General features: G+C 37.6%; 11 protein-coding genes across 15 annotated transcripts; 5 read left to right on the top strand and 6 right to left on the bottom strand.

Annotated features, from left to right (window-relative positions):
• Window positions 1–374: 374 nt before the first annotated feature.
• LOC116255430 (uncharacterized) lies at window positions 375–8,993 on the bottom strand. Its single transcript, XM_031631250.2, has 13 exons — window positions 8,695–8,993; window positions 8,516–8,577; window positions 5,689–5,766; window positions 4,735–4,816; window positions 3,886–3,956; window positions 3,670–3,771; window positions 2,834–2,923; window positions 2,616–2,690; window positions 2,499–2,531; window positions 1,897–1,977; window positions 1,654–1,710; window positions 1,406–1,518; window positions 375–738 (listed from the first exon to the last, which is right to left on the bottom strand). The coding sequence occupies exons 1-13, from the start codon at window positions 8,747–8,749 to the stop codon at window positions 717–719; spliced, it is 921 nt and encodes a 306-aa protein (XP_031487110.1). The 5' UTR covers window positions 8,750–8,993; the 3' UTR covers window positions 375–716.
• Window positions 8,994–10,765: 1,772 nt separating this feature from the next.
• On the top strand, window positions 10,766–19,172 carry LOC116256351 (5-methyltetrahydropteroyltriglutamate--homocysteine methyltransferase 2-like). 2 transcript variants are annotated; one of them, XM_050078417.1, is made up of 15 exons: window positions 10,803–10,914; window positions 11,259–11,379; window positions 12,799–13,161; window positions 13,270–13,357; window positions 13,848–13,975; window positions 14,052–14,243; window positions 14,337–14,539; window positions 15,024–15,187; window positions 15,266–15,346; window positions 15,429–15,595; window positions 16,401–16,506; window positions 16,592–16,842; window positions 17,132–17,204; window positions 17,672–17,800; window positions 18,612–19,172. In XM_050078417.1, exons 2-15 carry the CDS (start codon window positions 11,273–11,275, stop codon window positions 18,972–18,974), a joined length of 2,415 nt encoding a protein of 804 aa, XP_049934374.1. In that variant the 5' UTR covers window positions 10,803–10,914; window positions 11,259–11,272; the 3' UTR covers window positions 18,975–19,172. The 2 variants fall into 2 exon arrangements, with proteins under 2 accessions (XP_031488564.1, XP_049934374.1); XM_031632704.2 differs by lacking the exon at window positions 11,259–11,379 and having other exon boundaries at window positions 10,766–10,914.
• A 966-nt stretch (window positions 19,173–20,138) lies between these two features.
• LOC116255631 (MA3 DOMAIN-CONTAINING TRANSLATION REGULATORY FACTOR 2) lies at window positions 20,139–24,744 on the top strand. 2 transcript variants are annotated; one of them, XM_031631503.1, is made up of 4 exons: window positions 20,139–20,263; window positions 20,932–21,727; window positions 22,368–22,462; window positions 22,773–24,744. In XM_031631503.1, the coding sequence occupies exons 2-4, from the start codon at window positions 21,502–21,504 to the stop codon at window positions 24,609–24,611; spliced, it is 2,160 nt and encodes a 719-aa protein (XP_031487363.1). In that variant the 5' UTR covers window positions 20,139–20,263; window positions 20,932–21,501; the 3' UTR covers window positions 24,612–24,744. The 2 variants fall into 2 exon arrangements, with proteins under 2 accessions (XP_031487363.1, XP_031487362.1); XM_031631502.2 differs by having other exon boundaries at window positions 20,193–20,333.
• A 2,366-nt stretch (window positions 24,745–27,110) lies between these two features.
• LOC116255371 (uncharacterized) lies at window positions 27,111–29,071 on the bottom strand. The gene is made up of 2 exons (XM_031631158.2): window positions 28,066–29,071; window positions 27,111–27,984 (listed from the first exon to the last, which is right to left on the bottom strand). The coding sequence occupies exons 1-2, from the start codon at window positions 28,787–28,789 to the stop codon at window positions 27,590–27,592; spliced, it is 1,119 nt and encodes a 372-aa protein (XP_031487018.1). The 5' UTR covers window positions 28,790–29,071; the 3' UTR covers window positions 27,111–27,589.
• A 7,132-nt stretch (window positions 29,072–36,203) lies between these two features.
• Window positions 36,204–40,900, top strand: LOC116256688 (plant cysteine oxidase 2-like). The gene is made up of 5 exons (XM_031633099.2): window positions 36,204–37,293; window positions 39,280–39,398; window positions 39,596–39,755; window positions 40,020–40,262; window positions 40,469–40,900. Exons 1-5 carry the CDS (start codon window positions 37,080–37,082, stop codon window positions 40,576–40,578), a joined length of 846 nt encoding a protein of 281 aa, XP_031488959.1. The 5' UTR covers window positions 36,204–37,079; the 3' UTR covers window positions 40,579–40,900.
• A 496-nt stretch (window positions 40,901–41,396) lies between these two features.
• LOC116255642 (probable aldehyde dehydrogenase) lies at window positions 41,397–54,549 on the bottom strand. Of its 2 annotated transcripts, none has more exons than XM_031631517.2 (16): window positions 54,386–54,549; window positions 52,791–52,870; window positions 51,935–52,033; window positions 51,748–51,815; window positions 51,135–51,192; window positions 50,904–51,017; window positions 50,096–50,179; window positions 48,997–49,101; window positions 48,336–48,449; window positions 47,495–47,626; window positions 47,056–47,145; window positions 45,850–45,939; window positions 44,993–45,202; window positions 43,869–43,979; window positions 42,859–42,938; window positions 41,397–42,063 (listed from the first exon to the last, which is right to left on the bottom strand). In XM_031631517.2, the coding sequence occupies exons 1-16, from the start codon at window positions 54,435–54,437 to the stop codon at window positions 41,925–41,927; spliced, it is 1,626 nt and encodes a 541-aa protein (XP_031487377.1). In that variant the 5' UTR covers window positions 54,438–54,549; the 3' UTR covers window positions 41,397–41,924. The 2 variants fall into 2 exon arrangements, with proteins under 2 accessions (XP_031487377.1, XP_031487376.1); XM_031631516.2 differs by having other exon boundaries at window positions 51,935–52,038.
• Window positions 54,550–57,007: 2,458 nt separating this feature from the next.
• On the bottom strand, window positions 57,008–60,696 carry LOC116255643 (probable flavin-containing monooxygenase 1). 2 transcript variants are annotated; one of them, XM_031631519.2, is made up of 6 exons: window positions 60,555–60,696; window positions 59,302–59,752; window positions 58,832–59,069; window positions 58,189–58,364; window positions 57,732–58,093; window positions 57,008–57,431 (listed from the first exon to the last, which is right to left on the bottom strand). In XM_031631519.2, exons 2-6 carry the CDS (start codon window positions 59,749–59,751, stop codon window positions 57,089–57,091), a joined length of 1,569 nt encoding a protein of 522 aa, XP_031487379.1. In that variant the 5' UTR covers window position 59,752; window positions 60,555–60,696; the 3' UTR covers window positions 57,008–57,088. The 2 variants fall into 2 exon arrangements, with proteins under 2 accessions (XP_031487379.1, XP_031487378.1); XM_031631518.2 differs by lacking the exon at window positions 60,555–60,696 and adding an exon at window positions 60,157–60,334.
• Window positions 60,697–83,472: 22,776 nt separating this feature from the next.
• LOC116256344 (probable flavin-containing monooxygenase 1) lies at window positions 83,473–88,700 on the top strand. The gene is made up of 5 exons (XM_031632696.2): window positions 83,473–84,217; window positions 85,790–86,027; window positions 86,320–86,495; window positions 86,829–87,211; window positions 88,121–88,700. The coding sequence occupies exons 1-5, from the start codon at window positions 83,768–83,770 to the stop codon at window positions 88,467–88,469; spliced, it is 1,596 nt and encodes a 531-aa protein (XP_031488556.1). The 5' UTR covers window positions 83,473–83,767; the 3' UTR covers window positions 88,470–88,700.
• A 1,061-nt stretch (window positions 88,701–89,761) lies between these two features.
• LOC116255572 (probable flavin-containing monooxygenase 1) lies at window positions 89,762–93,765 on the top strand. Its single transcript, XM_031631440.2, has 6 exons — window positions 89,762–89,773; window positions 90,212–90,667; window positions 91,634–91,871; window positions 92,330–92,505; window positions 92,659–93,017; window positions 93,390–93,765. Exons 2-6 carry the CDS (start codon window positions 90,215–90,217, stop codon window positions 93,739–93,741), a joined length of 1,578 nt encoding a protein of 525 aa, XP_031487300.1. The 5' UTR covers window positions 89,762–89,773; window positions 90,212–90,214; the 3' UTR covers window positions 93,742–93,765.
• Window positions 93,766–95,079: 1,314 nt separating this feature from the next.
• LOC116255573 (WRKY transcription factor 72A-like) lies at window positions 95,080–98,902 on the bottom strand. Its single transcript, XM_031631442.2, has 4 exons — window positions 98,787–98,902; window positions 96,730–97,257; window positions 96,002–96,115; window positions 95,080–95,874 (listed from the first exon to the last, which is right to left on the bottom strand). Exons 1-4 carry the CDS (start codon window positions 98,874–98,876, stop codon window positions 95,080–95,082), a joined length of 1,527 nt encoding a protein of 508 aa, XP_031487302.1. The 5' UTR covers window positions 98,877–98,902.
• A 7,336-nt stretch (window positions 98,903–106,238) lies between these two features.
• LOC116255677 (WRKY transcription factor 72A-like) lies at window positions 106,239–109,512 on the bottom strand. Its single transcript, XM_031631583.2, has 5 exons — window positions 109,287–109,512; window positions 108,947–109,027; window positions 107,999–108,532; window positions 107,357–107,470; window positions 106,239–107,225 (listed from the first exon to the last, which is right to left on the bottom strand). The coding sequence occupies exons 1-5, from the start codon at window positions 109,461–109,463 to the stop codon at window positions 106,473–106,475; spliced, it is 1,659 nt and encodes a 552-aa protein (XP_031487443.1). The 5' UTR covers window positions 109,464–109,512; the 3' UTR covers window positions 106,239–106,472.
• Window positions 109,513–110,801: the final 1,289 nt, after the last annotated feature.

Below are 110,801 nucleotides of genomic sequence, written 5' to 3' on the forward strand. Positions count from 1 at the left end.
AAAGGGACACTCAAACTAACCAGCTATTTTATGCCCATCGAGATATAAAACATTTTGACAATATCAAAAAGCAACTAATTATTGCCAGATCTTTAAACAGAAGCATGATCCCAACACTTGCGCATGTAGAACGTATCTGGCATGTCGACCATAGAATGCTGTTTCGGGTCTGGATCCAATTCGTTTGGATCGTTTCAGTAAGTCAGACTCGTATCATCTGGATTCAGTATGGGACTCTTCCAACTTTTGGTTGTTCCTATTTCCTAATCCGTTGGTGAATTTTACGTCACCTCCAACTCTACGAGCAAAGGCCTCGTCACAGGCCCACAACTGCAGAAAGGTCGCCAGCAAAAGTTCGAATCCAATGCTAAACCTTGCTTAATACGATCATTATTTTCGGCTTAAATGATCATTTAATATAACGATGCATACATATCGCCACCAAGAAAAAAAAAAAAATCTTTTCTCGTTCTAAATTCCTCACATTGTGTTTGAATGCACACACTGGGGACAAGTATTGGTTTTCTCCTTTCAAATATAAAGGCAGCCTCAGGATGATCCTGACAAATGTAAAACCTCGAGAGCTTGCAAAATCACAAGAACGGAGGACGAATAAGTTTCCTTCAGTTATTGTGTGTAGCGGGAGAATGAAGGGTTTTCCTGCTAATAAAGTTTATTCTCTGCCGGCAGCCCCCTTGTCGTAATAACTGTAGAAATCAACATCCGACAGAAGCAATCCTGCAACAGAACCCTCATCTAGATTAGTAAAATTGTACCAATGAAGTTTTTCTTGACATGTTAGCACAGATGTTCACACTCTTTACGCATTTTGAAGTATAAAAATAGTCGTGTATAAACCAAAGCAAAGGAGAGCCAGATCAACATGGATTTTGGAGACGCCTAAACACAGATTATCTGAATCTTCAGCAGCCAGTAGTTGAATTTATTGCCTGGTGGGGTCCAAAGTGGAAGTGGAAAGACTTCGATCAGCTAAATGCACAGAAATCAGACCCCGTCTCAATTTGGGCAGCCAATTAAAAAAAGGGCGCAACAACATGGCCAATCAGTTAGCAGCCTTAGCTAAAAGCAGCAGAAATGTAGCATCTACTGTATTATCTTTTTGAAACCAAAGTAGGGAATATTTGGCACTGAAAAATGCGAAACCCCAGACACGCCATGCCTGCCAAGTAATAGCAGATGGCCCAGACAGCGACTAGGTGCAACTGACAAGTGAAATTTAAAACCAGCTTTTTGACTGGAGTCGCCTATAGCTTTTGATGCCAAGTCTATAGTCTTGGGCTGTCAGCCTAGGCCACAACTAAATTGCTCGATATTATGCTGTTTAGTAGCACAAGTTAGCAGCAAATAACAAAAGCAGGAGAAGAATAGAAGTCCAGTACAACACCTTGTCAAGCTTTTTGTGTTCTCTAATCCTTCAGTACCGGTTTGGAAGATTGCGTTTGTCTTTGACTTCTCTGTGGTCCCTGACTTTATGGTGTCAGCTATATACTGAAGGCCCTGAAGCGTTTCACGCAAAATATGAACATTAGCTACAATTTTATCTTTGTGGGCTTCATCACTCCGCTTTCTATTCAAGCAGCAAGGAGTATGGGGTACTAATTGCACAGCTTGGGAGATGAGTTTGAAGCTAACCTTGGCACTGGGGATGTCTGAAAACCCCAATAGGCGTTTAGGAGGTTTTGTCTGCCCCTGCATATTCATACAACAGAGAGAAACGAGAGAGACTAAGATGCATGTCATAATTTTTCACACCAATTCAACTAGCATGCTTGATCGTGCTAGCAGATACAAGCATCGAGGAAAATCTTTCTCAAATGGAAGCCAACAAGATTATGTTAATGGCATAATAAACAAATTCCATGTTTGGAATCTTACCTGTAGGAATTCTGGCATTTTCCCATCTTTTGTGCCTCCAACAAATTGGCACAAGTACCACACTCCAGCATTAGCAAAATCCTGCACACCAGTTTGAATTGAATGGACAAAATGACATTATGGAAACAAAAGAACAAGAAAGTAGCTTGTTATTGATCCTCCTAGTTTCATGCTAATCAGTATCATCTGTGAAATTTTAAAGAGAGGCCGATGTTACTGGTCATGGCAACAAGGTGCAGGCCTAAACAGCTATATACAAGCAGCTAGAAAGTAAACACTAGATATGGCTCAGTCAGACCCTAAAGTCACATAGAAGTAGCATCTACAATTTGTGACGATCTTATATGTTGATTCCCTAAAAAGCAACTAGAAATCATGTTTTATGTCTGTTCATTATAAAGCACAAATTTGTACTGCTAATGGCACTACCTTCGTATATCTTTTAAAATATAATAAGCCCAATGATGCATCCCATGCAGATAAAGCAAAATCTATAATCTTATAATATTTAACAAATTACAACATAACCAGACATAATGCCAGAAAAAGGAAGACTTTGAGATCTTCATTTGTAAAGCAGGCTATGTAGAATCGTAGATCACCTGCTTGTCTTCCAATGCGCCGATCTTCCCATCCTATAAGAAGGAAATGGAACATGTCAGAGGTGGAAGATGCAGACCAAGGAAATCAGCAACATAAAAATTATTAAACAAACTTACCAATCCACAAACCATTTTCTGTAGAACCTCCAAGTCAATGCCTATTTGAGAAATATCTTGACGCACTTCAGTAACCTGGCAACCAATTTCTGTAAGTCAAAGGAAAAGATACAATAGACCAAACGAAAAAACTAGAATAGACAAAGGAGAAAGCAAAAAAAAATTTTACTCCATGGTTACTAAATTAGGACCAAGTACCAAAAACAATTAACACTCACCTCATTCTTCAATAATTTGGTCAGATCCTTTTGCTCGTCCAATTTACCATCCAAGTTCTCAATCCTTTGAGTCAAATGCCTTTTTGTAGCCTTGCAACACAAAAAGGAAGACATGGGAGGAGATGAGACACCAAAAATTGATATGGTAAAACATCTTATAACTTGGAGACTTCATATAATTGAATAAAAAAGGAATGTCCAACATTCTGCAATTAAGTTTGTTATTCTAACAATATGGATAAACCCTTCAAACCCTCAACCTCCCTTGTCATCAAAAGACTGAGAATCGTGAGTTACAAAAGCAGCAGCCAAACACATGCCAAATAAAAGAACTAAAGGGACCTCCACAGGTGATGTGGGGTCAAATTAGTTGCTAGGTGAGTAGTTCGGACTCCTTGTTCACAGTTTCACATATCAATTATTCTTGTATCTATGCCTGTGACTACCACTTGATTGTTCCAGTTTTTTTCTAAGATCATTTATTTACTCTCAGCAAATGATTATATTATGTTTTCTATTGATCTTCCCAATGCACATGCCTGTGCCTGCAAAGACACATGCTAAGATAATATTGCTACAGCAATATTGTGCTTGTGGTTTTTCTTTTTCTATTGATTGCAAAGCGGGAAAAGGAGACTCTATGCATAAAAACTTGTGAGTTGGCTATTAACCACGTCCTACAAATGCCCAGAAAATTTTTTGCAAGGGTTTAAAAACCAACAGCCTTGTTGTTTAAAGGCTAAAGGTTCTAGTTAACCAGCATCTGACCCATATAGACCACAATACGAGCCAAAAACACATACACACACACATCCAGGTTGGCAAAGAGTGCATACCGCAAGTGCTGCAGAAACTTGCTCTAGATGTTTTGTCATACTTGTAACAGCATTTGCCATGTTGCGCTTGGTTACATACATAAGATCAGAAAATGACAATCCCTGAAAGAGAATATACCACTCAGCAACTATGGATGAGAAGAAAATAAATAGGAGAATAACTTTAGTAGCGAAAAAGAGAAAATATGAAAAGGTAAACAACACAACTACTTATACCTTCCACTTCATGTAGCCATATCCCAGAGCCCCCAAGGCCGCAGCTGGAACCAGAAGAGATGCCACATTCCCTGGAAAGAAATCACCAAGATTACTAACTTTTCCGCAAAAAAGTAAACCAGACACACATGTTGGGCTCACTGGACCTCTGTAATAAGTGCATCATTGCACCGTTACAAGAAAGCTCTTCATAAAGTAACTTAAAAACATAACCAAGAAACAGCTTCTAGGAAAAGAACATAATGCAACATAACCAAAAGTTTGCCAGAGCAATAGGGGACATAGTCTAGGAGGAACAACAGTCTCATAAAACCAAACAGGAAACATATCATTGTTGTTCAGTTATAGAGAAACTGAGAAACAACTATAGCCACAAAAATCACAAAATCTTCAAAAATATCACAATATTAACAAGAAAAATACCAAAAACGAAAAAGCTTGAAAAAACCCATTTTTTTGCAAAAAATATACAAAAATATTTATGGTGTTTTTATCATGTTTTTTCCCATCTTTTTCCCGTTTTTTTGTTTTTCTCTTTTCTAAGGTTAGCGGCATCCTCTATTCAGCTTTAAACTTAAATAAAATTATTTGTCATCATTCTTATCATCATTAATACATTATTTTTTATCATTTTATCTAGTTTTTTAATGTCTTAAATCTTAATATTAGTTTCTAATTGGTTTTATTTTTCATTTTCCAAAAACTTGCCAAGATTTTCCCAAAATTTTCCCGAGAAAATAATTTGCTGAAAAATAAGCAAGAAAACTTTACTGTTAAAAACCCGAGAATGATATCAGTGGCGATGAATACAACATTATCATTCATGTCAGAAAGAAAATAAGAAGTTACCCATTTGACCAGAATCTCCATTAACAACAGTGATCTGCCGTGCAGAGGCTAGGTGGCGGACCTCCATTGCAAGACGCCGAACCTGATAAATAAAAACAAACAATAGGTACAATAGTCACGAATATTAGTTGGAATGGCAATATTCTTGTTACAGAAAACAGCTGTCCACTACTGTTGAACGACACCTCAACAATAGCCTTTCAAGTTTGGACCTAGTAAATGGCGGCAAAGGGTGGCAAATGCAACACTCGGGTTGAAGGGTGTACGTAGGTCCACCCAGGCCCTGAAGCAAGCCAGAACTTTGGAAGTATATGGTATGGCGTTGAGGGTTTCACACCGAAGGTAGTTTCTCCCATGTAAACATTTAAAATAACCTGAACCTAGTAAAAGACTTCATGACAAAGATGTTGGTAAGGCATTGAACAACATCCAACACAAAGGGGTCAAGTTGCCAGACCTCAAATGCTCCAAGCAGGACATTCAGCAAAGCATCACGAACGGGTCTTGTATACATAGACCGTGTTTGCAACCATGAAAGACTCAAAGTGCATGAAATCACACATATGCTCATCCACACACCATACTAGGAATCAAGGCAAGTTTAGCCTTGACTACAAGTGTGAAAATGCCATGCACGAAAAGAGATCAGCCTGGTCTCCCACTAATCTCTCAAACTTGGAAATATGGCCCCTAGGGCCACCACCCCTCACCTGACTGAACCCCACAAGATATCTTGTCCAGGTACTTAATCTGACCGAGGCAACCATGAACATCCAATTAACAAGTAAAGCACATAATAAGAGTGCTTAGATTTTATGTGTGCTACATAACTTGGAAAAGGGTACAATCCAAACAATTTCAAAATAAAAAGGGAAATTAACAACCTTTTGATTGCCTGTCCTGCTATCCAATAATCAACTATATGTTGTAAACATAAGTCCAAACATTATTTACCTGTGAAGCAAGGGCTTCTGAATAGTCAGATTCTGCATTAGAAGATTCTCCAGATTTATCAATCCCCTTTAACAATGTCTGCTCTCACCAAAAGGAATAAGAAAAAGTATGAAAAACTGAAGTTAGGTGACAATAAATTCAAATATGCACGAAATGATATAGAGAACAAATATGCACTTATAATTTTTAAAAATAATTAACAAATGTTTCAAATACATCACCTCTTACCATCAGATGCAACAAAAAAACTCCAAGATCATCTCCAAAATAACTTCCCATATTCATGAAAAGGTCTACTTTATCAAAGGCTTGTCTAGGCTCCCGGGCTTGGTTTGTTGCCTATGCTGGTCGTTCCTAGGCAACTTGCCATATCAAAGCACTTAGAACATTCCCTAAGATGCCCAGGTATTCATAGCATAGTTTTTTTCTTTGACAACCTAAATTTTTGTGGTCTTTTCTCCTTACTCTTTTTTTTTTGCTTCTCTTGAGACATTTTTCTTTCATTTTTGTGCATTTGTGTTCCATTTTCTTTGTTGTTGCATGTGATTTTGCATTAAAAGTATATTCTTGTGTGTGTATATGTGAGTGCATGTGCATGCATGTGGACTTATACTTATTGCTACAATTAAGAATTTATGTACTACTGTATGTTGAATATTTTCATGTTATTAGGATTTTAACACTGCTTTGCATATATATGCATTATCCTCCTAATATCTTTTCTTTATTATTAGAATTATAATAGAAGACAATTTTGCAGCAAACAATGTTAGCATAAACTACAAAGTACGACTATATTGAGGAATTCATGTTCCCACCTTTTTTTTTCTCAATTAGCTTGGCAATTTTTTGTTTTGTCCTAGAATTTTAGTTTGGAATTAGAGATTTGGCAGCTTAAGTGGTAAGATTTTGCGTGCTCTATAACATTGAAAACATTGATATTAATTTGTCTTCTTTTGTGCTATGTAACTTTTGAACTTTAGTTGTTCAACACTTCAACTACATTAAATTTGATTTTCAAACTTCTAATATGTTTATTACCATGTTATCTTTATCAATTATGAAATGTTTAATAGGCTTTTGTTATCATACGCTTTTACCTTTTTGTCATCAGTTAATAAATATAGATTTTCCATTGAGAAATGTTTCAGTTTTTTGTTAATTTTATGTTTTAATAATTAGTATTACATTGTATTGGTTTACGGTTCTCAAGGGATGCTTAATACACCTAATTCTGACTGAGCTCTAAGCTCATCCAGAACCCAATGCTTTTGACAACACACACATATATCACTCTCTCACCTACTTCTTCACTTTCACCTTGTCTCCTTCTTCTCCACAACCATCCCCCTATGGTTGTTAGATCCTAGGTGGGGAAAAGACCTGCAATTGGGACTGGTTTGATTTAATGTGACTCTGCGTATTTATTCTTTATACTTTAAAGTTTATACATGTGACTAATAATAATTGCTAACGTTGCATTTTTTTTATTTTTTATGTTTCTTTTTTTTTTTTTGGTCCAGCTTAAACATTCTAGTCCAGCATAGGAGCGTGTAGGTCTAGCTCTACCCATGGACTAGGCTCCCCCTAACACTTTTAGGGATACTTGAAAAAAATCAACTCATTTGAGATCCAAATGAAAGGCAAGAGAAAATAATGCCCTAGAAGCAAACCATGGCACATGCAGATGCAAGTTTTCACATGATAAAATATCAAGAAACAGTTTTCTCTTATGTCTCCCATAGAATATCCAGGAAAAATTTTAAAATTAAAGAAACAAAAAAGGAAGTGGATTAGGACTTTTGAAAAACGATACGGAAAGCAGCAATACACATAAGACTCAGGATCTATGGCCCCTAACTGCAATCAACTTTAAATAAAAACACGGGAAAAGGAGATCAAACTTGCTTAAAACTAATAATCAGATTCAGAGCGACTTAGCATATAACCTGATTCAAAGGCGATCCTAAAATTGGCTGGCCTCTAATAGAATTAACCAATTCAAGTTCAATCACCCGAATCAGAATTGCGACTTTGATTTAGATTATCCAATTCAATGCGGTCTTAATATTTTTTACAATCAATTTAATTCAAGCAACGAATTATAACTGTCAGATGAGTTTAGAAAAAAAAACTGATAAACAAAATCTATAGCGAATTCTGTAACTGATACTTTCACTTTATAAACCCTTTGTCCACAGGTGCATGCATCTGCAGAGAAAATTGCATTCGTACATATATATATATATATATATATATATATATATATATAGAGAGAGAGAGAGAGAGAGCGCCGAACGTATTTCTCTTCCTCTCTGGTATGCGCACCAAATCAAAATGATCGAACAGGTTAAACGACAGCACAGGAAATAATGCAGCAACTTCCTTCACAAACTTCGAAACAACAAAAACACAACCCAGTAAATTGGGAAGCTTCCGAAGCCAAACTTCACGATTTCAGCAAGGCAAAGAAACACACGCGGAAGAGGACGACATACGAAAGAATATCGAACCTGAGCTGATCAATGAAAAGGACCAAAGCTTCCACGCGATGCAGAAACAAATAAGAAAGAATATCGAAGCCAAGCTGACTTGCAGAAAAGGACCGAACTTTCCACGCGATGCAGAAACAAAAACCAAACCAGACCAAATTGCTCAAACACACAAGCAACCAAATCCCCTAAATTACTACGAACGAGAGATCCTTCATTGCAAAAATATAGGAAAGCCATCTGAGCTTTTCCAGAGTCAACACTTTCAGTATCAACAAATCAGAAAATCCAGCAAAGCAAAATAAGCAAAGAAAGTCAAGAAACTCAGATCCAACCTGCAAATCTCCCACTATGTCTAGCAACCTGCCGTTCTTCAGAACGATCGCTCCAGAATACCCTGAAACACGAGAGAGAGAGAAAGAGAGAGCTCACCAATCGATGCTCAACTCAACCCGCACGCTTTTCTTTTCCCAAAAATTGACAAAAGCAAAGGGGAACAGCTGAAAATCAATACCAGCTCCAACCAGGATGAGAACCTTCGTGAGCCCTATGCCCGTCTGCATCGCCATGGCTAACTCTAGCCAGAGATTCCAGAAATAAACCCTATAGTTCCTCCTCGGACACGACGACCGAGAGAGAAAATAACCCAAAATCGAGCTGGGGACAGGATTCACAGAAGGACGGAGGCGGGAGAGGGAGAGGGAAGAGCGGAAGAACAGGTCCCGTCTTGATCCACCTAATTCGTCTTCATCCTTTTCAGCCAGAGAGACTGAGAGCGGCGGGCAGAGACCAAACTCGTGTCGAGTCGTGTTCTTCCCCGTCAAAACGATGTTTGACTATTAATTTATACCAAAGCTTGTCCTATCGTGTCATTAAGTTCGTGTCCATGTGAAAGTTTTTTTAAACTAAAAAGATTGTTCATTAGTCAATTTCATACTGGCCCGGAGATTGTGGCCGCGGGGGCGCCAAGTAGCCTTATGACGAAAAGGCCCTTAGACTTTGGGCGGTTTTCCCAACCGCCACATTTGAACTCGACCTGGCGACTGAATCCCCGGTACGGGAAAGAAGATCTGAACCCAGAGTTGGGGCCAGGCCTGGGTTGTGAAGATTTGGATCCGTTTTTTGGGGTTGGATCTGTCATTGGTGACCACAAGCTCCAACTTTCGGGTTCTCCTTCTCATTGTCCTCGAAGTCCAAACCTGTGTCTAATTATCAATCTTAGACCAAATGATTTAGAATTCAGCTACTGGATTCATTGTGAGCAATAATGAACATTCAAGCATGACTGCGTTGGCTAAAATGCAAACAGATCAAAGTTCGATAATGTTTCTCACCTGGACCCGAACAAATAAGATAAAAGGACAAAGACGAAATCTTCTAATGACTAAGTTTGTTTCTTGGATTTGTGAGGTGCCCGTCATCATGGGCTTAGAATACATACATGCATCGTTTTTGTTGTCACGTTCGCTGTAATTTTTACTTTGGTGTTGGAATCAATTCAAGACGCCATGCCATCTAAAGCTGTGAGGATATGCACCATGCAGATTGAACTTTTAATTTACGTTTCTTCTCTCATCCATCTTAAGAGGTGATATATATATATATATATAGAGAGAGAGAAAAAGAGAGCCGATAAAATAGGAATATATAACAAAATTTGAGGATAATAGGTCCCATAAATAAAAAAACAATTCGCAAAAAACAAAAATAACGCAAAAAATACAAGCAGGAAAAGCAAATATACAATACAATGCACAGAAAAATAAGAGAGAAGAGGAAAGACGAAACGGCACAGGAGAGAGAGAGAAAGATTCAATGATATTTTGAATTTTTGAACTGTTAACTCTTTATGTTGCTAAAGATTGGACACTGAATCATAAAAGAAGCATTAGCGTGAAAAACTAAAAACAGACTTTATAATCTAAGCAGATAAGAGGCAAGGCTATTGGGCAGTATGATATCTTACTCACTCTACAAGAGAGAACATGTACTTGATGTTTAAATAAAAAAAAATAACCTTTGACTAGAAAAAGTTTTTTTTAGCTTATCTAACTACCCATCGTGTTAAACTATGAAAACACTGTTTCCATGATTAACAACATAATGATGTTTAAATAAAAAAACCACCTCGAAAAGAGTAAAAAAATGTTTTTTTAAGAAATGATGTAAATACCCCTCGAGTTTAACTGTGAAACCACTGTTTCCTATGTTTAACAGCTAACTTAGAAGTCAGCTCCTGCTGCAAGAATTTACACGGGCATGCATTGGAAGAAACAAAGGTCAAGATACTTTTCTTATTTAACATTACTTCATTTATTTTTACTGTCAATTAAAATATTTTCAATGACGTTTGGCACTTAAGGGTCTCTCACACGGAGAGAGAGTTATATCTCCCTTTTTATTATTGTCCGTGTTGAAGCAAGGGAACCTGCACAATAGGTTAATTAATTAAAAAAAAAAAGTTAATAACGTCAAACACAAAATTGCCAATCATAACTATGCAGGGACGTATACGTCAAATCTCTATAATACAGGGATGGAATTTGGAAAGAACTGTTTAAATTAAACGCAGAAGGGGTCTCACCTCTCAGCGGCGGTCCCCTGCGTCCACAGCAGCGTCTTGCCGCTCCCTTTCGATGTCGAGTATAAAACACTCTACCCTCTTCGCTGCACTTTATCGTCGGCCCTCGCCCTTCTCTCCCCTCGGCTTCGTTCCTCGCTTCCATTCTCGGCTGTAAGACTCCCCCCTCTTAATTCTATCTCACATTTCATGTATCGTTAAAATTGACGCCGTTTATAAGAGGTCAGAGAAGAATCAGTCGGTTTCCCACACTGTTTTCCGGGTGATTTGCTTATCTATTTTGTCTAATATGTATTACGTTTATTTACAGTCGGCGGTCATTGATTAACGTTGATTTGGTGCAACAGCGCTGCTAGTATCATTTAATTGGAGAATGTTTTTTTCTCAATGATTTTATTTACTTTTGTTTAGGTTGATGTCTCATTGATATCCCTGGTCTAGCTTGATGGTTTTTGTTTTTATTTTTTCCCCTAAACTTCCATGCCTTCAATGCATAGAGCCGCTCTTGGCAATGCAAAGATATGTTCGTTATTCCCAGCATGATGATGGCGTCAGTAAGGCAAGGCATCACCACGGATACAACAGTGATTCACATAAGAAAGGCAATGCAGGTGGCAGGTAAGGAAGGTGGAATGACTACTGCAGAAATCACTATCATTTGCGCACTCCCCTGCAAGTTGCGGCCAAATTTGTGATGGCTCCAACTTTGCCAAGATGCCGTCAGTCGCTTGATTGCATCCCTGTGAAAGCCTTAGTGGACATGTCTGGAAGCTGCTTTTAGCTTTTTTCAGTTGATATTCATAGCTCTAAATTTTTTCTCTTACGAAGTGGTGGACTATTTCTCTGTGTTTCGTGCATTTGTGAACGATGGGATTGGCCGCAATGTGAGTTGCTATCTGTTTGACACAATGCATGGGTATTAGATATGTGGTTCCAAACCCAATTCGTTGAACACATATTTTATCCACATAAGTTTACTTTGCTCTCTGTTTTTTGCTTACCAAGCTACTAGGTTGTCCTCTACGAGTATCTAGAAACCTTGTATTAGACCTTCTTTCCACTTTGAACGGCCTGTCCAGTTGGAGCCACTGTGGCTTTCAATGCTGGCTTCACCTGTCTTTAGTCCACACACCTTTGTTCTCTACGTTCTTGAGATATTTCAGAATCTTGCTGATATCCTTGAGATGTGACTTCTTACTGGTGTGCTTGTGTCTGCTGACCTAGCTGACTGCGTATGTTATGTTCGATCTGGTCATTTAGGTGGATAGACTTTCCAACTAGTCTTTGAAACTGACCAATGTCTTTGACAAGTTCATCATCTGCCGACTGCCATTTGTGATTTGATTTTATAGGCATCTCAGCTGGTTTTAGGTTATCTTGTCAGTTTTATGTAGAGGTCCTTTTCTTGAGTCTGCGCAAGAAAAGGAAAGAAAAAGTCAAAGGAAAAAAAAAACGGGTTTGTTACCTGCATTATTTATGTGGTTACATTCTTGTCAACAGCAATACCAGGGAAATACCTTCGTCTGCATCTCACATGGTTTGATTTTCAGTCTGATTTCTAAGTGCTTGTTCCCCTCAAAAAGTAAAAGACCACAATCATTAATTATTTAGAAAAAGAACACAATCTATACTTTTTTCAATGATGACATGAGTTTTAGAGTGAAGAACTTGATTTATTTCCATACTCATAATCATATTTTTATAGATTAAAATGATATTTCCTCTCAGTATATATGGTTCTGGAGTTTCTTGTCATATGCTGGAGCCGACCCAGACACAAATCAGCCCACTAGGTCCATTTGGATTTGAAATTAACTTTTTTGATTTACATTCCCTTTACTTTATTGTTATTTCTCATTGTTTCCTGCTTTTCTTAGACAATCATAGTTTTACAACACAGTGGGTAGACTTTTCCTTGCAATTTGTACGTTGATCTGCATCACTAAGTTCTGTTGCTCTCATCATCTTGTCCAAGTTTTTTGGATGTTCTAAGCTCCTTCAATCATTCTGTTGGCTGTGTCTTCTTGTTCAAATCAGTTGGGTGAGAGCAATGGCTTCTCATCTTGTTGGTTATCCACGCATTGGACCCAAGCGAGAGCTTAAGTTTGCATTGGAGTCATTCTGGGATGGGAAGGGCAATGCTGAAGATCTGCAGAAGGTTGCTAAAGATATACGATCTTCCACTTGGAAGCAAATGGCAGAGGCAGGAACAAAGTTCATCCCAAGCAATACCTTTTCTTACTATGATCAGGTTCTTGATACTACAGCCATGCTTGGGGCTGTACCCGATAGATATGATTGGTCTGGAGGGGAGGTAGACTTTGATATTTACTTTTCAATGGCCAGAGGGAATACTTCTGCCCCGGCAATGGAAATGACCAAGTGGTTTGACACCAACTAGTGAGTATGCCTACTTATTTGGCTGCTCGCTCCTTCTGAAGTTGGTTTCACATGGTTCTTGGTCATCTACTTTACTGATGAGATATTTCTTTTGCTTTTCTGATCCAGTCACTACATTGTACCTGAGCTGGGCCCTGAGGTGAAATTTTCATATGCTTCTCACAAGGCAGTGAGTGAATACAAGGAGGCAAAGGAGGTAACTAGTTAAAATTAGAAGTTCTTGGGTTTAAGGTGGATTTGAAAGTTCTGCTTCTCTAGATTTTCACGTAGTAAGACTTTCTTTTCTCCCTCTCAGGGTGCTTTGGAGGCTCTTCAAGGCCAAGTCCTTTATTTTTTTTTAAAACGCAATTATGGAAATAAACTTTTTTGAATACGATATTTTATGTTTTTATTGAAATATACGTGATACTATCTGAATGCTACTTTGTATCGTTGTGATATTCATTTTTTCTGATAAAAACCATTAGAGAAAATATCATGATATTTATGGTTACTCTTGTCTGTGGCTTATTCAGGTTTGGGACTTCTGAAATGGTATTTCTTTCACTTTGAAAGTTATGCTCTTTGTCTCTTTAACAATTTCAGCCATTATTTCTGTTTTTTGCAAATTTATGATTTTGAATTGTTATACCAGGAATTATTTTCAGTTATCCTAATAGCCTTGTTTGACATTTCTGTTTCTCCAGCTTGGGTTTGAAACTGTTCCTGTGATTATCGGTCCTGTGTCTTACTTATTGCTGTCGAAGCCATCAAAAGGTGTTGAGGAGTTTTTTTCTGTTTTCTCTCTGTTGGAAAAGATTATTCCAATCTATAGGCAAGCCTCAGCAGCTTATCATAATTGCAATAAATTATGACATCGCCTATTTTTTTTCTAACATGTATAAATACAGGGAAGTACTGGCTGAGCTGCAGGCAGCAGGTGCAACTTGGGTGCAGTTTGATGAGCCGATGCTGGTACTGGATTTGGATTCTTATGAGCTTAAAGCATTTTCTGAATCATATTCCCAGTTGGAAGATTTCTCATCTGGTCTAAATATTATCGTGGAGACATACTTTGCTGATATTCCTCCAAGGGCATACAAGTGAGTTGGAATTTTAGAAGTATCTGGTTAGATTTACATTTTCCCAATCAGGAGTCTTCACCTTCTTACATATGAAGAAATTGTTTGCACTAGGACTCTGACAACATTGAAGGGCGTTTCTGGAATTGGTTTTGATTTAGTGCGTGGCGAGAAGACATTGGATACGATAAGGAGATTTGGTTTCCCTGCTAACAAATATCTTTTTGCTGGTGTGGTTGATGGCCGAAATATTTGGGCAAATGATCTTGATGCATCATTGAGAACATTGAAGACTCTTGAGGGCATTGTTGGCAAGGGTACTGTCTTATGTAGAAGTGCTCACATAGAGGCACAAACTTGCACATTCATGAAGGTGCAAAAAGTGCACATATGCATGTGTATGCATGCATCTTTTGGATGGATAAGAATGCAGATCAATATTCTCTTTTACTTTTGCAGGAAATTGTTCAAATAACTTGGGAACAAAATGGAAATTAAATTTATGATCCTCAATGCACGGTTACTTTTTATTGCTAGAATTTTTTTTTCTGGTTTTGAGGTACAAACAGAAAGGAGGGACAAAAACATTGATTTGAACTATCCAACTGTAGCTTTCTGTTTATTCAAACTGAGTTTTGGTGAATATTAGATGAATTCTATATATCATTTGTTTTTAAACACCATGTTTAGGTTTAACAGGAACTAGGGAAAATAGAACTCCACTCCTTTTTGTTTTTGGCATTTCCAGATTGTATTTCTACCTGTTTTGTGTTTTTATAACTGAGAGATGGTCTCTTGCAGAAAAGCTTGTTGTTTCAACATCTTGCTCACTTCTGCACACTGCTGTTGATTTGGTTAATGAAACTAAGCTGGATGCTGAAATCAAGTCATGGTTAGCATTTGCTTCTCAGAAAATTCTTGAGGTGAATTTCTTGTCTAAGGCATTGGCGGGAGAAAAGGATGAGGTACATGGTGTTGCATGCTTCTGTTCCTTTGTTTAAAAGAAGTTAAACCTACCTGAATCTGACCACATTTATGTTCAGGCTTTTTTTGCAGCCAATAGAGCTGCTCAAGTGTCGAGGAAATCTTCTATACGTGTGAATAACATGTCAGTTAAGAAAGCTGTAAGTGTTAAAGCAACTATCTTGTTCAGAAGCAGGAAAGTGACATGATAACATGGTATTAATTATCTTACATTCATTTCAGGCATCTGCTCTGGGGTCTTCTGATCATCATCGTGCAACTTCAGTTAGTTCCAGGCTTGGTATACAACAAAAGAGCTTGAATCTGCCCCTACTTCCCACCACTACACTTGGTTCTTTTCCACAGACTTTGGATTTAAGGAGAACTAGACGTGAATACAAAGCTAATAAGTGAGTCTGCTGTGAGATGAATGTTATACCTTACTAGTTTGACGCATCACCATTAATCTTATGCCTAGATTCACACTATGAACTATGTTTCCTTGATGAAAGTCAATTGGAGAGAACCTTTGTGAGTTGTTTACTGTATTTCTTACTTCGACACAACAGGTTAATTTTTCATTTTGTTTTGATGCATATTTTGGTTTAAAACTTTAAGTACACATCTGACTGTCTAGTTTGACTTTCAAAAATCTAGAGGAACTCACAAAAAGGCTACTTAACTGATTCTTTGTTGAGAAGGAATATTCTTTCTGACTCCTTGGTAGAATTAGTTGGACTCCGTTCAGCTAATCACTTGTATGGTTTAGTGATCTCTAGATCATCGATTTGGCAACGATGGTCCAAGAAACTCTTATTTTCTGATACTTTTGTACCTTATGTGTGGTGAGGTTTATGTCCTTATTCTTGGTTGTTTTTCTCCATATTATGCAGCTGCTTCTAGTTTTTCTGCTGTTTAATGCTTGGCAACATCGGATGCAATATCTACATTGAATCTTGGCCTGTTAATTTTTTTTTTCTTAAGAAGCATAAAGGAGATACAACATCTACTTGCTTACTTATTCTCGAGGCATTAGCTTTAGCTAAAAAAAGACACCCTTCCATTATTTTTTTGATTGACAATCTTTGGGTTTGTTATATCCTTTTTTGGTCTTTGCAAAGATAAAAAGAAGGTTCTAAAAGTTTCCATGAGTAATTTTTTGCTGAATCCAATGGTTTCTGGAGACCATGTGAAAATAATAAATGACACTTCCAGGATTTCTGAGGATGAATATGTGGAGGCCATTAAGGAAGAGATAAGTAAAGTTGTCAAGTTGCAGGAAGATCTAGACATTGATGTTTTTGTGCATGGAGAACCTGAGGTAAAGTTTGTAATCATAAGTTTATTTCATCTTTCAGAATTTCAGTTCTCAAAGAAACTCGTATGCTAATCAAATTTCAATACAGAGAAATGACATGGTGGAATACTTTGGTGAACAATTGGAGGGCTTTGCCTTCACTGTTAATGGATGGGTACAGTCATATGGTTCTCGTTGTGTGAAACCACCAATCATCTATGGAGATGTCAGCCGTCCAAAGCCCATGACAGTTTTCTGGTCTACAACTGCACAGAGCATGACTTCTCGTCCTGTGAAAGGAATGCTGACAGGGCCTGTCACGATTCTAAACTGGTCCTTCGTAAGAAATGACCAACCTAAGTAAGTGTGATGTATATGTGAATTGCAGTATCTAGTACTTGAAAGATTCTGAATTTTACAGTATGAACTTTCATATTTTCTTCTAGACCTGCGATAGACCCTGCATGCAAGGGTACTTAGTACTATCCAATCCATTACGAAACTTCACGGTGCCTAACCTATTCTGGTGTACTAGCTAGATATGACATCCATCCGCTTACATTGAATTGCACTTACCCAAGTCTGAAAGGTTCATGCATTTAGCTGATAAGTTGCTAACTGCGTTCTTATTTGTCTGATCATTTCTCAGACATGAGACGTGTTACCAGATCGCCTTGGCAATCAAGAACGAGGTTGAGGATTTAGAAGCTGCTGGAATACAGGTCAGAATTTTCTATTTTTGGCATGTTATTGTAATCCTTCTCTCATTAGCACTCTCCTTGTTAGAAAATCCTGTCTTGCAATTGGATATATAGCTCGAGGTATAATTATCAGAAGATTTTCAACTCTAATTTCACCTTAGTCAAGTTACTGTTGTACTTGGGCTTTTGGTAGGCCCCAATAGATCCTTTGTCATTCATCATTCAAGCAACCCCGGAAAGGACTGAGTTGTCTGAACTGGAAAACGTGTAATCACTGTTTACACCTGATTACTCAAAGTGGGTTAACAGTTTAAAGTTTAAACAGTTTACACCATATCCATAGACAGTTCTTAGATTTCTCTCTGCTGTCCATCTGTGAATTGGATTGAAGTATGAATTTGGGTCACTAGGTTTAAATTTATAATTGCATGTTGATTATGGAGAATTTCATGCCTGCTGATTCTTGGTAGTTCCTCTTTGACATGCAGGTGATCCAAATTGATGAAGCTGCACTAAGAGAGGGCCTACCACTGCGCAAGTCAGAGCAGGCCTTCTATCTTGATTGGGCAGTCCGCTCTTTCAGAATAACAAACTGTAGCGTCAAAGATACTACACAGGTCCAATTTTTTTTGTTTCCCAACTTTTTTCCCTTCTGCTTTTTGTGATCTGTTATGTTTGTTCTTCCATCGCCGGCTATTTTCTATGAATAGCAAGAAATGGCGCAAAACTTGCACACACACACACACAGAGAGAGAGAGAGAGAGAGAGAGAGAGAGAGAGTGAGAGAGGACTATTTATGGAGTGTCCCTGACCTGTATAATAAAAGAAAGGTTACTCCCATACCTGAACAAAACCACCGTTTGCAAAATGGGATCATGTTTCTAGGCTAAAAGGATCTGGATCCACACTCTATTAGAACCATTTTCGTATCTGGCCGGAACAATTGTCATGAGATTTGAAGCAGAGTGTCCTGATCCAAAAAAGTGACAAACCCATCCTGTGCCTGGCCAGTTTCGGGAACGGTCTATTTGAGACCTGAATTGAACCTCAAACACGAGCCCTTCAAAAACATGAATTGGTAGCAGCTTCAAGGTCATTCTGTTTGGCAAGAATAGGCTGCTGATGTATCTTGAATTATATATGCATAGTTATATGACTTTGTCGATCTTGTTGTGTTTGACGTGCTTTAGGTTGGTAACTTGATTATTTTTTCATTTTGCAAGTGTTTATAGTAATTAGTCTCTTCATTGCTCTGTTGATCACAGGTTACTTTTGTTGATTGCTTTGGTCTTTATGACATGGATGCTGGTCCAAAAGGGCCCACCTATAGACATTATTAGCTGAGCAGTTCTATACTGTATGCTTATTATTAAGTAGATGTTTGGCTTCAACTCCGTGCTAAGAAAATGCTGGCCACTTGAACTGCAGATCCATACACATATGTGCTATTCCAATTTCAATGACATAATTGATGCGATAATCGACATGGATGCTGATGTAATTTCAATTGAGAACTCAAGGTCAAATGAGAAATTACTTTCAGTATTCCACAAAGGCGTCAAGTATGGTGCTGGAATTGGCCCGGGTGTCTATGACATTCATTCTCCAAGGATACCTGCATCAGATGAGATAGTAGAGCGGATCAACAAGATGCTGGCTGTTCTGGACAAAAACATACTTTGGATAAACCCTGATTGTGGGCTGAAGACCAGGAAGTACAGTGAAGTTGTTCCCGCACTCACCAACATGGTAGCAGCAGCCAAGCTTCTAAGATCCCAGTTGGGCAGATGAAAGGAGGATCCTTAATCGTGTCGAGATGGTAACTACTTCCAAGCCGTGTAAAACTTTTGATGCTCCGTAACATCATCTACCTACCAAATGTATCGGAAGCTGTAAATGTAGAATCAGCTCAACTTCGAGAAGAAATCTTAAAGCTTCTGGACAAAATAGAAAGAAGAGATTGAATGAAAAAGAAACGTGTTTTTCCCTTTTCTGGTAAAAAGATCAAAGATCACGGTGCAAGGTTGTCCCTGTTATGTTTTTTGCACCGCTTGTGCATATCAGTCCTGTTAAAAGAGGTCAAACTTACTATCTTTGTTTACAACTAGTAGACAATAAAGATGGGAAGCGGAAAATGTGCGTAGAAGGTTAGAAAATGGGCTTCAGAAAACTAACAAATGAATGTACATCCTGATCGGAAAGTCATCACCACAGATAGAAAGCATTTCCCTAGTCAGGCAAGGACAAGAATTCACAAGAACTATAATCTCTCTCTATTTAAAACAAATCCATGACTTAACGCTCACTGGCAAGCCTCTGACTGGTAAAACTCTTGGAAGACTCATTCTCATTATCTGTGCAACCAACTGTTCCATTTTGTCAAAAAATACGCTACTGTGAAACTTGGGCATGTTCTTGGCTGCATCATAAAGTCACATAAGATTTTCTTTGAGCAGTTTATGTAAAATCCTCTAACTAATGACCCGGTTGCGCAAGATCGACTCTGAATCTATTCACGCAAGCATGCGCACAGACATTCAGGCTCCTGTCGACATTGACTGAAAACATCTCTGGTTCAGGTTTATTCGGGATCGAAACTCCATAAGATTGTCAGATTCAGCTGTATAGAGCAAGCAAGGGGCTATGGCTTCAGGTGCATCATTTTCTTGCTTGTAAAATCTGTCCCGTCTCCAAGAAGGCGTAGGTCCAATGTTCTCTTATGTGTCTATCAGAATCGGGTTTACTCCTTTCGGGTCGGGTAAAAAGGGGGGGATCCAGATACACCTCTCCACAAAGCATGCAATGAGACGGTTCAAAACGTCATTTCTGTCCATGACCTAGTCTTCGACGGTTCTTTTGGAAATCCCACATCATCTGACCAAGCACTTTTCCTAAGAATAAGGGTGTAGTTAGTTATTAACGGTTGAAGCGGGCGCGCCCATTAGACTGATCCAATCCGTCTTCTCTCTCCATCTCTTCTGGGATCCACGAGAATTCACTCTTTATCTTACAAGAAATCACTTTCTTTCTCTCTCTTAATCTCTCCGACGATTCAAGACAATTCACTCTTCATCTGATAAGTAATCTCTCTCTCTCTCTCTCTCTCTCTCTCTCTCTCTCTCTTTGAGGAAGAACACTGGAGTGAACGAAGTAAGATAATCTTCTTCCTTCTTTCTTCTTTTAAGTTAGTTTCCATAGTTGGTTTATAGATCTTGTTGAATGTTGAGTCGGGCTAATACATATTTTTCTTCAAAAAAGAATTCTACAATTTCTATTTCATCTTTAATTGGGAGTTGGGTCACCCTTTTCTCCATTTCATTTTTCAACTGTAGTAATAATTTCATGGACGATGCGCTGTTTTCTCTTCCCTAATGATCTGATCCTTGCCTGCTTCGAACGTGGTTCGAGTGATAGAAAATCTTGTTTGGAAATAAGATTGTTTTGGTGCACAAGGAAAAGTTCCATTTGTTCATGGACATGTGAAAATCTAATTCTTGTCAGGGGGAAGGGCATGAAAATTGATGCCTTTCTGGTAGATATGGAAGGCTTAGATACTGAACACTTGGTTTTTCTGAAACTTTTTCTCTTTCTTGGTACCAAAGTATAAAATGGCGTTTTCTTCGTATCCTATTTTCTTATCGTTTCCCACTTCCAAACTCATCCTTGAGACTACAGGGCGAAAGACTTTTTTCTTTTATTAAAAGCTGGCTTTATTTCTTGCTGATAATTTCAACTTGGTTGATTTCAGGTCTATCTTTATTGGTAAAGATCTTGATTCAAGGCGGTCAAGCTTGCCAGAAAGAGAAGGAAATTGTTAACAGTGAATTGGCTTGAGTTGGTCTCTTTCGTATGGCTGTTTCGACCTCAATTTTGTTGAATACACCCTTGTATTCACATGCTTATGAGATGTGAATTGAGGCTTTCAGAATAAGTGTGGTAACCCCAACCAGAATTATCTTCTGACTGTTGGGGTTCAAATTCTTATCGCATTCCCAAGAAATGCACGTTCACAGGTTCTTTCCAGAGCTCACCCGTCTCACTGAACCGAGATTATAGTTTTGAAGATTCTGACAACAGAATAAACGACCAGTTCTCTTCAGATGAACCAAAATATACGAACTGATCATAAAGATGGTCATTACTGAATGATGGTTGAACTGATCGGATATCTTTTCTGAATAGTAAAGCATTCCTAGCAGCTACAGTTGATGGTTTTAAGAAATTGTTATTCTTTGGTGTCCTTGGACACCGCTCTAGCAAATACAGAAATTTAGGTTGGTCTTAACCTGTTCAGTGTTTCCCTCTTAATTTTTCAAAAATGGACTTCAGCGACGGGTTTATATCAAAAGAACATCAGGAACTGCTCAAATCGGCTTGTGAAAGCATAGATCCATCATCTGTTTCTCCTTTGGAAGTTTCTAGGACTCCCAGAACACCTCGAGAGTACCATGCAAAACACGAGTCTAGCACAGAGAGTCCTAAGGGAAGTGTACAGAAGCATGACAGACACTCTCGGACTGGAAGAGATGGCCGTCCAAAGAAAGGTACATAAATCTCCACCTTTGTCCTACAGCTATTCCGTTGTGTTCTTCTGTTTCATGAGAAAACTTGCACATTTTCAATGCCTGTGTTTCTTAATTTTCTCAGCATCCTTCAGTTGGAAATCACAACTTTACTGGAACGTAAGAAAGTACCAGAGGTGGAAATAAATCTCACTTGAGGTCGCACATACACAAATTCTCTGATTCTGACAATACAGAACACAGCATCTGTTTTCCCAGTTGTAATTGCACATCTCATCTGTTTCCAATGCTAAAGTGCGCGTCCTTTCAAAAGTTTGGCTGCTAAATTGGATTATTTCATTCTCCAATGAGTATTTCCCTTGGGAATCAATTAGGACTGACTGATCATATTTACTTATACATTATTCCTCCAAGTAATTTATCTTGCCTTCCCTTGAAACTTACACTATCAGCGTCCCCATTTTGAAGGGTTCCTTGCTTCCACTTGGACATGCATTTTATCTGGGATGCAAGAGGTTACTGACATGTTCCTTTTCTCTTTTGGTTCAATTTCTCTATGAGAACAAAACTCAAGTGTATGAACCTGTTTCCTCTTATATAATATGAAGATGCATATAGCAGAGAGAGTGTTTATTGCTGAATACTTACACTACCATGGCAGGTGGCTCGGGTGGTAAAGGCACATGGGGAGGATTACTTGACCCAGAGGATGGCTACTTTCTTGACCCAAATGATCCAAACTATGACAGCAATGAGGTACCTTAATATCCTCACCAGAAGTTTTACACATTGGAACACACACCCCAAATGTTGAGGAAGATCAACTACTGCATGCATGACATTGGAACATGCACCCAAATGCAGAGGAAAATTAACTGCTGCATGCATGACTCGTTCAGATCATGAAAAATGATGTGAACTAAACAGCATTCCCAGCATATACATGAATAGAGCAGAATGAAGTGCGAGAAATTCGCCCCCACAGGATTTACGATTCCATTTGTGCAAGTTTAATAATCTTTTTGTGTTTGAGATAGAAAGCAGTAAAGATACTCTTTCTTTGCAGGAAATTAACCAAATGAACGACAAAGCTTTTGCAAGTGCCCTCGAGGAGTACAAGGGGAAGTCAAAAATAATAATTGAGGAGTATTTTGCCACTGATGATATTGCTGCAGCTGCTAATGAACTAAAAGAACTTGGTTTTCCCAGTTTCGTCCATTATTTTATTAAGAAGCTCATCTCAATGGCAATGGATAGGCATGACAGGGAGAAGGAGATGGCAGCTGTTCTGTTGTCCACATTATATGCAGATGTTATTGATCCTCCTCAAGTGTATAAAGGTTTCAGTAAGCTGATCGAGTCAGCGGATGATTTGGCAGTAGACATACCGGACACAGTGGATGTGCTAGCCCTGTTCATTGCTCGAGCCATAGTTGATGATATACTCCCACCGGCCTTCTTGACAAAGCATTCAAGTTTCCTCCCGAAGGAATCAAAAGGAATGGAAGTGATAAGAAGGACAGAGAAGGGCTATCTTTCAGCACCACTGCATGCAGAGGTAGTAGAGAGGAGGTGGGGTGCCAGCAAGAGCAAGACAGTAGAAGCTGTCAAGGCAAAGATAGGTGACCTTCTGATTGAGTATGTAGCAAGCAAGGACAAGGCAGAGGCATGCAGATGCATTAAGGATCTAAAGGTCCCTTTTTTCCACCATGAAATAGTCAAGCGAGCATTCATTATGGCAATGGAGAGGAGGAGTGCAGAAGGTCCTATTCTTGACTTGCTCAAGCAAGCCTTTGACGAATGTGTGATAAATTCAAGCCAGATCTCTAAAGGAGTTGGTCGGCTAATCGACACTGTTGATGACTTGTCACTTGATATCCCCAATGCAAGAGAACTTCTGCAATCTTTGATATCAAAGGCAGCATCTGAAGGCTGGCTGTGCACTTCCTCCCTCGGGCCTTTTCCTCCACAGACAGGAAGGAAACTAGAGGATCATAGAGCTCAAGCCTTCAAAAAGAAGGCCATCTCGATAATCCGTGAATACTTCTTATCAGGTGACACGTTTGAAGTGATCAGCATATTGGAATCAGAGGAAGATCTCAATTATACAGGATTGAGAGCTCTTTTTGTGAAGAAACTTATAACTTTGGCGATGGAAAGGAAGAACCGAGAGAAAGAGATGGCCTCCGTTCTGCTTTCTTCTTTATGTTTCCCTGCAGATGAAGTTGTCAATGGCTTCGTCCAGTTGATTGAAGTTGTGGAAGACATAGCACTGGATGTGCCTGTTGCAGTTGAGCATCTAGCGCTGTTCATAGCAAGAGCAGTAGTGGATGAAGTCCTCGCTCCCCAACAAGTAGAAGAGATTGCTAACCAGATGACACCGAATCAAGAGGCAGTTGGTAGCAGAGTGCTTCACATGACAAGATCATTACTAGCTGCTCGTCTATCTGGGGAGCGGATTTTGAGATGCTGGGGTGGTGGAACTACCAAAGGCACTGGCTGGACGATAGAGGACGTGAAAGAAAAGATCATCAACTTACTGGAAGAGTATGAGAGTGGAGGTGACTTGGCAGAAGCATGCCGCTGCATTCGTGAAATAGGGATGCCATTCTTCCATCATGAAGTGGTGAAGAAGGCACTGGTAATGGCAATGGAGAAGAAGAAGAAGCAGCAAGAGAGACTGTGGAGGCTGCTCGATGAATGCTATGGGATTGGCATAATCACCAGCAACCAGATGACCAAAGGCTTCTCAAGGGTGGCAGAGTGCATGGAAGATCTGAAGCTGGATGTGCCGGATGTGGCAGAACAGTATGGCAGTTATGTAAAGAGGGCCAAGTCTGCAGGGTGGCTGGACGACTCTTTCTGTGAAGGCAAAACAGGGAATGTTCAGGAAAATGGATTCTGATCACGGACAAAATGAGCCATGGTTTCATCATTATGCAGATTCTCTTGTTGTTGTTTTAACTTTTAATTCTAGATCGGGTTTCTATGGATGGCTGAATAGATGAGATTTGTAACAATACAATTACTGAAATAAATATGGCTTCCATATTCCATTTGATCACGAAAACTACCTCCAATAAGCTTGACAACGGCAATTAAGTATATGGCAGAACGCCGGAGCGCCAGTTGATTGCAGTAGAAAGAAAGGAAGTTTCATTAATGATGGAGAAAAAAAAAACGCATATGTGGGTCAAAAACACATTTTCTGCAGTTTAACCACGGTTATTTGAATCCAAATGAGTAAATGAGTTAAAATAACTAGAACATCCTCAAATTTTGTTCACTGTTGGAGGCTTTTATATTCCTTATTCTCTTCATCTTTTCAACTTCGTGGTCGCGTAGAGTTCAATAGCTCCTGCTTCTTCATCCACGCATTTGTTCTTCAAGTAAAGAAGCTACAGATGGATCATTTTTTTCCTCGACCATGGCAACCTTAACCACGTTGCGTCTTCTTTATTTATGGGCAGAAGTAATGTTCCTGGTGAACAACAAGCTTTATGGAGGACAACCCTTGAACCCTTCTAAGCAATCATGAAAAATTTAACTGCATTTTTTACAGCATCGAAACGTTAGCGTACTTTATTTTTTGGTCCCGAAATCTTGGTGGAAGTTCTTAAGCATCTAGCAGACAAAGAGAAAGCTCCACAAAGGATTCATGTCCTAAATGGAGGGAAGGAGCTGATAAAAGAGGTTATGGTGTTCTCCGAAACTACAAGAAGGAGCTCCCGTCCTTGCATGTTTCGGACCATTATGTTCAACCGTCGATGAATGAGAGTGCAGATATGCACAAGAATTGAATCTCTCTTTAGAGTCTCAAAAGCGTGTTGTCTAAGATCTAAATCCGCACAAGGGCCAACGAAAAAAGTCGTAAAACTTCCAAGAAGATTTACACGAGGTGTGTTAATTATTTCTCAGAAACTTCATCTATGGGTGCAACTATGAAGCTGCCAAGTTGACAGAATATAGCAAGTTTGAGACCCACCATTGCACATATCTTTCTGCAAGGGACAGGACCAGATTTGAGGTTTCGCAACAATGAAACAAACTAATAAATCGTTAACATTTACCCCATTTATCCTGCAGTAAACAATTTCACTCTGTGAAAAAGGAGCTCACGTACTCTCTCTTTCTCTCGCTTCATTGAGCTTTTAACCTTCGTCTTTTCCATTCCCCTTGGCATTCCAAATTCGCTTCTCGTATCTCGTTGCACCAAAAAGTTTAAACTCCAATAATAACAATGGGGGTGGATAACATTGGCTAGTTGTGGAGCTGGTGGGCCTCTTTACAGGAGGCTCTATACCGTCGCCTTTTCACTTCTTCCTCGAGCATGGCGCATATACAAGCAGGATAGCAAATAGTTTCCGCCCGGTTGGAGCCGCATAATTAGAACTGCTATCATTAAACCTACTCGATCATGTTACGGTCTCATATAAGCTTTTTTATGACGACATACACCAAGTGACATGTTGAAAGTTTGCCAAAAAAAATTGAGCTGAGTGCTGTCACCTACAGGGACAGCCTTAGCGTATTGATAGGGATAAGTGAAGTGCTGCCACCTACTGAGACAGCTTTAGGGAATAGTTGATCAGTGTTTCATGAATCTGCTTAAAAAAATAAATTAAATTTATAAAACAATAAAAATAATTGTTTTATAAACCTGCTTCAATCTTGGGCACTCGTAATAGCACTCACAAAGTACTGCAATCTTGGGCACTCGTAATAGCACTCACAAAGTATTTCAGCAGCCAGACGAGCCGCAGCAGATTTCTTTAAATAAAAACAGAAAAAGTCCTTTATTGATCGAAAGAAAGTCCATACACAGTAGCCTATTCTCAAGCAAATTTCACATCCGCATGTTCCTCGTGTTGGTTTTGTCGACGGGCAATATATCTGAGCACAACGCTGCATCAGGATGTAACACATTAAGCTATGAAAATCACCAAAAGGACCGGTGCCGACAAGATATAGAGAGATGCAAAGGGAATGGCTGAATCGAAAGACGAGTGCTGTTGCTTTTGACACATATTGTGGTCACCATTTATCATGTGCCGCTTCAGACGCAAGTTTATCATCTGCCATTTAGGAATTCCCAAACTGATAACCAGCAAAAATATCTGGGCACTCTTGATTTTGTCATCAAGACAGTGAGGTCTAATTTGCATGCACTTTGACACTTGCAGCGTACACGACTCATTCGCCGAAGCAAAAGCAGCAAGTAAAAACAATAACAAATATATGGGAAAGCAGCCACCTACCAGCGCACAGCATATCTCGTTTATGTTACTTTTACAATTCATCCGACCTACTGTTCTTATTTTGATTGACAAGCTGAAGGAAGGCGAAGTCCTTCATACCCTTAGTATTCAAAGGAACTTCTGTGATGCTAGAAAAGAAACAAACAAAATGCAAAGATAAATTCATTAGAAAATTGACAAAAACAGTAGTTTTTCTTCCCAAAATTGAAGGAATGAACGAGAAAATGGGAGCTACATGGCACTCCAGAATGTGGAATCCAGAGTAACATACATTAATAAATATTGGATGCTCCAAAATACAATAAAAAAATGGCAGCAAAAGCTCAAGAATAACGTCAACACGCTGAAAATATTTTCCGCCACATGTGCGTTTTCTCAGTTCCCATATACGATTCATCACTTGAAAGAACTAATATTGCCATCATTTGAGGTACCTTTCCGACTATTATGGGCTGCTACAATCAAAATTAATGGGCCCATTTTGAATGCATTTTGGAAACTAATATCCAGTTACCATCTTCCTCACCACATGCATTGTCTTCAACACTTCCATGTTAGTCATTAAGCCACTGAATAACCTTGAAGAGATTCTCATCTGCATTGACATTTTTTCTTAACTACTTTGTTACGAAGCACCAGTAGCCAATCTCAAGCTCTTAATTACATCTGCAATAGAGCATCCCAGCTTTGTCTCTACCACCAAGTTCTTAACAACCTTCTGCATGAACTTTATTTCATCATGAAATTCAGGATGTAAAACTAAACATAAGAAATGCTGATCTATCACCATCCCTAAAGCACTTACAACTGTTTCAAGTGACGGTATCCACTTACAAGCTTCCAGCTTTTGTTCCAGCGATGAACTACGGGTAGCTGCTTCAGGAAACCTTGAATATTTTTCTAACCACTTTGACAGATATTTCAGAAAATTTAGGATCTCCGCTGGTCCCAATCCAGAAACTGCCGATGATAGTACAAGACCATCATGAGAAGAAGCCAACAAGTAGTGCAAGCAAATTTCTGCACCACAAAAACCATCATAAGCAACTGAAAGGCGCACAGCGGCATTCTTCAAGACTGAAACAGGTGGTGAACTCTTACTCGAGTCCTTATGTCCAAGCTTCCTGCTCGCCTTCTCAATGTGTGACAATGCTTTGCTTTCCCACTCCCTTTTAACACTTAATATGCTCAAATCATCACGAGAAGAAGATAACAAGTATCTCAAAATGAACAAAAGGTCTGAAGATTGGAGATCAGGCACATACTGAATGCACAGAACTACCAATTCTGCTCTGTGATTATGGACCAGTTTCTCGGCTAAATCTGGGCATGAAGAACGGGTAATCAGTCCTCCACAAAGAATCGTCCTCAAGAGCTCCCATAAATCAAAAGTAACACAATTCTCAACAATCAAAGACATCACCGATTGACCAACAACCATCCCTACCTTCTCAATTAGCAAATAAGTGTAACTGGGATCACTTGACTTCATCTCCGAAGAAGCAATACCGACTTCTGACATGGTCTTCTCCAGAAACGAATTCAGCATCTCTAGAAATAACTCTCTCGTGAACAACTTAGGCTTCTTCATTTTACGTTTCAAGTTTTTGATGAACTTGTTTCCCAATTCGATGACTTTCGAATCCTTCTCTGAAATTTCCCAACCGACCATCCGTCTTAACAGATACCCACCATCCGAATCCTCGTTCTCAGGCTTCAACCGACCGAATATATCGTTAGCGTTCAAAACAATCGGAAATTTGGTAGGGTTTTCGCTCGAACCTTTTTCGGCCGAAGCCCGTATAATCGTTTCCAGCAACGACATACCTTAAAATGTTATCGGAAATACCCAAAGAGCTCTACAAAATCGAGATGAGTATCGATTTCCTACGAGACAGTGTTACACTAGGAAAAATTCTACCAACGAAACTCCCAAAAATGAGAAAAAACTCTACAGCACATTCTGATTCTTCAGTTCAAGCAAACGGAAAAGAAAGCCAAGGGTCGAGCATAAAAAGAGATTACGGGAAACCACGTCGAATGGACACCGAAGGGGAGAGCACCTCGTACCTTGCTTCGTTCCTCCCGAATGAGATAGAGGAAGTTAGGGTTTTACAGCTATATATGCGAGGGTTCTCATTCAAGACTAGTAATTTACAAAAGCCCTCATAATTATTAAAAAAAAACCCATTCAGCTCGTTCTACGGCATGTGAAGTGGTTGTAGCAGAAAAGAAAATCAGATGTAGATTATCGTTGGATCGAGTTTGACTCAGAACCGATCCATATTGAAACTGATTTGGTGTTAAAAGAATTTTTTTGGAGTAGGAATCAGAACGCCTGTTTTAGATGAGAGTCCACAAATTTATTGGTAACTTTTTGTGAAACTCTTGGTGGTTTGGGCAGTTGGAATACTTTGATAGGCTTATATAAACATAAGCAGATTCATAAAATATTATAATTATGTATCTATAAATCTACCCAAAATTTTAAAACAAATTCATAAAACACTCATAAATTGTTCTATTTGCTAAACAACCTCTAGTTTTGAGATATTTTCATTGGACAGGACAATTTGTTGTTGATACAAACGGCCTCCCTACTTTTGATGCTTTGAAGTACCATCCTCACTATACTTCAACTTGTGTATTAGTGACATCCTTTTTATAGTGCATGAGATCGAAATCCCTTCCATTCAAAATAGAGTCTGGCCACCTACCAGCCCCCACTTCAAGTGATTGCCTAACTATTTACACAAACATTTAATAAAGAGGAAGGTTGTGCTTTTGGGGAACACATGTTAAATTACATGAAGTAAAAAAGTCATATTGTTTTATGAAATATGAAGTGATTGTTAATACTATTTTCTAAATCTAGCAATCAGATGTGAGTCATTATACTGAAATACGTATCAGACAAGAAAATCATGCTTTAAATGCATGTTATAGGAACATACATTCTGAGAACATAAAGTTCCCTCTACTAAACATCCTCTTGTCTATTATGAGACACTAGATAAAATTGGGATGATATAAAGAGAATATTGGCATGACCCCTGCACAAGGAATGGTGTTAAACGTCCTCTCAAGGAACTTGCTATGACCGAATACTAAATAGATGTCTAGGGATTTCATATGACAATTATGCTTTGGATGTCCATATTACATGGTAAACAATAGCTTTCTAAGTTTCAATAGGCTTTTGATTGCTTGAAACGTTTAGCTAGTAGGGAAAAAGCCAGTTTTGGCAAAATAACGAACCAGTTGGGTTTGAATCGAATAAGATCTTTTTGATTTCATGTGGGCTAACTTCATTAATTTGCTTTCCTTTCAATATTGAATGGATAAGAGGGGTTATACTAGCAGAAAAATATAAAAGTAGCTCTTGTGACAAAGGCACATAATATCTTGGCAGCATTCAAGTGACACATGCAGGCACAACAATTCCCAAACGATAAGGCACATTATTCTTCATAAGCTTTATTTTTTAAAATAATTTAAATTACTTGTTAGAAAGTAATCTTTTGTATATATTGAAGTATTGAAGATCCAATTTCATGATTAAGAACCTTATATTTTGAGATCCATGAAATATTCCAAAGTTTCGGAGAACTACCTGGTGCAAAAAAGTTATTGCCCCAGAACGTTTTAATCTTTATAGAAAAAAATTTTCTAATCCATGTTAGAAAAACTAATGATCTAAAATCCAAAGATTTAAAATCTCAAATCACCTCAGATCTAGTCGATTTCTCTAATAATCAAATGCACCTTTATGAACTTTTCCTTAGTCTGGCACCTACTGCTTTCCCTTTTGAAGCTAGACAAGCAAGAGAGGGGCATGGCATCATATGGGTAAAGATGGCTCAGCTTCTAACCAAGCCAACACTTGGACCCACATTCAATTATCATTTGTCTTAACTAAGCCAAGTTTGTATCCAACAAACTTTTTTGATATTAATATTTGATTGGCAACTCTTTAACATCAAATCATGATCTTATAATGAACTACGGAGCTATGCGGATTTTGCTAAGATCAAACTATTAGGCGTCGCTTCTTGAGCTCTAGAACTTTGATTAGGTCCAAACAGCCTAAATCTCCTTATATAGAGTATATTTTCTACAAAACTATGGGCTAGTACGGAATGAAATTAAAAAAAAAAGAATAAGAAAGAAAGTTAGGGTTAGGCAGACCCCTGTCACATTAATTATATATACATAACTTGAATAACTTTATTGCTTTTCAATCAACTTGAAGATCTTAAGCCAATTCCCTAGTTGGCTGTATGCATGTGTTAGAGTTAAAAGGATCCTTAGGCTTCTCTTTGTTTAGCATAGCTTTCTGTCAGAACAAGTTATTCTGTCATAAGAAATTATGAACCGTAAGAAACAATACAAGTAAAAGAATAAACAAAGCTCCACATCAATAAATGATATCTTTTTTAGCTGCGCACTTCCATGACAAAGTTCCATCTGATCTACTTGAATGTTAAATGATATCTTTTTTAGCTGCGCACTTCCATGACAAAGTTCCATCTGATCTACTTGTATGTGATTGCATTTTGTTATCAAAATTTAAATTCATGAAATTGAAACCAATAGGCCCTTAGGTGTCGTTTGGCAGCAAGGACATTCAAGGAGTGTCTAATGAATCTGCCCTAAATATCAGAGCAGATTCATGGAACTAGTACTAAACTCTGTTCTAATATTTGGGACGGATTCATTGAACACTCACTGGGTGCCGTTGGGCCAAATGAAAGTAGCATGGGTACTACCCTTACTCTTGTCGACATGTGTTATGTCTTTGAGGGTAGGGAATTAGCCTTGAGGTTTTACACTGGCAAGCGACAAAGTCTCTCGACCCCGATGTGGTTCCTTCAGTGAAAAGTCTGAAAACAAAAAGTGCTCCCCCAACCAAGTGCATATAATTCTCTATGTGTGATGCTAGGTACCAATGGATGGAAAAGACCCAAAGGGGTTTAACCAAGTACATGGGCCTTGACTATTAGCTTAGCGGTCATGGTTCAAATTCTATAGGTGCCCAATGAGACACATCAAAAGGGTTTTACATTTGCTCCTAAGAAGATTTTACAAGTTGGCCCTTCAACTCATCTAAAAAGACTAGAGTTGAAAAAAAAAAGGTAACTAAAATTTTAACTAGATATCCATCTCTCAAGTCCAAACAACCAAACAATAATGTGTGTGTGAGAGAGAAAGAGGGAGATCTATGCGATGTGGGTCCAACTCAACTCATAGTTTCTCACCAATATCTTGCGAGTATCACGATTTTGGTATGTTTTTTCATTTTATCGTTTTTGAGACTGGAGAAAACTATGCTCGAGCGGAAAGATTTTGGTTGCTTGCCTGATAGCATAAAACCCTGAGGCTAATACCTTAATCCTTACAGCCTATGCTTATTTTGGCTTATGCGAGAAGTAGCACCCATAAAAATCCAACTAGAGTTTGGCCGCTTGTCTGCTGCTGGATCGACCAACTACACCAAACCCCTTGGGGCACGTATTTGCCATGTTGCCTTTGAGAATATTACGAAGATTTTGCAAACCCGAAAGATTTTTCCACTTCATCATCTTTCTAATCTATGTTCTCATATGCTTTGACATATGGGCCCCTTCAAGGATTAGCTCGATTACGATTTCAGATGCGATGATTTAAGCTCATTAGCTTTTCGAATTTACTTTTGGAAATTAAGTCTTTTTGATTCCTCTCAATTTAGGGTGTTCATCAGATGAGTTGGGCCAGCTTGACCGTTAAAAGACTCAAATATCGTAGATGTAAGGTTAGTAAAGCTTAAACAACCCAACTTTTCCTTGAATTGAACTCGACTTGTTAATGAAAAAAGTGAGTTTTGAGTTTAGTTTTTGACTTGAACTCAACCCTTTCAATAAACAAGTAAAGCTTAAGTATGTAGAGTTGCTGTTCACCCCCAATCGCAATCTGGTCTGACTCTTTTACATCCTATAATGCTTAAAAGTAGGTCACACTTAGTGGTTATGTGACAACAACAGCAAGGTATAAAAAATTTTTTCCTGTGTATTACAAGTAAAACTAGATCTCAAGTGAAAGCAATCACTACAAGTACAGGATTCAATTTCACATACTTGTTTTGCCCTTCTGGATTGACAAAGTAGATAAGTTATTATTTAGGAGTCGATGAAATAGTAATTGTTTTTCCATGTGAGGAGGAGCCATGTGATTCCAAATCCCACTATTTTGGCTTTTAGACGCACCAACTTTCTCCTTGGCTCGAAATGGTTGATACCGTGATTGGAAGTTGTTTCTATTGAGTAAGGAAAGTGAATGCTTTAGTATGAAAAAATGAAAATGAAATGAGTGGCTCCCTTACTTCCCAAACGTTGGTTTTAGGTTTCTCGTGAGAAAGATGGGTTACTCCTCAAAGATTACACTTGAAGTTTTCTTCTTCTTAAGAATGTCAGATCATCTACGAGAGTGGGACATCTTTATATTATCCAGCAAAAGAAAGGAAACCTAAACAAATTGCGATCAGCTGGCTCATAGTGCGGCGCAGTTAATCGCACCAAATGACTTTGGCAGTACACTTAATAATATATTGATAAACAAATGAGTGATTACAGCTGCATTCGCTGCAGCACACAGTTCAACCTACACATGGAAACAGCTCTGGATCCTGAGGGCAGGAAGAAAAGGGAGCTTCAAGATCTGAAATATTTCTTTCTGCTCACTGAGACCATAGGAGCATCACATAAAAAGCTAAAGATCTTAGATGCAGTCTACTGAAAATCTCTGGTTTAGAATTTTCTGGTAATATTGTCCTTGCAATAAATGGCGATCGGACTCGCCTAAAGTTTCTCTCTCTAAATTAGACCCCATTTAAGTTGTTTGGCTCCGGAGAGTTTGTCGTTATAAAAGAAAATAAAGACATCATGTGACACGGAATTTCTTGCATCCCTCGATATAACAATTTGCCGGTTTTGGGTAGCCATAATAATTCAAGATGATGATAGAATTCCACACCCTACCCGCACAATTTGAAGGGCATGAATTTCAAGCTTTCGAAATTCCTTGTTGCGTTCTGAAACAATTTGACACCAGGGACGATTTGGCTTTGCTTTGCACCAAGATTTAAACTAAATTCCTATTGAAGTTGCACTGCTATCGTTATTAAGAGAGCAAATCACGTAATGCTGAAATCCCATTTGATAAAACTGAATTGATTGGCTATCAGGCCTGGTGACAAGACGGGTTATGTTCAAGACGTTTGAGGTTTGAATTCCCATGTTTCATGTTTGTTTGAGGGTGTTATTCTTCTCGTATATAAATGCTCGTAAGTACGACACTCGAATTGAATATTGTACTATAGGTTCACCCATGCTCCTAAACAAGCCATAACATTGGAAGCATAAGAGTTTACTTTGGGGGTTTTATGCCGAAAATAGTTTCCCATGAGTAAACACTTGAAAGAAAAAAAAATTGAATGACTATCAGATTATTGTAGAATACATCATAATAGAGCTGCTCAGAAAACTATTTATGAACAGGAAAAACCACAAAATCAAACAAAAGAAAATGATGAACTGAAATCACAAATATCAAAATGCTTTATTTTATATATATATATATAAAGGAAGAAGAGGTCACAGGTATAGCGTCGTTTTTACCCTCTTTTAGAGCTAGAGAGCCCAGTTACCATGAAGAAAAAGTTCCACATAAACATGAAGTCCCCAATTAAAACTAGTTAAAAGCTGAATCTGACACGCTTGAATCGGCCACTGGATTTGCCATCAATTGGACTCTCATATGCTGATTCTAGTAGCATCGGCCTTCAAATTCAAACGAAAGAGTTCTCAAAGCTAATGCAAGGGTGATACCCTTCGGTTTTGAGGCATATGGGATTCCAAGTTTGTGTCGCATATCCTTTTCTCACGGAGAGTTCAATTGATGAAAGAAAACGGTGTTCCCAAAGGTAGTTTAGAAAGATATATCTATTTATACGGACAAAGAATATGTTGGTTGAGTGACTAATGTTGAGAATTCTGGAAGGCACGGCGAACAAACATTCCAATATTGCTTACAAAAGTTTATTTAGCCAGCACAGTTAAGAAGCACGTTCAAACAACAAAGGAGTGTGAAAATTAATTTTTTTAAGATAATTTGGCCTTTTGTTTTTTAGGAGGTTGGTGCAACGGACACGGCAGAGGCTGGTAGAGTGGTTGGTGGTAAAATACTCTATCTATCAATTCTATGTGCTGCAATAGCAGAGTCACTGACATGCAAACTAAAGCGCAGCAAGGATGACACTCCGAGACACCAAAAGTATCTCATATACCATAAAAGGATGGAGGGTTGAGTGAGAGCTTCACTTCTCTTTTGAGTGTTAGGACGAAATATTCCTCACCCTTACTTAAATAACATGAATTTTTAACTATTTTAAAAATATAATTTATGTGTTTAGTTGACAAAACAAAAATGATTTTTTTTCATATCTTTTGGCAAACTCAGTTTGGATTGTCATCCAAATAATTTGTAAATGTCATTGTTTTGCTTCCAAAACGACTTTTAAAGGTGACACCTGACGACTAACTCCCTCGAAACTTCAACAGACAGAGTTTTAATTCTTAAATTTTTGGTAACTGTATTTAAGCCAAAGAATTCATTTCATTCTAACCGGAGAACTAATCGATTTTGGTTCATCATCAAAATTCTCAAGAGTTCCTTTATTTTACAGACATCTCATTTCATGCTTCAAATGGTTTTGTAAATTATAAAGATTTTTAATAGTCCCAATCCTGTCGGGCTGGATCTCTTTTGCTGTCTTAGTCCGATCATTGTTCTCAACATCACATCACCTACAATGTCTTCGTCATCCCGTTTTGAACATCATTTCTAAAAAAAATCGTTTGATGGAGATCACCTTCAGCTAACAATAAAAGTAAATAGCCTAGTGTAGTGAGTTGAGTTTCAATCTAAAAAAAAGAAGGAAAAAAAAAAACAGACAAGTTTCGTGTTTGAAAAAACACTACATATAGAGAAAACTAAACATGCATGGATTCTGGGAGTGCAATTACGTTCCAAGTGAAATTAAATGTATGAATATAAAATTAAATAAAGTATAGCATGAAATTAAATTCTTTATTATTGAATTGAAGACATGATTGGATGTTATGATTGTCGCATGTGGGGACCTAAGGATTATGAAGTCAAAATTCCTCTCTCCCTCCCTGCTTTTTTTTGTCCTTGCGACACCTAAATCCCGCTCACCCCAGCCCACCGGAAATGGAATCCATTCCTCTCCTCTCTTTCTTCAGTCTCTATTCCCTCTTCATGGCCCATAGTTTTCCAACTTTTCAATCCCCTGTCTTCGTTGGAAACTTTTTATGGCATCTTGCCTCCCTCCCTCCTCTCCCCACCTTGCACTTGCACGGCCACGTTCATCTTCTACCGAGAGATACTCCTCCGCGCAATCTCTTTCTCTCTCTCTCTCTCTAACTTTGTGTACCATACTCTTGACCAATCCCTTGACTTACTGTCTCCTAGCTGCCTGTGTTTCCATCATCAGAAAAATTCCTTCTCTTATCCCATTTTCTGGCACAACTATCCTAGTGTTCTCCCTTTTTGTTCAGTTTCTGGTTTTTCCAGGGGTACCCATTTCCAGATATCTTTTGGTGGTGTTCTAGTGTTTGTGCTGTTCTTTTTTCAAGGATTTATTATTTTGGTCTTTCTTGGTATGTTGTTTGCCAGGCTTCTGGTTTTTTTCAAGTGGTCTTTTTAGACAATCTTCAACAGAATTCTCAGATAATTGCGGGTTTCTGATGTTTTGATTGTTTCCATTTCTGACCATCTCTACCAGAAGTCTTGGTTTCCTCTAGTACCACTTCCTTTTTTTCCCCTTTCAAAAACCTGTGGAATCTGGTTTATTGGGTCCCCCTTTTTCTATTTCTTTCATTAGTTGGTTCATTTATCGAATAAGTTTGTCGATTTTCTTGTTTTTTTGACTGTGTTTTGCGTTTATCTCTAAAACTGTTGGTACCTTTCTCGAAGTACCCAACTGTTGGTTTTCTTTGCTCTGCTGCTTTTTGATTGGAGTAGTATCTTCTCGGTTTCTCGAGTTTTAGCTTTCCTCGATGAGGATTGAAAGGAACTTGATCAGTAACACAATAGACGGCTTGTATGATCTGCCGCCGAGGAAGAAGGTCTCTGATAAGAAAGGGAAAAAGCAACGCAAGAAGCAGAAGCGTGCCATGCTGAAGAAGCTCCATGAGGCATGCATTGGTGCCTTCCTTGGGCCTGGAACCATTCCTCCCTCCCATAAGATTCAGCAAATGACTTTAATTCTAGGTATCCATATAATTTGTTTTGTGATCATTTCTTCCCCTTTGTTTCAATTCTTGAATCCATGATAAAGCCAAAACTCTCAAGCATGCAAGATGCAAGCTAAATTTCCGCATAGCTGCTATTTACTGTTAATGATCCATTCATATGTGTTTCTCTTTCGTCTGCAGTTCAGTTTGACATTGTTGATAAGATAATGTGGTTATTCCTGCTAAACAACTCGCTACAAATTTGTAAATTCTTCAAGTTGGTGTAATTTCGAATTAGATTGGAGTTGTTTTTCTTGACGCTGTTTTGAGAGAAATTTAATATACCCAACTCTTTCAGTTCATTCACGGAGATCGGTCAGTATACAGTTAATGTATGTCTCTGAGTGGAAAGGATATGTGCATTCCGTCTTATTCTTGTGCCTGAAGTAATTTGTTTCACTCTTTCAATGGTGTTACAGTTGTCCAAAATTAAAAGTTCTCTATGTCCAAATGAAGTTTTTGAACTGATCACCATCCGACCTTCAACGCTTTGTAACGTAGATACGTTTTATGCAGATATTGGAGGGAGTCTCTGTTATTACCTAAAGTCACAATGCACTACAAGTTAATCAATTCTATATAACCAGTTAAGGTATAAGGAACGCAGTGAATCCTTTTTACAGCTAGACCTATTTGTTGTTTTGTGCGCCTAAGTTTAAACTAGGTGAGAGACCATTTTTCTCATTTAAAGCAAATTAAAAGACTGGTACAATGAGATGGAGTGCCACGTGTGGATTCGTTCTAGCAATGGAAGTTGATAGTGTGGAGCCATTATGCGAAACTGTTCTGCATAAGAAATTCATAAGAAATTATTGAAGTCAAATAATGATAGTAGTCTTCTATTTTTTTCCGTTAGAGGCATGGTAAAGATTTCTTGTATTTCCAAGTTGGAGATATACTGTGAAAGAAAAAAGACAAAAGCATTTTACATCGGTACATAGGATGCAGATGAGGTCATTGGTGACGCATTCTGTTGATTCCATGAACTTGCAAGAACTTTTCTACCGAGTACTTGTTTGGGACATGGAATCTCTCGGGCTGTAAGAGCATTCAAAGCCAGCATTTATTTGGCTATATTTTTGGCTTGATGAAGTCATATTTCATTTTCTATATGCAACTGTCCTGGCCTTGATCTCTGTCTTCCTCATCTTTGTGTGGATCCGTGAGTGCATACACATGTGCGTGAGAGAGATAGAGAGAAACTTTTGGGTTGGTATTGTGGGACCACGAATTATTTTGTGGTTCTATCTCCAAGATGCTGACCTTGGATTTTCCCAGTAATAATCTTGTGGTCCCACAAACACGTTTATATTTTGGTACACATTTACTTACGTCTCTCTCTCTCTCTTTCTCTCTCTAGAGTAAAGGCATGCACGGGCTTACACACACACACACTCTTGCATACATGACTTGTGGAATATTGATCTCCTAAAGTTTTAAACGTGTCCCTGCTGTTTTACCATCCTTATTTACCTGCCATTACTTACGCCATGACTTGTGGAATATTGATCTCCTAAAGTTTTAAACGTGTCCCTGCTGTTTTACCATCCTTATTTACCTGCCATTACTTACGCCTATGTGCATGCAGACCTGCATGCACATCATGTTTTGTATCTCCATGCACAGACTCACTGAGAAACATCATGTCCATTTGCACACATGTTTTGTGCATTTTAATATTGTTCCATGTAAGTATATACTACGAGCATGCATGTCAGAGTGCATGGCATATCCCTGCGTAGTGTATATATATATATAGGATTTGTGGATTTCTCTATCCAGGTTTGGATGGAGAAATACTTTGGCCTTTCACAGCATACTGCCCGGATGCGGTGTGCTCAATGATTAATCACATTCGCTCGATGCATTGCATCGTGCTGGAGATCAAGATGGCCGGGGGATTTCAGCTGCTCATAATTTTTCATCATTCATGAAAATAATTCATTAAAATGCTTTAATGCAGATGACATGAAGCCGTCAGATCTGGGGCTGAGTGAGGATATGCCATACTTTACGAATCCTATCCCTGGATTGACTCCAATGGTGACAATGATGCCTGTCTTCAAGTGTGATAACTTCTCAGTATGTTTCTTTCGCACTTTAAAAAAAAAATTTGTGACTGCACCTGTCAAACTGATGAACGGTTGTTTTTTTCATGTTTATTTTTGTCTTGCATCGATCTTCCGACGAAAGTGGGCTGGGGTGGTCTCTTTCCATTAGAGTCTGGCATCGATCTTAGTTCTTAATTTAGTGAATTCCAAGTGTTTTCTTATTTACAGATTTGCATCTTCTGCTTACCTCCGTCTGCTGTCATCCCGCTGCACAATCACCCAGGCATGACTGTTTTCAGCAAGCTTCTTTTTGGTTCCATGCACGTCAAGTCATATGACTGGCTCACTAGCATGAACGAATCAAGCGGTCCTGGAAGCGAGCTTGACTGTAAGTCTTGTTGTTAATCCTAATGATTTCTTGGATGGCAATTATGTACTCAGCATGTCTGGCATCTCAAGCAACAGAAGCTAGTATAGTAGATACCCAGGTTATTCCATCTAGCTTCTGTTTATGTTGATCATTGCATCAACATGCTGATGTTTGATTAGGTGTACTAGACAGTGTTTTGGTACAATAAGCAAACATGCATCAGCATGGGCTTGAAAATGTTGCTCCTACCTGTTTGGTGATAACGCACCCCTTGACTCACAGCCCAGGTGATGGAAATAACTGCAAGCAAGGGCAGTCCTCGACTGGCAAAGGTTCATTTTGATGGTGTTTTTACTGCAGAATGCAATACCTCCATACTTTATCCTACTACTGGAGGCAACATGCACTGTTTCCGAGCACTCGAACCATGTGCAATTCTCGATGTGCTTGGACCACCATACTCAGAAGCCGATGGCAGGGACTGCATGTATTACCGCAGCTTGCCGCTGCACCCAAGTCGCTCAGGTACGCACACCTTGCTTGACAAGTGCATGAAGAAGCACACTACGCCTTTGGCTGATAAGATTATGATATTGTCTTATAAGCTTTTTTTTTTGTCATAACCATAAGAAAAAGGGTGTTTCAGATTAGTTCCATAGTAGATTTGCTCAAGTTTTTTGATTGATATATCTAATGTTTCCTTGACCCTAGTGCGCCATTATGTGATTCAGGAGATGATGGTAGAGCACGTGGTGTTGTCTATGAGCTGCTGGAAGAGATTAAGAAGCCTGATGACTTTTTCTTTCTCGGTGCTGAATACAGAGGTCCGAGACCAATGTGAAGATACTGGAGGTGGGAAAATAAGTGTTTTTTCTCAGGGTTTAACTGCAAGTTGCTAGTTCTACACAGCTTGTGTATATACTAAAAAAAGTGGAAAAGGTAAAAGAGGGGGAGCAAAGAGGTACCTCTCTCTTTTTCTTTTCTTTTCTTCTCTTTTTTTTTTTGTCTTGCGGGCCTTGAGGTGAAGGTGTTTCCTTTTTTTTTTTTTTTTTTTTCCCTGCCGCTTTCTGTTTTTTGGTGTCTCAATGTATTAAACATTTTTGTTATCTTGACTGAAGTGGTTTTTGGTAAAAATTGTCACGTGTTGCTTGTTTCCTGGGAAATCATGAATTTATTGGCTACTAAATGTTCTAGCAAGTATGAAACGCATGACGATCATCGATGTCATCAAGGTCAAGGGATATCCTTTACTTTGGAAGATCAAGAGATACCCTTCGGAAAATTAGAAATTTTATTCCTGTAACTATATGGGTATCGTGTAGATTCATATAAAAAATGAGAAAAAAAAGTTTTACTATTTATATTAACTGGTTAAATGTGTGACTTCATTTTTAATGGTCTCAGTAAACTGTCAAAATAGCAATCACCCGAAAATACAACGTTCATTGACAGTAGGATTCCGAGGGATTGGTCCCAAGGCGGGGGTCTATTCAAAAATTGGCTGCACAGAGCACAATCGGCCTCGGTGTCTTGAATTGACCCCAATTTTGTGCACTTCATTTGTATGATTCTGATGACATCTGAATACATTCAGCTCAAAATTTCTAGGGTTTTGAATTTCGAGTTTGCGAAATATGCAAATTAAATATAAAGACTCGGTAAGCTAATTATAAATCTGATCAAGGTGAATGATGATTCATTAGAGATTTACAACGTTCCACATGTTTCAAAGTACAAACTACGCCTTTCCTAGAAGTACCTTTATACAAACTTTGAACCGTCATTTGAGTTCATTAAACAATTAATCAGTTCACAAAATTTTCATATACTCAGAATTTCTCTGATGGCAAGATTCAGATCTAGTAATTGCATTTCACATACTCGAAAGCAAATTCCCAACTCTAAACATTAGCCTCGATTATTTGAACGCAGTACTGGCTACATCTGACCTGGACCCAACCGTTTACATCCACATCCACAGTTTACAATGCATACCAACTAAAGAATAACAGCCGGGGGAACTTATCAGCAGGGTTTGCAAACTATCAGATCTGAAGATGTCAGTCATCATGGTTGGCCTAGGAATGCAACCCTACTGGAAAAGCTTTCGAGAAGTTAACGGAAATGCTCATAACTGACAAACCAGACTCCGGATTTAGCGCTCGAGAAGGCAAAGAGTTCTGCAGATTAGGTAGATGGTGGCACTTCCCACTCGGAAGGAAGAGGGCCTATATCATATATGATCTCTCTGTGGCACGACCAAACTAGTTTTATAGCTTCCGGGGTCCCAATTCCAGCACCAAGAGGGTCACCAGCTGGGCCGAACCTGCAGCCACACAAGATAAACTCTTGCACTCAGATGTGCTTTTAAATAAAACAGGTGCATTACTTTATCGAGAAAGTTGACACTAGACGAAAACCATACTCACAACCCTGCAAAGATCTGAGATGAACCTGACCCATTTTGAACTCCAGCGATGCAGTACAGTTCAGACATAGGTTTATAACGGATCAGATATTTAATCTGGTGGAGTTGCATGTGGAACAAGTATTGAAACTATGAGCTAGAACTATCTCTGGGGTGCAAGGTTGCAGAAAGGAGTCACCAGAAGAGGACCTCATGCGAAATGGAACATAAGCTTTGTGCAAGATGTGAACCAGTGTAACAAAAAGTTTGTTCGTTCAAAATTAAGAAAAAAAAAATCTTACAAAGTCTCCAATTTCCCTAGTTGGGCAAATTGTGAAGATTACCTGGCCCATCACAGGCGAACATTTACGAGCGATGGAATAGGGTTCTGAAATTTTTATCAATGTCGAAATTTTTATCTGTAAGAGTATGTGTTACATAAATAGGCTATTGAAAGAACCTAAAAATTTAAAGAAAATGACCACGACCTCATGAACGTAATGTAGACTGAATGCTAAAGACCTAAATGGTCAAGATCCACTGAAATGACATCATAATCAGGGGATTCACTTCATGATAAACTCACCCAGTTGGAACCATGAAAAATAGCATTACTGGGTCAATTCTAAACTAGTTTAGGACCACAGTCTGGGTTGATTTCAAATTATTACCAACGTGACCAACCAAGTTCACTAACTCTACGACCATCCTTACCAATGATTCTGTGGAGCTCCAGTTGTTCTTGCTCTAATTCCAGCATATGTCGTCCCATTTACAGATTTACCTAGAACTTCCTGCATCAAGAAGGCCAATTTGAAGTTATTCACACAAAAGACAGTTTCTAAGAGTTGAAAAAAGCTTGAACTTAAATTGTCTACAACATCCCATGCCTCATTCAATTCAGCTTCAAGGCCTGTCAATCCATAAAATCGATGCTAAATAAATATCAGTAACAATTCTGAACTCCACAGAACAGACAAGATATGTCATGTGCACAAATGGGCATCACGAACATCTACAGCTGAACCCAAATTTCTAACATATGCAAAGACAGAAAGGCTTCCAAATAAATCTCAAATACCCCAAGAAAAAACAAATTATTATACAATTTTAGTTACCAATCCATCATACAGGAGATAGTAGCACCTCCATATAGGACCTGGCACAGAAAGCGTTCAACTATGACCAACTTATTGGATCAATTTGAAACAATGATAGGAAGACAACATTTCTTTTAAAATATTATCTCCCACCACCATTTTGCAGCATTGAAAGATTGCTCAGCTGCTGGAGGTGCACAAAGCATTACAAACAAGGTCATGATAACTGCATTCAGATGTAGATTCATATCATGTGTTCCTTCAAGGATGACAGGCCAGCCAAACAAAAGACCAAGTAGCAATCATTGTCTACTATTAATAAATAACAATAAGTGCTTCAACGAAAATTATCATCACACTGCATGGAAGGGGAAACAATCATTCAGGAACTGCTGAAAGGATGTTGATGTTTTCAACATAAATGATGCATAAAAGCTTCATTAGCAAAAAGATCACAACATTCAGATTGAAGAAGAGAACAATAAGGGTGTAAATGATGCTTTATCAACTTTCCTTTCGTTAGTAGTTGTCAGTATTCTCAGACCAACAACATCTATCAAGGCACCTAAGCATGCTGTTAAGAAGAGAAGCTAGGAACAAAATTGATAACAGATGACAGATCACCTGCAGAAACAGAGGGTCATTGGAGACAACTGCTGCAGTCAGATGAGCATGCATACGCTCACAAGTATCCAATACCATCTGGAGCTCATCATTTTTATATTCAGTGATTATCTGAGAACAGAAATGAACATCAAAATCAGTTGTGAGATGAGCAATGGAAATGAAGAGACAACCATCTCTATGTCAAAATGAACATAATTCTCACTGTACACTAATGCCGGAATGTTTTGCTTCATATATACTCCTCAACCCTTAAGGTTAATTTGGATGACTTGTATCCTTTGACAAAGATTTAAAGACTATGCAAGAATGGGATAAATACATTTTATTACACTCAGCAGCAAGTTAAAGAATGGGTAGTCCAAAGGCCGTTGCCACATACCATATTATATATAAAAAGGCAAAATAACAAAATGAGTAGCATAAAATGCATTTAATCTTGAAAAGCATAGCATCATTGGTAATCATATTTTTCTAAATATAAGGAAAACCGAAAGGATATTTGATTCTAAAACTCCCAACTGAATTATTCTCAGTTTTGAACTCATGTATAAAGTCTGCAATCTCACATGATTGGATTGATCAGGTTAGGATACTAAGCCAGTTATATACCTTGTTTTGAAGAGTGCAATCCTGGAAAATATCACTTGAAAATGAAATTTAAGCATCACTGTCAACAGTAATTGAACTAAGTAAAAAATAACGTCTCTGCTCTTTGCATCATAGTTAAAAAAAAAAAACTAGAACTACTTGTCCCAGATAAGGCCTGATCACAGAAAATCTGGTTTAATTTATAGCTTGGGCCAAGCGAAAAAAGCAGCATTGCACGCTTTTTGTGGTTCTTCACAAGTAGATGAACCAATTCTACTTGTGTGTGTAAATGCGTGAGAGAGGGAGAGGGAGAGAGAGCGAGAGAGAAAGCCTGCAAACTCTTGCATAAAGTCCAAAGTGAGAGAGAGAGAGAGAGAGAGCCTGCACACTCATCTTGCATAAAGGCCTAAGCTAAATTCTGCTTGAAAAAATTAAAGAAAAAAATACAAATCAATGTTTCTTTTAGGACAGCATGGGTATCAGTAAGGCAAGAACTTTCTGCTATTTAAACTCTCTCCAAGTTCATCCCTTACCTGGAAAGGCCCAAATATTTCTGTTGTCACAATCTCAAAGTGATCTTTCTTAAGCATCTCACTGAGTGGAACAAAAACAGCAGTTGGCTTAATTGCTCCATATATTTCTGGAATGGTGTGGTTTTCCAAAGGTTGTCCTCCAAACAACAGCTTTGAACCTGGAATCTCAAGCAATCTTTTCATGTGTGCTAGCATTCTTTCAGTTGTCACCTGAAAACATTGGAGATAATAATCCATGATGCCAACAATAGTTCCAATACAAACTAAACTGCTCTTGAAAGAAATAGAAAAATTGCATAACATCATGTTTTGACGAGATGCAAGAAAAGCAAATCTATGAAGAAGAATGACTTGTCCCGAGTTTTACAAAATTTCTGTCCAGCAGGACTCTCAAAAAGTGACCTAATCATAGAAAAAGGATAAAAGAAAAGAGTGAGAAAGCAAAGACATTCATATCCTCCTTTTTGCTTGAACATGTCGACAAGGCTATAAGACATTCTTCTTGACAGATAATCCTTGACAAATAATGGGAGGCAAAATACCATCTTAAAATAGCAGGTGACAATTGAATCAGAAGAGGAAGTTCATGAAAATTAATGTTAATGTAACATGATAGAGAATTTGCTAAGTACATACAACATCATCCTGACATAGCATACAAGTACAGAACTTAATTATTATACCAGAAGAGAGGATATAAGTCCAGTTAAACATTGATTTTACCAAACATAGCAACTGCAGACACTTCAAGTAAAGAATCATATAGAAGGACAAAAAATGACATAGGAATTAATAATTCATTGTATAACATTAAAAAAAACATGATGAAGAGGATAGAAACAAAAAAAACTGCTTACAGTAAGGACAGGGCCAACTGTCAAATCTTCCAGTTTTCTTCTTGAAGCAAGTGACTCTAATTTGGATACAAGATCGCTGGAATTCCAGTTCTACATGCAACCACCAAAAAAGACTTATTTCAGCAATTAGTCCAACTTATTGAACATTAGAACTCTCTAAACTTAAACCATTCTTAAGGATACAGGAAGACATCATAAAAACAAATGCTGCGGTTGGTGATATCTAAGAACCATTCTACATCAACAAATAGACAAATGAAATATATGGTATTAAGCTTTTTTTTTCCAATAAAAGATGTAGAGTACCTAAAAAGAGATTTTGTGATGATTTAACTCTCGAAATAGCCAACAGAACTACAAAGGCTATATCAGTTCCTGCAGTTTGTTTGATGGCACAACATACTATGAAGTGTGAAATGTGGATAACTTTCAAAAGTGGCTTCATGATGATTTAACTCTTGAAATACCATGAGTGCAGAGTTTGTTCCAGAGAGCTATATCAATGCTCATAGTTCATTTAATAGGACAACATACTATGAAGCATAGAAAAAAAAATGTGTTGTTTTGAAAAAAAATCGATAAATAAATCAGCCGTTCAAAACTTAAAAAATACATTTTTTTGAAAAAAAATCCAAAACAAAAAAAAACGTTTTTGTCATTTTATTCATTTTTTTTCACGTTTTTTAATCCGACCTGCTTTTTTTCATTTTCTAATTTTTATTTGTTGCAAATATAGTTATTTTTTGATATTCATGTTATTAGTTTCTCACTTATTTTATTTTCCCCTCATTTTTAGTTTTTTTAATTTTTAAAAAATTTACCATATGTTTCCCATTCTTTCAAGCTCGCCATATTATACCGGAGAAAAACCTTGTCATTTAAAATGCGAGAAAGTTTTCTGACTATGATATAAAGGTTTCTAAAGTCGATTATGTAAGATAGGCAGCTCAAAACAGTAATATTTTCTTTTTGTAGGTTATTCACCACATCATTTATTGTTCTGAGTTGGATATATAAAAAAAAATACAGCCAAGATGGAATTTGTGGCATCTAATTTAAAATAGTTCCAGAAAAAAAAAAGTCTTATAATGAAGTGAAGACTGAAACAGAAGATCAGAAACTGGGAATAACCTCTATGCTATGTAAGTATGGGTTTACTGTTTATCAATACTAAGACCTACTAAATTCCAAAAAGAAGAAGCAGACCTCATGCATGAACAGAATTGATTGTGCAGAGCACTTTTGACCACTACAAGCATATGCGTCCTGATCACAAACCCAAGCCACATAGTCCACCTGCAACAGATTGTTAGGATTAAGAAAGGATTAGATATTAAAGAAGGTAGCGAAAATAAAATCAAATACTAGGAAAGTTCTAAAAGAAAAACAGCAGCAGTTGCTCCTAAATTCCTGTCATTATGTGTCCACATTTCATATCAGCAAGCCATAGTATTTGAATCAAGAACCTTTCTTTAAGATATAAGGATCACAGTTGGATACAGTGATCCACCGACTCCAACAAGCCAACACATCAGGAACTTGCCATCCATTAAAAAAATTATATTGACTTAGCCATAAGAACCAACAAGGGAGGAAGAATTATGCATCTCCAAAAATAAACTATTATTAAATTGTAAGTTATTACCTCTTGAACATCAGGACCAAGTATTTTCCAGTCAAAACCTGCGTCTTCCAATTTGATGCGGCCTCTCAAGTCAACAGCCAGTCTTTCAGCTACTGTTGAGCTACCAGTAAAAAGAGTCATTCGTGGATTTGCCTGCTCAGGAAATTCAACACAAACAAGATTTGTCTTTTTTTTTTTCCATAAACATCAATGTTGGAGAAGCTTTATCAAATAAACAGTTCATGCAATGCAATCAGTTAACGGGAAATAATTTGGCATTGTTGAGGCTATTATGTGTGGAATCCTGGGTGAAGCAATATTTATTTGGGTACTTTTTCTTATATACTCATTGATTGCGTGACATCATCAGTGACATAGATTTACTAATTATTTCATCATAATGGCATAAAGTTGTACATATTAACGTATTGACACCTTGAATAGGTCGTCTTGCCCCACACTTGCATGTCTGTCACACAACAGATGACAATCAGAGGTGAACAGCCATAGGGCTAATCACAAACACCAGGAAGATCGGGTATGACCCTCGAAACCAAGGTGGTCTGGCTACATCCTACCTGCAGAAGTATAGCCTCAAATTTCATGCATGGAATTAGGAGATGCCTAGAAACAACAGCAGTTACTTCAGAGAAAAAAAAAAGCATAGAAGTGTAAAACATCAGGACTAGTAAGAAAGCAAACCTCAGCATTTTCTGGAGGGAAAACAACAGGTTAGGTTCTATATATGCTAACGCAAGGATGGAAAAGTCAAATAACATTCAGATGATAGACACCATCCACCAAAAGAATAAATAAAATAAAAAACTTGAACATTAAGGTTTAATGTGCTTCGAGAACAAACCTCCAATAAAACCTTATTCATGACAAATCCATCTGTGTTGATAAAATCGACATCTTCCATAAGCAAGCCACATTCATGAAGAAGCCGAAGCATTTGCTCCATCACAACACTCACCTATGAAGAATATCCAACAAGTTGTACAGACTCATCATAGATAAATTTATGAGAAACATGAAATAATCAATGAAACAGTAGCAAGGGAAAGTAATATCCAAGATAAAAATAACACAGGCATACACATACATATAAAACCTTAGTCAGCTCTTCTTTCATTTGTTTAATTTAAAATGGATAATTATGAACTCTCCTTAACGAAAAGCAAGATTGCCTGTTTACTTGATCAACTCTACCACGAATGGGAAAAGGTACACATTTTTTTTACCAGTAAGATAATGAGATGCTTTGACTTATCACCAAAATAAGTGGGCTTACCTGCATTACTCCATGATATTCTTTTAGTATCTCTGAATGTTTTTGTGTGTGTGCATACTGGCATGGACAATCCATAAGATTGCACATGCTAAAGAAGGGGAGAATCAGAAAACAAGCCTTGGTGGCACAAGCAAGCTTTAGTGGAAATTTTTTGATTTAGTAGTTTTATGCAGAATTGGATCTTGGGCAGTGCGAGCCACAGAAAGAACAGAGGCTTTAAAAAGTAAACCTTGCTATCAACTTTCAGAATAGGTTTATTCCCCATGTAAAGTGCACCCATTAATTGCAAGACTGGGATCTCCAGCGGAAAATTGAAGGGGGTAATGATTGCCACCTGCAGAAACATTCATTTATGTGGTCATAAAGAGACAAAAGTGATTGAAAAATTATCCAAAGAATTTCCAAAAATGTCGACCACTAATACTTAAGACAATTCATGCACCATCAGTCCATCACACTTTTCTGTCTTCCTTGGCTGGTCAACAGGTAAAGCAACAAATGATATAGGAGTGACCTCATGAACCCGTTTCATAAAACCATATAGTAAAGAAGGAAATTGTAAACCTAAGGGTGACAAAAAGGAATCATTGAACAGGGAAAACAAAGAATGTCACATGATAAACAAAGCCCCTAATAAATATAATGGTCAATCCTGGAAGATATCTTCCTTTTGTGAATGTAGATAAAAACCTTAAAGGTACTGTACTAAAGCTGAAACTACTACTTATTTGGGAAGAAAGAGAAAGCACTGCATGTTCAAGAGGGAAAAGCAGAAGAGAGAGGGAAAAGCAGAGGGAAGGAATTTCTTGGTAACGATTATAAAGAGATATGAAACTTTCTTTTGTTATAGTGCTATTTTAAGCTACATTCTTCGCCCATTAGTATTTGAATAACTTTCAAACTTTTCACTCTTATTTGTTCTCTTGAAAATAATACATTTATTGGTCCTTTAGATGATTCATACTAGACAAATATGATATATCAACTTTTGAAATGAATTTTAAACCAAGGGAACTTTTCTGCTACAAAACCCATCTATTTCGAGTTCCAGATTTATATGACCATGGAAGATATTGACATATCCAGTACTGGAAGTTAGCAGATTTGGCATCAAAGCAATCTTTTAATAGACATATTCATTCAAAAGAAATGACGGCCAACTGCAGATGAAACTTGGAGGCAAATGAAGGAAATATTAAAGATGTAAGAAATGAACAAGCAATCAACCAAAGCTTCTACGACTGTGGAAATTGAGACATATCATATAACAAAAAAGAATTTAATGACAAGAAATAACCTCATCTACAACCAGGAGATATGAAACTTACAGGACCATAAGGCCAACGAAAACCATTACTTTGCTGCCCAAGATGATTACCAGGAACAGTAAAAGATCTTGCCAAGAACCTCACCTGACAAACCAAGTAATATTATTAAAATTTGAGGCCAAAATGCATAACCAAGCACAATGCCCAGAAAAAAAGAACCACTTCCTTGATCATATACTAGTGTTATGCTTAAGATCATGGAACAAGCTATTACATGTCAGTTAGACATCACAGAATCTGTCAGTAAGATCATTTAGCACAATCAACTGAAGCATCAACCACTTGGTCATATAGCAGTTACTAACCTTCATTACGACTTTCCCATAAACATCTATATATTGAACCATTCATATATGTGTGTCTATGAGAAGTGTGTTAGGCCAGCCTTATTTTGGAACTGGTCTGACCAGTTTATTTGAAAAAGCAACTATGCAGATGCGATCTGCATGTTCAAAAACAACAGAATCAACAAGAAAGAACAGTTTATTGGATATTTAAGATGCATCTTAGACGTCAGAAGATTTCAGACTGTTGGTTTTACGAATTTTATAATTCTTATTTACACCTTTAAAATCCATCGTTTTTTAACGGATTCATAATGTTTGGATAGATGACTAAAAAAATGAGTGAAAAAAGTTAAGAATGAAGGAACTGGCCGGACCAGTCCTGAAGTGGCATTGGTTGAATGCAAGTCTCATGGACATGCATTCTACATGAGCGGAAAAAATGTTAAAAATGAAGGGAAAGCTTGAAAGTGCTGTGAACTAAATCTAAATTAAAACCTGCAAAATAAGGAACGAAAATTCACCTGGTCACCTGAAAAGTTCTCCAAAAATTTCTGTGTAACTTGAACCTCAGCAAGCGCCTGTTTATAACTCTTAGGTGAAACCCTTTGAATGAGTCTTGTGAAAAAGTGTGCGACCTAATAACCAAAATAGTTTGTCTCAAATTATAAGATCCATCTTGGGTAGAAGCTCAGGATACATGATTTCACAGGAACAGCGCTTCACCAATTACTAGCCCCATTTAATATCCGTACCTCTGGGTCAGCAAGTCTAGAAGCAGCCTTTGCAGATATATCTCCAAACAAAAGATACCTGGAAAGATAAACATTTTCTTCAAATGGGTTTCAAAGACGTGCCCAAAAGGAGCAGCAGATCACCAATAATTAGAAACATGAAGTCTAGCATGAGAAATTGCCTATGACATGCTAGTCTTGCCCACTTGAGAAATAAAAATGGATCATGATGTTTTCAATACAAGTAGAATTACAAATGAACATAGCTAACCATAATTTTAGCTTAGAGAATGTTATTGCTGATATGCTTAGGTTCATAACATTGAACCAGTCAGCTTACAAGCATCTACATACAGATATATTTATCTCATGTCATTTGTCTCAAAAGTCTGAGAACCAACTATGTAGAGGATGTTATTACTGATATGCTTAGGTTCATAATATTGAACCAATGAGCTTACAAGCATCTACATACACATACATTTATCTTGTGTCTTCTGTCTCAAAAAGTCTGAGAACCAACTATCCTGTCATTCTTCAGAAATACAGATGTCACTTATTCATAAGTGTGTCTTCACCTGGTAGGCTGAAAAGGAACTAGGAATACATTGCCAGAAAAAGGAAAACTACAAACCTCTCTTGAGACCTTAGAGGATTGTGAAGTCCATACTTTGGACATTTTGACAAGCTCTCCACAAATGGCTGCAGACATTTACATTAAACAGAACGTCCATAACATGCAAAGATATCCTTCAGAGAACACGAAGACGTTTTTCCAGAGCTAAGAAATGCAACTTACTAAGTTGTTCCAAAGCATATACCTTAATTCCCGTTTCATCTACATCGGAAACTTTAATGAAGGGTTCACCATTTAAGGGATCCAAGATTGTATTATGACTTGATGTACTGTGCCACTTACCCTGCACTATATGCACAAACTTACTTGTGAGCTTATTAAAATATTTATTCTTACTATTTTTTTTTCAAAAGATAAAGAATTTAGAGATATCTTAAAATGAGTTTGGAAAAAGAATCTAAAAAGTTGGAAAAAATCAAGAAACAATAAAAATTAAAAATGTAAAAATGAATGAAAAAAATGGTTCTGGCAGTGTCAAATAGAATCACGATAACTATGAAAGATCGTAAACTTAAATCAACATGACTGTCACAGAAGGTATATTTTCTCATGCCACGTAAAACGTCACCAATATCTGTTAGTGATGCTATACTAACTGAAACAGAAAAATTCATAAGGCATTTATATAAATTCAAAGTTCAAACACAAGTCTGTTAATCGGGAATATTAAAATATCATAAGCTCGGAGAATATGGTTCATCAGACAATAAATATCCCAGTTCAAATTTATGTCTGCAATCACACATTTGCAACATTTTACATCAAGTTCTTATTGAAATCTAATATAACAGTCTTGCTTCCATCTAATATTTACTCATTAACACCTTTCAAGTAGAATGGAAAAAGCAGGCAGCAGCAAGAAAGCAGCACCCGCATAGAGGAAGAAAACAAAAAGATGACACAATTTTCTTCCTTATATGTCTACGTATCAAACGAGATGAAGAACTGGAGAGTGTGCATTTGGGACAAGTAATGACTCAGACAAAAAGTTTACAAGCTACTTCAGCCTAATACAAATGACAAGGTATTTGAAAATTTACCCAAATTAGATACTTCAGCAGGTTTGGAACCAGATGTTTCTTCTGCATCCAAGGTGGCAAAAGACAGTGAATGGGCAGCCCTGGAATTTAAACAGTGATAAGTCAAATTTTTGATAGACATAAACCACGTATTACTGAACAGCACATTAAACTTGTCAAGAGGCTTTTCTGGACCAACATGTATTCAAATCCTATTTGAACGTATATGCCATATAACCCAGTCCCAGCAACAAAAAGGATTTTATGAATGGCTTTGAGTATGCAGGTCTCCAGCAATTGTAATCAACAGTGTAAGCAATGACACTAAAATGTGCTCAAGATCCAAGTAAAAGCAGAAAAGCATATCACCGATGCTCACAGTGTCCTGACAAATAAACACAGCAAACTAAGAGTAAGGGTACTTGTTTTGAATTTGTGAACAGGAAAGGCTAGAACTTGTTAACAATAATTGCAGAAAAGCTGATGAACCATTTGATTTCAAAGAAGAGGATTCCTGTCTCAGTCAAAGAACAAAACCCCAAGAAAGAGAAACTTCATGTTCATTTGTCTACAGGCGTGATACTTCAGTTGCACCGAATGGATATCTGACCAGCAATGGAACAGTCCGATATTCTAGTTCATATATTGCAATCTGAGGTGGAAACAGGGAGAGGAAAATTTTCAATACAATAAGATGATTTATTAATCTCCCATTAGAATGAACAGATTTGTAGAGAAATGGGAGAAACATGAGTCGAGGAAATATTTAGCCATCTTTATCTATAATTAGCTTAACTGGACGTCAATAGATGGGGGAGGGAACTTGAGTTGTGAGACAGCGGTGTAAAAAACCCAAATCCTCCTTGCCGACCAGCACACCTTCCTTCAGACTTGGGACTAGGGAATATGGATTAAAATCCCGTGGCTTTGAACTCGGGACATTCCTTCAAGTTGGTGACATTCACAAGCTGCGCCTACCAGATGAAGGCGCCTTATGTAATGAAATATTGATACTTCCACTAAAGTACAGAGTACAAGTCCTATTATGCTGTATGCAGAAACTAAACAACTAAACTTTAAAGTGTCCCGCAACACAACCCCACGTATAATGCATCCTCAAAGCAAGCGGGGTTAAACCTTCCAACAACCTTCCCAGCAACAATACCCCTCCGCGTTACAGAAAAAATCATCCGAAAGCAGGAAACGGAGAGCAAACCATTAATTTTAAAATACCATTACCTCAAAATTCTAACTTAGTAAAGCTACTTCTTGTTTCTTTTCTTTTCTCTTCCTATGGACAAGAAGGGAGATTCTTTTTCTTTCAGAAATCCCAGTAACTCGTAAGCCATTCCTCATATTTATACGCATAAAACCCCGAGAAGGAGAAGAAGAAGAAGAGGAGGAGGAATTGCTCAACACCGGAGTGAAGAAAGACAGGACGGCGATCGTAAGAAGCGATCCCAAGATTAACAATCTATTCTCAAGAAAAGGAACCCGTGTTCAAGATCGATCAAACCGTCCATAATAATCTCGAGCTTAACAATTGATAGGAATTTAACTGAAAAACAAAGTTGATGAAAAGGTTTAACCATCGAACTAGATAGATAGAGAGAGACCTAAAATGAGTAGCTGAAGCCCCAAGGAAGATCGAAACTGATCTGCGGGCATTGGCCCTTGAGCTGCTACCCAGAATCGACCTCAACATCCTCGGAGGAAGGGAGGGAGGGAGGGAAATAGAGAGAGAGAGGTGAATCAGGTGACGGCTCAGGACTCACTCAGGGTGGCGATCACTTTCTTTTAACGGCCTCACACCATACCTTTTATATGTAGTGAAGTGCCGCACGCTTCTACCAAAGGGTGGGAAAATAAAATATATTTACTAAATCAAACTTTTTATCAAAAGTATTAAAGAAAATTATAAACTAAGTAATGACGGATAGTTGAATAAGGTCAATAATTTAATTTCAATATATTTATCGTAATATAATACATATTGTGAATACAGTTACTAAAAATCACTTTTAATTTTTAAAGAGATTTTAGGCAGATAGCACATGTGTCATGGTTTTAATTTTTCTCAAATCTCGTTAATAAATGCTAAAATTCATTATCACCCCAAATGAAAAGTGGGTAACAAGCCCATGTGAAAGTTGCCACACGTCGACTTTTCATTATTCCTAATATAAAATTAAAATTTTATTTTGGTTTATGCTTTAGAAGATAATGAAAGTTTTGACCGATTCACAACCGAATCCTGTGATTGCGTCGTGGGAGGACCAGAAACCAAAAGCTATTCCCCATGAAATCACGATTTTAGGTGGAGAAATGTTCATACTACTTCATATTTAGGCTCGATTCAGTGACGGATGAAGAAAAAACACACACTATATATATATATATATATATATATATATATATATTGGCCGTACAATGTTTTCACATCACTAAACATTTAAAAATCATCAATAAAAGCACTATACCATATAAGCATTAACAATAGTTTATAATACTTCATTTTTAATAATGAATTTTAAATATTTAGTTGTCTGGAAGCTAATTTCAATAATATATATATATATATATGTGTGTTAAAATTAAAAAAATTAGTATTACTCGTGATTTATGATGCAGTTACATTGTAAGATGACTTTAATAATGACTTTTTTAATAAATCTGGGGCATCGCGCCGGCCCCGATTGATACCTGAATCCGAGCTCGGGCTTGATACCCGATACACGAGTTTGGGCCCGACCTGACTCGGTCCGATTAAATTGAAAAAATATTGTTAAACATAAAATAATTTTTTAATATAAAATATATTTTTAATAATAAAATATATATTATTAAATAATAAAAATTAAAAAAAATGTTAATTAAGCGAAATTGAACTTCATCATCCGTCCAAATACTCGGTACCCGAGCCTGTTGCCCAACCTTTACTTTTTAACAACAAAATTTTAAATTTTAATTAACCGGCAGACACCATTGTTGGTGTCTTGTTAATACGACGTAGCATTTTTTTTGTGAATCGTGGCTACAATATTTTTTACTTTTTAAAAGTATTTTAAATTATATTTTAATTGGAGTTATAAAAACAAAGATATGAGCTGGTAAGTAACGGGCCATGGCCCATATGGGGCGACGACAATATTTTTACAACATGGGTGTGTGAGCCCGGTGCCTCAAAATGTCCATAAATATTCTCTAGTCTCTTCGAACTCAGATGCTTCTTATCTTTGTTGTATTTCAGAAGCCAACATTTCACCACCGCACATTTGGCAGGTTTTAAGTAAGTGATGTAAACAATCATTTGGGCCTATACTTCATGTACCATTTAAATATTTTTATAAGTTATCCATATGGATGTCGAAAGTTGCCAGATTTATATTTAATATGAATTAGTAATTGTATGTTACTGGAAGGGAAGAACAGGAGACGGAGATGTCGGTCGTGGTTGCCCCCTTCTCAATTAAAAAAATTTAAAAGTTTACATGTAAATTTTAAAAAAATATATTTATTCTATATCACAATTTAAAAAAAAAAAAGATTTTCGCCCCTAAGCTCTGCCTTGAAATTAATGTTACCACCCCAGTGATTGAACACCATTTCACCACCCAAACAAGCATTAAAATATTTGTCAACCAGCGGTTAAGGTTGTCAACCAAGGTGTAAATGTTTTGCAGAAAAATATTTGTTATATATGACCTGCATTTTATAATTCAACATTATTAAGCAGTTAAATCCTAGGCTTATACTAATCCTGAGAGTCTTTGCCATTGGAGGAAAAAGATAAACTGATCAGAAGTCAGGGTTGTAGATGAACATCAATTTATTTTCTAATTAAAGACATGTAAAAATTAATAATATAATTTCAATCCCTTGAAAAACTTATCAATAATTAAAAACAGTCGCTTTTTTAACATAATCTTATTGTTGATAAGAAAATGACATCCAAGCAGTTCATTTCCCCCAAAAAATGTTGAACTGCTACGAAATGCATATTAGTCACTCTGTCTAGTATATGTGCATCCATATATAAGTGATTGGTAGATACCAGACCACTTAAAGCTTCTAATATGCTTATAAGTACTAATTTAATATAAATCATGTTTTAGTTTAAGTCATTTTTGTTAAAAAGAATATTTTAATAATTAATTTTAATGGTCTGGTTTTGTCCCTTATTCAAGTGGTCTGGTTTTTACCAACTTCTCTCTCTCTCTCTCTCATATATATATATATATATATACACCACGTCCTTCAAATACGACATTGTTTAGACACCTAAAATATAACATGAAGTAATTACAAGAGCTGTAGAGCTAAAGATTGGAGTAATCTGCGGGGCCATAAGGCGAGAAGAGCTCCGAGAGCCAATTTTTCTTTCTTTTCGGGATGCATCCCATGTCTTTGCAGAGCATGTCATTGTACCAAATATGAATTGCAGCAATGCTTGACTTCTTATACTTGTACCCCGAGTGTTTCCTCTTGTAATCATCCCACTTCTTCATGTCCTCCTCCATTTCCTTGGTGCTGGGTAGCCGGAAGCCGCCCGAAAGGAAACTGACCAACCATCGGATTTCCATCTCCGATGTGAAGAGATTCGATACACCCTCTGTATATCCGATGATTGCCATCTCAGGGATCTGTGGTTGGATGCATTCCCTGTTGCAGATACAGCAAACAATGTTTTGTGTTCAATTTACACTAATTGAACATTGAATGGAGATATGGTACTTCAACAGACGCAGCAAACAAAATTCTTCTGTTTAATTTACACTAATTAAACATTGAATGGAGATATGATCCTTAATGTAAGCAATGTCTAAGCATTTTTCATATCATCAATCAATACGGCTTAGAGCAAACATATAATTAAGCCAACAGTCTCACAGCAAAAAAACTAATAAATTAGATTTCCAGAACAAGAGAAAGAAATTAAAAATAAGGAACTGAAAAACTGACCTGTACAGGGGAACAATTCCAGATTCAAAACCTGATAAGAGTTGTTGGTGTAATGGTGAATCGAACAAGTCCTTGAGCTTCTGATTGCTTTCATATCCAGTGGCAAGAATCACTAGGTCAGCCTCCAATTTTGCATCTTCATTACTGCCAAGTGTCAGACCATGCTCACAGAAACCCCACCCTGAAGATTTCTTTATCACGATACTTCCTTCTTCAAGACAACCATAGAAATTTTCTGGCAGAGAGAGAAAATGGCAGGAAGCAATTTGGTGGAATAAGTTTTCTTTGGGCAGCATGTCATACTTCTTCATTGGAAGCTGCCATTGTAAGCAAATTTCCACCATCTTGGAGACTCCCCATCTCTAGATGCACCAAAAGAAGAAAAAATAAATCACATATGCATGTACACATGCACGTATCCATGTGACCAATAAGGAATGTAGAATCCGTAAAGTACCAAAGGAGATAGCAGTGTGGCCAAGATGCCATGGATGAGGCTTTCCCCGGGCTTATGATCCAATAGCTCTGAGAAGCGAGTGCCATAGAGGAACGCAAGGGCCAGAGACCAACCAAAAGTTTGAGGGCAATGCCACTTCGGTTCTCTACATATCATTGTGCAAGGGAATTCCTTTCCTTGAGAACAAAAGGAAAAACAGAGGAAGAGGGTTCTAAAATGCAGTGACTCATCACATTCAACAGTAAACTAAAAGGAAGGAAACAGAGGAAAAAGAGAAACAAACTTCGACCTACGTTAAGTTTTGTGGATAGCATTCGACAAATCTCCAAAATGTTTGTTGGTCTATAAATCTATCCCCGCTTCTCCAGTAAGTTTTAGAAGCCTTTTCATTTTGCGGAATAAATCCACGAATGGCAGTGAAAAAGACATTAGTTTTGCAGATACCAACCATGCAAATGTTTACAGAAACTGCTTGGTTATTTCCTTATTTTTCTTCCCATTTTAGAACTTTACGTCTCATGACAATATAATTCCTTCGCACTTTCGGAAGCATTTGTTTTTTACGTCTATTAAACTTTTGATCTCGTTCTTCGTCCAAAAAATTCAGGAAATGCACGATAATGGACTAATTGACTCTCGTTACCATTGATGCTGGCACATTTCGCCGTAATGTCGAAGGCAGACTTCTGAAAGCCAACAACCACAATCTTCTTCTCTGAGATCAAATCATCAACTTGGTTGTGGTCCATGGAGTAGAGCTCCATTGCATGCACCACCTTGCCCTTGAACACCTCTGGTCCTTTCCCTGCTTCAAAGGTTGGCATTTTCGGAATGTCTCCATACCTCCCTGTGCACACTATCACAAAGTCCACTATGTGCACCTGCACTAAGAATTTATTTGTCAATTTCAAACAAGAGTGAAGAAATCCACAGCAAACTCAACTTGTGCATGTGCAGATCCTCTGCAAGCTATGACATATTCACTGTCTGCATCTTTTTTACTTTTTTAATGACAGGAAACCCTTAATCAATGACCCCAGCGGCCAGGCCTTACAAGGACAGCACCATGGGAAAACTACAGCAGTAATTGCACTTGGTGCTTTGATTACTGACCTTTAAGCATCGTTGCTGAGCATTATGCACTGTAATGTGCCATGACCCGCTTGAGCTGAATGCTTCACCAGACCAAGCAGTGCCGTTGCAAGAAATGATGCCATTTTCCTGGGATTCTGAATTCTTGACGAAATCCATTCCGACTACTTTGGAATTGAATTCTATGTACTGCAGGAGTTGGAAATGTCTGGCATAGGATTGAATATATTCCAACACCTCACCATGAGTGGGGCGGGAATTGGTGATCGAAGCCGGCCACGGAAAATCCGAGAACTGGAAGGCGAGCTTCGGTGTCTGCAGTAGAGTAGAGTCCAATGTTCTCAACCACACTCCCCCAACATTGTCCTTCATTTCGAAGACGATGGGATCGAAGCCTTTTGTCTTCACATATTTGCAGGCAATCAATCCACTGATTCCAGCTCCTACGATTGCAATCTTTTTACCCTCCATTCTGTAAACAGCCACAAGCAGAAGAAGATCTGCAGTCAGTTTGCATATGGGCAATAAAAAATTCAGCAACAGTTGAATGCCTGAGTTAATAAACAGCACTGCATCTGATATATATCCACTTGGTGACCCGCTCTTGACGCGGGAATTGCGATTATCGAGGATCAAAATCAGCATAGATTATCGCAAGAAACAAGGATCTTAGACCCTGTCACTAACAGCTTCGCCCCCTTGATTAGGTGGTTGGAGTTACAGACTTTCAAGTTGAATATAGTTGAAGAGTTAGGACCAAGGGTGAATCTCAGTTGGCGTAATCCGGTAGGCAGCTGCCGATCCCCAACTTGTCTATTGGAAAGGAAAAAGACAGAAACTCAGTTTCTGTGAGAATGGGGATCTTTAGTTCCTTACACGAGTTTCTGTTTCTCTCTGGAATCCTGATTTGCCATGCTCAAAGATCGTGGTTCTCTTGATAGTCTAGAGTTTCTGATCAACTCTTCTGCTCACTATCACACACTGGTCTTTGGATATCGATCTTTGGTTAATATGTTGCTAAACACACAAAACTGTTTCTCATGACTGAAAATGGGTACAATGTTACATCAAACTGCATTCAGAAACAAGAGAGATATAACAGGAAGATCAAACTGAAGAGGAGGATACTAACAGAGGGCACAAACTGGAAAAATATGCAGTTGTTTAAACGGTTCAAAGCATGTGCATACATCCGCTTGGAAGGACAGAATAACTTCAGTACATTGACAATGGAAAAAAAGAAATTTAGCCAATAAAAACTGCAGTGGACTTACTGGTTTCTTCCTGTTCTCAACAATGACAGGTACCAATTTCTCAGGAACTCCTTATATAGGACCTAAGAAAAAAAAAATCTTCACTAGATATTTTTCCCTCTTTCAGTATAGTGGTGAAAGGTCTCCCTTCTTCGCCATTATCTCTTCATTCTGTTTTATGTGAGAAACAAGTAGTGCGTTGGCTTGCTTAGATATTTCTTTTGCCAGATTTGTGCACTGGTGGTCCCAACAGCATCTCATTTGGCATTTTGCTCCATCCAAGGAATTAAAAAATTGTTATAAAAAATTCAAGATGGAAAACTGAGTGAGAGATAGTGGATGCAGAACCTCATATTCACAAAAATTGTGTTCTATTCAGAAAAATGTAAATAACTTATGAAGGTCACATTTTGTCGTTACTTTTTGTCATCTGTATGTAAAGCTTATCTGCACGAGGTTTTCATCTTAACAATTTCCAGCTCAAAATAAAGAAAACAGTCAGAGGGTGTGAGAGAAAGAACATGAAAACCTCAAGTTCGTCCGCTAAAGGGTTGGTGCAGTGGCTTGGAGTGGAAGCTGATGGGTCTCTATTTCTAATGTCATGGTGTCAACTTCAGAGGGTGCCACCGATGCACAAGTTGAAGCGAAAGAGGGATAGTTCATCGAGCTTTGGCTTTCAGTTGGGTGGTAGATCTCGCCTACTCACCTGAAAAACTACAAGTTTATATTGCAATAGTATCACAGCTTCGGGTGAGGGTTGATAAGCAACCAGTCTCTGTTTCAGTGTTAAGGACATCAATCTCTTACGCTACAAAAAGAGAGTCATCGATGCATTAGTTAGTTACAGCGCAATGGGGCAGCAGTTGTTGAATAGGAGATTCGGCTTCCTCCCAGGCAATGTGTAGGATACTTCACTACTTAATATAATGAAGATGTCTTCATAATATATGCAATAGAGAACCGTAAATTCACTTGTTTATGTAGTAGATTACTATAACAAGCAAGATGATATTGTGGTCTCAGAAGACGAGTAAATAATCTCGGAGCCCGTAAAACAAATTGCATTGTTTTGATTAGGCACTGTTATCGTCATTTCGTTCTGTTTTTAATTGGAAAGTCTAAACTTATCTCTGTTTTGTGCTTAAACTGCATGCAAATGTAGTAGTAAATAAGTTTGTGAATGGCTCAGATACACCTGGCTATCAACCGAAATTCATATAATTAGATTTAGCAAGAAAATAAGATATGAAAATACCGAGTCTTGCCATTATGAAAAAACTAGATTCAATATTTTCAAAAGTAGCTAAGTCCAACTTCAAATTTGATTTTGGACCCGAGCTGGATCGGATTTGATTAGGTCAGAGTTGATAAAATATAAATTAATTGACTTGAGTTTGATTGTTTATATCTTTCTTGTAGCGGTATAAGCTGTTTGGATTTGGGTCGGATCCAACCTTTATTGAACCTGACCTAATCATAATCAATGTAATCGCATTTGGATTCATTTTTTTAAAATGAAAAATAAAAAAGATTAGCATATGCCATATGCATGGCCTAAGGACGTAGACAATTTGGATCTGGGTCTGGTCCTACCTTTACTGAACCTGCTTTAATCCATCAAATGGTTGGTACCTGATTGTTTAAAATTGAATTTAGATTGGACTAGCCCAATCGAATCTTGAACTCGAATTTGGATTTATTTGTGAAACCTCTCATACTAAATACTAATCCAATTATTAATTCAAAAAATATTATTTTTTTGGCCTAAATTGGACTGAACAATTTTGAATTCTGATCAGTAGTTGAATATGTTCGATCCATTGGCACCGTAATATCATCAATGTGTCAAGTTCATGTGAGACCTTGGGTTTGGATCTGGGCACAATCATGAAACTGCATATAGAATTCGGGCCTGCTTAAATCATCAGGTCCACTTGTCAAATTTATTGGGCTAAATAATTTCAAATTCGGGTCAATAATTAGATGCATCGAATCTTTTAATGTTTAATGGAAATTAATGTTGACAATAGTGAAAGGAACTCACTTTCAGAGAAAAAACGGAAAATGAAATATTAATTGAAAAATATGCAATATTTACCGTCACCATCCTTGTGAGCTGTGATATATATATATATATATATATATATATATATATATATATATATATATATATATATATATAAAAGCATTGGCTCATAGCAATATATTTTCTTATTCTTGAAAAATAATTTTCATCTATCGCTTAAAGGGCTGGATCCATTAACTTGAGCATAAAAAAAGTACAAGTCTACAAAACTCCAGTTTTTGCGTTACAAAAAAAATCTCCATTTTGTGAGCCAACGATAGCCGATCATTATGACCGAACCACGTAAAAAAAAAGATTTGGATACTGAAAAAAATTTTGATATTTGATTATGAATTCATATCACATTTGGATATAAGAAACGGCATTGAATCGAATTTAGAGTCAGATTTAACTAAATGTTGACCAAATTCAGATTCAGATTTGGTCAGGATAATAGTTTTAATTCGAATAAACATCTTGTAATGAATGTCTATAATATGGTTTGCGTTAGATCTAAAAGTTGGAATTGAATGTTAATTTAAAAAAAAAAATTGGATCGGATTTGAATTATGAATTCAGATTTTGGGTTTGGATATGAATCTAAATATATATAGATATTTGAAAAAACGGATACGGTAAGCATACATCTGATTCCAATTGTATCCCTAACGTTGCCTACAGCTTAGGAACTAAATATAGAAGCCCTTCAAATTTGTTCATGGATTATTGAAAAAATTAAAGGAATAAAGGAAGTGTAAATTCGTAAATGTGCCTACTTGTGAAATGTGAATTTGCATGTTATAAAATTTAAATTCAAGCATATTATCGGTCTTTGTAGAAACAAAAAAAAAAAAATCCTAACTTAATGACAATAGGGTAGACTCATGAAATACTATTGTTTTACAAATTAGGCTCATTTTCTCGAAGATTTTTTTCTGATTTCTGGAACATATTTATAGAATATTAACACAGGGCTGCTATCACCAAACACCTCTAAAAAGATGTTCTTGGTGGATCCGAGACTTAAAGCATAGGAGGGGAATGATGCGTACAAACATTATATGAAATTATCAGTTGACATTGCTTCCCAAATAATCATATATTTTAAAAGTAATGTTGACATTATCAAGAAGTATGATCATTAACTTGGCATTGAAAAAGAGACGAGAAATATCTAGATATTCTTACAAAAAAGAGAGTGTATAGATATTAATTCTTACACTCCTTAAGGTTGTTGTTGGTCTTTCGTATTAAAAAACGATGTTAGATTTTTATTTTTTATTTTTTAATATGGTATTAGAGCAGGAAGATACCCATATGCTGCACAAGAAAATAAAGAGCACTATGCAAGTGTTTAACGTTATTAAAAAAAAAATTCACAATAAAATGAAGGTTATCATTGATAAAAAAATAATCCTGTGACCTATAAGGGAATTATATTATGCAGGTGAAGATAGACACAAATAATAATAGCATTTTATCAACAAGGAGGGTCATTGGCTCTTGCAAAAAAAAAAAAAAATGGTAGAAATATGATGTCTTGGATTTTTCAAGTATGTCTTGAAGGTGAAAATGGAAAGTGTTATCAAACAAGATCTTCTCGACAAAAGAAAGGTTATTATTGTTAAAGGTAATGTGGTGACTTTCAGAAAATGATATCTATAAAAGTAAAGATGTAATAAAAATAATAATAAAATTGTTATCAACAAGGGGGTCATCCACCTAAATTTGCAAGGAAAATAACGTGTGAGTGTAAATATCAAATCTAACAATATTGATGTTTTGCAATGTAACTACCATTTACAAGAAATGTTATTATTGTTGGCAATAATTCTGTGGTTTATAAGAGAATGATATCTATAGGAGTAAAGAAGCCAACAAAAATAATAATAACATTGCTATTAACAAAGAGATATGTCAACCTAAACATGTAAAAAAAATCAAAGACATATCTAGATATTATTGTAGACAAAAAGTATAAATATCAGATCCTTAGGACCCATGGTGGCATTCCATGGTGGAAACCACTTTAACTCTCATGCTTTTCATTATTTTTTTTTATGTACTTTTAACAGCAGCATCCAAGTGTGTTGCATGTATTTTTATATCTTAAAAAAAAACATGAGTCATGTGAAATGCTTGCAAATCTATCCTTCATGAAAATAACACATCGATAAAAATGGAGTTACACCAAAAATTTCACCACGGCAAGCATGATGACAGGTCGGGAAAATTACCTTCTTTTTATTGACATCTGTGAAATGAACGTCGGCACAATTACTTTTTATCAACGCTTTCATTTTTAGCGGCGCTTGAAAAATGAACGTTTTCTTTCCTTTTTCGACCATTTTGGATTGGCAATTGATTCAACTAAAATGGCGAATTGAAGGGCTCTTGAAGAGGAAGGCGGTGGAGCTGGAAGAGGACCAGCCCCATGGTTACTTCTTGTTCAGCCCAGGAGGTGCCACCACCACAAGGCGGCATAAGAAATTGTATCAGCTCATACATCGCCTTGATTGACTGGCGGCTGTTCCACCTAGCTTTCAATTTCAGAAGCAATAATAAATCAAATCTCTGTTTCAGTGATTACAGACGCAAACGAACCATTATAGGTGTTTTCTGTCGAAATCTTTTAGTGGTTGTACGATTTATCATACTCTGGAAGTTGCAAAATCTTATCTAAGCATCTAAACATTAAGTCTAGATAGTTTGCTTTTTAAGTTTCCTCCTTCCGCCTCTGTTTGAGGCAGAAGGGAGAAACAGGGTGCCCAATGGTTCCAAGTGTTAAGGACATCTACTGTGTGAGAGGTTAGTCAAAGGGACCAAGTGCGCCTACCACCGACGACTATAGACTTGCGGCTAGCTACTATGTTACTTTTTCTCTGTCGAGGGGGACGCCTGTTCTTGTCCTGGAGTGCTTTTTTCTTCAAAGGCGACGGATATCAACGTCCCCACCAACACTGTTTATTAGCCATGACTATGCATCCAAGAGATCGAGGCTTCGCATCTTGTAAATTAAGAATTTAAGAGTTCAGCAATTCATCTTGAGACATAAGCAATAGGAAAACTACTTCTTCGGGCAGCGTTCTCTTTTAAAAGTGTTCTACTTAATACACCATGCAAAGTTGTAGCTGCAACGTAAGAGAGCTAGCCATAACCAATCTTCACATCGTGTGTGAGCCTACCTCCTTTTTAAGTGAGACATGTATTGGTTATGGCTAGCTCTCTTACGTTGCAGCTACAACTGTGCATGGTGTATTAAGTACAACACTCTTAAAAGAGAACGCTGCCGAAGAAGTAGTTTTAGCATTGCTTATGTCTCAAGATGGCGAGAGAATGTGGTTGTTAGGCCTCAAATTGCTGAACTCTTAAATTCTTAATTTACAAGATGTGAAGCCTCGATCTCTTGGATGCTTAGTCATGGCTAATAAAAAGTGTTGGTGGGCAGGTTGATATCTGTCGCCTTTCAAGAAAAAAGCACTCCAGGACACGAATAGGTGTCCCCCTCGACAGAGAAAAAGTAACATAGTAGCTAGCAGCAAGTCTATGGTCGTCGGTGGTAGACACTCTTGGTCCCATTGACTAACCTCTCACTTGCCAGTGCATTATAGATGCACCACATCTTAAAAAGTATAAGACAGAAACAAGGGATACGAAGAAGAAACAATGATTTAACAATGATTTACGTGGTTTGGCGTATTAGCCTACATTCACCAAAGAGAAAAAGGGGTTTTCTTCTTCATTTTCTATTATGTGTTTACAGGAGGGATACAGCTCCTTATATAGATTTGCATACACCAAATAAGATAGGAACATTTTTATGAGAATCTTCGGGCAGATATAGATAGGCTTCATCGACGCCAATAATCATGGAGAGGATTGATGCCAATAAACTTGGAGAGGATAATTCATTAGATCTGTACCCTATCTTCTCCCAAAGATAGTGGAGAAGATCGCCTCCTTATCTCTATGCCACAAACAGTCTCCCCCTCAGGTTGACGAGCAAATGTCGATCTGCCCCAACTTACACACAATGTATGTATGACGATCTCTTCCAAGAGACTTGGTAAGGATGTAAGCAAGTTGAAATTCACTTTTGACGTGGTGTTTGAATGGTTCTATCTTGTATTTTCTCTCTAATAAAGTGACAATCGACTTCGATATGCTTAGTTTATTCATGAAAAGCAGGATTTGCTCCAATGTAGATCGCTGTCATTCGTCGCACATTAGCTTCATAGATTCATTCATTTCAATCTTCATATCTTTCAGTAGTGCTTTTATCCATATCAACTCGCATGTACATGAAGCCATGGCTTTGTACTTTGCCTCTGCACTCGATCGAGCCACAACTGACTGTCTTTTGCTCTTCCAATTTACCAAGTTTTCTCTAACAAAAGTACAATATCCCAAGGTAGATTTGTGATTATTTGGATTGCCTGCCCAATCAGCATCACAATATCCAATTACATCCATTTTCTGATCTCGTTTCATCAAGATCCCTTGTCTTGGAGTTCCTTTTAAGTACCTTAAAATCCTGTGAGCTGCATCGACATGTCTTGACTTCAAGTTATGCATAAATTGGCATACGAGGCTAACATCATAGATGATATTAGGTTGGGTGATGGTCAAATATATGGGCTTTCTTCAATGCTGACAGCATTTCTTGCATAGCTTTCTGCCAGTTTGAGTTTTTGCTTGCTTCCTCATAATTTTTTGGTTCATGATGGGAGTAGGTATTAAGTACATAGGATTTATAGGGTTTTGTTAAGGTATCAAGGGTAATATAGTCATCTATGGAGTGATTGTGTCGGGTTGAGAGATAGGTATAGAAATCTTTTAGTTTTGGCAGTGGTCTAGAAAGAAGAGTTGATCTTCTTAGGATTGGTTCGATGGTTTGGTCTTGGTAAGACAGAGATGGCTGAGGGTTACTATCTTCGTTTTGGTTTTTTAAGAATATAGGCTTGCTAGATTGCTGATTCTTGGTTTGAATCATAGTATTTTGAAAAACATCAACAAGAGGAAGAGAGAGAGGAGCAGCGGAAGGAAGATGTGCTGCAAAAATGGAACCTTCACCTTGAGAACCTTGATCTTGAGTTTGGGTCTCTCCCTGACTCGGTGCCTCATAGAATGACAACCCGAATCACAAAAAACTTTTTTGATCTTGGATCAAAACATTTGTAACTGTTTTTTTTGCTTGAGCACCCAAGGAAGACACATTTCAAAGTTCGTTTTTCAAGTTTGTTTTGGAATCACTCTTGTATGTGCACAAAACATTTGCACTCAAAGATTTTTAAGTGCTTAATAAAAATCGTTCTTCGAAGCAAAACTTCAAGAGGAACTTGATTTTCAATACTAGAACTTGAAACTCTATTAGCAAGATAACATGCAGTACCAACCGCTTCTGCCCAAAAACTTTGAGGTACATTCATATGGATCATAAGAAGAAGAACAATAGTAATAAACTGTCTATTCTTTTTTTCTGAAACCCCATTTTGTTGAGGAGTACCAGAACATGTAAGTTGTAGTGGTACCTCCTTTTTGTTCAAGAATTCCTCAAACTATTGGTTCACATATTCCCCTCTATTATCAGATCAGAGATTTTTAATTTTTGCACTATACTAAGTGTATACCAGATTGTAGTAATCTTGAAAAATCTTAAAAACTTCACTTTTATTTCTAAGAAAAAAATATCCATGACATGCGAGATTTATCTTCAATGAAAAACACATAGTACCTGTATCTTGTATAGGATCCCACTGGGACTGGTCCCCACACGTCAGAGTACACCAAATCAAAGAAACCAGTGGATGATTGAAAAGACAGCCTAGTCCACTCTGAAAATTTGCAAGCATCGCAAGAATGTCTGTCTATGATGATATTAGGAACACACATCTTCAAATTTTTATCCGAAATGTGCCCATGTCTTGCATGCCACATTTGATATTCTTACTTCTTCTTTTCCTTACTAGTATGTACGAAGAAACTTGCTCCTGGAGTTTCCAATACATATAGCCCATTTTGCTCCCATCCTCTACCAATCTCCTTCATTTTCAGATCCTGAAATATCACATTCTTGAAAGAAAAAATTGCCATACAGTTATAAGTTTTGGTCAATTTGTTTACTAACATCAAGCTAGTCGAAAGATTAGGTACCTAAAGAACTGATGATGATTTGTTTTCAAAGAACGATAATTTTTTAGTTTCGTCAACAACAATATGTGATTTGTCGGTTGAGAAAACCGGTTTTTTGTTCATATTATCTATAACAGTTAACCTTGACAAATCATTAGTCATTTAATCAGTTGCACTAGTGTCAATGACCCAAATAAGATTACTAGAATGAGTAAGGAAGGTAAGATCATTACCTTCGGTGGAATTACCGACCGTATGAGAGGAAACGAGATTTGTCTTAGAGAATTTTTAGAAAAATTTTTTTAAGTCATCCTTTGTGACAAGATCTGCTTGGTTGGATGATGACGTTTTTTTCTCTTATAGGTTTGCCGACGAGCTCCCAACTTTTTTCTCGAAGATGCCCAATTTTATTGCAACGCGAGCACTTGAGTTTGCTGCGGTTTCGTTGGAAATTGTTTCCACTATTCTGGTTTTTTAAATCATTCTTCCAAGTATTTGATTTAAAACAAGCCAGACACCATTTTTTCATGATTCTCTTCATATAACTCTGTTTTTGATGTTTGGTTCATGACTTTTCTTCTAGTATATTCTTTTTGAATCGCTCGGCATACTTGATTAAAACTTGGCAAGGGTGTGGTCATGAGAATTTGGCTGCAAAGACTCTCATAATCAGGTTCAAGGCCAGCAAGCACTTTAAAAATTTTGTCTTCCTCAAATCGTTTTTGATAGATGTTTGCATCTGTGGTCGCCGGCCTGTAATGGGCGAGTTGATCATACAAGTTGCAAAGTTTGTTTAGATATAGACTGGTTTGCTTCCGTCCTTGGTGAGGTTGACGATATCAAGTTGCAGTTGATACACATGGGCAAGATTATTTTGCTCGCTGTACATCTTCTTCAAAGTATTTCATATTTCTTTTGCTGTGTCCTTGTATAGAAATAGGCTGGAGATGTGAGGCTCCATGAAATTCATAAGCCAAGCCATTACCATGTCATTCTCCGATTCCCAATCTTCATAATTAGGATCATACAGCCTTGTGGTGGTGGAATTCATAAGCCAAGCCATTACCATGTCATTCTCCGATTCCCAATTTTCATAATTAGGATCATACAGCCTTGTGGTGGCGGCACCTTCGGGCTGAACAAGAAGTAAACATGTGGCTGGGTCTCTTGCAGAACAAGAAGTAAACATGTGGCTGGGTCTCTTGCAGCACCAGCTCCACCTCCTTCACCGCCTTCCTCTTCAAGAATCCCTCATACATCACACCTCTCTGCCTTAACAGATCCTCCCCTGCTACATGCACCATAGTAGCAGCCAGTCTACTTCTATCCCATCCTCAGCCAATTTCGAAGTTGCCGGTGAATTTATCTCTGTTCGATCCCACCGGCAAACTCAGCTGCCAAAGCACGTCGCTAACTTTGGTGGCCTCTGAACTTTCACGAGGCCGGGTTGGGTCAGTTAGGTTTGGGCTTCGGGCCAGCCAAGATAAGGTTCGGGCTTGGACCGGTTTGACACCTTAAAATCGAGTTTGGGCTCGACTCGATATCCGACATCTGAGCCTGGGCACAACACAGTCAGTCCGGTTAAAATAAAAAAATTATTTTTTAAAAATTAAAAAAATAAAGATAAAATATATTTTTAAATAATAAAACATATATCATTATTAAATAAAAAAATAAATAAATCGACCGAATTGAGCCCCATCAAGCCGGCCCGATAGGGCCCAAGCTGAACTTTTTGGACCCGGGTAGTCGGGCCTGATGCCTAGGGTTAGGGAGAGCTTGGGGTGTCAACATGTCTGGCTAGCCCGAGCTGAACTTTTCGGACCCAGGTACCCGGGGCCGGATGCCCAGGGTTAAGGGAGCCTAGGGTGCTGGCATGGCCCTGTCCCCTCCCCTCCTCCGTTAGGACTTTGACAATTAAAATTCTACGTATAAATTTTTTTGAATACTTTAGTTTGGCTTTGTAAAACTTTGAAAAAGTTACGATTATAGCTTATATTAAAATTTAGAAAATTTTCGATTGGTCTTTGGAAAAGTATGAAAACTTACCATTGTTAATCTTGACAAAAAAATTTGGGAACAGTACGTCATCCAAGCAGCGATCAGGTAGTCCATCAACACGAAGGCAGTGGGTGCGGCCAATAGTGTCCTAACAACAACCCACCGATAGTTTAGTTCGTCCCGGGTGAAGGCCACCGATAGATGAACAATTCCACAACTTGTAGTCAAGTCCTGTGATGCAGTTGGTTTTCTGGAGGTCCACATGTAGGATGACAGTGTTCTTCGTGGAAAATGAGTCCTACTACGTAATGAAAAAACATTTATACTACGCATTCCCCTCGTCTCTTTGATTATTTTCTGCTCCTCTCTCTCTCTCTCTCTCTCTCTTGGCAAGGCGTGATGCTACTAGTAGAAGAGAATGGCGTGCTGCTACTATTGAATCAGAAGCGAAGGTAAGGAACATCAGCAACTGTTTGAAGAATTTATTTCCAGAAAGTTCTCTGAAGAAGAACGGATCCTAACAAACAGATCGATGAAGTAAAAAAGAAGGATGACTCAACCAAGTCAGGAGCTGTATCGACTCCATGAAAGAGAACAAATCCTCAATCACTGGCTTGGCTGGCTTGCTGAACAATGGAGATGGATGAAAAGAAAAAAGCAGCTGATTTAAAGGACCACTGCTACTACTTATATTACTATCCCCAAGTAACAGTAAAACAGCTCTGCCTTGCAAACTTAGAAAAACTTTCTTACCAAAAGAGAAAGTGAGCCGTGACTTTAGATGGCATCAGGGACATCTAACCTAGACCATGCATTTTTTTATACGATGGTTTTGATTTGTTGTCTTGTTTAACTTTTTACTATTTTTTTTCCCGGCAAGAGTTTTCCAGAAGCTGATTAAAAAGAGAGTGAAATAACTACAAAGGATACGCTTCTTTTTTTTATTATTACAAAAACAATAGTTCACTGTCCACTTAACAAGCGCACGAAAAAAATCTCTCAGTGGAGCATGGATGCCAGAGTTAAAAATTTTTTATAAGTTTTTAAATTTTGATGACACAGGTCGAAATATTATTTTTTAAAATTTTTATATGTAACAAATATTTTTTTAATTTAAATATAATTAAAAAAAATTCTTTGAAGCCCCGTTTGATTATCGAGGGAATTACTGTACACCGGTTGAAAAATGTGTAGTACGATTTCAACCAGTGTAATCAAACACCATGAATTTTACCAATCCAGGGTAAAGTTCTCCCAGAAAAAAGTCGGACCCCGGGTCCGACCTTTTTGCGAGGATAATATTTTTGCCCATTGGGGCTTCCTCATCTTTGTCCACAACGTTCCTCTTCGTCGCCAGACTCTCCACCACCACAGCTGCTCTGCAGAGGTGGGTAGAAGTTCCTCTTCGTCGTCGTTCTTTCCACCACCACAGCCGCTCTGCCTCCATCGGTCGCCATGGTTAGAAGTTCCTCTTCATCGCCGTGCTCTCCACCGCCATTGTCGCTCTGCCTCCATCCCTCGCCGTGATAGATTTAGAAGTTGTTGAGGTATCCCAACCTCCCTCTCCTATTGGGCGTTCTTCCTTTTCTTAAACCCTTTTTCTGGATCGGGTAAAATTTTTTAAAATTTACATTTAATTTTCAAATTTTTTTTTTTGAGGTTGGGGCAGACCCATGCGGACCTCTCTCTCTTGAAAACACTTCTATGATACAAGAGTGGGAGTTCGGGAAAACACTTCGATGCTTAGATTCTAACTTTTTCGAACGTGAGAATACGCCCAGTTGGAAAGAGTATACAAGTTGGGCCAGGTAAGGAACATCGATGTTTATATATATATATATATATATATTTTACCCCTTAAGGGGAGTGCGGCCGACGCCATTGTACCACCATTGGCACCGTAATATGTGTCAAGTTCATGTGAGACCTCGGGTTTGGATGTGGGCACAATCATAAAACTGCATATAGAATTCGGGCCTGCTTAAATCATCAGGTCCACTTGTCAAATTTATTGGGCTAAATAATTTCAAATTCGGGTCAATAATTAGATGCATCGAATCTTTTAATGTTTAATGGAAATTAATGTTGACAATAGTGAAAGGAACTCACTTTCAGAGAAAAAACGGAAAATGAAATATTAATTGAAAAATATGCAATATTTACCGTCACCATCCTTGTGAGCTGTGATATATATATATATATATATATATAAAAGCATTGGCTCATAGCAATATATTTCCTTATTCTTGAAAAATAATTTTCATCCATCGCTTAAAGGGCTGGATCCATGAACTTGAGCATCAATAAAGTACAAGTCTACAAAACTCCAGTTTTTGCATTACAAAAAAAATCTCTGGGCCAACGATAGCCGATCACTATGACCGAACCACGTAAAAAAAAGATTTGGATACTGAAAAAAATTTCGATATTTGATTATGAATTCATATCACATTTGGATATAAGAAACGACATCGAATCGAATTTAGAGTCAGATTTAACTAAATGTTGACCAAATTCAGATTCAAATTTGGTCAGGATAATAGCTTTAATTCGAATAAACATCTTGTAACGAATGTCTATAATATAATTTGGGTTAGATCTAAAAGTTGGATTTGGATGTTAATTTAAAAAACAAATTCGGATCGGATTTGAAGTATGAATTCAGATTGTGGGTTTGGATATGATACCATTTGTTTTTTCATCCGAATTGAAATTCACATAAATGAATCTAAATATATAGATATTTGAAAAAACAGACATGGTAAGCATACATCTGATTCCAATTGTTTCCCTAATGTTGCCTACAGCTTAGGAACTAAATACAAAAAGCCCTTCAAGTTTGTTCATGGATTATTGAAAATTTTAAAGGAATAAAGAAAAAAAGAGTAAATTCCTAAAAGTGCTTACTTGTAATGGAGTTTACTTTGGGGTATTCCAATGTGAATTTTCATGTTATAGAATTTAAATTCAAACATATTATCGATTTTTATAAAAAGAAAACAAATCCTAACTTAGTGACAATAGGGTACACTCATGAAATACTATTGTTTTACAAATCACACCCAATTTCTCGAGTAATTTTTCTGATTTCTGGGACATATTCATAGAATATTAACACAGGATTGCTGACACCAAATAATATTATCAGTTGTTATTGTTTCCTAAATAAACATACATTTTAAAAGTAATGTTGACATTATCAAGAAGTATAATCCATTAATTTGGCGTTGAAAAAAAGACGGGAGAAATATCTAGATATTCTTATAAAAAGAGATGTATAAATATTAATACCTACACTCTACACTCCTTAAGGTTGATGATGGTCTTCCATATTAAAAAAAGACGTTAGATTTTTACTTGTTTTTTTTTTTTAAATATGGTATTAAAGCAGGAAGATCCCCATATGTTGCACGAGAAAATAAAGCGCATTATGCAAGTGTTTAACGTTATTAAATAAAAATTTCACAATAAAGTGAAGGTCGTCATTGATAAAAGATAATTTTGTGACCTATAAGGGAATTATATTGTGGAGGTCAAGATGGCAAAAATAAAAAAAAAATCGGTAGAAATATGATTTCTTGGAGTTTTCAAGTATGTCTAGTATGACTTGGAGGTGAAAATGGAAAGTGTCATGTTAAGGTTGTAAAAAAAAATCTTCTCAATAAAAGAAACGACGTTATTATTGTTAAAGATAATGTGATGACTTATAAGAGAACGACATCTATAAAAGCTAATATGTAATAAAAATAATAATAACATTGTTATCAACGAGGGTGGTCATCCACCTGAATTTGCAAAAAAAAAAAATCAAGTTTCTTGACTTTATTGTAAGAGAATGATATCTATAAAAATAAAGAAACCAACAAAAATAATAATTACATTGTTATCAACAAATAAATTCGGCGACCCAAAGTTGTAAAAAAAATAAAGAGATATCTAGAGATTATTACAAACAGAGAGTATAAATATCAAATTAAACATTATGATCTTTAGGGCCAATGGTGGCCTTCCGTGGTGGAAAACCATGTTAAATCTCATGCTTTCATTATTTTTTTTTATGTATTTTTAACAATATCCAAGTACATGTATTTTTTATATCTTTGAAGAAAAAAAACATGAGTCATCAATGAATGTTAGATGCTAGCAAAACTACGCTGACTTACTGGCCTTCGTGAAGCTTAGGGATGTCAATGGATCAGATATATCCTTAATTATGTCTGCTTTTTCGGATATCCACATATTCAGGTTTAGATTCGAATTCAAATAAAGAAAAGTCATATTCGGATATCCACATATTCAGGTTCAGATTCGAATTCAAATAAAGAAAAGTCATATCCGAATCCGAATCTGATTTTTGTATTATATCCAAACCCGAATCCGAATTTTGAACCGAATTTTGTCAATTTTCAAAATTTGATAGCATTAGATACAATATGTTTGTCTAAAAATGAATCCGATCCGAATCTAATTAGATATTTATGTATATTCGAATCCGATCGGATGTCAGTTATTAAATCCGAATTCGATCCAATTTCTTAATCGGATATTAATTTTTTTCCATATATGATTTTTTTCAATCGGTTTGGTCGGATGTCCGATTCAAATTGGATATATTGACATCCATAATGATGGGTAGGAGTGAGGTGCTTAATTCAGCTGTCTATTCTTAGCTCCATGGGTTTATGCGTTGCAGCTTCCCAATTAAAGAAATGGAAGCAACAGAGATGCTTGCTACTTTAGCATTCAATTATAAACAAAGATGATGCTTATATGAGAAAGTATTGAAAGAAAAGGTGATTCTAGTTGAAAAGATGTCTTTGATTAAAAAACGCTTACCTTTTCAACTAGAATCACCTTTTCTTTTAATACTTTCTCATATAAGCATCATCTTTGTTTACAATTAAATGCTAAAGTAGCAAGCATCTCTTTTGATAATGCCAGTGCGTTCACTAAGTTGTGTGTGTTGCAGTTAGCTTGGTGGATTCCTGGAGATTGCTTCGCCCCCTTTCCAACTAGAATCACCTTTTCTTTTATTTCTTTCTCATATAAGCTTCATCTTTGGTGCAAAACTCATCTTCCTTTGATAAACATATTCGCAACCATTCCTTACACACAAGAACAGGGAATGGTTTCATAATATTAACAAAATCCCTAAGCAATTACATTGTCAACAATGTAGCGGGAAGCTCACGAATTCACGCGTTCTAGGTACTTGCGATCGATGGCAAAACAATGGTGTCAAGACGTATTGAATTTACACGTTGAACCAAAGTGCTGGGAACCTGAGACTTCTGAGCAGACAGTATTAGTACCTAAGCTGTATCTCATCACTGTGCCGGTCAGTGAGTTGCCAAATCTGCATCCCTCTTATTGAAGCAGCCATTCCTTGTTCTTCCGCAGACGATCGTTGTAGCTATCCATCACAGCAGAACTCGTTTTCTTTGTTTCTTCACTGGTCATCTCTTTAAACCTCATGATGCGAATTTATGAATGTATTTTTCATAATCTGGTTACTGAAAAAAATATCTTACTGGATTGAATCAATTTTCTGAAAAAACTTAAACATTCATCACCAGATATTCTTAATTACTGTAACTTGAGCGGCCTCCTAAAGTTGAGTACTGCCGCTGAAAGTACCTGCAGTAATGCATATTCTGTAGCTACTAAGTAAAATCCGGTGGTGGGATGCTTACTACAGATTACGGTGCGTAGAATCTCTGCACAGTTCATTGAATAACGTAGTTAAAAAACAAAAGGTACACGCGTTGAACCAAAGGCTGCGAGAGGGAGCAAGGTAGAGGCAGAAAGCGATCTAAATAGACAGGAACAGAAAACTAAGATGAGAGAGAATACAAATGGAGCATCACTTCTTCTTCCTGGACAAAGATCTACTGCCAACCTGCCTGGCAGCAAGATGAAGGCCACCAAGATGAGCATTGAGCCGACTGTTTTCTGACGCATAGAAACTGCAGCAATTCCATTCTCATCCTCTAATCTCAATGACATACTTGAGATGTTTTCATTGGAGCCAGACTCTTGTATGGACCCTAGGCAAGCACCTAATGGCTGCAAGATGCCTTCTGTGGAACTAGAAGCCAAGGATTGTGCAACATAGTTGGAGTAGTGCATAATTGATTTTGCAGTCTCCCTCCTCTGGAATTAAATGGCCACTGTCATTCATGTATTGCTTATTAGCAAATATGACTGTCTCCCCTACTTTGAAAGTAAATGATCAGTGATATTCATCTACTGCTTATTAACAAATATGACATTTAAGATGCACGCCAAGAACTACAAAGTCTTTTTTGATGGATCGCAGATCAATCGAGTCCCTCAAAGTAGTGACTTCCACAACATAATCTTCCCTATGCAGTGTTTTGCTGCCACAATCTTCCAAGGATTAGATGTTACATGGTTCAATTGCACAAATGATGGGAGAAGAGCAAATGTCTGTGGCCTTGTGTGCCATTTGGTCGGAATAAATTGAAGTGTGCATTAAGGGATGCGTGAACTTAAAAAATCGAGGTGTATAATTCATCAAAATTTAATAGGTAAAAGCGAAAAACAAAGTTTTTCTTCTATCCATAAACATGATCAAATTAAGGCATGACTTACAACCAGCTGGAAATAAACCTCGACCATGATGATCTGGAGACGGATTTTGACCAATGTTGTGATCGCGATCTCGCTTCTGAAAGCTCGACTCTGTTAATAAATTTCCGTCGATCTGATCAAATGCGTATTTTCTGCACTGCTTGGCATGTGCAAAGTTCAACCATGTAAGAGTTCGATATCCATGCCAATGACACGCCTGTCACCGAAATCTCTGTCGCGCTGATGATAACTTCATAAATGATTCCACCATCATGATAGTTCTACATTGAGAAGAGGGATTCCCATTATTTATCTCTATACCGGTGCAGTTTTTCTTCACCGCTGCTTCCTAGACAATGTTTTTGACAAACCCTGAAAATTCCAAAGATGATGCATAGGAGCAAGAATGCTCCACCAAATGGAACAACCACCAAGGTGAAAGACATTTCTTCTCACTTCCAAGCCTTAAACAAGATCCCATATTATGGCGCGAGTATATGACATCTCCCTCCCGAGAGATGAGCCAAGCCAGTTGAGGGACACTAGTTGTAAAATTTTTAAGTTGTTTTCAGTGAAAATTAATTACAACTTTAGAACGAACTGTTCTTGTTACCAAGTGACCCTTTTGAGGAACCAGTTCAAGAGTTTAGAACAAATTTGTGAAAGACGAACAATATGTTATTGTTACGGTGCATGATGGACACAAACACGAACAATTCTTTTCCTTTCTTTTGTTTGCTGTACAAACAAGCTTTTGTGGTAAGACACCCATTCATTTCTTTCGCTAGTAAGACACCCTTGCTGTGTAACCAAGTGATGGCTCTTTTTCCATTCCTTTCATATAGGAATGGGGTGACCCCTTTTTGACTTCACAACCTTCCACAGTTAACTTCTCTTTCCAATTTTGAAAAGTATCTCTTCGTCACAGTAAACAGTATCCCATGTTATGGCAAGAATATATGACATCTCCCTCCCCGGGGATGAGCCAGTTGAGGGACACTAGTTATAAAATTTGAAATTCTTAAGGGGCATCAAATATGCAAATTAAAAATTGTTTAATTTGTTTTCCTTCACAAAAAATTTCTGGCTACATTCTTGCTTGTGATATATATATATATAATTTTCATCCATTGCTTAAATGGCTGGACCCATGAACATGAGCATCAATAAAATACAAGTCTACAAAGCTCAGTTTTGCATTACAAAAAAAATCTCCATTTTGTGGGCCAACGGTAGCCTATCATTATGACCGAACCACATAAAAGAAAAAGATTTGGATACTGAAAAGCATTTTGATATTTGATTATGAATTCATATCACATTCGGATATAAGAAATGGCATCCGATCGAATTTAGAGTCAGATTTAAGTAAATGTTGACCAGATTTGGATTCAGATTTGGTCAGGATAATAGTTTTAATTTGAATAAATATCTTGTAGATGTCTATAATATGGTTTGGATTAGATCTAAAAGTGGGATTCAGATGTTAATTTAAAAACCAAATTCGGATCAGGTTTGAATTATGAATTCAGATTTTGTGTTTGGATATGATATCATTTTTTTTTCATCCGAACTGAAATTCATATTTGAATCTAAATATGTAGATATTTAGAAAAACGGATATGTTAAGTATACATCTAATTCCAATTATATCTTTAAGAATTGCCTACGGCTTAGGAACTAAATACAGAAGCCCTTCAAGTTTGTTCATGGATTATTGAAAAAATTAAAGGAATAAAGGAAGAGTAAATTCGTAAATGTGCCTACATGTGAATTGTGAATTTGCATGTTATAAAATTTAAATCCAAGCATATTATCGGTCTTTGTAGAAAGAAAAAAAATCATAACTTAATGACAATAAGGTAGACTCATGGATTACTAGTGTTTTTACAAATCAGGCTCAATTTCTCGAGGAATTTTTTCTGATTTCTGGGACAAATTCATAGAATATTGACACAGGGTTGCTGTCACCGTACACCTCTAAAAGATGTTCTTGGTAGATCCGAGACTTAAAGCATAGGAGGGAAATGATGCGTACGTTTGATTTTTATTTTTATTTTTTAAATATGGTATTAGAGCAAGAAGATCCCCATATGGTGCACAAGAAAATAAAGAGCATTATGCAAATGTTTAACGTTGTTAAATAAAATTTTCACAATAAAATGAAGGTTATCGTTGATAAAAAATAATTTTGTGACCTAAAAGGGAATTATATTGTGGAGGTGAAGATGGACACATAGCATTATTATCAACAAAGAGGGTCGTTGACTCGTTGCAAAAAAAGAAAAAGAAAAAGAAAAACAAAAACAAAATCGGTCAGTAGAAATATAATCTCTTGGATTTTTTAAGTATGTCTTGGACGTAAAAAAGGAAAGTGTTATGCAAATGATTTAATGCTATCGAACGTAATGTGGCGACTTTTAAAAAATGATGTCTATAAAAGTAAAGATGTAATAAAAATTAATAAAATTGTTATCAACAAGGAAGGTCATCCACCTGAATTTGCAAGGAAATTGTGTTTCTCGAGATTATTGTAAACTGTGAGTGTAAATATCAAATCTAACAATATTGATGTTCTCCAATGTAACTAACATTTTTGCTCAATAAAAGAAATGTTTGGGGATATTTTGCAATCTATAAGGGAATGATATCTATAGGAATGAAGAAGCCACCAAAAATAATAATAGCATCACTATCAACAAAGAGATTCGTCAACCTAAAAATGTAAAAATCATCAAAGAGATATCTAAAGAATATTGTAAACAAAAGTATAAATATCAGATCTCATGCTAATTGATCCTTCAGGCCCATGGTGGCCTTCTGTGGTGAAAAACCATGTTAAATCACATGTAATCTCATGTTTTCATTATTTTTTATGTATTTTTAACAACATCCAATTGTGTTGCATGTATTTTTTTATATCTTTTAGGCAAAAAAAAAAAAAAAACACGAGTCATCAATAAATGTGAGAAAAACTATGCTGACTTACTAGCCTTCATCGATAAAAGTGGAGTTATATCTACGCACCATGCAATAAAGTTTTATACATTTGAAACATTTAAAAGTTATTAAATTAATGTCTCTCACGCAATAAAATGTTCAGTAGGAGGAAAACCTTTGCCCCCATGACATAGCTGGAAAAGGTTGGCCATGAGATCGTCAGACCATAAGCAAGGGCACATGCACATGCACATGCACATATGAAAGCTGAAGATGGAGACATTCGGCCACAAACATGTGGTATTTGATTAGCTTACAAATAAGCGCACAAAATTAAAACTTCATCCACCCCCCAATTCAGATTCAAATTCACATTCAAAATGTAATAGAATTATATAATAGGATATTTGTCCAAAAATAAATCCGATCCAAATCCATATGGATCAGATATTTATGTATATCTGAATATGATTCCAAATCTGATCAGATATCGTTTCTTAAATCCGATCGGATCTGATTTTTTTAATCAGATATTAAATTTCTTTTTAAATACGACTGTTTCATATCGATTCGGCTAGATATGCAATTCAAATCAGATATATTGACATTCCTACTGATCCAATTGCACCTTCATTGTCATATGGTTCCATGGATATATGTGCTCTTACATATCACTTTCAGAGCCTCCCATATGGTAAATGACAAATTATAACTTAGTCATACTAGAGATGCAATGACATGTACCATGGATGGTGACATGATTGTGACTTGGAAAGGATTAAAGGCATTCATTGGGCGTCCATTATAGAAAAAATTAGGTGCTATATCTCACCAAATTAAGAATTAGGTGCTTTTGGACCAGAATACCACATTTTTTTTTTTTATAATGGATGCCCAATGAATGCCTTTAATCCTTTCCAAGTCACAATCATGTCGCCATCCATGGTACATGTCATAGCATCACTAGTATGACTGAGACATAATAATTTGTCATTTACCATACGGGAGGCTCTGAAAGTGATATGTAAGAGCACATATATCCATGGAACCATATGACCAGAGACAAGCCAAGCTACCCAAGGTAATACATTCATATATCAAGTTATGTATGACTGTGAAATTTATTGCCTCTTGCCAGATACACAACCATGATCTTTATCTTCTCTCTATCTATGTATGACAATAACTCTATAGATTATGCAATATTGATAATATATTGGACCTCGACATGTGATGCACCAACTCGATCGGTTTGACGCGAATTCTTGTGAATGATTAAAACAAAGGAATATTATGAAAATGCGGGAAAATGAAAACAGAATGCATGCAGTGAATGAAATTTGAGTTTGTTATTTTCATTTTTGAGATGTCAGCAACAGGAAAATCCTGGTTTTTTTTTTTTTTTAAATGTAAGAGAGTCAGAGACTCTCCTCCTAGTTAAAATTAATTTCGTATATATATTAACTGCTACTCGCCATCCAATTGAATATTCATTTCTTGCTTTGTATATAATATCTCCGCTTGGTGGAGTCTGCCACTCTCAGAGCTCAATTATTCAACCAATTTTGCGTCGGCTGCCCTTTTTCTTCATGCGCCTCGCAAAGTGGTGCGTCTCCTTTGCTTTAATTTAATTAGGAGGAGTCTCTCTTACATTTCCTTATCGACACTATGTTTACTGTAATCCTTTCTACAGGTTGTTCGATTTTTTGTTTCTGAAAAAACAGGATTGTCCTGTTCCTGGCTTCTCAAGAATGAAAATAGTAAACGCAAATTTCAAAACAGTGAAACCGCATGCATTCTGTGTTAATTTTCTCGCATTTTCACCAATGAAGCATCTTCTAACTGTTCAAGGCTGTCCGTTTGCCGAGTCTTCTATTTAACCACGAGGACATTTTGGTCATTTCTTACCTATAACACATGGTCACTTGTTAGGGATCATAACTTATAACCTGCTCCCTTGCAGGTGCACCAAATTCTCTAAGCCCAAGATTTTTAAGTAATCTTTTACAAAATAAAGTGTAACATTTTGTTTTATTTTATTTTATTTTCTTGCATTTATTTTGGTGGATGCAGAGATGGGGACTCTGCAAGTTGGTGGCGATTTGCTTAAAATGGCAGCTTCCACTGAAGAAGTATGGCATTTTGCCTGAAGGAAGCTTCTTCCAACACATTGCCTCATGTCATATTCTCGCTCTTCCCCACAACTTCTACAATCATGTAGAGGTGAGGCAGGAAGAATCATCATAAAGAAATCTGCAAGTTGGGGATTCTGTGAGAAGGGCCTTGTTGTTGAGAGTGCAGCAGAAGATCAGAAGCAGGAGTTGGCGGAGGCCGACTTGGTGATCCTTGCCACTGGCTACAAAAGCTATCAGAAGCTCATGGACCTATTTGAGTATTCACTATACCATCAATACTTGTTACCAGGATTGGAGCATGGCATTCTTCCTCTACACAGGTATTTTCTTTAAAAAACACAAGATTGATTTTTGTTTACTTTTTAGATCCTTGGTTTCTGAAGCAGGTTAAGTGCTAAGTTTCTTCGTTGCCAATAGAGAATGCATCCATCCACGGATTCCCAAACTGGCGATCATTGGATACACGGAGGCATATCAAATCTCTTCGAGTCGGACAAGTTCGATGGTTGGTCTGTTTCCTCGCCGGCGGTTTCCGGCTGCCGACACCAAGGAAATGGAAGAAGAAATTAAACTGTTCAAAGCTTTTCGGGTCATAAAATATTGAAATCTGACTTATATATCTTTTCTTTGTTTTGATTTATAGATTTTTTGGACCTTTATAGACAACAAAAATCTCGAAATTGCTCGTTGACCAAATATACTTATGCACAAGAGCAAGGAAGAAAAAAGAAAGAGAGAAAGAGCCGACAAAATGGAAAATGCCTTAAGAAATTGGTTGACAAATAAGAAAGGAAAATGAAACATGATATATATATATATATATAAAAGCTGAATATCTTGAAGTACTTTTTCGATCAACTTGATTGATAGTTTACTAAACATTACGTACAGCGCTACGTCCTGAACCTCAAAGTAATAGTTTCGTATTGTTGACAGCACGCCTTAACACGTGTTCCCATTAAATTATTCGTCAAGTTGATGTAATGAATGAACTTGGTATTTGCTTAGCATATCAAATCAGACGATAAGATGATGAGTTTGCCTTTTTTGGTTAGCTATTTTGTAATTGAGATGATAAATGGCCATTAGTGAGTAGCTCTTTTTTTTTTTTTAATCTACATAGACTTTGAACCCATATTGGCCAAGTCAATGGAAAATAAACAATGAAAAATAGAATCACAATCTACTTCACATGAAAGTGATTTGCCGTTGAATTTAATCTAAATTTGATAGAAGACTTCTCTACTTCTCTTTGAGAACGGTCAGAAGCTTTTTTTTTTTTAATCTCTTTTATAAAACAAACCGAAGAGATACGCGAACTTCCCATTGCTTCATTGCTCCATCCTCTCCCTCCGGCGACTTTTCTGATGGAAAGCAGAACGGTTGCAATTATCGGCGCTGGAATCAGTGGCTTGATCGCTTCCAAATATGTGAAGGAGAAAGGCTTTACTCCCATCGTCTTCGAGATGAAGGACAACATTGGGGGCGTGTGGTTGAGAACACTGGACTCCACTTTAGTGCAGACGCCCAGGCTTGCCTTCCAGTTCTCGGATTTCCCGTGGCCGTCGGCAGTCACCGGCGACCTCCCGACTCACAGTGAGTTCTTGGAATACCTTCAATCCTATGCCAGACATTTCCACCTTCTCCAATACATCCAGTTCAACTCCAAAGTCGTCGGTATGGACTTCGTTGAGAACTTAGATTCCAGGGATCTTGGTGTTCTTGCCTCCATGGGTGATGCTTGGTCAGGAGAGGCATTCAATTCAGGTGGGAAGTGGCATATATCGGTCCTAAATGCCAACGAAGGATGTAGCAAGGTGAGCCAGATGGTAGATTTCTTAGTGATGCATTTATAACTGTACTGTATATGTTAATTGCAAGTTTCTCATTTATGCTCCCTGTCAAAATTGGCCTGATAATCTGCCTCGAAGTAAAACATGATACTACTGCCTGATTGACATAAAATTCTCCACATCCAAGTAGAAGTTCAGATGTTCAAATGGAGGTTCAGATGTATTGAAGTTCGGGCATACGAATCTTGAAAATACGTAAAGTTGATCTTCAGGTAAATCCAAGCAGGTGAGGATAAGTAACTATGTATTTTAATTCAGGTCAGATAGTTGAAGGAGTCCTTTTCGGATGCCCAAGGGCCTGGAAGCTGTAATCTGTCAACGACTGTTTTGAATTTCTCAGTTAGGTGGGGTTAGGTGCCTGCCAGATTATGCTAAGAGAAGCATTTGGGCGACCTCTTTTAATACAAGTCTTCCATGTCCATCCCCTAAGAGGATGGTGGACAGAGAACTATTGGTCTGTGAAAATCTCTACTATTTTGAGAACAAGATAGCAATGCAATGTCGTCTAGCCATGAAGAAGAAAGAAAGAAACATGAAACTCCCAAAAATAGTTACTGACGACTTCTATCTAGTAGGAAGCTTGCTGTAAATGAAGTATGAAGGAAAACCCAGAAAACTTTGCGCTTTTTTTTCATATCCCAGAGAGGGGTAAGTTGGGGGAAACATGCTTATAACCGTCAAAACATGTGAAAATTTAGTGTACTTTTCGTATGCTCCGTTGTCTTCTTGGTATTTTAGTATCATTCTAAATGCTGTAACTTTTTGATGATCAAATCAATATGGTTTAGACTAAACAAATCGACCAACTTAATATATATTTTGTATGAAGATACAACTCTTAAAACCATATTTAATAATAAGATTAAAGTGCACAAAGCTTGGCAGCATGACGTTCTACGGATTAAAGCATGGAGCCACAGCAGAGTCCTGATCAGATCTATCTACTCCGCAATTCATCCGGTGACGACTTACTCATTCCGTGACTTTGGCAAAGTACATAACTAATCTATCTTCAAAACATCTTATCTTTGTTTCTGACCTAAGTGGCTTTGGGTTATAACATTCTTTCTGCATATTGTTTGACAAGTTCAAAAGAAAGCAGAAAAAAGGTAGTATGTAAGATACTTTGGCAACTGAAAACCATGGTGTGATGTTAACCGTAGTTTTGGGTGAGCATGAGAAGAATTTCGTCCTACCACACACGAGAGCAGAATCTCTTACCCAACCACTCGTCCCCCTAAGGTATAGGGCAGGCTTTGGGTGCCTTGAGGGTGCCTTCCTCACCATTCTTCAACTTGAATACCAGGTGGAGTGATGCTGAGGAGTTAACTGTAGTTAAAGTGAGAAATATATATGATGAAATTGGCTGAAGGATACAAAGTCAAGAGGCCCATATCTATCCAGTTGACCCTCTAGCGCCACTTGTAAGCACGTCACTTGCAATCTTAAATGACTTAATGCAGGTTGATACTTCACTGTTTTTTCCATCCTCTTCTTTAGTTTAATACTAAGACCTGCAAAGAATTGCAAGTGCAGGTGCACATTGTGGACTTTGTGATGGTGTGCACTGGGAGGTACGGGGACATCCCAAACATGCCAGACTTTGAAGCAGGGAAAAGGCCAGAGGTTTTCAAGGGCAAGGTGGTGCATGCAATGGAGCTCTACTCCATGGACCATGAACAAGTTGATGACTTGATCTCAGGCAAGAAGATTGTGGTTGTTGGCTTCCAGAAGACGGCTTTCGACGTCGCAGATAAATGCGCCGGTGCCAATGGTAAGATAAATTAAACAGTTCATGTGCAGAAATCGAGTTATCTGTGGAGTACTGCTAAAAGCCTATTTAACTAGACCCAGTTTTTTCTCTTGTCATGAAAGCCATGAGAGTGGACATCCACTGGGCAAGGGGAAGGAGAGAGCTAGGCTCTCAGTTAGGAAGGTTCGGCTTTCAGAAAAAGGAAAAAAGAGGATAGTCATAGATGCAAGGCAGAAAAAACAAACTGATAGGATTAGACTTTCTTTAATCCTTATTAGTTTTTTTGATGGTGAAATATTCGGTTTCTATGTAGGGGTGGAACTTCCATGCACCATGATCTGCAGGGAGCCAAGATGGCATTTGCCTCCCTCCCTTGCTTGGACAATGACCCTTGGGTTCCTCTTCGCCACTCGCTTTTCAGAGCTTATGGACCATAAGCCTGGGGAGAGCTTTCTTCTTGCTCTCTTGGCCACACTCTTGTCTCCTATGGTAACTTTACTTTGTTTAACTTTTACTCTCGCTCTCTCCCAATACATTTTTGGAAAAGAAATAAATATTTCCATTGTAAGTGAAGGTAACTTCGAAATGCGTTTTCACCATTTCCATGCCCTAAACCATGCCCAATGTTGAGGCCGAAGCTTAAGACCTCCTCTGCTAGAACATTACAAAAGAAATGTTTAAACTAAGGAATTGGGAACTTCAGCACTTTAGCTACAGCAGAACTTTTAAGCAGAAGATTTAAAAACAAGTGCATTCTTTTGCGATTTTGTACGAATATCAAGTACCAACAATTTTTTTAAAAATTTATTTTGGTGGGTACAGAGATGGGGGCTCTGCAAATTGGTGGAGTTTTGCTTACGATGGCAGCTGCCGCTGAAGAAGTATGGCATTTTGCCTGAAGGAAGCTTCTTTCAAGAAATGGCCTCCTGCAATATCTTCACTCTTCCTCAAGACTTCTATGATCATGTAGAGGCAGGGAGAATCATCATAAAGAAATCTGCAAGATGGGGCTTCTGCGAGAAGGGCCTTGTTCTTGAGAGTGAATCTCATGATCAGAAGAAACAGGAGTTGGTGGAGGCAGACTTGGTGATCCTTGCCACCGGCTACAGAGGCAATCAGAAGCTCAAGTCTCTCTTCGAGCCTTCATCACCATACCACCGATACTTGTTACCAGGATTGGAGTGTGGCGTCCTTCCTCTATACAGGTCTGCCTTAAAAAAAAAATTGTATTGTTTTTTACTTTTAAATTCTTGATTTTTATTTAGAAAAAATAACAAGAAACTGCCCACATCGAGACAAATAACAAATAACTGAACAAATAGCACTTAATCTTTGAAAGAAAATCTGAAACGGCTGCAAAACATTAATTTTTTGACATAAGAATACAGAAATACCCCTTTTAGGAACGATTTTTTTTCTTCAACAAAGGATGACTGGTTTTTTATACAAGGAATTAATGTTTTATTTTAGTGGGCGGAGCTTTGTGAATTTCTCTAAAGAGTCGCGCGCGAATTGATTAAATTCCAAGAGTTGAGCAATGATTTGTTATATTATATCTATTCAAACGGTAATCAGCTTTTTGTAATTTTTTAGTTCTATTTATTTTCATTTTCCTTTAATTTTAAATTTCAAATTTTCATGCGCATTCAAAGAAAATATATTTTCAGGTTAATTGGAAGCTCGATGTACCCGGTTCGAAGTTGAAAGGTTGCGGTAATGGAGTTCACCTTAAAAAAAAAATTGTGGTCCCTGTCACCTTCTAATGTGCATAGATTTCTAAACAAGTTTTGTGGATCTTGAAAGATGACACAAAAGGCAATAGCCAACCTTATTGACCATGATGAATCACTCACCTAAAAAAAAGACAAAAAAAGGAAAATAAAAATGGTAGACAGCAGGGTGGGCTAACCTAAACTGTTTAGAATCCTACAAAGGATACCTAACAGTTAAGATATGGTTCTTATTAATTTGATCTATTCCGCTTCTAGTATGAAGATTGTCCCCTGATGTGCTTCCCAGATTCAGACCCCTGTTGGCCTGTGCTGGGCTCAGTCTTTTACTAACCAGTTGGTGCTAAACTGAGCATGAGTACTACCATTGTTCATTTCCAACAGAGAATGCATCCATCCAAGGATTCCCCAACTGGCGATCATCGGATACACAGAGAGCGCATCAAATCTCTTTACGGCGGAGATGGAAGTGCGATGGTTGGTCTGCTTCCTCGCCGGCGGCTTCCGGCTGCCGAGCACCAAGGAAATGGAAGATGACATAAAGAGGTGGGATGAGTACAGAAGGAAGCACTCTGCATACATTTATAAGAAGCCTAGCGTTACTGTAATTCACATTTGGTACAACGACATGCTCTGCAAAGACATGGGGTGCAACCCAAGGAGGAAGAGCAACTGGCTTTCTGAGCTCTTCTTGCCTTATGGTCCAGCAGATTACTCAAACCTCAAGATCTAGAGCTCCTGCAACTTGTTACTTCACAATGGGGAGATCACTACTGATCAGTATAGCTTGTAATTATGTCTACACAAAGAATAAATGAATTTAAACAGCTTTGGTCTTAGGTTTTCGAAGGAATACTGTCAATGTCTATCCATGACAGAATAAGGAAACTCCTTGTAGTTTTAATGAAGCCCCCAAAATGAAGTTCTACAATTTTAGTGAAGTTCCCAATAATTAACAATAAAATTTGATTTGGGGATCGGATTTTTACCGACTCTTTACTTCTCTGTGCATCCAGGGGCAGAGCCACTATACATAGTTGATTAACTACAGCTGCATCTGTCGACTAATTATTAGCTCTTGACCTATCTGCATTTATAATATATGATTAATTTGGAAAAGATGCTTAAAAGATATCATATGAGCAGGCAGTAGTAGGTGCAAACGATAGGGATGTTAATTTATCTGATTCATGTATATGATATCTATATTTTCGATTGTAAAACCTAGGGGCTGAACCAATAATGATACAATCCCTCTCTTTATTTTTTTCCTTTGAGAATTCAGTGAAACTATGGGCTACAAGATAGAAAGTACACAGTTTCAATTTTTTTGAAAAAGACCGAAGTATCATCTGGCATCTGAACAAGAGGAGACCTTTTTTAGGATACTTTAACGAAAATTGGCGGAGATGTTTGTTTGTTCGGACGGCAGGTCAGCCGTTGCGTTTCCTATCGTGGGCATGGCGATGGGGGCCTGCCTCAAGTCACATTTACTTCGGTCCGGAAAATGGTGAACCTACAGATGAAAATGACAAAAATATAATGATTTTTTCTTAATATCTTGATTTATAAGGCTATATCAAGATCCACTTGTGGGCCTCAATGCCTTCATAGTGATCTGTTCTATGGGCTTTCTTTGGCATGAGGGCACGCACGGGTCTTACACCTGCCAGCTTCTGAGACTGTCTGCCTTCTAAATCAGGTAGTATGGAGCAGATGAATGTAGCAAATGAGGTACATCTGCCAGGGTAACAGTTTAGAGCAAATAAAAATGATAATATATCCCTTCTTGATGGCAGAAAGAAACGAAAAGAGAAGAGGGTTTCAGAATCTCAGATGATCACGGGGAGCATAATCGTCTAACCATAGTTAACAGCTCAACCGATTCATAAGTAGTTCGGCAAAATTCAAATGGGAGGATCGCTTTGCGTCTTTACAAAATATTGGCGACCGTAACGCAATACTGTAATAGATGTATCACAAGGGGACGCCATTATCGCCCCTGAGGCCCTGATCCATCTCATGTCACAAAAAGAGGTAGACAAAGAACTTAGCGAACTGCCTCTCATGGATTCTTGACTAGAGACGATTCGAAGTTCAATGACGCACACATACAAGCGAAAGCGCGTACACACGGAAAAAAATAGTTGTTTAACAGCAATTGGATTAGCTTGTCTGCTTAGAGGTGAGCCAGCGTATGTGGGTGGTTAGGTGGGGAAATTTCTGCAGGGCTTAAAAACAAACCAACTTCGTCCCATTGAAAGGTAGGTACTGCTGGATAGATAGATAGATAGATAGAGAGAGAGAGAGAGACCACCACATAAACCCTCCAATCTTCCTACATAAATTACTGACAAGTTATTGTAACTAAACCATCAAATTCTAGTTTAGATGTTGCATTCCATGTAACACAAGTGCTTGAGGTGCCTACTTCCTTTTCTCTATTGTTACTGGTTGATACCTTTGGTTGGGCAGGGAATGGATGCCAAAAAGATTGGGATTGTGGGTGCTGGAATCAGTGGCTTGATTGCCTGCAAATATGTGAGAGAGAAAGGCTTCATTCCAATCGTCTTCGAGATGAAGGACATGATTGGAGGAGTATGGTTGAGAACACTGGACTATACTCTGCTGCAGACACCCAAGATTGCCTTCCAGTTTTCGGATTTCCCATGGCCCTCCTCCGTCACTAGCGACCACCCCACTCATGGTGAAGTCTTGGAGTACATTCAGTCATATGCCAGGCAATTCCAACTCCTGCAATACATTCAGTTCAACTCTCAAGTGGTTGGCGTGGAATTCGTAAAAGATTCGTGTTCATCCAAAGATGGAGTTCTTCCTTCCATGAGTGATGATGCGTGGTCTGGTGAACCATTCAGTTCAGGGGGAACATGGCAGATTACAGTGCACAATGTCCTTCATGGATGTTCACAGGTTAATCTCAATTTGCAATTCCCTTAGTATGTTATTTCTTATATTCCAAAACTCCTAGAAGTCAAGTTTTAGATATTATTAAATTAAAGGATGATCACAGTTGATTCTGTTTTCTTGAATGATATAAAAACTGCCCAGTTTTCCAGGTATGTTGGGCTTCTCAATCCAGGAAGTGTATGTCTATTAAGTCCTGTTTGGCTATCTGTCTATCTAGTTCTATCTCCTACCAATTTCACCAGTAGCCTGCATGATTTTAATGTTCAGTTCTGGAAGAATTATAGGATCCACTGGTACAATCTAATAGAGTGGCTCATCACTGATAAAAATCAGGATCAGGTGCATGAGACTGCAAAAAGTTGTGCTACTACAGTTTCAAGATTGTTTCTTTATGTATGTAATCTCCATGGTCTAAAACCTACAGGTTTGATCTTGGAATAGTTTATTTCAATGTTGATTAATTCTTTAACCTCCAAATTCAAAAATTTTAGTTCATCAAATCATGGTATCCTTATGAAATTTTATTTGCACGTTTAGGAATCAATCTATGAGGGAATTTTCTGGTCATGAATTTTCCGAAAACTTCAGGTCATGAATTTTGAAGATCACATCTGTAAGGGATTTGAAAGGAGACTTGGAGGCATAACTTCGAAGTATAGTCGCACAATCTTGTGAACAGATTTTACTTTCTCTGTTCTTGATGTCTAGTGCTTCACAAAGGGCCACTTTCAGGCACAAACTTCCCTTAACTTGGTCACACAGACTTTGTAGCCCAACAGAGGGGTTCATGTTCCACTTGTGAACATACTCGACCCCGTCTAAGTTATCATCCTTCCTAATACCATTCAAATCAGGAAATAGTTTGAACAAATCACATTACTAATTTCATTGATTGAAAATGGCCATGCACCTACTCCTCCACAAGTTCCATTACTCTCACAGTATTCCTTAACCAGGAAGGAAATGCAGGTGCACACAGTGGACTTTGTGATAATCTGCACTGGAAGATATGGTGACATTCCGAAATGGCCATTGTTTGTGAAGGGAAGAGGTCCAGAGGTCTTCAAAGGCAAGGTGATCCATGCAGTGGATCTGTACTCTATGGAGCCCAAGGAGGTTGACAATTTGATCACAGGAAAAAGGATTGTGGTTGTTGGATTTCTAAAGTCAGCGATTGATATTGCTGCAAAATGTGCTAACATCAATGGTGAGAATGGTTACTTTTTTTTTCTTTTTCAAATGAAAAGTACCTATCAAAATTTGGCCTCATATGACAATCCGAGGAAGTAAACTAGGAAAGGATGGCCCGACCTCATTCTGTTATCCATACTTGCATGAAGGCTGTTGCTTAATTGGCTAGACGTTCAAATTTATAGGACAGATGGGGCTTCGGGGCACACACTTTATTCTGCTTTTAGTTAACCTCACCAAGCTTGACAACCCCAACCGAAGCTATCCAATTAATTCCCCAGGCTTATCTAGTAAAGCTGCATGAGCCAAAGAAGAAAGTAAATTCAACCGAAACTTCATGTTTAAACCAATTGAGATGAGCTTCGATGTGGTGTTCAACTAATTACCGGTTAGGTTTTTAGTAGCCAATGGGATCATTATAGTTTTCTCTCCAAGAAATTGTTGAATCTTTGATGTCACTAAACTTTCTTGTAGGCATGGAGTTTCCCTGCACACTAATATGTAGAAAACCTCTGTGGCATTTTCCTGGGACATTGGGCTGGACAATCGCTCTTGCATTTCTCTATGGCACTCGCTTTTCTGAGCTTTTAGATCATAAGCCTGGAGAGAGCCTCTTCTTCAGCCTGCTGGCTACAGTACTATCTCCTTTGGTACTACAATTTTCGTCTTTATTATGAATTTCTGAAGCTATGTCTGAAGATTAAATCATTTCACTTACTTCATCAGCATATCACCAACTTAAAAAGAAGGTAAACTGATCAAACTGAATAATAGCATTCTGTGTTTTGAATTGGTGGATACAGAGATGGGGCCTCAACAAGCTGGTGGAATTGTGCCTACAGTGGCAGTTCCCATTGAAGAAGTTTGGCATCTTACCCGAGGAAGGTGTCTTCCAACAGATTGCATCATGTCATGTTGCTGCTCTTCCTGAAAATTTATTCACTTGCCTAGAAGAAGGAAGCATCGTGATAAAAAAGTCTGAATCTTGGGCCTTCTATGATAGCGGTCTGATGCTTGAGAATGAAAATGAACCAGTAGAAGCTGATATTGTAATCTTTGCCACTGGGTGTAGGGCCACCCAGAAGCTCAAGAATATTTTCAAATCCTCCATCTACCAACAGTTCTTATCTGGGTCAGAATCTAGCATTATTCCTCTGTACAGGTGAAGCTTTCTGCCTTTGCTCTTTTCTGGGTTTTTTCTGTATATGTCATTGCATCTGCTTCTAATTATCAACATTTTAGCTTCAATCCGGCTTCCTTGGTATATTCTATTTTTCATTATTACATTGCTCACCTGTTGGATCATTGCTTTCACTATTTGTTCTAGTTGATAATCAACAAACAATTTGTCGGGAGATTTATATATTTTCATGAGTGCAAATTGGTTCAGGGTCAAACTGGGCCTTAGGCTTTAATGAGAAACAGTGCCTGCTAAGGCCAATGTGGAACCGAATCATCGGGTCCCAGCTTCAGACCAACAACTTATAGCTAAACTAGCGTCAAATTCAGTAAAGATATCGTTGTTCTTGTACAGGGAATGCATCCATCCATGGATTCCTCGCATGGCAGTAATCGGACATACGGAAGCCGTATCAAATCTGTTCATGTCGGAAATGGAGGTCAGATGGTTGGTCTGCCTGCTCACAGGTGGTTTCCGGCTACCAAACACCAAGGAAATGGAAGAAGATATGAGGAAATGGTATCAGTACAAGGAGAATCATGGAGGATGCAAGTACAACAAGTCTAGCATTTCAGCCATTCAAATTTGGTACAATGATAAACTCTGTGAGGACATGGGATGCAACCCGAGAAGGAAGAAAAATTGGTTTCTTGAGTTCTTCTCTCCTTATGGCCCGGCAGATTACTCCAATCTGAAGATATTGTAGTTGGCCGTGTTGCAGCGGAAGTTTCTCCGAAGTTCAGTAAACCAAGTTACTGTGTGACCGCGCATTTTCAATTTTGAGTTAGGACATGAGATGGGGAAGAAATCACTTTTCAGATATGACATAATTTAGGTTGATATCCATTATGAACAAAATGGTTTTTCAATTGAGATCAGTGCGCACAACCAAGCCTTACAGGAAGAATAATGTGAAAACACCCATAAGATGACATACTTCAAATTCGAACTAACATTCTCTTCTCTTCGAAAGCCAAGAGATGTGACCTTAAATGAAAATCTCCCTTCATGATGTTGCATAGAGAGCTTCGGCTTTTCTGCTCGAGAGGATAGAAATTAGAAACCCTACGTGGCCAATATGAGCAGATACAGTGATCTGCCGGATCACATGATGTAAAATGATCTGACATCTTGACCGTCAGAATGTGCCATCTGACCAATCACAAGGTTATTAAGCATTTTACCATTCAATCAGTAACTTTACCGTTTGATGGAATGTCCATCGACCTAGCTAGACTGTTGGACTTAGGTCTTTGAGAAGGTCAAAAATTCATTAGCATTCTAAATTTAGGGCAGAGTTATGAATATTTCGTTCGACGGGTTAAACTATAGTTCCAAAATTTTAATGAGTCAAAATATAATTTTTATTTCTTTTTTTACATGTTAAACCAAAAATTTTAAAATTTAAACATAAACTTTTAATTTTTTAAAAATCTAAGGGGGCGAAGGCCCCTGCCTCCACCCCTTCTCCAAACCCTGTGGAAGCGTTTGGCTAATCAAATTTTGTGAAAACTTAGTTTTTTGAAAACCAAACTTTTCTCTAACGAACCTTTGAGTGAAAGGCCCAAAACCTGGCTTCCTATAAATTCGTAAAACCAAGTTTTTCTTCAAACTCCTGGTGACACCCGGATACTTCAAAGTCTTATTTTGAAGGTTCTGAAACCAGGTTGAAGTGTTATCCCTGTGCCGCCATCGTTCCACTGTAGTGGTTTTTTTGACGAGAAAATGAAACATGCATACCGATTCATCAAAGCTCTTCTTCATATATTGATACCACAATTACGCATTCGATCGCGGGCACCAATTTCAAGATTTCAGTATTGCAAGAATCAATAGCTGTTCATCTCTAGTGAGTGAGAAGTCGATTGTCGGATGGAGTCTGACTTGGATGATCTTTCACTGAAAAACTTCATCAGCCGAGGCAGAGCACTAACCTTTGAAGAAGAAAAAGGTTAAGTGTCCGGCCCCAAGAATCAGCGGGTTTCCATGCTCTCACATCTGCTTTCATGACTTGAAAAGCACTCTAGTTCAAATGAATGGGTCATTAACCTGACCCACCTCCTGCTGATGAAGAAGCAGCCATGAATGACAAAAGCTGCTGCTTCCGCTCCAAATTTTGAGCCACAGTCTCGTCTTTGCGCTGGAGCAGATGAGAGCCATCGTTGCTGCCACTAGCAACGGAGATGATTGCTGCTGCTAGTGCCGATCGGAAGCTAGGCTCCGATGTAATAACCTTGGCGACGGCATCAATGGTCCCAGAGAAGCGCTGCTGAGATGATGACATAGATGTTGATGACGACGGACTGAGCTTCTGAAGATTGGTCTGACAGAATTCTTCATATGGAGGCCTTGCTAGAGCTGATGGCATGGCTGTGCCGTTGCTCAATTGTTGGGGGCCGTTGTTGTTGAAGCAGCCAGTGCTGGCATTCCAGGAATTAGGAAGATGGCATCTCAGATCTGAAGAGAGGGTGATGTTTGAGAGACCAATTGCGGGATAATGCTTGGGCACAGAGGAGAAAGTTGATGGAAGGCTACTGAAGTGGTGAGAAGAGGATGTGGAGGTGAGATCCAATGGGATTGTTGGGTAAGAAGGGGGTGTTGAAATGGCAGGATTTGAAAGATAGAAAGGACTTGATCTCGACTTATGATCGGAGAGATCTATCGTAAAACCGGCACAATTGGAAGTCCCGGATGTCGAAATAGAGGAGCTCGACATCAGCATGCGGGCTGCAGCAGAAGTGGTGGAAGCCATGACAGTGGCTTGAACTGGTAGTGGGTGGTTGTGGGTTCCTTCGTATGTGGTTATCAGTATAGACATATCTTCTACACATCTTTGAACCTGAAATTAGTTTCCGGAAAAGAAAATACAGTCAAATTTAAATTTGGCTATCTTACATCACTCTAATTTGATTGCTGGAAACAGTAAACTCATCTTATTTTCTTGAATAACATGAATATATACATACCTGTTTTTTAACTGGGCATGATGGTGCCACAGTGCATCTGTAGTACGCTCTTGGGCATGGGTTGCCTTTTGAGATCTTTTGCCCGTATTTCCTCCATTGGCATCCATCTGCCATCTGATCATACAATTTTCTTAAAGTTACAAAGATTGGCTTCAGTTTGTCTTAATTCATTGTTTGTTTGTTTTCCTTTTAACTTATCACCTGTAAACCGTATTCCAAATGAGAGAGGAGTGTTTTATCCCGCTGCCCAGGTGAGAGCGGAAGCTCTGGCTGTCATCCCCCTCTCTTTTCTTGCCCCTAAAGTCTATGTGGGGGCTGTGTTACAAGTTTGATGGTTCACAAGTTTTTAAAACAAAATTCAAATTGGTTTTAACGTAATATTTGTCAATCAATTTTTTTTTCAAGGAAATGACAATTATTCCTCAAAGAGAAAAGGAAAGCAAATTTCCCTGACATTTCATGCATAAAAGAATTAAACACCAATTCATTTTGCTAATCAGGTGCAAACCATGGTTAAAGAAAAAAAAAAAGGTCAAGGATTGATGCGTGAATTAAGAGTATGTCAGAGATGAATATTTTTCAAAAACACCCAAATCAAATTCAAATCTTTTCTTCAGCTAGCGTTTCGACTGTTCAGTGAAGATTCTTTGTCATTCTATATTTTAGTCAGGGCAACAGATTAAGCCATGCAACTGAGGCAGCATTAGGAGAAAAGTTGCAGAACTTACCGTCGGTGTGTCGCACCTTGTCCTTACAGAGACTCTTGCTTTCTTGGCGTACGCCTGTTGCTGGAAATCGTCTTCTGAACTTCTAGGTGCCTTCGACAACTTGCTTGGCGGCCATCCCTCTGCCATGTCTTCCTCACAACTCTTCTGTGGACTCTGATCTTTCCTCTGAAACTTGCAGGCCAGCCCAAGGTCCAACTCTTCTTCCAGATGGGCATCACCCATTTTCTCACTGTTCTTGTTGCTCACCTTCTCTTCCTCTTTCTGAGCTGCGGTTGGATTATTCCCAAGACTCAAAGTAATCAACTCTGTCTCTTCAGTATCATTCCCCGAACTGCTGAAAATTGTGGCAGCAGTGCCAATAGGCTCTGAGGATTTCTTGGCAGCTCCTTCCTGTTGGTCATTAATGTCAAAGAAACGCATCCGCAGCGCTTGATAATCCTTTAGTGTACGTGACAATATCGTCTTCAGCCTCTCATTCTCTTCTTTTGCCTTACTCACCTCAGCTTTGACGGATTCATGCTTCTGATCCTAGACAGAACAGTGATGTTGGTCATGATATATAATAGCAGCATCGAGATTTTCTTTTCCTTGATTCTAGAATAGACCTGATACCTTGAGACGAACGGACTGAACAAGAAACAATATGCAGATTTGATAAAAAGCAAAAGCGTTTATTTTTTAAATGTGGATCCAAAATTGTATCTTAAATGGCCTAAGTTCAGTTTAATTCAAATCTCCTTTGTTTCATGTAGTTATCAGTTAGTTCTGCAACATGTTTGGATCGGAATAAGGGACATTCACAATTCCAATTGCAATTATTAAGTCTCTTTCTATATATATATATATAGATCGAAAACTTTAGGTGCTAGACCCGTAAATAATCCTCCTTATCGTTGAACTTTCAGAAAAACGAGAAGAAAAATAATTTAATTAATGTTAAATGACTATAATACCTTATATCCGTTTTCTCTTTATTTTTCTTTAAATAATTCATCTTTAAATGTTCCAACTAAGATGACTTGTTCATGTGGGTAGCATCATCTTGTTTTTTGATCTTTACTAAATGGATGGTTTAGATACAAACAAGGAGAAAATCAAATAGCATATTTTAGTTATGTGACATTAACCAACAACTTTTTTTCTTTGTTTTTCTCAACCGTCCACAAAAAAAATTAACATTATAGGTCTATCAAATTCAGGGAGAGAATTTGATATTCAAACCAAACCATTAAGCCAGGGACAAAAATCAGACCGTTCATTTTTTTTAAATAAAATATAAGCAACCTAATATATCTATAAAAATCTATTTTGATGTAAAACTTGTTTTTAATATGCGCTTTCCATCAATTTATTCTTAAGATCATATTGGTAAGTTAGATTTAAAAGAAAACACTTTCAAGTTTCAACATCTCATTTAAACAATCTAGTTTTTGTTCCTGACCTAACTGCGGTTTCTATCAATTTTCCTATATATACAATATTTAGTGCGATGGAAAATAATTTTTTTTCTCACTTTTGTTCGGAGCCTGATAACAATATCTAACATATGACAAATTTTCATAATAGAACTAATCGAAAGGCTGAACAGGGAATGAAAATAGTGACAGGAAAACCCAACAACCGTGAAGATATATGCGGAACTGGACGTCCTTCCGCTTCAAACATTGAAGCATGACTAAACATTGCCACTTCGCGACTTCCAGAATAAGTTGTATATATGAAAACGAAACATTAACGAAACTAATTATGACAAGATGCAACCAAAAACAAGAGTCCGGTGGCTCTGCTTTATATACAGTTCCAAAAATCAACATAATTCAACCTCATGCTTCAGCTATCAACCCGATGATAAGATAACTCAATCTTTCACCTTTCATGGCCACCTTGCCTTAAAATCTTTCAAATTATCAAAAAAGAGAAAGAGAGAAAAAAGAAAAGCAGGGATAATAAAAAGAAAAGCCAATAGTTTCGACTAGACTAACTAAATATACAATACGCAATTTCAAGCAGGTGTAAGCAGGAATCAAAAGAGAAAAGTGAAAGCCAAGAACCTATACCTTTTTCCCGTTCATCTCATCATCTGCTTCTTTCTTGGGTTCACGATCTCCAAGAACAGAAGGCGGCCTCGCGAACAACTGCAACTCCATGCCCACTGACTTCTTTCTTTCTTGCATTCACGTTTCCTCTCAAAGTTAATTTATTCATGTTCTGGGAGGTCCAGCTGTTGACAAAACCAGGAAGAAAGCAGTGGCATAAATTCAAACCTATATTTTATTAGCAGTCGGACTCTTAACACGTTCACATATTTAGTAAAGTTCAACGTTCATGATGTGTCACACTCAGTTCAAAGTTCAAACGTATCATGATGGACATAAACTTTGAATAGGAGATTGTCGATATCAGCTGTCATGCCATTAGATTCCTGAATTGATAAAGACCTCTGCTGGCCAGATTTTCTGGTGAGGACACGAGTTGAAACCTCGAGGATCAGAACACCAGTTAAAAGCCTTAAACAATATATACATATGCGCGCGCACACACATATATATATATATATATATATATATATATATATATATATATCCAAGAGCAGAGTCAGTGTTAAGTGCCCACACGAACCCCCAAAAAAGTTTTTTGTGATTATATATAATGATATTTCTAAGTAATTTTCTTACTATGGCTTTTAAAAATTTAAAAATTTGTACCTAGCATCCATTTAACCAGACATCATTGTATATAATAAGTGAATATGAAGAGAAATTGGAGACTTCACACCCGTGGCAAATTCTATCTCGGGTTTCACCTGGTGTTGACGTCTTAAGGTGTGATCTGGTCTTTGAAATGTTTTCTATTAAAAAAAAAAAATCTAAGAAAGAGTTTGGAATCTTTAGATGATATCCTAAAACTAAAACGCGGTTTTGAAAACAAAACATGGTTTTGCTTCCCTTCAAAACCAGGCTGTTCATAGTGTTTGGGTGCCATCAAAAATGGATTTGAAGAAAATTCAATTTTGACAAAACTTAGTTTTATAAAAAAAAGTAAAAAGTCTGACTCCATGAAGTTATTTATAAAAACAAAATTATAACCTTGTTTTATGAGAGTGCCCTTCAAATAAACATATCAAGCTTCCAAAAAACTTATTAAAAAATATTTGGTTTTTATAAAACCAAGTTTTCACAAAAGTGGGTCAGACAAGATATCATCCAAATGCCTCGAAAGCATTAAGGAAATTCTTTTTGGCCTTATTTATGATTTGACATCATAGTGGGGGACTTATCTCTCCAGTGGTCAATTTTGGAGTGCTTAATCTTTTAAGTTTATCTAAAATATTTTAATTAGAACAATTGTTTATTTTTTAAGAAGATTTTTTTGATATTTTTTCTACCTATTGACGTCCCTTTTAGCTGAATGGGTGCGTATCGATGGATTAATTACCAACTTAGCAGCTCTGCAGCTCACAAGCCTCCTTCTACAACAGAAAATGAATGATAATTGCTTCGACCTACAAAAAAAAATGCTTATTTTTATATTGATACTTTAAGATAATTTTTTTCAATTGCTCTTTTAAAAATTTTATAATTATCGCCTTTTTACCACTACAACTTACAACAATTTTATGGCAAAGGGTTTGGTTTTTGAACTTATTTTTATTGGAACTGAAGGAACCGTAAAAAAAAAAAGATTTGAACTCAAATATATTACGATTATATGTGTACATATAATTTTTTGATTTTGATATCGTGGTTCAAACTTCCATATACGTTTGAATTGCCCACCCAGTAGGGGCATTTTGGTCACTTCAAGCTGTCCAACAGTCACTGTTCGGTTTGACATCCGGGTTCCTTATTCAAAACTTCATCATCATCAACTTCCATCAACCGCCACGGGTTGTCTGTTTTTGAAGTCTTGATGTGAGCCTCTATTTTGTTAATAACTCTCAAACAAGGGTCTCAAGTAAAAAAAAAAGCTTCCTTTTTGAAATATATAATATATTCAATACCAACTTCTGAAAAGAATGAGTCGTTATCTTTTTATATAATCAACCATGTCTTTTTAATTGCTACCAAATACTAGGACATAAGTCAGTCTAATTTTGCTCTATTTAATCGAGATTTTAACATGACATAAATTATTGTTTCGATTAAGAGATGATTTTGCTAGCTTTAACAAGTTGTCAACGTTATGGTATAAACGAGAGAAGTCTGGCAACTTGGTGCAGCAAGTAAGCGTGGAATAAAGTAGTTGAAATCTATCAAATCAAAGACCAGACATGCGTAGACAAGTATGATCGGCTGAGGGAACTCATAAGCTGTAAGAAGGTCCAAATTATAATTATTTCTTCCACATGTTATGCTGATGCCTTCTTTTTTTAATTTCTTGGAAGCTCTTTCTGCCATCACATATAAGCATTGGAATCTGTTGTAACATGATTGAACTCTCCACAGTTTTTTTTTTCTTTTGATTCTTGAGATGGTAAACGATCAAGTTATGTTTGTCCCAAAAAGCATAGCATAATTGGACGGTAAGGCGGTTCACATGCAATAAGTGTAAGGTTTGAATCTCGTGACCGTTGTCACGTTTCGATGCATTATTCCTTTGGCTTAAAAATGGTGGTAAGCACGACATTCGAGTTGAAGGATGTACCTTAGTTTAATTAAGTCTTGAAGCAAGGAAGAATCCTATGCATACCTTAGGGTTTTATGCTGAAGGAGATTTTGTGTAAGTAAACATTAAAAAAGATGTTTAAGTCATGCTGTATGATCCATATTATATATATGTATATGCGTGATGTGTTTATCAAACCTGTTGAAGACCTACCCTAAGTTCTTTCCGAATAATTATGGTATATGTGATTACATGTTTGCAAACATATAAATGGACTAACATAAGGACGAGGGCCTACACTTCAGCCGGTTTTCACCGGAAAACATATAAATCAACATAAAAATGGAGTTTTCGTTTATATAGGAAGCAAAAAGAAAAAAAATTTGAAACTGTTGACTTTGAAAAAAAATAGTTTTTAATAAATTATTCAGTTTTCGGATATATTTACAAGGTAGATTATAGAAAGAACGAGCGGCAGATAAAAATGATGTATCTGACAAAATATTCAATCTGACTATATATATGTATATGTATATAACTGGATGTACCCGTGACACATGAGTGTGTACAGATGACCCATATTCCTGTTTAATGTGCACAAGCAAGATGTCATTTGACTCTGATCAAAGTGCTTCCTCATTAGTTAGTAGATGTGACCATTGGCAAAAAACACTATACGCGCTTCCAAAGCAGCGGACATATTTATTCTTATCTTCCTGATGAAATGAAAAACATTATTCGCAAGCGATAAGTAATCAGCAAAAGCACTTCAAGCATCTTAAGCTGCCATTCAATGGATCGAGTAAATAGAATTGGGAAAAAGCCAGCGACATGCAAGCAAGCAGAGGTATTTCCATGCCTCAAATTAAGAACTCGCTAGTAGTGGACGCTTTGTGCTCAGGGTCGAATACACGCTTCATATGTTTAACCACTCTCTCTCTCTCTCTCTATATATATATATATATATATATGTGTGTGTGTGTGTGTGTGTGTGTGTGATTGCTAAAATTAAAACAGCATGACGCAATACTGTATCATAAACCACCACTAGTTCTCCATAAGGTGAGTATTTTTTCCTTGTAAGAAAAGGGGTTTAACATTTACCAATGTTGTTTCATTTGTGTTTTATAAAAAGGTTTTTTTTATCTGTTTGAGCACCTGAACCGTTTGAGAGCAAACACAAACACATCTTCGTCTTCATCATAAGACATGTATGCAAATCATTAATGTGCTCAAGATTGAAGACTACTAAAAATTAGAGATAAGATAACTATACTCCTTCTGGTAGTGTTAAAAAAAAAACCTCTCAAGAAAATGAAAAACCAAAAAAATACCTTTCTTTTTAAAAAGTTAGCAAAACACCTATATTTCTTCTTTCATGTGCATATCCATTATAGGGGGTTAACAACTCATCGCCTAGATAAAAAGGCCAAAGCCTCTCTGCACACCTTTCTCCTCCACCTCTTTCCCCCAAAAACAAAACTTCTCCTGTCTCTGGGACTCTAAGCTGCATCGATTCAGCAATGCCAGCAGTATACCTTACAATTTAGGTATTATACAGTACTCTTACGTGCTCTATCAAGACGTATATGAAATTATTTATATTTGTGCATGTTTTTCTCTGTGTGTGTGTGTGTGCATGCGCGCAAACGTAATTAAGCGTGTTGCAATTGATGGGATCGACATTCAAAACTTAACGCGGGTAAAGGGTCAACTGTGATTGGATCTCAGTCTGAAGTTGAGTCCTATACGTATCAATTTCCTTGTTTTTTGTCCTTTTGTCTGTTTTTTCCTATTGCTTTTGCCATTTATTAACTACTAAAATGCTTTCCCAAGTCTAAACAAGACAAGGAATATTTGCATAAAGTCCAACACTGCCTTTGATCGGCCTTGTATCAACACTGGTCATGGTTTCTTGTGACTTGCAACGTTGATCTAATATTTCTTCTCTCTCTCTCTCTCTCCCTCCTTATTGCTGTCTCTTTTTTCAAATCTGTAGCAGGTTTTCCTTCCTAACGTTTACTGGGAGGACCACTAATGAAATTACGTTATCTTTCTCTCTTTCTTGATTGCATAGGGGTGGTCTCTTGTTTGATTCTTACCGGTGCTCTTCTTCTGATGACATTGAGAATCGAGCTGATATATATGTTAATTGTCTCCCCTTTCTTTCTAAAGATGTTGATGGATCAGATTCAAACCAGATGTATGTTTCACCTTCATCTATTTTTTCAGATATCTATTTATTTGGAGTTGAATTTATAGTTGAATTTGGATGAAAAAATAAATGTATATAATAAGTCCGAAATCTGAATGTATAAATCGAGATCCCATCCAAATCCTATTTTTATGTTAACATCTGAATTCGAGTCTGATTTTTAAGCTGAATCCAAACCATAATATAGACATTGAGTATAGAATATTTCTTTGAAATTATATTTGATCCTAATCTGGATATGAATCCAGTCAATATTTACTTAAATCTGAATCCGATCGGATATCATTTCTTATATTTGAATCTGATCTGAACTATCAATCAGATATCAAATTTTTTTATGTGTCCAGTTTGTTTTATGCAGTTCGATTGGATATCTAATCTAGATCGGACTTATTGGCATCCATACTTCTCTCTCTACATCTCTCATACGCTTAATATGTAAAAATTATTTTATAAAGAAAAAGTGAATTATTTTATTTCTTCTAAGTCAATCTACGGAACCATTTAACTCTGCCCTTTGGTAGCACTTTATCATTGGCTAGCTTTAATTCAATTAAAGAATGAGATGTGTGTGTGAGAGAGAGAGAGCCGATAAAATGGAAATATATAGCAAAATTTGGGAACAAGAAGTCCCCTAAGTACATGAGAGAGAGAAAGAGAGAACTTGCACCAGCTTAGCTATATCATTTATCAATAACACATACAATTGCAGGATTATAATATATATATATATATATATATGAAATTGCACCACTCGTATCATATACACCGTCCCAAGCAAGGAGCTGATAATTACCCTAAAATCAGTTCTTAATTAAAGGCGCGTGATCTTGAATGAATATTTAAACCTTCCTACTCATAGAGAAATTCATCTTGTTTATGTCAGCAGGGGAGAATAGTCCATATCTAGTATAGAAGCCAAGCTATCAGAGTAACATTAATTCAAAACGGTACTATCCATCCCTAATTTAATGCTTCTGCCAGTGTTCTTCTAGCCTCATTATCGCCCCAGTACTATTGAAAAAGCTGTTTGCATATTTGCCATCATATGATTGAAATTCACTTTACAGTGATCACATCTATAAAGTTTAATTTATCAAAAATACTAAGTGGAACAAGAAAAAAGAACTGATCTGGCTTACTGGTATGGCACTTTGGATGGCTAATTTGTTATGCGCCCAAAGATCATATTTTAACAGCTTATAGAGGCTATTCTTTTGAGGTAATGAGTGTATAGTCAGTATATCGCAATTCCAGAAAAGATTAACAATCTATAGTCATGACCATCTTGATTCTTGACTGTATATGCGTAGCTATGAATTAAGCGGGCAGGGTATGTCTCATCTATCGAGTTAAAGTTCATGAACCCTTCGAATCTCAATGAAGATGCACCTTTGACTCTCACTTGTTCGTCATGTTTCAGCTGAATGTGAACCTGTATATGAGATTTACATGATCGATTGGATAAGAATCGGGTCTTTAGTTTGTGTTTCTAATGCAAGAATATATCATTCTAAATTTTTATTTTAACAGCGATAGTTTGGCATCTGCATTTTGAGTTCTCGAAATTCCAGCTGTACTTATTGGAATAAACCATGCAATTATTCGCAATATAAAAAGTAAGAAAGATTTAGAAGTGTTTTCGTGGACTTGTGGAAAGATGCCAACTAGATGACAAGTCACTTTTCTTAGAAATTTTCGAATGTCTTGACTGTTCATTAGTCACTGCACATGAAGTTAGTTTGAAGATTTCTTGAGCTGTCTACTTTTAGCTAAGAAGTCAATACTAACCATCTTCGTCGCCCTAAAAGGTGGGTCAATGAAATACTTTTCTGAAGATACAGGAGTTGATTACTTGATGTCTATCTGAAATTTTTACGTTTGCTTATTCAAGCCTTAGGCCAGCATGACGTTTTTCTCCAACATCCGAAGGAGAAAGGAAGGATACATAACTTGTGGAAATTTGGACGATCGGTGAAGGTTTGAAGTTAAAGGAATGTAGAAGACTAATTTTCACCATATATAAGCCCAAACCTGTGGATATGAATTATGAAGATAGACATTGACCATGATGAATCCCTCCGCGCGTTTGCGTTTGATTGAAGATGAAGTGTGAGTTGCAAAAATATTTATACAATTGGGGACTAAGGATCAGTGCTAATGTATTAAAGATCTGTACTATGGCCTGTCTATTGACTCATCCGGACAAAGGAATTAAGATCGAACCCGTTGGTGTTCATGAATTTAGGCAAACAATTGACATGCTCGGCCATAGTTTTGGACTGATTGATGAACTGATAATAGCATTCCGTGGCCAAAACTCTGTACAAACTTTATCTAAAATCTTAATGCGTTGACAATTTTGACTAATGCTAAAAGGGGATGTTTGAAAGGTGGAAGTTCCCTTTTACTCGAAAGATTACATGAATTTTCTCCCCAGATCGCATTTTGCCTGATATCAAAGAAAAGATGGGTATCTGTCTTCTCAGAGTTTAGGTTCTAATGAAAGAAACATTCTTATGGCCTGGCAGACCGTGTTCCTACTAAGAAATATAGAGAAGTTGTCTTTTCCACCCTTTCTGCACATCCTGCTAAGTATACTTACAGGCTTCAGCAATAAAATATGAAGTATATTTATATGTGAATGTTTTGATAACCAATTCTTTGATTTGCTGCAATTAGACATGCATACAGAACTTTATTGCATAAAAGAAATCAACGGACATGAAAGTGACAAAATTTTGAGATTCAAAGAGGGCATGTTTACACTTAAAAAATATCAATTGCAGCTTGTCCTAACAAATCAACTATGGACATCACATCTCTGTGATCAATTTTGAAAAAAAAAAAAAAAGAAACTTTCAAATGAATAATGTTCCTTTTCTGGACCCAACTGGAGTTACTGGACCCATAAGGGCCAGAACTATGTTAATCTGCCCGTACAAATTTGAGCTGAAGTCTCTTCCATGCTCTGGCCTAGAATCCTCTCACCATTTGAGTTCATGATTGATGAGATCGCCACTGCCAATGCCGATTGGAAGCATGGATCTGATGTTATAGCCTTTGTCACGGATGCGATTGTCTCTGACATGTTCTGTTGGGATGATGGCAGGGATGTCGATGATGAAGGATTGGGTCTATGAAGATAAGTTTGATAGAATTGTTGATGTGGTGGCCTAGCTAGAGCAGATTCCATAGTTGGGATTCTATTGAGTTCATATACTGGCGCATATTTGCCAGAGAGGCCTGTGTTGGTGTTCCAAGCTGGAGGCAAGGTCGTTTGCTCTGAATTAGAGAAGCTGAAGCCTGGGAAACTAATTGAAGAAGGCTGTGATCTAGGCGCTGCAGAGAGAGCAGAAGAGTACTGCAGCGTATTGAATTGGGGAGTGGAGGATGAAGAGGTAAGATCCAGTACAATAGTTGGGTAAGATGGGGATGTTGAAATGACAGGATTTGCTAGAGCGAAGGGTCTTGATCTTGAAATATCAGAAGCATCAAACACAAATCCAGCAGACGTGGAATTCCCGGATGTTGAAGTAGATGAGCCTGACATGAGCATGGAAGCAGCAGCAGAAGTAGTGGAAGCCATGGCTGTGGCTTGGAATGGTAATGGGTGGTTGTGAGTCCCCTCATATGTGGTTATCAGTATAGACATGTCTTCTACACATCTTTGAACCTGCAAAATTCGGAAAACAAGAAAGGAGAAGTTCACAATTAATTAGTATCAGCTAGCATTTCAGCTTAGTTGCTAGAAATCATCCAGTCAAACAACTGCACTTCAGTTTCTAGAATCATGTATATGTCTACCTGCTTTCTTACTGGGCATGATGGTGCTACTGTGCATCTGTAGTAGGCTCTTGGGCATGGATTGCCTTTAGATATCTTTTGCCCATATTTCCTCCACTGGCATCCATCCTGCATCTGAGAAGACAAATCCTTTTATTCATTAGAACATGTAAAATAAACAGCCACCCGTGCAGAAGACACAACGTAAAGAGTAGATACGTGCGGATAAGAGTGAATTGATATTTGCATGTGCAATATATCGCTTAGACATGCAGAAAATTATCGAGAACCTCTTCAAGAGATGGATTTTGATTAGAAACTTCACTACTAGCATTAAAGCTAAAGTTCATCTGCTAGAAATAAAATAAAATGAATCAGAAAAGATATTTCTCAGAGAACTTTGATGCCCAATATTGTCAATTACCTTGAATAGTTCACACATCTTTATATTAAATGAATTCAGTTGTTCGTTTACCAACTCTTTTCTTAAATGTGAATTCTTTAAATTTGAAATGGTTGACAGTTAAAAGCATATTTAACCCTTTCGTCACGCCCTTTCTAATTCAAGTCTTCTGAATCACATGTTCAGTACACCTAACTAAGGTCAGGCTAAAAGGAAGCAGCAGAAGACAAGAATTAATGAAAGCATAGAGGAGAATATACCGTTGCTGTGTCACACCTTGCCCTAACAGAAACCCGTGCTTTCTTCACATGGGGCTGCTGCGAGACATCATCTTCTGCACTTCTAGGTGTCTTAAACAGCCTGTTTGTTGAACTCTCTGCCATATCTTCTCCTTTTGGATCCTCAGAGCTACTCTGTGGATTCTGACCATTCTGCAGAAACTTACAATCAAGTCCAAGGCTCAGCCCTTCCTTGAAATTGGCATCATCATTTATTTCCTCGTTGCTCTTTTCGTTCATTTTCTCCTGAGTCCTGTGAGATGAAGTTGAATTGTTCCCAAGACTCAGAGACACCAACCCTGTCTCTTCAGAATCATGGTCTGAACTGCTGGTGGTTGCAGGAGCAGCAGTAACATCTGAGACCTTCTTGGCATTCTCTGCTTGTTGGGCAACGTCGAGGAAATGCATCTTTAGTGCTTGGTAGTCCTTCACTATACGTGACAAGATCATCTTCAACCTCTCATTTTCTTCTCTCACTTGGCCCATCTCTGCTTTAGCAGAATCAAGCTGCGCTTCCTGGACAAAATAAAAACGCTGCCACGTTAGGAGGCATAAGTCACGGACGCGCACATCTATGTAGTGAAGAAGTAAGCATTTCATGTAGGTCGTTCAGTCAAGCACGATCTACCAGCATCATTATACCCAGTGGGCAGACTCAGTCGGATCTTTATGAACACGTACAGTTTAATTTTTGTTTAATCCGGCGATATAAATAGTGAAATTGCAATTGTTTAGTAAGTAATGGCAATTCTTACGGTAAAAGTACTGCACACGTAGCCTAGAGCAGAAATGTTAAAACTCGAAGAGAATTCAAGATATAACCCAAGAAAAACTTCTATAATCTGAGAATTCTGAATTCTTGGTGAAGTTCAATGCAAACAAGCGTGTTCAGTAGCCAGAAAAGTCAACAAAAGTGACATTGAAACTCACCATGTCATCTGGAACTTGGTGCTTTCCTTGTCCTGAAGGCTCCGGCCTGATGCTATCGTCGCTTGCAGTAGCTCTTGAGCTCTGGTTATGAACAGTAAGTAATAAGAAATATGTACAGGCCGGCCAATAAACCAGATATTACATAAGAATGAAGCTTCAAATCTTGTTTTCGCATTTTACATAACACCAAATTCACACAAAGATATAAAAATAGTTAACCCACAAAATCCAGAAATTTCAACTGTATTTAACCAAGATCGAGAAAACTAAAGGCAAAGACTTAGACCAAATGTTCAGAAAATCGAAAGAAACTAAAAACAGAAGATCGGACTTATAATACCTTCCATATTTCTTCATCGATCTCTTTCTTGGGTTCGTGGCTCCTCTCCTCCTCAAGTGCAGATGAAGACCTCTTGAACAGCAACAGCTCCATGGCCGGATCTCTAGCTATAGCCACTGTCTTCTTTCTTTTTCTTGAGGACGCATGCACGTTTCCCCCACGCTCCCCAACTAGCATATTTATAGTCCCCGGACGATGTTACACGGAACCAGCAACAGCGGCGAAAGTGAAAACTTCAAAGTTATATTTTATTAGCAGATGGGACTGTACACATCTTCAATGAATACTTTCGAATCCAACTGTACATTAGTTAAAGAGCTCTCAGAATTCAACAATGTCGACAACGGAGCGGACTGAGATTTCAATGCGCGCTGTGATATGATAAGGTGGCGGTGCACGTGCAACCCGTGAGGGAAGTTGAAGCCGAAGTCTTCGGCTGCCTGCAATTACTGCTCCTCCCCATCTCTAGTTTCTCATCAAACTCTTTGAAAAAGACTTCCGCTGTGACTTCTCTGTTGGCCTGTCTAATTTATTAACGAAATTCACTCTTTGAAATATACAAATAATGAGAAAAGAATAGATATTAATATTGTTCTAGCCTTATGTTAGGAACCAATCATATATATATCAACATGGGTGCATATCACAACAAAAACTTAACTGTTCTGAATATTATCCACTTATATGGGGCCTGCATGCATTGGCCAAATGATAGGCTCTATCTTCGACAATGATTCGTGCCGGCCAATACATTCATGAAATAGTATATTTTTAAAAAAAAAAACATAAATTTAATTTGAAATTACTTGTTTGGGCCAAAATATAGTGGCGGCTTTACCAGCCAAAATGCCTTATCATTTAGAAAAACGATACAATACTTAATTGCAAAGTTAATGATTAGAGACCATACTTTGTGGGAGAGAGAGGAATCCTTCCATATTTAGTTTTAAAGCCTCTCGATCTGGTTGTGGTTTCTTTCGAGTCAGAAACTAAAAAAAATCATATTGGCATTTGAAAATTCTCTAGGAAAATCGATTTGCAAAAAGAAGTTAGTTTTCTACTCAAATCTCGACATGCAAGAACAAAATCAGAACTTAATTGGTACTGAGTACATTATATGGTAGCTGCTAGACGGCCATGGGAAGCAGAAAGTTTCAGAAATTATTGGGCAGGTATAAATGGAAATTTTCACTTGAACTTTGTAGTCAAGATTCCTCCATTAAAATCTAAGTCCAGCCATACATCAGAATCCAGCCTGTGTCCCATCTGTTTGCATCAGCGTCATCTGCAAGCTAAGCTAGCCGCCGGTGGGGGCATTTTGGTCACACCAAAAAGTCGTCAATTAGGTAGTGCCTGTTCGAAATCTGGGTCTTTCTTCATAGATAGATACATCAAATTAAGGTTCCAGTATTCCCCAATATTAGTCAAGATGGCGTGACATATATATGGAACAGGTAGGTCAATTTTGTTTGCTGACGGCTCCTCGTCTTTTTGGTAGGTCTGCAACTGTTTGAA

This window comes from Nymphaea colorata, chromosome 6 (genome assembly GCF_008831285.2).
Source record: "Nymphaea colorata isolate Beijing-Zhang1983 chromosome 6, ASM883128v2, whole genome shotgun sequence".
In the NCBI taxonomy this organism is placed as follows: Eukaryota; Viridiplantae; Streptophyta; class Magnoliopsida; order Nymphaeales; family Nymphaeaceae; genus Nymphaea; species Nymphaea colorata.

Coding starts and splice junctions, on each gene's coding strand:
- LOC116255631 (XM_031631503.1), top strand. CDS start 21,502: ATGGACTTCAGCGACGGGTTTATATCAAAAGAACATCAGGAACTGCTC. Junction 21,728..22,367: donor AGATGGCCGTCCAAAGAAAG/GTACATAAATCT, acceptor CTACCATGGCAG/GTGGCTCGGGTGGTAAAGGC. Junction 22,463..22,772: donor CAAACTATGACAGCAATGAG/GTACCTTAATAT, acceptor CTTTCTTTGCAG/GAAATTAACCAAATGAACGA.
- LOC116255573 (XM_031631442.2), bottom strand. CDS start 98,876: ATGGAGTTGCAGTTGTTCGCGAGGCCGCCTTCTGTTCTTGGAGATCGT. Junction 97,258..98,786: donor ATGAGATGAACGGGAAAAAG/GTATAGGTTCTT, acceptor TGTTCTGTCTAG/GATCAGAAGCATGAATCCGT. Junction 95,875..96,001: donor CATGCCCAGTTAAAAAACAG/GTATGTATATAT, acceptor AACTAATTTCAG/GTTCAAAGATGTGTAGAAGA.
- LOC116256344 (XM_031632696.2), top strand. CDS start 83,768: ATGGAAAGCAGAACGGTTGCAATTATCGGCGCTGGAATCAGTGGCTTG. Junction 86,028..86,319: donor TAAATGCGCCGGTGCCAATG/GTAAGATAAATT, acceptor GTTTCTATGTAG/GGGTGGAACTTCCATGCACC. Junction 87,212..88,120: donor GGCGTCCTTCCTCTATACAG/GTCTGCCTTAAA, acceptor CATTTCCAACAG/AGAATGCATCCATCCAAGGA.
- LOC116255430 (XM_031631250.2), bottom strand. CDS start 8,749: ATGGCGATGCAGACGGGCATAGGGCTCACGAAGGTTCTCATCCTGGTT. Junction 3,957..4,734: donor TGGAGATTCTGGTCAAATGG/GTAACTTCTTAT, acceptor ATTTCTTTCCAG/GGAATGTGGCATCTCTTCTG. Junction 1,978..2,498: donor GCGCATTGGAAGACAAGCAG/GTGATCTACGAT, acceptor ACTGGTGTGCAG/GATTTTGCTAATGCTGGAGT.
- LOC116255677 (XM_031631583.2), bottom strand. CDS start 109,463: ATGCTAGTTGGGGAGCGTGGGGGAAACGTGCATGCGTCCTCAAGAAAA. Junction 109,028..109,286: donor TCGATGAAGAAATATGGAAG/GTATTATAAGTC, acceptor GTTCATAACCAG/AGCTCAAGAGCTACTGCAAG. Junction 107,226..107,356: donor CATGCCCAGTAAGAAAGCAG/GTAGACATATAC, acceptor CGAATTTTGCAG/GTTCAAAGATGTGTAGAAGA.
- LOC116255642 (XM_031631516.2), bottom strand. CDS start 54,474: ATGTTGAGGTCGATTCTGGGTAGCAGCTCAAGGGCCAATGCCCGCAGA. Junction 51,018..51,134: donor CTAGACTTGCTGACCCAGAG/GTACGGATATTA, acceptor TTTGGTTATTAG/GTCGCACACTTTTTCACAAG. Junction 50,180..50,903: donor AGAACTTTTCAGGTGACCAG/GTGAATTTTCGT, acceptor TTGGTTTGTCAG/GTGAGGTTCTTGGCAAGATC.
- LOC116256351 (XM_050078417.1), top strand. CDS start 11,273: ATGCAAAGATATGTTCGTTATTCCCAGCATGATGATGGCGTCAGTAAG. Junction 11,380..12,798: donor AAAGGCAATGCAGGTGGCAG/GTAAGGAAGGTG, acceptor TGTTCAAATCAG/TTGGGTGAGAGCAATGGCTT. Junction 16,843..17,131: donor GTAAGAAATGACCAACCTAA/GTAAGTGTGATG, acceptor ATCATTTCTCAG/ACATGAGACGTGTTACCAGA.
- LOC116256688 (XM_031633099.2), top strand. CDS start 37,080: ATGAGGATTGAAAGGAACTTGATCAGTAACACAATAGACGGCTTGTAT. Junction 37,294..39,279: donor GCAAATGACTTTAATTCTAG/GTATCCATATAA, acceptor GCTTTAATGCAG/ATGACATGAAGCCGTCAGAT. Junction 39,756..40,019: donor TCCTGGAAGCGAGCTTGACT/GTAAGTCTTGTT, acceptor CTTGACTCACAG/CCCAGGTGATGGAAATAACT.
- LOC116255643 (XM_031631518.2), bottom strand. CDS start 60,194: ATGGCAAATCAGGATTCCAGAGAGAAACAGAAACTCGT. Junction 58,365..58,831: donor GAAATGTGCCAGCATCAATG/GTAACGAGAGTC, acceptor TTTGTTCTCAAG/GAAAGGAATTCCCTTGCACA. Junction 58,094..58,188: donor CCACACTGCTATCTCCTTTG/GTACTTTACGGA, acceptor TGGTGCATCTAG/AGATGGGGAGTCTCCAAGAT.
- LOC116255371 (XM_031631158.2), bottom strand. CDS start 28,789: ATGTCGTTGCTGGAAACGATTATACGGGCTTCGGCCGAAAAAGGTTCG. Junction 27,985..28,065: donor GCTTGGACATAAGGACTCGA/GTAAGAGTTCAC, acceptor TTTGTGGTGCAG/AAATTTGCTTGCACTACTTG.
- LOC116255572 (XM_031631440.2), top strand. CDS start 90,215: ATGGATGCCAAAAAGATTGGGATTGTGGGTGCTGGAATCAGTGGCTTG. Junction 92,506..92,658: donor CTACAGTACTATCTCCTTTG/GTACTACAATTT, acceptor TGGTGGATACAG/AGATGGGGCCTCAACAAGCT. Junction 93,018..93,389: donor AGCATTATTCCTCTGTACAG/GTGAAGCTTTCT, acceptor GTTCTTGTACAG/GGAATGCATCCATCCATGGA.